This window comes from Phaethon aethereus (genome assembly GCF_964289735.1).
Source record: "Phaethon aethereus genome assembly, chromosome: 1".
NCBI classification, from domain to species: domain Eukaryota; kingdom Metazoa; phylum Chordata; class Aves; order Phaethontiformes; family Phaethontidae; genus Phaethon; species Phaethon aethereus.
Genome location: NC_138575.1, coordinates 14,655,164 through 14,799,342, shown reverse-complemented (window position 1 = coordinate 14,799,342; position 144,179 = coordinate 14,655,164). Strand labels below are relative to the sequence as shown.

General features: G+C 40.8%; 1 protein-coding gene across 2 annotated transcripts; it reads left to right on the top strand.

Annotated features, from left to right (window-relative positions):
* Positions 1-32,249: 32,249 nt before the first annotated feature.
* ORC5 (origin recognition complex subunit 5) lies at positions 32,250-117,997 on the top strand (the record flags this gene model as incomplete). 2 transcript variants are annotated; one of them, XM_081997184.1, is made up of 14 exons in its annotated part: positions 32,250-32,403; positions 34,701-34,793; positions 38,231-38,425; positions 42,112-42,186; positions 48,108-48,219; positions 48,577-48,707; positions 50,951-50,999; positions 51,572-51,662; positions 60,659-60,711; positions 62,917-63,029; positions 66,541-66,588; positions 73,737-73,847; positions 114,205-114,317; positions 117,952-117,997. In XM_081997184.1, exons 1-14 carry the CDS (start codon positions 32,293-32,295, stop codon positions 117,995-117,997), a joined length of 1,341 nt encoding a protein of 446 aa, XP_081853310.1. In that variant the 5' UTR covers positions 32,250-32,292. The 2 variants fall into 2 exon arrangements, with proteins under 2 accessions (XP_081853310.1, XP_081853309.1); XM_081997183.1 differs by lacking the exon at positions 117,952-117,997 and adding an exon at positions 117,471-117,534.
* Between the last annotated feature and the right edge of the window lie 26,182 nt (positions 117,998-144,179).

The window sequence follows — 144,179 nt, the reverse complement described above, 5'->3', positions numbered from 1 at the left end:
CTGGGGAAGGACCTTTCCAATGCTAAGGGGGATGCTAAGAAAAGGAGAAAGCCACAAGCAAGAGGGTGCAAAGACCCAAACCTAACCAACCACAGATACGGGAGGCAGTGATGGAAGTCATTCACACTGATTGATAAGGATATGTGGATATAAGAATGTTTATTTCGCTAAGATTATCTGATTCAGGACCTTGTCTGATGGGATGATAAGGAAAAGGAGGAAGCCATAAACCAGCCATACAGAGACCCAAACCTGGCAGACAAACACAACAGAGAAAAAGACAAGAAACCAACCTTGATGTAAGCCACCAGCAAGGTGGCCTGGTTAGAAGGGGAAAATTACTAAAGAGAAGAAATTGTCTGCTGAAAAAATCTGACATAGAAAGGCCTGCCAGCCTGAAGTCACAAGCCTGGGAACCAGAAACAGCCTTGAAAAGTGCCTCTGGCCTCTTGGAAGTGTAGCCAGGGTACCTACAAGCTGAGGATCTGGGAAGGGGCAGGCAAAATCACAGTCCCTCCTCCCATCAGTGTGATGTACTTATGCTTCCTTCATGTCTCATGCACTTCTTCTGTTTGGTACTGACCTGGCATCTAAAATTGCAACAGCTGAAGTACTATGGGGGTACTCATCCATCACTATCCCAAATACCTCAGGATGTCTCAGCTTGCTCTAACTTTCTGTCTTTCCTCTGCTTTTTTTTGTTTTGTTATTCTTTTGACACTTTAATGATATCAAAAGTTATCAAAAGGTAACTCTGAAAGACAAATTTAGAAGGGAAAGGTCAAAATTACTCTCTCGTCTTCCCCACATCTATCAGCAATTAATTCAGCTTCTACAGTGTGCTGCCTGGTTTTGCCATGGCTCCTTCATTTGTGCTCCCGGTACCCAACGTTTACAAGCGATGACACAGGCCTGTGACATTGAGCTGCTGAAATCAGCCCAAACTGAATGCACTCAGCCAAGTGCAGCAGAGGCTGAGGCCTTGTGGAAAGCTCAGAATGATGTGCTCAGAGCACTCATTCAACTTTGCCACGTGTGAAATAATATCCTCTTATCAGAAACCTCCATCCTGCCAAAATACCTACAAATATTGAAGCAAATGACAGGTGACTCTGCACTCTGGGTAAATAATCCCCCCTTGCCTTCAGGATCACATAACTGATGAAACAGAGCTGAGCCTTTTCTTTCTAGATTGCATCAGTTTTTCCTAAATTACTTCCTTCTCTTTGTGGGGGGAAGTATCGAAGTAATTTTGCATGTTTGCTAATATTTCTAAGCAACATAGGGCTAATGCTCCTTGAAGTGTCAAGGCCTGAAAGTTTGAACTGCTGTTACTGGAGAAACAGCAAGAAAGCTTGAGAATAGTTGAGGATACACTAGGACTGTGTCTTAACACATGGGCATAGTGTCTTGCTGGTGAACAAGCTATTTAATACTCAGAAAGGTGTTCCCCTTTTGACTTACTCAGTTCTTCAGATTACTATAGAAACACAACTAACCTTTTCAGAAGTCTGGTCTGAAAGAGGAAAGAGACAAGGGAAAAGACACTGATGTATGGGAAGGATGATGTAAGTTCAGCTCCAGCCGCACCTTGGCCTTCCTGACCCCATCCAGGTTGTGTAGGGACGGGGTCAGGAAGGCCAAGGCACGGCTGGAGCTGAACTTGGCAAGGGACACAAAGAATAACAAGAAGGGCTTCTACAGGTGTGTCAGCCAGAAGAGGAAGGTCAAAAAAAGTGTACCCCCCTTGATGAGCAAGACTGGCAAGGTGGTAACAACGGATGAAGAGAAGGCTGAGGTACTCAATGACTTCTTTGCCTCAGTCTTCACTGGCAGTCTCTCTTCCCACACATCTTGAGGGGATGGACTGTAAGAAGGGGACTGGAGGAGCAAAGTCCCTCCCACTGTAAGAGAAGATCAGGTTCAAGACGACCTGAGGAACCTGAACAATCGCAAGTCTATGGGATCTGATGAGATGCACTCCAGAGTCCTAAGGGAATTGGCTGATGTAGTCACCAAGCCACTCGCCATGATATTTGGAAAGTCCTGGCAGTCAGATGAAGTCCCTAGTCCCCACTCCAAGAGACGTAGTTACTGACTTCTTTGCTGCAGTTGTCTGAAATAGATTGATAGTGAATGATTATATTTAAAAGTTATTTGGCTCTGTGTCCTAGCCAGAACAGAAACCACTATTCTACATGTGAATTTGTATTTCTTGTATAAGAGATAGTAAGATTAGAAGCAAAAAGGTGCAAAATTATGTCAATAGCCTGAGAGAGAAGAGTAGCTTATACCCTTGAATGCATTAAAAACAAAACAAACCAGTGGTGGCACAACTTTTTCTTTTTTTAAGCTGCCTGCTAAAGACTAGAAATTTGGGGTTGGTTTACTGAAACCAATGGGAATTAAAATCTAGCCCCATGCTGTAGAAGTGGTGCAACTGAGCGGGGCAGGCACTCTTCCCCCATCCCTGCATCCCTCTCACAAAACCATTCAGCCTTTCCAGTACAGTTGTCAATCTCAGTCTGTTCTTTCCAGAATCCCTCTCCTAATTTGTGTTACCAGAGAAGTTAACTTATTTCCCTGTGAATTATGAACCATGGACAAGGACTGGATGCCGTGCTAGAAGAGGTTTTTGTGAAACACAGCTAAGTCCAATGCCAGTAAACTTCTATGGGTCAGTTCTAGAGGAGGCGAGACTAGACCAGTCAGCTGTCTCCTTGTCCTGGTTTCAGCCAGGATAGAGTTAATTTTCTTCACAGAAGCTAGTGTGAGGCTATGTTTTGGATTTGGGATGAGAAAATGTTGATAACGTGCTGATGTTTTGGGTTGTTGGTGATCAGTCAAGGACAGTCCAGCTTCTCATGCTGGCCGGCTAGCAAGAAGGCTGGGTGTGCACAGGAAACTGGGAGGGGACACAGCCAGGACAGCTGACTCAGGCTGGCCAAAGAAATATTCATTTCATACCATATGATGTCATGCTCAGTATATAAAGCTGGGACAAAGAAGAAGGAAGGGGTGGAGGGACATTCGGAGTGATGGCGTTTGTCTTACCAAGTAACCATTACACGTGACGGAGCCCTGCTTCCCTGGAGATGGCTGAACACCCGCCTGCCCATGGGAAGTGGTGAATGAATTCCTTGTTTTGCTTTGCTTGCGTGCGTGGCTTTTGCTTTCCCTATTAAACTGTCTTTATCTCAAACCATGACTTTCCTCACTTTTACTCTTCTGATTCTCTCCCCCGTCCCACCGTGGGGGAGTGAGCGAGCGGCTGCGTGGGGCTTAGTTGCTGGCTGGGGCTAAACCATGACACTGCTCGCCATACTCTGAATTTTCTTTCTCTTTCCCCTTTCATGCGCACTTCTTTTAAATTAATTTGTTTGGGGTTTGGTTTTTTTTAAAAATCTTTCTCTAAGTAGCTTGACCCACTTACCAGATATCCTTGTTCTGTTCTCTGCTGTTGCTTTACTGTCTCTTGCTTTCTGCCCTGAGGATCTAAGGAAGAATTAAAAAGAAAGACTTTGAATTGTTTTCATTTGACTTTTAGTTGCATATTTATGTTTTTGCTAGATACAATGATTTAGCTTATAAATTATTGTTCCCCTTTATATTTAGGGATATTGCACTGTACTGTGTGATCATGTATGCCTTGGAGATAATTTGCCAAGTAAACTTAGATGACGTAATTACAAACACACACTGTTACCCAATCCAGGCACCACTATAACCAAAGGAGAAAGTACTTCTCACTTTAGGGACACATATTCTATAACCTCTGAATATAAGGGCTGGAGACAATCCAGAATTGTCACCCTTGGAGCCTTAAAAGCCCTTGGTCAGGTACAGAAAACAGAGCCAAGAGCAGAGAGCAATGGGAAGCTGGGGTGCCCTCTAAACTAAATTTGTATCTGTTTCTTAGGTCTTGCCAAAACTAGAATTCACAAGATGTTATCCATACTGGCTTAGGTACAGCAATACCATCCTCTTCACACGGAGACAGTTTTCAGTATAACTGGGGAAATAACAAGTCTGGCAGAATAGGCACCCACACATCCAGAATAAGTGTTGATAGCAGGTTTCTAGTGATAAAATGGCATCAGTTTAAAAGAAAATCACACTGGTCCAGTTCTAAGTCTTTCTGATGTAATTGCTTTGGGAATTGAAAGCAATGGAAGACAAACTATACTCTAAATATTTTCTGACAGGAAAGGTTTCTAATCATTCAGGAGAAGAGACAGGCATCATCATGTCAGATTATGCAGTTTCTGAGCAATCACAACAACCCACCAGGGAAGACAAGTCATTTCCCTGAGAAAGGCACCTGAACATCTTTTAATCGTTTAGCATGTACCGCTACATTTCCAGATCTATCTGGTGAAGAATGCTAATGAACTTCCTGGTCTACTTGTACCCTACCACTCTGACAACAGTGGTTTTTTAATATTAAGTAATGTGCCATATTAATAGTTTCCGTAGGATCAGCACAAGGAAGACCACAGTTTAACTGCAAGAGCAGTTATAATAAGATGCTAGATGCAAAAATTCCTGTTCCAATCTCCCTAAAACCCCAAATGACTGTGCAGATAAGTGAGAGGAGATCTGGAGGCACAGGCACCCCTTCGTGTGCTCCTGTGCAGGCAGATGCAAACTCCGTTCTGCTCTGAGCCTGGAGCCGGTGCTGAGCCGTGCCAGCTCGGCGCTGAGCCGGAGCACGCGCAGCTCTCTCTCAGCAGGGCGTGTGTGGGGGGGTGAGCCTTATCTCGGCTTCTGCTTGGACACAGGTCATCACGCCCTGAAAAATTCACACCTTCGCTCAACACCGCTGAGTGGCAGATGAGGAACAGAACTACGTTTCCTGACCTTGGGTCCATACTCCAGCTGATAAACCACACTGCCTCTTCTATGAAGCCTTTGGTCATGCTGAGAGAAATAATAAAAATACCTGTTTTTTATTGTATTGGTTGTAGAAGAAGGACAGTTTCCTTAATACTGGGGTACATTAACCTTTAAGTGGTAAACACCTATAGGGAGGCAACCTCATTATGGAGAAATGTCTTATTCTTTAAAGCTTTCCGAGACAATTGGACTCAAAAGAAAATCAGCTTACAAATTATTGCAGTTCGACATCAGAGGAGGTGGGGAGAGGTGACATTTCTTACCCATAGAGACAAGGCTTTTGTGGAGAGGTTACCTCTCTGTTTGACTGCCTGATGCAGCTGGAAGCAGAAGAGGTTTCAGGCACGAAAGCCCTTTGGGTAAGATGAAAAGCACACCCCTTTTAAACAACTTTCTGATGGTCTAATAAGATGTTACCACCCCCTCGAAGGCCCACCTTGCTTATATTCTTAAATCATCACAGATATGATTCTTATTTAAACAATCCTTTTCTTGAACAATTTACATCAAATTCTACTGAAGCCAAGAGAGGCTTTCTTAAGCTTCAGACAATGGAGTCTCAACTTCTCAGCAGTCTCAGAAACGAGAAGATCCATTCAGTAGCAGGTCTTTGCACTGAAGAAAGACTGAACAGCATTTTTTTCTTCTTCAGACAGAGGAACAGCAACTGTTACTTCTGAATATTCCAGCCTAGGTTACAGTATTTCATATTCTGGCTTACTATCAAAGACAGGGAAAAAAGGTCCAAAAGGTCCTACCTCTTTGACATCAGGATGTTTTTCCCTTCCTGGCTGCTAGCTGTGCTCTGTGAGTATGAACCAGAGCTCTACATGAATTGGACCCACCAAAAGCCGTGCAAACACGGGTGTGATGACATTTACTAGATTGAAAGTACAGTAAAGTGAAATAAAATAGGGAGAGTACTGAGTTCTTTGCATGTCCCTCTGCAGAAAATTAAGGTGAGGCTCAAAACATCTAATTCCAGAGTTTGTGGATCAGCAACTGTAGGTTAAAATGCTATTGCATCAGGTGCACAAATGAAGTGTCTCCCACAGCATTCTCCTGGAGAAACTGGCGGCTTGTGGCTTAGACAGGTTTACTCTTCACTGGGTAAAGAACTGGCTGGATGGCCGAGCCCAGAGAGTTGTGGTGAATGGCGTTAAATCCAGCTGGCGGCCGGTCACAAGTGGCGTTCCCCAGGGCTCAGTTCTGGGGCCAGTCTTGTTCAATATCTTTATAGATGATCTGGATGAGGAGATCAAGTGCTCCCTCAGTAAGTTTGCAGATGACACCAAGCTGGGTGGGAGTGTTGATCTGCTGGAGGGTAGGAGGGCTCTGCAGAGGGATCTGGACAGGCTGGATCAATGGTCAGAGGCCAACTGTATGAGGTTTAATAAGGCCAAGTGCAGGGTCCTGCACTTGGGTCACAACAACCCCATGCAACGCTACAGGCTTGGGGAGGAGTGGCTGGAGAGCTGCCCGGCGGAAAGGGACCTGGGGGTGCTGGTTGACAGCTGGCTGAACATGAGCCGACAGTGTGCCCAGGTGGCCAAGAAGGCCAACAGCGTCCTGGCCTGTATCAGAAATAGTGTGGCCAGCAGGAGTAGGGAAGTGATTGTGCCCCTGTACTCGGCACTGGTGAGGCCGCACCTTGAATCCTGTGTTCAGTTTTGGGCCCCTCACTACAAGAAGGATGTTGAGGTGCTGAAGAGTGTCCAGAGAAGGGCAACGAAGCTGGTGAGGGGTCTGGAGCACAAGTCTTATGAGGAGCGGCTGAGGGAACTGGGGTTGTTTAGTCTGGAGAAGAGGAGGCTGAGAGGAGACCTTATCGCTCTCTACAACTACCTGAAAGGGGGTTGTGGCGAGGTGGGTGTTGGTCTCTTCTCCCAAGTAACCAGCGATAGGACAGGAGGAAATGGCCTCAAGTTGTGCCAGGGGAGGTTTAGATTGGATATTAGGAAAAATTTCTTCACTGAGAGAGTGGTCAAGCATTGGAACAGGCTGCCCAACCTTAGTGATTCTGTGATTCTGTGAAACAGATTGCTGCAGCTCTAAGGCTCCTTAGAATTTTGTTAAAGTCTTCACGAATCTCTTGAAGATTTTACCAGTCAACATGCCTTTCCATATAGTTGCTGTTAGTGAATCATTAGGCATTTTGCATACTGTTATTGCATACTCTTCAGATTACAATGAAACAAAGCCAGCCTTTCCTCAAATCAATATCCTTGTTCAGAAGCATTTCAGCTGCCTTGTGTCCTAACCCAAGATGCAAAAATAAAGATTTATGTAACTGAAGCATACTTGGAACTTACATTAAAAATATGGATTACTTATGATTTGAGTATTATTTCGTTTTGTATTCCTCTGAAGACAAAACATCTGCATAAACATGCATTCAAAATAAGTTTTTTGATTCACATATACCAAATTCACCTGCAGGTAGGATTGCAGTTACTTCTCTGGCAAAAAATCTCCAAAACAGACTAATATAGAACATAAGTGTAAGACAATGACCAAGTCCTTTAGAAATGTTCAAAATTCTTCACGGTTAAATAGTAAATGATGAATATTTCCTTGTAGCTGCAATATACGTTAGAGCTTTGAATTATTAAATGTGCAGCAGCAGTGACCAAAAGCCTCCTCCATTAATAGTGTCTAATGGACTACTCTTGTACAGGTTTAGGAGCAAGGGGCTACTGTGCATCTGGCCACGTAGGCAGCGTGTACTTGGAGGGTCTGCTGCATCCCTGATGTGTCAGAATCACAGAACCACAGAATCACTAAGGTTGGAAAGGTCCTTCAAGATCATCAAGTCCAACCGTTAACCCAACACCACCATGCCCCCTTGACCATGTCCTGAAGTGTCACATCCACACGTTTTTCGAACACTTCCAGTGATGATGACTCCACCACCTCCCTGGGCAGTCTGTTCCAATGCTTGACCACTCTCTCAGTGAAGAAATTTTTCCTAATATCCAATCTAAACTTCCCCTGGCGCAACTTGAGAGAAATATTTTGCACAGAAATATGCAAGACCTAACTGCACTTTCCCATCTCATGCCATGTAGTTGCACCAACCACCCTTCGTCTGGATCACAGCTCCGTTGCTCGTGACCAGTGCTATCTGTACTCAGTTAAGAATCTAGTCTGCAGAAGGATGGCCAATACATGATACAAAATGTCTGAGGCATGTACAAAATACCCAAAACCTCACTGGGCTTCCTAGCATGCCTTCTCCTCAAAACTCTTTCTTATAATCAAAGTTTAGTGAACTTCTCTGTAGGACACTACTGACCTTTTGGAGATGAGGGTTCACCAGCCTCTGAGCTGACCTAGAGCCCTTTCAGTGACCAGTCCACTTAAAACATGACCTTCTTTATCATAGTGCAGGAAAGCAACAAGAAATACTGTACTCAGTTAGGTCCTGAATGATCTGTTACTCAAAAATCCTGATAAAGGATGGACACTTCCTGTGCTCATTGTAAATATATAGAAAAGTTGGTTTGACTGACCTGAACTGTAATTATTTTTAGCTGGAGCTCCTGACCTGCAGTGTATTTGACTGCAGTTGGCACTGATGAGGGAAACCTGGAAATCCCTTTGATTCCAAAATTAAATTTGCAAAAATTTTATTAAGGTTTTTATGTTTAGCTGAAAACAGACCAAAATAAAAGTGAGATGCTGTTTATTGTTACAGGAACTGACATATCAGGAGTTAAGAGAATGGGGAAGGCAAACTCGAGTAAATGTTAACTCCTTGTGTTCAGACAAACTTTACTCATAAGCAGTATAAAACTAAGAAGAAATACAAAAAACTTACGGGCAGAAAGCATTCTGGTATCTTCCCTGCTACTAGTGGGGAACTTGGATTGCTTATGGGTTGTTTGATGTTTTCTGAAGGTTTCTTCAGATTTTTTAGACTTTTTAAAATCTAAGTGTATCAGGGCCTGTGGTGGTGCACTCCCCCCTCACCCCCACTTCACCTTTGTACCTGGGCCACTCTAAGTTGCCTGACAAGCCCTGGCCTCCAAACAAAGGGTTTGGTGGCTGAGAGCCCGTCAACCGTACCAAGCACTCTTGTGTAGCCAAGGAGGAGAATGGCACTGAGCGTATCAGGAACGCGATCACCTAAACAAGGTACAGAACAAGAACAGAACTAATCAATTATCTCCAGACAATCCTGGCAGCGGTACCGTTAAAACTTCAGAAATCACCTGCCTGGATTGTGGAAACCCACTGATGCCTAAAGTCAATCCCCTCCCAGTCCTATAAATAGTGGTCCCAAGTGAGACCCTTTGAGCTGTCCTGGACCGCAGTGGGCTGTGACCAGCACCTCCCTCTGAGTGGGACACCTTTCAGTGTCCGTGAACCCTCAAGTTCGCGATCAACTCAGGCTCAACTGTGCACCTGTTGAGCGACACAAAGGATTCGATGTGAGTATTTGACTGAATTCAAGGGGGATATTGAATAGGCACCTTTGTACATATCTATCTCTTTTCTCTACATCTCTTTATGTGTCTCTATCTCTACAGCTATATGTGTGTGTGTTTAAGGAATCTTAGTAAGTTTAAGTTCATTATGCTGCTAAGTTTTATATGATTTGATACTGTGATTTATGTCAATATCGTTAGTGAATTTGATTGCTGTTATTTTGTATTAAATTGTTGTCATCCTAAAGTTACACCAAGCACAACATATATCACTACACCAGAATCCCCGATACCCTATCCCTTTAGTCATCAAACCATTGACCTAGTCCAGGACTAGGAGTGGATTCAGCTGCACCTAGACTCCACTCTGAGAAGGAGTTTGGAAAGCAAGGGGGTCCACTCTGAACCTCGTGACTCAACGGGAGAGTATTCCTTTACTTTCCTTACCTAACCTTAGTCATAAACCGTTGACCAAGTCTGGGACTAGGGGTAGATTTCCGTCCACTCTCAACCTCATGGCTCAATGGGAGGGTGTCCCCTACTTTCTCTCCTCAATATACCCATTAACTCAGTTCGATACATGAGTAAATCTTTCCAATTTAATTGTAATTTGGTTTCTCTCTGTATACCTTTTCCATGTTGAATAAGTAATAGAGTGGGCCTTGCCATTGAATTCTGTTAAGTTGAGCTTTTTACAAATTTTTATTAAAATCATTCGCTTTCTGATATCTTTATCAGTGATTCTTGAAGTGATGTAAATTACTCATTCGCGACAGGGCCCCTCCAGCAGTATTCGGTGATGTACAGATATTGAAACAAAAAACTTGTAGCATGGACTCTTTGTAAATAGAAGTACAGAGACTGGATTAAGGAGGACTTAAAATGCCTACGAAAATGTCCTCATTATACTCACCTCTTTCAGGCTCTGTTCATGTTCTCTGGGGCTCTTTGCCCTGTGGTGCTAACAATATATTCAAAAGACCAGGTTATGGCTGATTTGTGGCTCTTTCAGAGACTGGTGAATTACATGCTGCTGAGTGCTGCGGGTTTTTTCTGAGTGTTTTTTTTTTTTGCTAGGAATAGAGTAGAAAGAGGTCACAGTTTTTGTTACAGCTATGATCTGGATAAGACAGTCCTCATAAAAAATTTCTGAAGATATATACCTTATCCCTGTGGTGACAAGAAAGCATATACACTGTCAGGTTCACTTGCTTTTTTGGGCATTCAGAGAGAGCTTCCCACAATTGCTGAGACGCGTGGGTGAAGACAGTTTCATTTTGGCTAAGTTGCCATAGGGATTCTGCAGCTGGAGCTGCAGGAGGGCAGGTTGTCACTTGCCATTAGCTTTGTTTTGATCCTGCGGCCCGTATGCATCTCAGATACCGCTGGTTAACTCCTCTGCTGCTGGCGTGGGGCAGGACAGCCAGTGAAGAAGACAGTCTGTGAGCTGGAATAGGTGCACTCCATTGCTGCCTCTGCGGGAGCCCACCTGCTCATTTGTGCTTATTGAAGACTCAAAGTAAGAAATTATAAAGCTGTAATAAAGATTAGTCAGTCAGTGTACTTGAAATGAGGAGTCCGTTGCAGCCAGGCTATGGCGTCCCATCGCCAGGACCCACGCTCCGTTAAGGCTGTGCAGTGCACGGGAGCAGCATGCTCTTAGCAAGGTGATGAGGGTTAAAGTACTGCACTTGGCGTCCGCAGGTTGTAAGGTTGTTTCCATTCTTAAGGTAGGCTTGAAAAATTTTGCTTCCAGGTATGCTCCAAGATATGTTTCCCCCTCCCATGCCTGGTGAGAAGACGACCGCATAATCTAGGAGACAACTATACGAGCTGCTGAAAGAAACATGTCGTGTAATTATATAAGAATTATTGGGCTTGCCTTTTACCTTACTCATTTCTGTTCATTTTAATTGCATCTGACACTCAGTGCTTTGTGTGTTTCTCCAGAGACCGGAATGGGTGTGCTGGACATACCATGGACAACAAAACCTGGAACTAAAGAAGTGCCTGTGTGGCAGAGAAATCCCAGAGAAAATGGACAAAACTGCAAGTATTTTGTCATCAAACTAATGCTTTGTTAATTATGCTGCCTGGACTGCACCCAGCCCAAGTCTATGTAGATAGATGAGTAAACCCAGAGAATGGCATGGGATCTTGGCGCGTAGTGCACTGTTCAGAATCATATAAACACCACAATTTTCAAATATCCTTCTTACATTAATGCTAAACTCTTCTCTTGTGAAATAGTCCCCTCTTCTTCTGAGACATTGTAAGAGGAGGCAAAACAGGAGGAAGGCAGGAGCCCTGAGCAGCCTCTCTTCTAAACACAGAAGGAGATGGGGAAGCCAATACAGGTTGTTGGCTGAATGGAAGAAGAGGAGATGGCACTGATGCTCATCAGTGTTTTCAGTCTCTTGCAGAGTACATACTACAAAACCCAAAGAAGATAGTTAATTATTTTTAAAGAGAGTTTTAACACTTAATGGAAACAGTAACACAAGCTCTGGTGAACGCAATGATTCAGAAAGTGTGAAGCAGCGCATTTGTCTGTCTGCCCCTGAACAGGCTGCCCCTCCGTTTCAATTCTAATGAAGACCTGCATTTGTGAGGAAGAAAGGCTGGAATCCAAATTTAAGGCTCCTACTTTTGCCATCAGTAAAGAGCTGTATGAGCTTCTTTCAGAGCCCTTACCTTTGCAGGAATGGCTGATATTAGTTACAACCTAACTAATATCAGTTAATATCTAATATCTAATATCTAACAGTGGTAGAAGCGTGAACATTAGTCTTTCTCGTACTGTACATACTTCATGCTGGCTTCCTTCACATCAGGTTTAGCAACTGATACAGTACATTAAAAATCAGATGTTTTTCCCTGAGGCTATCACATGCAGTAATTAAATCAAACACGCATGAGAGTTACACAGGGGGGTTGACAACACATTTGAAACCACCGTGCTGCCAAATACAGAGTGATGCACATCACTTCAGGACGGTCATTTTTTTCCAGTGTTCCGGGGCAGGTTGCTCAATTCTGCAAAGATTTAGGAATCCTGGTGGCATTTAAGCAGATGTTTTACATTAATATGTGAATAGATCTAGTTCATTTTAGCATAATACCCATTTACTTAAAATAAAGCATATGCTTGCTCGTTTGCTAGTCTGTAGCCAGCTTTCCTAGGATGAAGCCCTAGGACAAGGAGAAAGCTTCTATGCCCCCTGAACAGGCTGAGCAGCAATCAAAGCAGAGACAGTGACCCTCGGTGCTCAGATAGATCTCTGGTCAGCAGAACAGGGCCGCTGAAAGGCAGCGTAGCCGCAGTTTGAAGAAAGAGGATGCAGAGCACCCCAGAGCCTGGAGCAATGCGGGCGGAATCTGTTTTCTTCCACCCAGTTAGTGTGAGCTTACTTTGGATGAGCCAGCTGAGCTAAATGCTCCGGAGCTGGGTGTGAACAGGGCTTTGGTCATCACTGAACGCTGTCGCGAGTGGCCTCCTGTCCCGCCCGGGTTTGCTAATGGAGACTACAGTGCAAGCCGGGAAATGCCAAACAGTTGCTAAGGGGGCTATCGAGAACCTGATTGCAATGTAAATGATACAATAAAAACGTTGGAGTGGTTCTTTCCTCTCCCTGCATAAATGCAACTCAAATTAAATATTACAGTTTTAAAAATCGACTTGCAAATATCTTTCTACTTCAATATAATGCTTTGGAGGTGAAACATAGCGTCGGGGTAACAGTGGGAGCTCCCAAACGAATTTAATACCAAAGCAATACATCTGAATTTTGTTTTAGGGATGCATGAGAAAGAAAAAGTGCTTTCTTGAACAAAAGCCTAGTTATGTGACAAAATTCATCTTTATTTAGGACAACAGTCCAACAAAGGCTGAGCAAAGTTCCTTCACTTTTTCTGAGCTGGAGCTGTAGATACAGGTTCCTTGTGTTCGCAGTTAGGCTACATGGAGTCACTATCCCACACAGCCTGGAAGTTCTGAATTGTTCTTAAGGAAATAGTATGTGCTGATTTCCAAAAGGCTTTTAAGCCTCTGAGGTTACTAAGGAAGGCACAAAGGCCAAGCGGACACTCTCCACCACAGGAGAATGGGAAAACAGATTACAGACATGAGGAAATTTTATTTTCCTGTTCTGTGACTGGTGTTTCCTCGCGGCTACGTGTAACGGGTGTCTGTGGGCCCTGAAATGAAGCTTACCTGGGCATGCTGCACAGGCACGGTAGGATGCTCTTGACACCTGTTTTGAATAGCCCCATTTCCATTCTCCACTGGCACATTTTTGGCAGCTTGGAGGCGCTGACAAAGCCCTGCAAAGCACTGCAGGTCAGTAGCAGGGGAGTTATCTTCACTCTAAACATACCGATTCCCTAATTATTTCTACTTGCTCCCCCATGGCTTCCTCGATGCTTGTAGATCTTCAGAACTTCTAAGGAATGGACTCCACCTGAACCAGCCGCTGGCTAACAATTTCGCTCCTACCTCGTGATCTAAACTAACATATATTTTGGCTAGCAGCAGCTGGCATGAAGCAGAACCTCTTTTTCTTTTTAACCTTCTCCTATCTTCTGGGAATATGCAGCTATTTATAATCCTGCCAGATGTTCCAAGGAGGCTTTCTTGCAGAATGTGTTCATCCTCCATCAATAACTTTGCATGCAAAGTGTGGGATCATCCCTGCAGTCTGTACCAAGTTTTCGTATTTCTTCATTTATCTCTTACTGTCACGGAGTCAAGTATGTTCTTTTAAGCCAGTGCTGTTCATGCAGTGACTGTGCAGGACAGGAGAAGGCTCAGGCTCCCCAGTGCAGTAGCCCACGGAGCCAGGAGTCTAAGCAGCTGCATTTTCACCGCTGCAGCATCAGTCCAGCTCCACATGATGCTGCAATACAAGTAGGAACTTCCCTTTCCCCTAACAGCATCATGTTCTCAGGCAGGAAAGGCAAGAGGAAGCAGTTTCTGGACCGACCACCTACTTTTAATACATTTGTTGCATTGCAGATGATGAAACCAGGTAGCACGATGTGGCTGCAAGCATCTAATCTGTGCAGGCTTATGAAATCTGTTTATTTACAGTCTACGTGCTCTTTTGTATTTAAGCCAGAATTCTCAGTGCTGTGAGATAAATCTTTGTTTTAAAATCAGCTTTTGAAGAAAAAGGCCAGGAAGGAAGACTGATTGGAGTATTATGAGAAGCAGTTGCATCTTGTTGCTTCCCAGAAGGTCTCTCCAGTTATCCATCACTTGGTGGAATGCCTCAGCACACAGTTTTGTAATTCAAGTAATACATAAGGCAGCTCTTTTAAAAAGACAAGCAGCAGAGAAGTAGCTCTCCTGGTAGGGAAAATGCCATGCCTGTTTTCAACTATTCAACTATATTTCAGCTATTTTTAAATGTTGGGTTAAGGCCACAGAAAGGCCACAAAAGATCAAACCCTAATTCACATTTTATATATATGGTCCAGTGATATGAGATGATTTGGGATGCTTACATTTTAGGGTGCCCAACATGAAACATTTAAGGGACCTGGGGAGTATTTAGACATTTCTGAGAATTCAGTTCTTCTAGGATGTCACAGGAAAGTGCCACAAATCCATTTTAATCTTTTAATCTTTAATCCAGACCTCAGCGCTGATTATTTGGTGATACCAAAGCACACACTAGTTTAGCGCAATTTAGTTTGTTTCTCCCTTCAATCAACGTAATATAGCAACATCCCTGACATACAAGATCAGCAAATTGCGACAGCATTCTTCTGAACTGTATTTTCATTAAAAAATTTATAAATCTTGTATAACAAGATCAAGATTTAAGAACACTCCTGTATAGACAGACCACATTCTTTGGTAGGATTATCACCACGACTGTAATGCCACAGCACTAGCCGTGAAGGAGCAAAGATTTTGAAGGATCATCAACAAAGAGGAGTGAGTAAACCTGAAAATAAATTGCATGACAGAAGCTTTAAAACTCCATTAGTCGAGATCTTTTACCTATGGCAAACATATACTTAATGGAAGTTCCTTGTTGCTGATTCACGCAGCACCTAGAGGAAGTGGTTATGAAAATCCAGGGTTTCTTCCATATTTTTCTTTGTTGCTGTTGTGAGAATCCAGTGCTTGAAATCAAAGGTGCTGTATAAATAAGTGTAATGAGATGCCGGAAAATGAATCTTGTAAATTCTAACAGAACTAAAATCATATGATTTACCATGTGATCAAGTCTCACTGGAGGCTAGAAAAAGCAATCGTATATGATTTGGTTATCATTAAACTTGTAAATCTATTCTTATAAATGCTACCATGTGCTAGTATACATTAGTCATATCAAACTGTCAACCGTTCACTAAATGTTTGAAGACAGTTCTCAAACTCTAAAAGAATTCATCAGAAATATAAAGTAACATTTTATTAAGTTAGAGCTTTTTAGTTTAGATGGAAGAGCTGGACTCCTCAGATGGAAGAGCTGGACTTATTCATAAACTGAACTGATACTTACTGTGATGTAAATTTGAAAAAATAAAGCTTTGGCAAAATAGTTACAGTGCATTTCATGTCCTGGTGGCCTGAAGGTGTGACAGTGTGGAAATCTGCTTTAGGAAGCCCAGAAAGTGAGCTTTCTCCTGTTAGATGATGTACAAATGCTTTGGTAGCTAACGTCTGCAGCGAGGGCTTAATCCTTGCCAACTCCCAGACGCAGCAGCGCTCACCGAGACACTGGCGCTGGGCAGAGGTAAGAACCTGGGGGAATTCTTTGTACCACCCTTGGGCTGGGGAACTCAAGTCACCGGTGCCACTGCAGGGCATAAAGGCCAGACAGGTAGCCCTGGCCCCACGGCTATCCCCTTTCAGAACGATGGTAATATTACAGCTTTCTTCTGTGAAAATGACTGAGATGTTTCTTGCTGAATCTGAGTCGCACTTGCTCCTCTTGTTTGATTATTCCAGATTTAGTATTTTCTAGGTCAAGGCTATTTCACTGCCACTATCTGAGCTGTCACCAAAATGAGTTATATCTTCAATTATAGAAACACATGGGATATCACACCTTTTGTTCATACTTGTTGTGGAAATGTTGTCAAGATTTAGTCCATTTTTACATGTTTCATTTCACCCTGAACTCCAGAAAAAAACCAGCATACTTCATCACACAGTAACAGCATTTTGCTGGATGGTTTGCCACTCCTTTGTGCTAGAGCCAGCATCCCTGTTTATTTTTATATATACAGGGTCCCATATACATATATATGTATATGTACATATACATATATATGTATATGGGTCCCTTCTAACTTGAGATATTCTATGATTCTATGTTTCTAACCAACCAGGACATAGGTGAGGTCTGCAGTGCTGGGTATTTCTTCCATGCCTGGATTTAAGAATCGTTGATGCAGCTGGGTTTTATTTGCCATGGCAGTCTCGGTAAAAATAATGACTTAAAAATTAACAGCTTTGACATACCAGTTTCTGAATTATGCTGGGTTGGAGTAGAGATCAGCATTCCCTTTTGAGCCATAGCTGTATTTTGATCAAGACACGTTCAATATCGTGACTTGATTCATAAATAATTGAACCAGCTGTTACACTGGTTTTGCCTTTGATCTTTTCAGAATGAAACAGAATTCAACACATGCAGTGTCTTGAGACATTTAAACAAATAAAACTGAGGTATCAGCAGAATACACATTGACACAAAGGCAGGGTTTGGCAGGTTCGGTAGTTTCACAGAGAAAACAGTTACTGTACTCTGGAAGTTTGAAATCATAAGCTGAAATGTCCTCAGATGAAGACTGGTTTTACTCATAGTTGAGAGAATTCTTCTTGATAGAGTATGAGCAAACAGGTTTTTTCTTTAAATCTTCTCATCTTCTCATCTTCTCTACAGAATATAAATTTGGCTCCTACCTCTATTCTAGCTCAGCAATACTGACGCTTCCTCTCTCTTCAAGCCAGTTCCCTTTTGTACAACAGTAAAAATCACAGCTCGCTCTCACATCAGTCCTTGGAGACTAAAAGTCGTGCTGAACAAAAAGGGTCTAAACCAGGGTTCTTCACCTGCCTGGACTCTCCCTCTCTTTCTTGACTTTCTGTGGGCAACATCTCCATCCCACTGGTCACTTGTAACCCAAGCACCATCGTGGATCTCTTTATTCTGAAACGATGTCTCTATTCAGCACATGAATTTTACATATATACAGCCCATCACCACACACACATATCCTCACTCGTTAACAGGAAATGTTGCCTGCATCTCTGATCAGCTTATGGTGGCAAACAACATTGTCTTTCTAATCAACACCACCTACACTTAAAAAAGTTTTTATCCATCTTAAATACCAGCAGAACTATCTCTTTTAAATTCCTTCCTTAACACTGCCTTTTGTTACGATATATACCAAGGAAAAGAAAAATAAATGGCAATAGTTAGGCTTCCACTATGCTATGATTATGGCTTATTCTGATGATCAACCTGATCCATCTCCAGCCTGTCTGTCTCCAGTCTTTTAGACTTCAACCTCATACATACCCATAGGAACAGAATATATAGGTCATAATGTGAATTACCTTGGCTTATACAAAGATCCTGAGGGATGGTGGGGGAGAATCATCAAAACTAGCCTGTTGATTGTGAACTTCTCGCATGAAGCTGTAAATTAAGGAGCAAACAACTGCTGGACCTACAGATAGGGAATACCAAACAGAAGCTCGAAGGTGGAATATGATGCTCAGTATATGATATCAGTGAAATACTGCATGTGGTGTCAGAAATTATTTTTAAATACTCAGTTTTAACTATTAAAAAATAACAAGAAAAAATACTGTTTTCATGTCACAAGCACAGGATATACCTGACTATGAGACCATACTAGTAATAAAAAAAACGTTTCTAAGTGGAGAAATTCTCAAATGCAGCACAGATTTTTCTTAGATAAAAGCTAAGTATAGGTTGTATAGGCTAAATGCTAGAATGTTTTGAGAAAAACTACTGCTGTTATAAATATTGACAAAGTAGCTGGAAGACATGAAGAAGAGGTCAGTTCTCCATGGTCATTTATTACTACCCAAATGGTACTGTAAGGCAAAAAATCTGTATCTACCAAGGTTTGTACAGCTTTTCTCCCCAAGTCATGTATTATTTACTGTAGTTGAAAGAAATCACAACATACTAGTGATAAATGCAATGAAAGATCTACTACCTAAAACTATCTTGGATTCCTTTGCTTATCACTCACCAGACACCTTTTTATTAATATAGTGAATTAGAAATGGGAGATTATCACATTATCACTGAAACAAGTATCTAAAACAATTTTAAGGTTTTAGCATGTGTAACTAATCAACAGTAAGTTTTGTAAATTTCTTAATGTATGTACTTTCTGGAAGGTTACTGATTACACGATTAGTTTAACTTTTGTATAGATTTCTTTAGCCTAATAACTGTGTGATTATGTTGAACGGCCTACTCTCATAGTCCTTAGGCTATACTTGCCTCAATGCTAACATTTCAGCTACATGTAAACAGTTAATCACAAGGAAAGCATGTGTGTAGAACCAAGAGGCCTCATGAAGTCAAAACAAAGAAGAGTTAAGAGCAAGGACCGAGAGATTAATGAGTACACAGAAGATATCTTAACCTTGAGAATAGAAACATCCTAGCAGGAGTGCTCAAACATGGATGATAAGAAAGAATCGCTTGGCTGAACAGCAGAAGGGACAAACATCCAAGGAGAAGAAACTACCCTTAGGAGACCCGGGACCATAAAAGGGGAAAGGGAGTAGGGGTGACTCCCCAAACGACCACCGGCGACCAGCCGAGACCCCCACGCATGCGTAGTGTAGTTTTGCAGCACCAGCATTATGTAAATGTAGTAGATAGGCAGGGAGGCAGAGATTTCTCGGAAAATGTGTGAATATTCATGTCTTTAAGGTACATAAAGGATGAACTTTTGTTTCAACGCACGCATGTTAGGAGGAGCTATCCCTCATGCATCCGACACTGCAATAAAGATGTCTGCCTAATAATACTTTGATGTTACGGAGTTTATATTTTTTTGAATCATCACTGTTAGTCTTACTGGTTAATCACTTTCATTTTACAAGTAAATCATTTTGGCTCAGTAGAAACAGCAAATCAATTTTTTTGGCTTACTGTCATTAGCTCTAATCAATAATTAATTAAGATTATTAAAAATTGTTAGCGCAATATTCTCCTCTGCCTTTATTTAAATGCCAAATTTATTTTGCTGAGAGGTTGGCATAAGACTGAGACAGCTGCATGGCTATGGAAAATAAGCTGAAGAAAAAGTTCAAGCTGAGAAGTAGATAGGATTTCTTATTAGTCTCAGTAAGCAGTCTATCTGCCCAGGGTGAAATTTAGCTGCTTTTTCACTTTTATAGATTAAAATTGTGATATTAAAGTTTAGTCCACAAATGTCATAACTCAGTTGCTGCTTCCTCCTCCAGCCTCAATATTTAGTTGATTTTCTATTTAAAGATTAAATTCATTTTCAATTCTGCATTGACAAAAATGCATTGGGAACTGTCTCTCATAGTTTACTGGCAGCTAGCAAAAAAATCCCATGGGAATGAAGTCAAGCATGATATTGCTGTGACTGTGAAACAGCAACTGACTCAACCGCTTTTAAAATAATACCAAGCCCAGATGAAAGAAAACTGGTTCACAATGAATGTTTCAGCAGTTATATGCCCGATTCAAGGAAAGTAAAACCCTCCCAACAGATTATGCTCTCTGGGAATGTGAATCCTGCATCACAGATGATGTCATGGGAGAAAAAAGAACACTTTAAAGTTTCTAGGACATCATGTCCTAACACAGAAGACACTATAGTCTATTCTGTAGGTAAAGCTGTAAGCCAAGGCTGTCAGCAGACTCTTTTTAGGGTACCTCAGGATATGGGCAAAGAAAAATGCAGTGTGAGTTACTTCTTGGCACTATAGAAGTTTAATATAACTGAAGACAACTTCAGGTTTACTTTAATTTACACTGGGTTCTAGAAAGCTCCTATATAAGCCTACGGTTGAGGGAATGCAGTTAATGTAGAATTAATGATGGAATTAATGAAGGTATTAAGGGGTCTCTAACAAAGTGTCTGGTAAAGTGCCCATGGGGGTACCCCGCTGAAACCCCACGATTCAATGTGGCTGTGCAGCCCTTACCTCGCCCCAGCGCAGCTACATGCATCTGGATTGGAGCAGCAATGACCAGATGCCATGGAGCAGCGATGACCAGATGCCATGGAGCAGCGATGACCAGATGCCATGGGTTTGGTTCAGATGACCCATGAGAAATTTGGATTACAGATTTTGCTTATCAGAAATTATATAGAGTAACATTAGTCATTAGCTACTTTCTCAACCGGGATCTGCATGTTTAGTTTTGGTTGATTTCCTGTTAATCAAGGTGCCTTACCCTGCTGTCAGTGCACTGAATAGCCACATCTTTTTCCATGTCATATTTTAGGAGTGAGAGAATGGCAATGCCTTTTTTCAAAAACATTTTTACACGTTTTTTAGAAGTGCCAGTGTCCCATTTTAAATACTGTGCACTATCACAAGCATTAATGGGCAGAACTATTCCTTTGTAACACACTCCAAACACATACACACGTGCACACATGCTCACACATGTCTATATATTCATATGCTTATAGTATAAATGCTATAGCATAATAATTGCCATCTGAGGCAGTGCTACATTGGGTTGAATGACAGGGAGAATTAAAACACTGGCTTACAACTGAAAAATAAGATTCACTGTTAAAAAGCACATACCCTGGCTGTAGGCCAATGCTTCGGCTGAGCACAGGACCCCATCAAACATCTTACAACCCGTCTTTGTACGTAACGCAGCACTCTGGCATTTCCCCTGTTCCAGGAAACAGTGATGTGAGCTAGGTTGCATCACATTGACTGGTTGCATCACTCCATTTTTATGGCTACATCAAGCATATCCTCTCAGGATACTCAGATTCCATCTCTGTCATGCAGTTCAGCTTTCACAGGTTACATTTCCAGCAACTTCAGACATTAAAACAATGTGGGAAGCTATCCTAATCCATGTGAATGGGTGGCTTTCCTTTACAATGATGTGGTACCTTGTCAATATTTCCAGTACCAAAATTAGTAGGAGAACACACATGGAATTGTGGAGTAACAGGGCACGGACTCTGGCGGGGATTCAGGCCAAAGACCTTTATTGCTACAAGTGTCCGCTTTTTATGCAGTTACAGCTCTTTCACGCGCCACAAAATACGTCCTGGTTGGTTACCACACACAGTCCACGCACTTCTCCACAGTCAGGATTCGCTGCCTGCGGGTGTCCATGCGCTCCTTTGCTTCCTCTTAGTTGTTTACCACAGCTCCTTCTCCTCAAGGCCGAGCCCTGCAGATATCCAGTTGTTTACCAGCTTCTCAATGCCACAGCTCCTTCTCCTTAAGGTCGAGCCCCTGCAGGGTGATCCCAACATGGAATCATGTTGACCGTGTTTAGAGAAATCTGGCAAACTGCTGCATTTCCCAGCAGAAGCCTTGGAAGTCCCGTCAGTGAACTATATAGTTCAGAAAGGCTTGGAGACGCTGGTTACCTGCCTAATTTCTGCCACAGAGCAAAAGGTATTGCAGTATTGTGAAAGGGGAACTATCTCAAACATGGCCATCAGTTCAGGTGCAGTTTTGCTTTGAGGTTTCTCTGGTGCATGATGGGGTACAAACTCAAAAGTGGAATGTTTCCTTAGGCTGGGGCATTCCTCCTTATTTTCAATAAACTTCTACATAGCTGGTACCATAGATACAGAAGTTCTCCTATAGATATATTTGAAATTGGCAAGTGGATACAAAAATGAAGTTGGCAGGAATGTCTGGACTGATGGAGACGCTTGGACATGTATGCAACACAGAACAGGTTCATAAGGCGAGGTGTATTAGGAAACTTTATTGCCTGTCTGCAACACCAAGCTGCTGAGCAGTTCGTCTTCACCTCTCGTTTCACTGATGGGCACATTGCTAAGTGCTCTAGCACAGATTCTGGAGCAGTGATTTTGCCTGGGCAGTTGCATACTATGGTATTTTAGGAAGTAAGAAAAGAAAGGCATTACCCATAATGTCATGAAATGGGACATCCATTTAATTCATGACTCATTAATATGCAGAAGTATGCCTAGTCTTTTGAAACTTTGCAATGAAAATTATAAGAAAATAGAATTAGGGAAATAGGAAAGCAAGAAGACTCACTTCCATCTTCATAGGTCAGCTGAGAAAAATATTTCCTTTTTTTGAACTACAGATACTATATTTAGGTAGTCAAATCTCTGCTTAGTGGCAGACACAGAATAGCAAAGATTTTTTCAGTTAAAGGTGAATGTATTTTTTTCAGTGCTTTCCCTCTGAGTCTGTCATTGTCCTGTGAAAACACAAAATTATTTGAAATCTCCACCCAGTCCTGACCCTATCCAGACTCCTGCGAGGACAAAAAACAAAGGTACACAAGCAATTTCATTTTCAGTTTGAATCCAGCAGAAAATAGTTTTGCATATTGAAACATGTAAATAAAAGCTTGATACATCTGAGAATACATATTAAGAATATGAGAATTTTCTAACACATAACTAGAGTAATCTCTAGATGTTTGCTGGTGATTTGCTTAAATTTTGCATGGCATAAAAACTATGCTTTTTACTGAATTCTGAAAAAGGATTGGTAAGTCACTAACATGTCAGATGCAGTCTCATAAACCAAAGTTCATTTTTCTGCAGTGCACACACAAATGCCAGTGAGAGAAAGTCATTAAGTCCAACCTCAAATGCCTAATTAATTCAGTCTCTGTTCAGGCATTTAGGCAAGAAACCCAAGAATTTCCAGGTGGGACTAACTTTGTCTAGAAGTGGCATCACTTTGGTATGACTTTCACAATATGAATACATAATGATAAATAAAAGGTTTTGGTTACGTATACGTAGTGACATCCAACTCCCTTGGTCCTCCTGATTTATAAAGAGTGTAAGGCAACTTACAAAACCTCAGAGGTTTTGTATGAAAAAATGATATGTTCTTGATAAAGCATGCTCTATGAGGAGTATGTACACTACTGCAATCTGCTACATACCTTCTTAGAGAGATATACGTACTAATTAATACACTGATTTACCTGGGGATGTTGGTTCTAGGGCATCATTTTCCCAGAAAAATAAATTGGAAAATAAACAGTGTCTAGAATTAATGGAAATGTAACTAAAAATTAAACTATCTCCAGTATAAATTGACCTTGTATATTGACAGTTTGCGGAAAGATATTTCTCTCCTTCACCTTTAACAGACAGCTCCCCTTGGGGCCAAAATTCTAAAAGTAAACTATTATGATACTGTGCAAGAGATTTTTCTGTGCAACCGGCTGAAATTTTAGCAGTATTTGGCTATGGTGATATATTTATCAGATCTCACTTGGAGATCTCAAACTCTAGATGGTTCATCATATATTTCTGTCTGCAAAATCCTCTGCATTAGATACTATGGGAGTATTTCATCCATAGAATTACTGTTTTTCATATTAATGAGTTATAAATGAGAGCTTAATTACTACTAATTGCTTGAAAATCCACTGTCGGTGATTATAATCACTAACGATTAGATTTTTAAACATTCATCTTTGTCTATCTTTAGCAAACTTAATGAGAAATTATGGATCAGATCCTCAGTTTCTGATTCTACCGCTAAACGCCAGTGGAAGAGAACCCCTGCCAGGTCACCACTGGTGTTACTCCCTGGCACTGACACAGGGGCTGAGTGGGAGACAGCAAAAGGTGTGAAGGGAATATATTGCACTCCTGCAACCCACAGCCCACAGAACTGTCTCCAGGGACTATTTCTCCTGATGTAACTCTGAGTCCTTGGTCCAAATCTTCTATTACACAGCCTAACTACCCGACCACCTTCCTTGTTTTGGTATCAGGAGAATGAAGAGGTGAGTGAGCTGATACCCTGAAGGCACCTAATAACTTCTTGCATTAGTGCAATGTGGGCTTGCACAGAGATTTGTCTACCTCTGTACGACTTCAATTGACATTAAGTACTAATTGTTAGGCTTCTGGCAGGCATTTAAAATGTGTTCAGACTGTTTTGTTATGCACTTGACCACTTTCCTACAGCTGGTGCACAGAGCTACTTTCCCTAGAATAGCCTGCAGCAGAGCAGGTGTACTTCAGACAGACCAAAGTTATCTGTTCCAACATACTTTTGCCCTCCAAATGTTCTTTTAGTACGCATTTTTTTAAATAACACACTTGCAAAATGATACCAATTGGAATGGTGGGTTTCCACCTCGATAAACATCAAGGAGTTTGCTTTTATTAGTGTATTTTACTGAAATTTGTGTTCCTCCTCATTGCAGTATTGTACTTAAGATACTTATTTGCTCTGTTACATTGTCCTTTAGTTTAAGCAGCTCTTCACCCCTTTGGTGTCTATTCTTCGACAAGGCTTAAATCCCACCCTTATTTAGAATGAGTCAGATAGCCATTATCAGATAAAGCTGAAACCATTTTAGAAGTTATTGCAAATATCTTTTCTCTTTCATTATTTAAGGTTAGTTCCCCTACCACATTGTGCACAATGAACCACTTGAGACCTCTTCATCCGGTTCAAAGAAAAATCACCCAGTTTATATTTTAAATAATCTCTACCTGGGAAATTAAGTTAAACGGAGGACTTGTGTAGAGGTAGATGATGACAGCTAGATTTAGATTAGATTAGATTAGATTAGATTAGATTAGATTAGATTAGATTAGATTAGATTAATTAGATTAGCTAATCTAAAAAATAACTAGATTTCTTGGCTGAAAGAGCTGTATCATCCAACAAGGCAGGAAATGTGGAAATGTGGTTGCAGTAATTTCTTAAGCCACCTCAGTGATGCTTTCAAGAGACCATCTTTCCACAGCAGCAATTTCTTATCTTCCTGCCCTTTGCCAGAGCACTTTCCTGCACCCTGTCAGCTTGAATTGACTTTTTTGAATAGGAAGAGACTGCTAAGTAATAATCCAGATGCAGTCTCAATAGCATGTGGCACAATGGCATCGCTGGTAAAATGTATCTTGGAAAGACTGAGATAAAAAAAAAATTAAATACTGCACATATCCTATATGCATAATTCTCTCTCTATAGCTTTACATATATACAGAACCTACATAGAATATGCATATGTTCTATACACAGTTCTTTGTGTGTGTATATATATAACTACATATACAAATTAAAGAATCTAATCCTGTAATTCACTTAAGCACATGTTTGTAAGTTTAAGGAAGGAGGAATCTCAGTGATTTGAATGAAATGAGTGTATATTCTGTACTTTAAAGATTGTTGCTGAACTGGGGCTATGGATGAGAAAATGTAAATGAAAATTAATCACTACTTGTACTGAAAATCAGTTTGACAAACAAAAAAGTATTAATGTAAAATATCTGATCATAAACACAATGAGAAAGGATCCTCTCCTGCTCTGTTAAATGCAAGTTTCAAACCTCAGTTTACTGTCTGCTTTCTTATTTTGAATATATTTGATATGTAAGCAACTCATAGTCAGAATAAGATAAAAAGGCATGTGACAGCTTAGTACACATAAAGAAACCATTTAAAGCTGTGCAGAAAAGCATATTCAGTAACAACATCAATGAAATTGTGGTCGATGAAAGATGTAAACCAAAACAAAATTACTATGCTACATGTAACCAGCTAGATACTTAGGCATGAATCCTATCTCGCAACAGCGACTTAAGAGTTTTGACCTCTTGAATGAAAATCAAAAATCACACTTACTAAATTTAAGCAGTTTTACTGGGAAGTAGAGACTACCTGTAGGATACATGGACACTGATAGGCCTCAGAAACGGAACAGAACCGTTCGACAATCTGCTGTAATAGCTTTTCATCTGCAGGTTTGAGAGTCCAGGATTATGTATTACTTCAGGTCAGTCCTGCAAAAACATAGCATTATAGTCCCACTATTTCAATCAATACAGATATTCTTAATAATTTTAAATTATTAAGGCTATACAGATACATTATTTTGGTTTTTAACCCATGATAATAATGGAGCCACTTTGGATTAATAAACAGAATTATTACTGGGTATTGTGTTTGAATTCCAGACTAGAAGCTACATAAGACAGGAGTGGTGGTCCCACTCAGTTAATAAGCAAGTTTTTGGAAGTGCGGCTGCAGTTACTGAAGTAACTATTTTTCAGTTTGGTTTAATTTCAGCAGGACTGGTTCCCTGAGCTAACTGTTTGCATAACCAACCAAATCCTAGGACCAGAAAATGAGTGGAAGTGGGGGTGGAACAGGGGCAATATGGCCCTCTTTGGGGAAATATGGATTGTGTTGAAGTGTCCCTAGGAGGGACTGCAGCCTGAACCATCAATGCTCCTACAGAATCACTAAAGTAAAAACTACTTGTTTAAAGACTGATCCCTCATTTTAGGATTCTTGCTCAGCTTAAAGCCAAATTTCAGATTTGCTCAGTAGTAATCCATACAAGATGCAAATTCTGAACATCACTAAGAGCTGCTTCCAAAGTATTTCATTTCATCTCCCACATAGGCTATACAAATATGATCTTTCTGAAACTCCTTGCAGTTATTACATCTGTTTTTTTTCTGAAACATGGCCTATCTGTACACAGAGGAACCTGCTCCAACAAATTCCATGGTTTCAAGAGCTAGAAAAAAAGTATTTCACTCTGTTGGGAAGTGTATGCCTTGATACGGCACTTTAAAACATACCTATTATTCCAAATTAAGGTTTTTTTAACAAGCAAGGTGGAAAAAATTAGTAATACTGCAGCTTTTGCCCACATATATGCGAATCCAGTAACATTAAAAAGAATGTCATATTATTATTACGCTTTGGAAAAACTGTGATAAATAACAGGTCATTTCAAGAACATCATTGTAGACAAATTGTTATACATAACCATAAATCAGTTGCATCTTTTTCTGCTTTTCCTACTTCCATTCAGGATAGTTTTGGTCGACTAATTTACAATATATATCTATAGATCTGAAATTCTGTTCTCACCAAGCTATGATGATTGTGCATGCACATGTATATATACCAAAAAGTGACTGTTGAAAAGAAATCATGCTTGATTCACACAAGCTGTATTCACTTATTTAACATTTCACCCAGCTCAGACTACAGCGGGAGAGTATCACTTTAGCTTGCATAACCCTGCATGCAGTTGTCGTATTTACCCCATGAATACAATGTGCAGTGTTTATGCATAATACAACTTGAACTGTGAGCTGAATGTATTGCTGTGAGTTTTTAAGAGTCTGCAAAGCTTGACTGGAGCAGAGACTTCACAGCCATTCCTTTAAGCTGCGTTCTCTATTAACATAAATGAGTTATGCATACAATTTCATGTCGATTTTCTTTTAACATTGTGCTGGTTTTGGCTGGGTAGAGTTAATTTTCTTCGTAGTAGCTAGTATGGAGCTGACACATGGAAATCAAATTCCACAATCTGTAAGACTGTAAAGTAGGTATGTTTATTCAGCGCTGGGCAGCACGGGGCGTAGTCCCACCAAAGTCATGTGTGCCCCAACGCGGCACTTACTTCGGATATATACAGCAAAGTGTTGCATATACATAAAGTTTTGCGATACGCCTATACATATGCATGACCTGTCCCCGCTTCATATTAAAATGAATTCCAAGACGTTATTTCCATAAACCCCTCCCAGCTGTGCTTGCGCAGTGCCTTCTGGTGGTGGTTGCTGAGGGTCGTGAGGATGAAGGCTGGTGGCTCCTCTTCATCACCGCTAGTAACCCCTTGTTCTTATGCAGACTCAGTTGCTCTTTGGTTTTCGTCCAAGCCACAGGGTCAGTTTCAGCCGGTTCTTGAGGCACTCTCCTGGTTCTTATCAGGAACTGTCCTTGTGAGGAGCCACAAATCTTGCTCCTGTCAGTTTATCAGGAACTGTCTTTCGTAAGGGGCCACAAAATTCCTTGCTTCTGTTAATTTACACAATAGCTAACAAAACATTAAACATCATTTACTAATTCGATTCTTTAACTACCAGCAATCATTAGGCTATACCTTATTTACTAAAATTCCCTTAACCCTTTCTCTCAGAGCTGTGTTTTGGATTTGTGCTGGAAACAGTGTTGATAACAGTTACTGCTGAGCAGTGCTTACACAGAGTCAAGGCTTCTTCTGCTCCTCACCCCACCAGTGAGGAGGCCGGGGTACAACGGGAAGCTGGGAGGGGACCCATCTGGGACAACTGACCCCAACTGACCAAAGGGATGTCACATACCGTATGACATCACGCTCAGCATAGAAAGCTGGGAGAAGAAGAAGGAAGGGGGAGGATGTTCGGAGTGATGGTGTTTGCTTTCCCAAGTTATGCACGATGGAGCCCTGCTTCCCTGGAGATGGCTGAACACCTGCCTGCCGATGGGAAGTGGTGAATGAATTCCTTGTTTTGCTTTGCTTGTGTGCGCAGCTTTTGCTTTACCTATTAAGCTGTCTTTATCTCAGCCCACGAGTTTTCGCACTTTTATTCTTCCAATTCTCTCCCCCATCCTGCTGCAGGGGAGTGAGCGAGTGGCTGCGTGGGGCTTAGCTGCCGGCTGGGGTTAAACCGTGACATTTATTTATTTTCCGGGTGTGAAGAGAAGGCGCACACAATGCTTCCAGACCTCTCCCGTGACATGCGCTGTACACGGCTCTCCCCGTGGGATAAGACACTACCCCACCTCTGGCACGCCAGCAGCCACGGAGCGGGCGAGAACAGCCCCCCCCGCCCCCGCATCTCCCTTCCCGCCCTTTCTCGCGCTGCCAGACACAGTCTAGGGGCAGATAGCCTCACGTCGCTACGGCGCATGCGTGCGGGCTCCGCACCTGCGCAGTGTCCGGGGAAGGCGGAGGGGAGCGGTGGCGTGCGCATGTGCCGGACGGGGCCGCGAGAGCCGGCGCGCGGGCGGCGTGGGTGTGGGAAGCCGGGGTGAGCCGCGGAGCGGAGGCGCCCGCGTTCGGGCCCGGCCGGTTTCTGGCGCTCGGGGAGGGGTGGGGGGGTGCGGGGGTGGGGATGAAGGGGCAGACCTGCGCCTGCTGCGTTCCGGCCGGGAATCGGTGCGGGGGCGAGGGGCGCGGGGTCCCGGGCGCCTCCCGCCCGGGCTGCCGGGCTCCGAGATGCCTGCTGGGCCCACAGGCGCGTGGCGGAAGGAGCCCTCAGCCCGCGGCGTGCGACCGCGCTGCGGGGGCTAGGGTTAGTCGTTGCCCCTCGGCCAGGGCACGCCTGGGCCGGCGGTGTCTGTGTGGCCGAGGGTGCTTGTAGAGTCTGAGGGGAAGCGGAATGGCGAGTCCCGTCAGTTCCGTTAACTTCCGTGATAAAGTGTGGAGAAAGACATGCCAAGAGTAGGTGTTTTAGGACCAGCGAGCTGGAAGGTGTCCTCCTAAATGGTGAAATCCAGCCACGAAATCTAACTTGTGCTTTTGGTATCCTTAACCTGGGCTCTGCTGGAAAGTAAGTGTATTCTGTCCCTCCTGATCTGGCTGGAGTCACATGCACAACCTTCCCTGGTCAGGGACATCCTGAATTCAAGCTTTGGCTGATGCTAGTCCTTGTGTCAGCATTGCCATTTAATCTAAATGAATTGTTTTGTGAACATGGTGCTTTAAACACCCTTTCTCTGGTGAGCTCTGAGATGGGATCCTGTTGAAGACTGACACCTGCATATAGTTCGTAGAGATGTTGGTTTCATCCAGCGGCTTAAATGTGTTCACTGTAGGTTAACATGTGCTAGGGTATTTGAGAAGCAAACAGGACTGACAGATCCAATGTGATCGACAGGTGATTCATACTTTTCAGGGGTGCAGTTGGGCAGCAGCGTGGAGAAGCTGAGGTACCTTATGGTTTTTGCTACGTTTAGGACACTTAGTCAAGCCCTGTACTCATGTAGTCAGTGGAGCAAAAGAGCTGTCCTTTATCTAAAATCCATGCAAACTTTTCAGCCTTTTCTAAAACTCTTTCCCTTCCTTCTTTGTCCTCTGTTTTGGAGGCTACTGACTAATTTTTTTTTCTTTTCATCCTTGATATTTATTCCTAGCTCATTTTTAGAGCTATTCAATTTTTTTGTATCTTCATTCCATTTTGAACAGATATCTGAATAGGTACAATGGACAGGTGGGCAGACCTGTTCAAAGCTGATCTTGCTGATCTGATAAAATGGGCCATGGCTATTTGTATGGTTGTCTGTATGGGAAATAATGTATCTGATACATATGATTATGTGTTTGTTTTTTCAATAGCTGCATTACTTTGATTTTTCATACTTACTGTGTGTGACTGACTTGTTTGGTTTTCAGGTTGCTTCAGACTTACAGTTTCTTGATCTCTAACTGTAGTCCTTGTTAGGTGTGATATGATTACTTACAAATATGTGTAATTTCAAGTGCTGAATTTCATTATACTGGCATTACTTCTATTATTGGGGTTATCCTTTTTTTCCTCATTAATTCCACTTGTTTTTCTATTGATTCTACAATCCCAAACTTTTACTGCAGAAAACACTGAGGGCAAATTGTAAAAATAAAAGAAAAAAATGTTTTCTCAAATGTATTTATGGAAATGCTTAATAGAGATTGGTCCCAAAATGAACTCTATTGTATTTCAATAAATACATTTGTATTTGTGAGCCTCCTTGTAGCCCAATGGCTCCCCTGTCAGTGGAAACCAATATTGCTGTTTTTCTTCAGAACAGTTTGTTTTCCATTTCCCATGCTATTTCTGATCTCCTCCTGCTAACCTAATCTTTTTTCATGAGGCATTGCACTTAGACCCAGCATAACATATTTAGCTGTAAATACTTATATTTAAATGTGTTTGGAGTGCTTTGTTTATTATCTTTGTCTTGATAACTTACAGATATTCCTGCCTGCTGATGAGATGCCTTTATTGTGCTACCTACATTTCCAAACTTTCTTTTTGGGTGTCGACTTATGTTACATTTGACAAAGTCCGAATCCAGCTCCTGAGGTTACTTCAGTTCTTTCTCTCTGCATGTTGTCCTTATCGCTACAGACAAATGTACCATATTTCTGGCAGTTTTAGAAGCTGCAGACAAATTAGGATGTTTGACTGAGCTGTTTTTCCATATTCTGTCACTAGAAACCAACCTTCCCAGTGTTTGGACAATCAAAATCAGTCTTCCTCGACTAGTCCTTGTCTAAAAGGTAGACTGTAATGAATATTACAGCTTTATGTAATTGGTTTGCACTCCTACTATTTTTAAGGAGTATTTCCAGTCCTTACTCTCAGCTAGATTTTCTTATGTTTCTGCTGCTTTAAGCTGTGGTAGGCATTCTTGTTAACAACTGAAGAGCTATTATTTTGTCATCCTTGTGTTTCCTTATGCCTTGCCTCTTCTCTACTGCTTGTAAATCCTAGTTTTTTGTCTGTCTGTGGAGGTGATGATCTGTGACTAATCTACGTTCCTCATTTTATTCCCTTGCTACTTTTGAATGTATATAAAATCAGAAGTAAATATGTATTTCTCCCGTTAACTAAACTATCACAATTTTTTGTTACATTGATTTGCTCATTCCCTGTATGCCTTTCCCTTTTTATTTGATATTTTTGATTCTGTCTGGTGTGGAAATGTCTGTATAATGCCTTACATAGCAAAGTTTGATTTTGATAAAATCTCTTAAGTCTATCATAATACCATGATCCTGAGCTGGAATGTCATCAAACATCAAACGTTGACATCAAATTGAGGTTTGATGTCAATTCCTGTTAATTTTCCTGCTTTATGTATATGACAGCAAATGATAATTAAAACGTGTTGTTTTCCAGATCACTTTATTTCCTTTCTCTGCACCTCAAATTGGACATGTGTGTTTAGGTGACTAACAACAGGAGCACCAAAATGCCTAATCTTGAACATCCAGCATACCCAGCAGCTACATTGCTTCACTTGGAAAGTTTGGTGCCTTGTCGAGAATCCCAAGTGTCCATGCTGCTGTCAATATTTGGAGAGGTAGTGCTTTTTATAGTGTACGTTTGAGTACAACAAAGATATTGTGCTGTCTCAGAGTGGGGAGTAGATGTTTAAGGGCACTTTTGTGATGTTGTTATGAACGTACTTTGGTTGTCTCTGGTTTTTTTGTTTTGTTGTGGGTTTTTTTTGTTTTGGTTTTGGTGTGTGTTTGTTTGTTTGTTACCTGTCTCTAACATTAGTTTTTGGCAGATAGAATCTAGTTAGTTTGAAAGTCGAAAGCTGTTTTTTGCAGTTGGAAGGACCCAAACAAACTTACAGCTATTTGTGCCGTGCTGTCTCTGAAGTCTGGTTTCTCCATGACTCTGTTCCATCTTTGCCAGTTAGTACCAGGAATTAAGTCTGTCTTCTTCCCCAGTCTAAAGTTATGGGGTGGTTTTTTTGTAGGTGGCAGTGTAGAAAGTCCATTTGGTTTTGACCTGTTCATCTAATATCTGCATGCCTGAATTCTAAGTACATGAAATTGATCTGATTCTTAGTAGTTCTGTTGCTGGCTATAAGATTTGGAAATCAGTGGCTTGTTAATTGATTCTGTTACTGTTTGGCAAAGCTGTGGAAAAGTAATGGAGGTTTTTAACTGCAAACTTAAAAACAGCTCATACATCCATTTACATTCACTTAACAAAATGGAAATTAGTATCTGCTTTTGGTTCTGCCTTTAATTATAGATAATAATAATTACATAAAATTACAGCATTTAGGTTTTATGTATTTATTGCAAGCATAGTTGCAGCAAGTCTCCTTAAAAAAATGGATACTTAAATTCTTCTTAAAATGCTCAGTTTAGAGTATCCACATATCTTGCGTAAGAGCGTCTTCATCTTGGACTAATTGAGTATTGTTTTTCATCAAAAGTGTTTGTCAAATTTATTTTTGTATTAATTTTTTAAGTCAGTGTACAAGATTCTTAGAAATGAGAAAAACACACAAAAAACCCTGTTCAGAATGAAAGAAAAAGAAGTTAACTATTTTTATTGCGTCTTGAAAGAAATAATCCATGAAATATACAGCATCATTACCATTAAATAAATAGAGGTATTATATTGAAATATTGTGAGAGAAGAGTGAGCTCCTTTACCATCTTCTCCAACAAACCATTTAATTCTTTTTCTGTTTGGTGCTAATGGAAAGAAAAGCAATTTGTAGTGTTTGCAGAAGCTCGGATAATGTAAAGCTTGCAATTTATGCTTGACAAGATGTTGTTTGCTTGACAATATGGAACACAAGCGGTGTTCCCCAGGTCTCGGTTCTGGGGCTGGTCTTGTTCAATATCTTTATAGATGATCTGGATGAGGGAATCGAGTGCTCCCTCAGCAAGTTTGCAGACGACACCAAGTTGGGTGGGAGTGTTGATCTGCTGGAGGGTAGGAGGGCTCTGCAGAGGGATCTGGACAGGCTGGATCGATGGGCAGAGGTCAACTGTATGAGGTTTAATAAGGCCAAGTGCCGGGTCCTGCACTTTGGCCACAAAAACCCCATGCAACGCTACAGGCTTGGGGAGGAGTGGCTGGAGAGCTGCCCGGCGGAAAAGGACCTGGGGTGCTGGTTGACAGCCGGCTAAATATGAGCCGGCAGTGTGCCCAGGTGGCCAAGAAGGCCAACAGCGTCCTGGCCTGTATCAGAAATAGGGTAGCCAGCAGGAGTAGGGAAGTGATTGTGCCCCTGTACTCGGCACTGGTGAGGCCACAGCTTGAATCCTGTGTTCAGTTTTGGGCCCCTCACTACAAGAAGGATGTTGAGGTGCTTCAGCGTGTCCGAAGAAGGGCAGCAAAGCTGGTGAGGGGTCTGGAGCACAAGTCTTATGAGGAGCGGCTGAGGGAACTGGGGTTGTTCAGTCTGGAGGAGTGTGTGATTCTTTAAGTTAGTTAACTAACTTGAATTAAGACCCCACTGCTTTTCTCTCCTGGTGTGTATTGGTTGGGGGTTTTTTTGGTTTTTGTTTGGTTAGGGTTTTTTGTGGGGGGTTTGGGGGGTGGGGGGTTGTTTTGTTTTGTTTTTCCCACAAAAAAGTATCCTCATGTTACAGCAGTTTCACTGGTAGCTTTATGTGATACTTGATTCTTGGGACTTACTCTCCCAGCATTTTGAAGATGTAACATAAAACTTGATCACACTGATTCCATAATAATTGGCATATTTTATATTTAATGCCTTAGTTTAAAAGATAACTTTTCTTTTGGAGGGAAATGTCAGTAGTAAATCTTTTGTCTGTTGAATGAAAAAGAAGAATTGAAACAGCAACAACTTTTTTCTCCCCCCCCCCCCCCCCCCCCCCGCAGCGTCAGCAGTTTAGTTTTCCATCCATCTTTATTTATGGGCATACATCTAGTGGAAAGACCTATGTGATGCAAACTCTTCTAAACACCTTAAAGGTAAGAATGTTCACAATGGATATTGAATTTAGGATTTATTTGTAAGAGATGGTCTCTAAAACTAGCTTTTGCTGCCTCAGAATGGTTTGTTTCCTCAGCCATTTCTGCCTTCTTGATTCTTCTCCACTTACTGTGTGATGAATGCATTGATCTTCTCACTATGCACTTAGGATAAAATTAAGTTATACATACTGAGATGTAATATAAATCACAATAACTTTTCTAAGAGAGCTTAAAAAGAAAAAAAGGAGCCAAATTTTGTTCAGCCCTCTAAAACGGACTTAACCTGAAATAGCTCCAGTGACAAGTAAGTACTCTTATGATGATTCTAGTTCAATTAATCTTCTAATTCTCCTTTAAACTAATTTTACTTGCATATGAAGAGAGTGAGAGAGTATATGAAGAGCAGTGACAAGAGTTTGCAGTAAGTGGAATTTTGTTTTATTGATTTTGTGTTAACAAACTCATTTTAATTATATTCGGTTGGATGTATATGATCTGTTTAAATGTCAGCCTAAGAGCTTAAACTTAGAAAGGCTGCTAAAAGTGTTCAAAGCAAACATACAACCTGTCCATGTTTGCTGAAAAAAAAAAAAAAGTGAGTCTGAAATGATGAAAATTGCTGGCTGAATACCAGGCAAATGCCATTCCTTTTGATACTGGTAGTTGTTTTTGCAGACGCTGGGAGAATGTTGTATTCATTGCAGCATATTTGGTTAGTCCCAATCAGCCCTCTTGTAGAAGCAGGAAACTCTGTCTTTCACTTTGAAAAAGAAACAATGCAGGAGTTCTAAAATATTGGAGCAGTGTTGCATAGGAACAATTGGTTTAATTCCTGAACAATAAATTATTATTCTTTTGCTTAATGAATCAACTCTAAATGGGAAAAGTGTATTAATAGCCTGTTTTACTGTTATATTTTTGGAATCTGTTTGAAAATATGCATTTTGTGCATTTTAATTTATTCTAGATCCTCCGAACACAGCTTGATATGCATCATAAGTTAAAAACCCCAAGAAACAGGATGCTGTTCACAGTTTTTACTGTAGTAAAATTAATTCTCCGGGTGTGTTTATGTTTACTAAGCTTGGCATTGTCAAGTCTTTTGCTGGTGGCATGGATCTTCTCCCATGCCAGTACTGTTGCTGTTTCCTCCTGTATGAGCATCATTTTCAGAAATATTAGGACTGTATTCTCTTATTCAGCTTTGCCGTCTAGTACAAACTTCCTTTGAATTCCTGCTCTTAGAAAACAGTGTAGGAGTAAGTAAGAAGTAGGTCAAAGAGGACTGATACGACAGATGTTGTTAGAATACGTGATGTGGAAACTAATGAGAATTCATTGTACAGTTTTGAATTTGGAGCCTTACATTCCAAGGAAGCTGGGAGTACAAACTCTCTTCCCCTCAACTGTTAAGGAAGAAAACTACTTTAATGCTGCCCACTGGGAGATGAGTTATACCTTGCTGATTAATACTGGAGTTGCTATATGTTACTAACCTGAAGCAGGAACTTTGTCAGGAATGGACTTGAATTGCAAGGATTGCAGGCAGAGAAACCTGCTCTTTAAACATCATGTGAGAATCTGACTTCCATAGGAGTAGTGGGTCATTGTGTCTGATTGCATGTTTCTTACAAAATAGTTGTCTTGAAGAATGATAGAGAGGTATGGCCTTAAGTCCATTGTCATCCCTCTCTGGTCAGTGCTGTCAGAACGCTTTTAAGTACTAGATTCTTGCCACTTTTGTGGCCCTTCTGTTTTTTGCTAGCAAGTGTATATATTCGTGCTAGTTTTATTCTTGTTCTAATTTTTCCCAGAACAAGTTTTAAAGTCCTCCTAAGTTGAAAGGTGTCATCACAGAAATTTTCACCTAAACCTGTTAATGCCTATGTTTTTGTCAGTCACGTGCTTCAGGGATTTAAAACCAGTGACAGATGCCTACTTCACGCCTAGACCAGAATTTTCCACTTGTGTGTTCTCATAGCTCTGATCCTTTAGGCATGTCCAGAGTGCACTTATCACGTTATCTGCAGGCCTGGGTTTTATGCAAAACACAGTGATTTTTGTGTCTCTCATTAAAAATTCTACAGAGTGAGAAAGGTGGAAGATGGTGGTCATGACCCTCTTTCATGCAGTAGCCTTTTGTGCAATGCTCCTAACACTGTGCTACCCACTTGCAACATATCCAAAGATGTGGCCAGATCCTGGAAAGGAATAGGATTTAAGCAGCTACTCTTTCTACAGAATTTCTTATTGCCAAGTATAGGTGTCTCCTACATAACGGAGTGTTGTGAATCATATCCGTGGCACCCAGCTTTCCTCCTCCTGTGGAGGTGCAGCACTTTGAATAGGTGCTTTTGGAGATGTAGCCCCTTTCTTTGTAATAGAGTTCAAAATCATAAGAAAGCTTTTTATTACATGCTGTTTGAATGGATTGCCAGCATATACCCACGCTTTCCCACATCTGCTGAATCATATGCCATATATTGTGTTTTAAATAGAAAGACTGGAATGAAGTACTTAGCTTTTTTTTTTAAAATTTTATTTTTTATTATACACACATGCATTCCTGTATCAGAAGTTTAATTTTGCAAGTAATGTATATGGATCCCAATGGCTTATGTTTTCCAGAGGTTTTAATGTTCAGTGTAATAAAGAGTATATGCCATACCAGACAGTATGGAGCTATGCAAATCTATTTCTTGAAAATAGAGTTGCTAGAAAATTACCTTTTTTGCCTTATGTAGGTTTACATACTGGTAGTATTTTGTGGTCTATAGAATCTGCTATTTATAGACAAATGACCGTAACTTTTCAATATTACTAAATTGGTACTTACAAGTACATTTTATGGATTGCCTTAAAATGTATCTCATACTCTGCTTTTTTTTTACATGCTCTTTGCTCTGAAAAGATCTGATTTTCTAAAGATGTTCTGCACAAGCACGTTGATTACACTTCTGATATAGAGAGTTACACTGTCATTTGTATGAAGTGAGTGCTGAAAACATTCAGAGTAATTTTGGGTAGTGTGCGCCTAGATTACTTTCTCTGTAAGTTTGAGAAATTCATGTTATCTAGACACTGTAATTTGTAATGGAGTATTTTACAATTGTGTAATGTGTTATGATTGTCTGACTTTCTTTGAACTAAATGCTATTTAATTTCCTCTTTATTGCTCACAATTTTTAAACATAGACGATACACTGTGTTTCGTGTGAGGATTCATCACCTCTGTGATACATAATTTTTTGACCTGGTACATAAGAAATCATTCTTTTTTGACAAGGTTTTTTGGTTTATGCTCTGTATTCTGTTGGCAAGGTGTGGTTTCTTTCATTGTCTCATCTGGAAGAGAAAACTGATTCTGGAGTATTTACATTGAAAAAAAAAGTTGTATAATTTTTAAAATAATAACTTTTTTTTATCTTCTTCAGCTTCCTCATGTGTTTGTGAACTGTGTGGAATACTTCACTTCACGACTTCTTTTAGAAGAAATTCTCATCCAGTTGCAAAGCTGTTCTGAGACAGAACAGACTTCTTGTGTGCCTTGCGATACTTTCAATGACTTTGTACGTCTATTTAAACAAGCTGTTGCAAGTCAAGAGCTTCAAGATCAAACATTATACATTGTAAGTAACTTAATTTTAGCATTCTGGTTTCATTTCGCTTAAGAGGGTGTGAGTAGTTGTTACCAATAATTTGTATGTGAAATATGTGCATTATAGAGCAGTTTTCACAAAATTTCCACACGGACCTAATTCAGAATCTCTTGATACTGCTTAGATTATTTCAGTTCATTTACTGGCTTTAGATGAGGTTCGTTGTTTTTTCTGGTTTTAGAACTTTTTATACACAAAATCTGTACAGCATAGCTAATAATGAACGTAAATTATACTGCATAGTTAAATTAAGTACATAATATTACAATATCTTTAAATATAATAAGAGCCTGTATTTGTTTTATAATTAGTAATCTGTTGTAAGTATAGATACATTATACTTAGCAATATACTTACAACATACTTATCTGTTTCCTTGTGAAGATAGCTTCACAAATGAGAAAGCAAAGCTGGGAAGCAGAGCAGAAGCAAATTGTGGAGCATGCAAATGACAAGAATTGATTGGCTAGAATAGCTCCAGGTTAGAAGTTGTATTAAGGAACTAAAATGCATAATATCCTCTGTAAAAGTGCTGTTGAGATCTTATGTCTTCAACTACACTTGCGGCCCTCAGAGACAAGAACTGTAGTTTTAAAATGGAGATGGACAAGATGACTGCAATGAAAAATTTGATGATATACTCAAGTGGAATAAACTGTCAGACCGCAGAAAAAATAATCATAATTTAAATCACAGGAATGATTGAAACAATGTAGTACTAGAATGCTAGGGTTTGTTTTTTTTTTCTGTGATGATCTTTACAACATAAAGGAGTCAAAATTTGCCGGCATCTGTAACAGCATTTATTGTGCTGAGAGATGGACATAGAAACAAATTTCAGGCGTACAAGAGGTCTGAAGAAAGGACATAGACTCCTCAGAACTACTTTTTTTTTTTTCCTGTGTCTCACTTGGTTGAATAAAAACTACTATCTTAAAAATATGAACGCCATAGTATTAGTGATGTGTAACTGTATATATGCATCACGGAGTGACAACACATGGACTGATATATCAGCCCAGCAGTAGGAATTAAGGGTTTCTTGAGAGAGGTGAAATTGATGATTTAAGAAAACATGGAAGTAAGTGGTTCAAGACTGAAAGCTTAATGATGCTGGGTAATCACTCTGCACGTTTCTCACAGCAATCAACAGGCATATTGCTTTGTTTTTTTGCAATCAAACAAGAAGTTCATAATTACACTGAATATTCTTTATGCTCTTTCACGGATTATGGTTCAATAAGTTTTATTTCCATTTAAAAATACTTAACTACTGGGTTCAATAACTTGATATTACGTTTAATGGAAACAGTACTATCTCATAGTTTCCTACAGCTCATGAAGTTAATAAATTTGACATGCTTCTTAAAAATTGAATGAAGAAAAAATACACCCTTACTTACAGTAGATAAGAAGTTAGTAATAGGTAATTCATTTTAATTTACTGTCACAAAAGTGCTATTGATATCCTTCAACAATTCCATAAGAACAAAATTTAGCACTAAAATGACCTTCAGGGAATTTCACAAAATACTTTATATAGTAAAACTTTACTTTCAGGTTAATATTTGAATTAAAAAGTTGTTCTACATCAGTAAAGAATGCTTCATGTGTTATATGAAAATTCGTATAACAGAAAATTAGAAAGTTCTTGAACAGTGGTTATAGAAAGGAAACAATTAAATACCTAGAAAAGTTCAATTGTATCATGTAAATAGCTGCTGAATCAGAAGAATTAAGTATTACATTAGTATTTCAGTTCCGTTCTGCATGGGAACAGACAAGAGTGGGGGAAATCAATTCATGTATATTAACCTGTGTCATCTGGATTTATGGTAGAGTGCTTTAAATTGAGACTGATGGAAGACCAGCATGCTGGTAACATAAACTGACAATGCTAATTTATTCTATTTCATTTTGGTAGTAAATAACGTAATATTTCAGCCCAGTTAACTCAGAGCAAATTAAGATAAATGTTTACTTTCAAGCAAAGGATTCTTAATGTTTCTCTTAACCCAAGCATGGGTGCTGAATGCTTGTGATTACTTGTGAAAAATCAATTTATTCATTCTAACTACCTGAAAAAGCAGAACAGATACAATTTGTAGTCATTCATACATTTACAATGTTTAGCAGTTTACAGAAGTAACAAGCAGCTCTTTTTAATGTAAGTCAGCAGACAGTTCTAAAATGTATAAATTTTTTTTAAAAAAAGCTGAGTGGTGACAAATCTATATTAAAACTAAAGAATAAGACATGGATTTATAGGCCTGTGGGTAGGCTGTTTCTGTGAACCACTTGATATAGTCCATAAGCCAGGGTCACAAGTATATTTTCTCTGTTGTAATTAGAAACTCTAGTTTGTTTTGCACTATACTAAAAAGTAAGATCTACTTAGGTCAAGACTTAAGTAGTGGTGTTTGGTAGCTCCATGTCACTGGGTCCAATAAGCAGTATTTTATTAGCAAAAATACGTAGCCTCTGTTTGGTCAGTAACGTAAAGCAGTCTTCATCCCTGAAGTCATTTTATTATATGAACCAAATGCAGATGTCAATATAAAATCATATGTTGTATTGTAGTTTTAAATTAATTCCCAAGAAGCGTGAGCTATTATTGGAGAGATGCTGATCTTTCAGGTTTTTTTTCCTGTGTGGTGTTATTTTGAAATGCCATTTTCATAAAGTGTTTCTTCATTGTCCACATGAAATTATTTTTCGTACTGTGGGCAACAGAAATGATTGATGTCGTAATATTTTGGTGTGGGGAAGAAATGTAAAAGGATAGAAAAATATAATTTTCTAGGGTCCGATTGTTTCTCTTTCTATAGCAGTAATTCAAAAGAAGTAATGAATTTCAGAATTTAGATTAATATTGCGAGCAGTAAATAAAACACAAAAGAAATGTGTTTCTGTTATCTTTTTTCATTCCTGTCAAGATTTTAAGTGTACTGGGAATACGATTTTTTTTGCCAAAGGATAGCCATGCATGTTTTCATGCTCATGTTCTTTTCTCGAGGCTCCAGAATATGTTAGTTGTGTTTCCTGTTTCAGCTGTACATATGCTACATATTTGTTAGTGCTATGCCAGGTTTGCAAAAAATACAATACATCCTGTAAATTTTTAGGCTGCAAACTATGGCAAGAAAGTTTTCTTTCAAAATTCAGTTATGTGAATTACAGATAACTAACTTTTTGAAAATATCAGCTCCTATTTGTTTCTGAAAAATAATTTCTTAGGAGAGCTATCTTTTCCCGCTACAGTAAGCAAGTTGATATAGTGCTACAGTACCACACATAATTTTTAAATCCAAGAAGAATTTTGGACAAAAATTAAGGTTTCAGTGGTTGTTAATGATATCATGTCTTTGTCAGTGATATTCTTGAGTGGTATACTTACATTTTAATTCTTCACTGCTGTAAGGCATGAATATTGCTTGCCTGGAGATTGTATCTTATTTAGATGGCAGTGCTGCTTGAGCTTCCTGGAAGCACACCTGGAACAATGATCCCTCTGATGTTGCTTGATTAAGGGGTGGCTTCTGCTGTCTAAGAGCCATTGGTGAAATGAGTTTCCAGCAGCTAAGAATTAATTTCAAGTCTATGTGAGAATGGAAGTTGACATTGTCTATATAGTAAGATCATTGTTTTGTTAAAAGGTACTGGATAGAGCAGAGCAGCTGAGGGAAATGGAAGCAAACATCCTGCCAGCATTTCTTAGGCTTCAAGAGTTGGTAAGTGTCTGGAAAAAAATTAATGTATGTTCCCTGCATATTGAAAGTAACTGAACACGTGGTATCTGTTCATCTAGGCTCACAGATCAAGATTTAGATGAGAAAAGTTGCAAAATTAATTCCACCACCCCCCAAATCAACTGGCGGCAGTCAAAACTAGAAACAACAAGAATTTAAACGTTGGCAGGTTTATTTGTTTTTCTTACACTCTTATTTTTTTTTTAAATTCTGTTTAATAGTATTTTACAATATCTGATCTGTTGTAGATTCTTTTGAGGCTGGTGTCAGATACTTAGCTCTTTTCTAGAATATTTTTGTTTTTGAGAAAAATGTGAATTTTTTCTACTCTTCATTTAAATGAAGTTTTGTAATAATTGCAGAAAAAAATCTCAGGCAGACTATAGTCTATAAGGAGAAGCTTCAACATAGCCCCTATTGGGCTGGTACAAACAAATAACTAAAACCCCTTTTAGAGTTTGTCAGATGTTTGTGTGGGAATCCAAAGTCTGCTTCTGAGTCAGCTGCTGATTTGAGGGAGACCAAGCACATTGGGTGAATTCAGCATCGGAAGCATGAATTTGCAACTCAGGAAACCCTTATGTTCCTTGTTGCTCCCACGTGAAACTTCACAACGTTGCATGGTGGCTGGCTTGAGGATGGTCAGCAGACCACCAGCTATCTAATTGCGACTGGAGCTGCACAGCTTAGCAGCTGTGAACGTGCTTTATGATGGTAGAGAGTTTTTACATTTCTGCTGGAATTGTGCCACAGTATGTTTGTGATTGGAGTAAACCACTGTATCTTTCCCTCTCTCATTTCTGAAATACCAAAGCTTATGCCTTGGAATAAGGAAAAATGGTGCATTCGCTGAGGAGAAACTGAAGACAAAATCAGAAGATGGTGGTACTTTGAAATGTCTGAACATCTAAATAGCTGAAATTATACTTATTATCTCAAGACTTTTGTGTGGTACTCCTAATCTTCTGGTGACATTGATTTCTCTATTTACTGAATGAAGACTGATTCACAGCTGTGTTAGCTGTGTTCTTAATCCTGGCAGCTGGTGCATTTTCTGGCTCTTTTTGTCCGTTCTGCCTACGTTCTGGATTTTGCTGCCCCTGAAGCAGAAGCAACCTGTCTGACAGAGAGAAAGGAGAAAAACGTAGGCCTATGATTGTTGTTTAGGGACCAAAAAAACATTGACTTAAATATGCTAGAGAAACCCTGCAAATTCAAAAGTAACCTGCAAATAAGCTTGTTAGCTTTCCTGAATGCTGAAATTCCAGTTACTTAAATTCTGGATTCTGGACTGAGGCATTCTAAAACTGTTGTGCAGCTGATATTGCAGAGGAATGCTATAGGAGCAAATCTGCTGCATCGCTTCCTTTCCTAGAGTGAAAGGAGACAAGAAATTTCATTAGTGATGAAAGATTTCATGGGACTGGGGGGATTGTTGGCGAAGAATGCATCATAGAATGCTTGATTTCTGTGAGGCTTATCATGGGTAGTACTTAAGTTTTTCATTTTGGAAGGTCCGTCAGGAACTGAACTGAAAATACCTTAGTACGTTTTCTCGGTTAAAATACTAGTAAATCCGTGAGAGGAACACAACTGAAAGAAATCTACAGAAAGATGTTCTCTCGTTAAAAGAAAAAAAAAGTTCCATAAAATGGAGACAGAAGAAACAGTAAAGAATATGGGTGGGTGGCACTTTGGCAAAATTGGGAAGAGTAAATAAAAGAAGATTCTCCCTGTATTTCAGGGAAGGGGAATAGCATTTAAACTTTTCTTTCAAGTCATTCACAGCTCATATTAAATATTGGCAATTCAATCAGGTTACTTTTTATTTTCTTGAGATGCCTCAACAGTTTTGAAATTTCTTTCTTGAAGAACCATATTTAAAAGCAACTTTTGTTATGCAGGATTTTTAGTATGGTTGCAAAAATCTTGCAAAAAGGAAGAATGAGGCTTTGTCTTCACAGATAGTGAGTTTCGTATTAAAACGCTGATATATAGAAGGGTGACCAAAATAATTAATATTTTTTTTAATATGAAGTCGTCTGTTATCTATTGATCAAAACATCAAAATCAAGGCAAGGGTATTGTCAATAAAAACTTGGTTAAAAACAATATGTTGCTATGTACAGCCATTGTTGCTAACTAGTAAAAGAGTTGGTAGAGTACATATAGAATCAGAGAGTACTTGGGGTTGGAAGGGACCTTTAAAGGTCATCTAGTCCACCCCCCTGCAATGAGTAGAGACATCTTCAACTAGATGAGGTTGCTCAGAGCCCCGTCCAGCCTGACCTGGAATGTTGCCAGGAATGGGGCATCTACCACCTCTCTAGGCAACATGCTCTAGTGTTTCACCACTACCTCACTGTGAAAAATTGCTCCCTTATATCTAGTCTAAATCTGCACTCTTTTAGTTTAAAACCATTACCCTTTGTCCTATCACAACAGGCCCTGCTAAAGAGTCTGTCCCCATCTTTCTTCTAAGCCCCCTTTAAGTACTGGAAGACTGCAATAAGGTCTTCCCGGAGCCTTCTCTTCCCAGCTCTCAGAATCCCAGGTCTCTCAGCCTGTCCTCATAGGAGAGGTGTTCCATCCCTCTGATGATTTTGGTGGCCCTGCTCTGGACCTGCTGCAACAGGTCCATGTCTTTCCTGTGCTGAGGGCTCCCGAGCTGGATGCAGGACTCCAGGTGGGGTCTCAGCAGAGCAGAGTAGAGGGGCAGAATCTTCTCCCTTGACCTGCTGGCCACGCTGCTTTGAATGCAGCCCAGGACGTGGTTGGTCTTCTGGGATGTGAACACACACTGTCGGCTCATGTCCAGCTTTTAATCTACTGGTACCCCTCAGTCCTTTTTGGCAGGGCTCTTCTCAGTGCCTTCATCCCCCAGCCTGTACTGATACTGGGGGTTGCCTTGACCGAGGTGCAGAATCCTGCACTTGGCCTTGTTGAAGCTCATGAGGTTCATACAGGCCCAGTCCTCAAGCTTGTCCAGGTCCCTCTGGATGGCACACACCCTTGCCTCAGGTGGGTCAACTGCACCACTGAGCTTGGTGTCATCTGCACATTTACTGAGGGTGCACTCACTCCCACTATGTCACTGATGAAGATATTAAAGAGTACTGGTCCCAATACTCTGTGGGGACTGTCCCCTGAGGGACACCACTCGTCACTGATCTCCGTTGGACATTGAGCCGTGGACCACTACCTTCCGGATACGACCATCCAACCAATTCCTCATCCACCGAACAGCCCACCCATCAAATCCACCTCTCTCCAATTTAGAGGGAAGGATGTTGTGGGGTACCATGTCAAAGGCCTTACAGAAGTCCAGATAGGCAACATTGGTAGCTCTTCCCTTGTCCACTGATGTGGTTACTCCATCACAGAAGGCCAATAGGTTGGTCAGGCAGGACTTGCAATTGGCAAAGTCATGCTGGCTGCCTCGAATCACCTCCCTGTCCTCCATGTGCCTTAGCAGAGCTTATAGGAGGATCTGTTCCATGATCTTCCCAGGCACAGAAGTGAGGCTGACAGGTTGGTAGTTCCCAGGGTGCTCCTTGCTTCTCTTTTTAAAAATGAGTACAATTATTTCCCTTTTTCCAGTCTCCAGGGACTTCACCTGACTGCCAGGACTTTTCAGGTGTCATGGTGAGTGGCTTGGTGACTACATCAGCCAAATTCCCTCAGGACTCCAGGATGCGTCTCATCAGGTCCCATAGACTTGTGTATGTTCAGGTTCCTCAGGTGGTCTCAAACCTGTTCTTCTCTTGCAGTGGGAGGGACTTTGCTTCTCCAGTGCCCGTCTTGCAGTCCATCCCCTTGAGAGGTGTGGGAAGAGAAGTCTGAGGCAAAGAAGTCACTGAGTACCTCAGCCTTCTCCTTGTCCGTTGTTACCAGTTTGCCAGTCTTGCTCATCAAGGGGGATATGCTTTCTTTGCCCTTCCTTTTCTGGCTGACATACCTGTAGAATCCCTTCTTATTATTCTTTGCATCCCTTGCCAAGTTCAGCTCCAGCTGCACCTTGGCCTTCCTGACCCCATCCCTACACAACTGGGCAGCATTCTTCCCAGGATTCTGAATGTCCCTGCTTCCACTGCCTGTGCATTTCCTTCTTGCCCTTTAGTTTGCCCAGCAAGTCTTGACTCAGCCATGCTGGTCTCTTGCCTTCCTTTCCTGATTTCTTACACCTGAGAATCAAGAGCTCTTGTGCGCTATGGAAAGCATCCTTAAAGATCTGCCAGCTCTGTTCTGCTCCCTTGTCCCTGAGGGCAGTTTCCCAGGGGTCCTATTGACTAACTCCCTGAAGAGCTGGAATTTTGCTTTCCTAAAATTCAGGGTTCTGACTTTACTCTTTGCCTGCCCCATATCCCTCAGGACTGCGAAGTCCACCAGTGCATGATCACTGCAGCCCAGGCTGCCTCCAATCTTGATGTCATCAGTTAGCTTACTTGCACTGGTGATGAACAGGTCCAGTATGGCATCCCCTCTGGTAGGGCTGTCTATTACCTGGCCTAAGAAGTTACCCTACATGCACTCCAGGAGTCTCCAGGATTGCCTATGGCTCGCTGTGCTACTTTTTCAGCAGATGTCAGGGTGGTTGAAGTCCCTCAACAGGACAAGAACCTGTGAGCATGATGCCTCCTGTAGCTGGACTAAGAAGGCTTCATCAGTAGATTCCCCTTGATCATGTGGCCTGTAGTAGACACCAACCATAAAGTTCCCTTTGTTGCCTCAATCCCCAATTCTTACCCATAAGCTTTCAACCTGCTCGTGGCTGTTCTTCAGAGACAGCTCTTCACACTCTAGCCATTTCTTTATGTAGAGGGCAATGCCTCTGCCTTTCATGCCTTGCCTGTCACTTCTGAACAGCCTATAGCCTTCGATAGCCACACTCCATTCGTGGGATTCGTCCCACCAAGTTTCAGTAATGGCCACTACGTCGTAGCTTTCTAGCAGCACGGTGCCTTCCAGTTCCTCCTGTTTGTTGCCCATGCTGTGTGCATTGGTGTAGAGGCACTTCAGTTGGGCTGTCGGCCGTGTCACCCTCTTAGGAGAACCTCCATCAGTTCCTTTGAGGTCTTTCTCTGGTGCAACAGTCTGAGGACCCTTGCTAGCACCCTGTCCCTCTAACTGTGGTGTGTCATTCTATAGCCTGTCACGGGCAAGCTTGGTATTATCCCCCTCCTCCTTCAAGTCTAGTTTAAAGCCCTGTCAGTGAGCCCTGCTAGCTTGTGATCAAAGACCCTCTTCCCACCTTTCAGAGGGGTTAATCCCATCTGATGCCAGCAAGCCAGGTGCCGTGTAGGCCGTCCCATTATCAAAAAACCCAGAACTGTAGCAGTGGCACCAGTCACAGAGCCATGCAGTAATAGACTGGGCATAGTTAATACTGTGTTCTTGTTTCGGGATGTTTTTTGTTTGTTTTTAAAGACTGGCTTACATTTAAAATAAAGTACTAGGTAGCTTGGTTTCAGAAAGCACTGAGCTTTCTTTCACTTTTTAACTCTGCCTCTTTGTTCTGAAAGTCTGGGTACCAAAGTAAAATGCATTTTACCAAAGTAAAATGCTGTCATCATTTTGGGAGCAAGGAATGGAATCTACTTGGTATTGTCTAGTACCAGAGCTCTATCACCCCACAAAGCTTACAAGTCAGTGAAATGGCAAGGGATGCAGATAAAGCACGTGTAATTATGAAAATCTGCAAATGTATGAGCTTCTTGATTAGGCCAGATGAAGTTTTATTACTATGCCAGTAATTTGTATTAAACTATAAATTTGATTGGTTTGTGGAACAGAAATGTCACAATAATTTTTCTCATTAATACTGTAACATGCAGTGTTGTTTTTTTTCTTTCTTTGCTTATTTGTCACTCTCTCTCTTATTTTTTTTTTCCTTCCCTGTGCAGACTGACAGAAATGTGACAGTTGTCCTGCTCAGTGAAATAGTATGGGAACTGTTCCGTCCAAATACTGGATGCTTTGAGCCATTCACCTTGTATTTTCCCGATTACAGCATAGGTAAACTAATTCTTTAATCTGCTTTTTGGCAGTTGAATAATACTTTGTCAAACAACATCCAAATGTTTTTTCCATGTTTATCAGTATGCCTTGTAGAGAATCTGGAGTATGTAATAGCTACTGGAATGTACAAGTCTATATTCATACAACCTCTAAAAGAATTGTCTTTTTCTACTTGCCAAAACATGTCAAAATAACATTTTGGTTCCATTATATTTGCTAGGTTTTTTAATCAGTGTAGTTTTTGTTGGATTTTGTTTTTTTAGTGATGATTAGAGGTTTTTTTCCCACTTAACTTGTAAAATGTGGTCACTTTATTAAGTTAGCTTTAAGCAAAACTTATTTTTATTTAAACAGGACACCTGCAGAAGATCTTGTCACAGAATCATCCCGCAGAATATTCTGCGGATTTCTATGCTGCATATATCAATATTCTACTTGGTGTCTTCTATATGGTCTGTAGGGACCTGAAAGAACTTCAGCATCTGGTGAGATGAGATCCTTTAGAGTTGTTGTTTGGTTTTGGGGTGTTTTTTGCCAAATAAGCTCTCAAAATACAGATTTATTGTTGAATATGGACAAAGAGAAGATCATAGAATCATAGAATAGTTGGGGTTGGAAGGGACCTTTAAAGGTCATCTAGTCCACCCACCCTGCAACGAGCAGGGACATCTTCAACCAGATCAGGTTGCTCAGAGCCCTGTCCAACCTGACCTTGAATGGTTCCAGGGTGAGGCATCTGCCACCTGTCTGGGCAACCCACGCCAGTGTTTCACCACCACCATTGTGAAGAATTTCTTCATTATATCGAGTTGAAATCTGCCCCCTTTTAGTTTAAAACCATTACCCCTTGTCCTATCACAACAGGCCCTGCTAAAGAGTCTGTCCCCATCTTTCTTACAAGACCCCTTTAAGTATGAAAGGCTGCAATAAGGTACCCCTGGAGCCTTCTCTTCTCCAGGCTGGACAACCCCAACTCTCTCAGCCTGTCCTCATAGGAGAGGTGTTCCATCCCTCTGATGATTTTGGTGGCCCTGCTCTGGACCTGCTGCAACAGGTCCATGTCTTTCCTGTGGTCCCGAGGGGCTTTCCTGAGGGCTTCCGAGCTGGACGCAGGACTCTAGGTGGGGTCTCGTCAGAGCGCGGTAGAGGGGCAGAATCCCCTCCCTTGACCTGCTGGCCACACTGCTTTGGATGCAGCCCAGGAGACAGTTGGCCTTCTGGGCTACGAGCGCACAGTGCCAGCTCATGTCCAGCTTTTCATCCACCGGTACCCCCAAGTCCTTCTCTGCAGGGCTGCTCTCAATCCATTCATCCCTCAGCCTGTACTGGTACTGGGGCTTGCCCTGGCCCAGGTGCAGGACCCTGCACTTGGCCTTTTTGAACCTCATGACGTTCACCGGGCCCCATTCCTCGAGCTTATTCAGGTCCCTGTTTGAATGAGTAACTTCAATTACACGTTCTCAGCATGCCCAACCTCAAGTTCTATTGCTTCCCATTTTTATTAAATACAACTTGCCACCCAACATTCTTTGTACTTCAACTTTATGGGAAACAACATAAAATTTAACTATACAAGTTTTATGTTTAAATGAGGTGCTGAAATCTGATGGAGACACAAATAGAAACCAGGGTCACAGTTCCTCTAGACATGTGCTTGCGTTTCTCTGCTTATCAGAATAATTTAATTGGCTTCAGATGCACTGTTTGTGTGTGTGTGAAATGCGAACATTATGAAAAGTTTTATGTAATTGGACCCTAAATTCTTTTTGTGCTCGACAAGTCTTTTCTGTAAGGTAATGACAAGCACATACAACTGTCTGTAGGCTTCTGAACAACTCCATAGTGCCTAATTTAGACTCTAAATGCATATATTATGCATGTTTATTAATAATACATTCTGGAATTATATATATATTTATATTAGAGATATATATTATATATAATATATTTATATTAGATTTATAAATCTATATTATATATAGATTTATATTAGAATTATATATAGAACTATATATATAGTTACTGTATATAAACTATATAGTTTATAAGTTACTGCATTGAATTCTGTATGCTAGACCAGAGATTTAATAAGATGCAGTAGGACAAAAGGAGAATGAAATGTGAGGATTTTTATTTTGCAAAATTCTGTGTAATATACTTACATAACCATTTTAGAAAAAAAAATTTAGATTACAACCTTGTCAAAAATCTCTCAAATCTTACCTTAGGCAAAAGGAGTTCGTTTGAATATGGAATGTGTTAGCAGGGTTTTTGGTGGTGGTTTTTTTGTTTGTTTGTTATTTAAAAAGAATTTCCGCTTATGCATGTGAGTATGCGTGACCTACTTTGAACATGCTGAACTGCTCCTGGGGTGGAAAGTTTTATTTCAAAATGAAGGGAGTAAAAAAAGTCGATGAAAATATTTTTATTACATTTATAATGTTTAATTACTATGTAATTAAAAAAAATGCAACCCCTAAGTATAGTAAACACATTTTGCTGAGTTCAAAACCAAGTAACCTGTGATAGATTACTTCTGTTTGTATTTTAATCTACAGAAATGTTGTGATGTTTTACAGCATAATGTTTGGAAGCAAGTGGCATAATTATGGACTGAAACATAATTCATTGGTTTTTCAAAGTAATGAATTACGCTGCTTGTTATATTCTGTAGTTAGAGCAAATATATAGTACCTTTTTGATATGTTGTACTTTTTACTTTCTGTAGGCAGTGCTCAATTTTTCTAAATACTGTGAACCAGTGGTCAGAGGAGAAGGTAAGCTTCTGTCTTTAATTTGAACAGGTGTATGAGAGTGCAGGTGCCCTCCTGTGGGCTTTGTGGAGGACTTTGCTTTGATCCTCATTCTGGTGTGACCACTTCTCCCATCACAACAGCATTGCTTATTCCAATTGCACCCCGGAGGCAGTATTTGCAGTAGATGACATTTGTTGGTGGTGTTTTATGGAAATTGGATGAAAATACTGTGAAAACTTGGTTCCTCCCTATAAATCTTTCTCCTCACTCAACCACCAGGACTTCTGCAAAGTAGTGAGAGAAGTCATTTCTCTGTCAAGGCTAAGAGGAGAAAATGAGAGGAGAGGTTCTCTCATTTACCTGCTCTCTCAGATACCTGTTCCAGAGTATCTTGGAATAACCACAGAGAAAAAGCCTTGCGTGGTAGGATGTGCTTGCAAATGAATGATGATGGTGCATCATCCTAATACAGCATTTCAGAGTCAGGATGTTAGACTTACTATGTCATGCTTGTGACTGTTCAGGTGTCAGAGAGAGAGTTTTAGTGTTCTGTGAGTTAAATGTTTAACAGAGTTGATTCTGGCTTGGTGCAGCAAATGAACGTGACACCCGCAAACTCTGGAAGAACATTGAACCTCATTTGAAGAAGGCAATGCAGACTGTTTATCTCCGGGAAATATCCAGGTAATTTGGGGGGTGAGGGCTTGTTTGTTTTGTTGATGTTGATATTTTTAACAAGCTTCCTCTCTAAATATTGACTTTCTCAATTATGTCTCACGGTTAGCGTTTCTTTTTTGCTAGATAGCATCTTTTTTCTCTTCAACTCACCATATGTTAGAAATAGGGATGTCTCAGGAGGAAATTTTTAAACAAAATGCTATTTGTAGCATATAAAATATTTAATAAGTAAAGCAGTGGCAGGAAGTTGCATTCTCCTTTTCACTGATGGTCATGCAAATAGATCCATTTTGTGTCACATGAGGAACTGCCAAGCCTGGCAATCCATCACCAGAATATACAGGCACAGTTGAAAACACACTTGCAGATCCTTACTGACTTGCAGATCCTTACTATACCAAAGATGCATGCAGGCAAGCCTCAAAATTCTTAAGACACGTTACAGATTTTGAACATCTGTATTCCTTAGCTAAGTGTTTATGTTTACTGTGATTTCTGACGCCTTGTTTTCTTGTCCAAGGGCAAAATTACCATTTTTGACAGCATTAAAAGCTGGTGTCCTGCTAACGGGCTTTATATTCCTTGTTTATTTAGGGTTTTAGATTCCTTGTTTATTTCTTAATTTTTCAGGCTGCTAGAAGAAAAATGGCGCTGTTCATTTTTTAATGGTAGCAATTGGCTCAGAGTCAACGTGTTCTCCATCTTTAAGACTGCTGATTCTGATGCTATGCCATTTAAAGAGAGATAATCCAGTAGCGTTTGTTTTCTTCATCTTGATACAAACATAATGATTTCTTTCCTTTGAATGTCGTTGAGGCCATAGAGTATTCTGGTAACTGAACCTTGATGTGTAGTAGAAGTCTTTGCTAAATATTTTGGAAAAGTGATTGTTCCTTCAAAAAGAGAATTGATTTTACTCCATATGAGCTAGACTTCACTGTATAATGAGGCATTATTCTATTTGCCTCAAAGATGTATTGATCTTCGTTACACAGTCTACTCAGGATCATCCTGTCTTTTTATACTGTGTAATTGCCTACTCTAATTAGGGTATACTATAAGATTATGATACAAAATAGCTTATGAATTGTTTCCAAATAACTAGTTTTCCCTCTTTACAGTTTTCTTTGATTATAAATTTAAGCTTTAGGGTTTTTTTTATTATAAATTTCAGCTTTCTGCATAATAGTTCTAGGATTTACTTTTGTGTAACCACTAAATGCTTGAGGAATTAAAATGACCATATCAATTTTTCTGGTCACAGAACTCAAATTACTCAGGGCTTTTCTTCAAGCTGTACGTTATAGCAGTAGAACTTTGTAATCAGCAGTTGTGCTGCCTGAACTGAGATGAAAATTAAACTTTTTTTTTCTACCTGTAAAATAGACATTGGATAAAAAACTTGCTCATTGGTAATTTGGTTGATCATTCATTATAATTTGAATATTACATCAGCTCTCATTAAACTGTTTTCATAAGTCTTATACCTTATGGCTGATAAACCCTGTTTTTAAGGATCTTTAAAAAAATAAATTGCTGGTGCCTTAACAAACCTGTTTTTTTATCCCCTTGTGGTATACAAAATGATGATCTAAAATAATGACATTTCTAACAATGTCATTCCTTAAGAGAAGTTTTAAAGTGAAATTTTTTGCTGCTGTTTGGGAAAACACCAAACTACTTGCAGACATTTTTCACTGACAAAATATTCCAATTTGATATCTTCAAAGTTTTTCAGTGAAGAATGAATATCGCTTTGTTTTTTATGTAGAATTCAAAATTACATTATGAAGTAATTATAGTATTGTTCTCACTAGCATAAGCAGTTATTAAGCAGATGAAAAAACACAAACTATCAGTGTTTTTACTTTTTATTCTGCATTGTTCTTGAAACTTAGAACGCTATTGATATTTGCTTACTGGTGGTAGCTGGATGGAAAGAAATTGCTATTTTACAATTGTCCTGGTTTCAGCCAGGATAGAGCTGGTTTTCTTCACAGAAGCCAGTGTGAGACTGTTTTGGATTTGGGATGAGAAACTGTTGATAATGTGCTGATGTTTTGGGTTGCTGCTGAGCAGTCAAGGACAGTCCAGCTTCCTGTGCTGGCCTGCCAGCGAGCAGGCTGGGGGTGCACGGGGAGCTGGGAGGGGACACAGCCGGGACAGCTGACCCAGACTGGCCAAAGAGATATTCCCTACCATCCGACGTCATGCCCAGTACATAAACTGGAGTTGGCCGGGGGGCGGAAATCGCTGCTCGGGGACGGGCTGTCGATCGCCGGGTGGTGAGCAATTGCTGTATTGGGCATCACTTGTTCTTGTACATTCCTTTGTCGGTATTATCATTGTTGTTTCCTTCTTTCTTTCTGTCCTATTAAACTGTGTTTATCTCAACCCACAAGGTTTTTTTTTCCTAATTCTCTCCCCCACCCTACTGTGGGAGGGGGAGTGAGCGAGCGGCTGCGTGGTGCTTAGTTGCTGGCTGGGGCTAAACCACGACAGTCCTTTTTGGCGCCCAACGTGGGGCCCGAGGCTTGAGATAATAACAGTTGCAGGTCACAATATCAGTTTATTTGATTTGCATGATGCTCTCGTCTTTGTTGTACATGTTAAGGATCGGTGTTGGTCTCTGCGGGCTGCTGTACTCGCCTGCAAGTTTTGTTTTTCGAGCACTGACCTTGAGCTTAATGTGGTATCATCTGAACTCTGTACTAAAGCCGTTACTGTATTTTGGCTACAGTCTTGTGGAGACGATTAGCAATTATACTTCTGCCTCTGAAAGGCTTTCTATGGAGGAAATGCAGAATGATACTTTTGCTACCCTCTATCATAACGTTTCCTCCTTCATCACAGTAATTTTTCCGTATTTTGAACACCCTTGGGTAGTTATAATACCTCTATTGCTACTTCTGGGGAACATTGTTTCGGTTTTGTCTAAGGTTGGCAAGCGATATAAGAATATCACCCAGAGATCTGCCCCAAGGCTGGATAGTTATGAATGGCAGGGCGTGTGGAACAGCATGGGCAAATGCCTGGGGCGGTGGGCACCTCCGGTGTTTTGGAGCTTCACTCCCGAACAAGTGCAGAATCCTGATAAACTAGCAGAATATCTGGAAGAAGTATGCTGTCAGCCTGGCAGCTCCAAGGAGACACAAATCATTGCCATGTGCTGGGGCCTGGCCCATGCCTACCAAGCTCTATTTAACACTGTGCAAAGGGGAGAGAGGGTCTCCGGGTCTGATGGCAATGTGGCAGGCACTGTGACTACTCCAACCCCTGCAACAGGCACTGTAGCTACTCAGACTGTTGCAGCTGAACCAGAGAACCAGCCCATCCCAGTATCAGTTGCCCCTGTACAAAAGAAGAAATCTTGGAAGCGGAAGTCAGCTCGTTTAGTAAGGGAGGAGGAAGATTCTGCTAAGAGGGAGGCAGAGGAAGCGAGTGAGGAGGCAGAGTGCTCTGAAGCAGGGCCATCACAAGCATGGAAGAGGGAAGAGAGCGAGTCATCGCTTGAAGAGGAGGAAGAGGAAGAACTCATAAAAGAGACGGTAACTACCCGATCTCTATCACTGAGTGAACTGCGAGATGTGCGAAAGGATTTCAGCCGTCGTCCAGGTGAGCACATTGTCACCTGGCTGCTCCGATGCTGGGATAATGGGGCCAGTAGCCTGGAATTAGAGGGTAGGGAAGCCAAGCAGCTGGGATCCCTTTCTAGGGAAGGGGGCATTGACAAAGCAATTGGAAAAGGTGCATGAGTCCTCAGCCTCTGGAGACGACTCCTGTCGGGTGTGAAGGAAAGGTACCCCTTCAAGGAAGATGTTCTATGTCACCCAGGCAAGTGGACCACCATGGAGAAAGGTATCCAGTACCTGAGGGAGCTAGCGGTGCTGGAAGTGATTTATGGTGACTTGGACAATGGACAATCATCCAAAGATCCAGATGAAGTCAATTGCACGCGACCTATGTGGTGGAAGTTTGTACGGAGTGCACCATCATCATATGCCAACTCATTAGCAATAATGGCCTGGAAAGACGGAGAGAGACCAACGGTGGATGAATTGGCTGGCCAACTCCGGCAATACGAAGAAAGTCTCTCTTCCTCCCTACGGGCCTGCGTCTCTGCTGTAGAGAAACTGTCCCAGGAGTTCCGGCAATTCAAAGAGGATATGCCCTACCCTCCACCCGTACGGACCAGTGTCTCAGCCATTAGGAGTAAACGCTCTTCTGTTCAAGAGAGAGGATATAGAGGATACACACCGCGAGCCACCCTGTGGTTTCAATTGCGTGACTACGGAGAGGACATGAGGAGGTGGGATGGAAAACCTACCTCGACCCTAGAGGCACGAGTACGTGAGCTGCAAGGGAAAACAATTACAAAAGGGCGTTCATGTTCCTCCAGAAAAATCGTCGCTCCACTTTCCAGTGGGCAGTTCCCCAGAAAGAATAGAAGAGCTGATCTCACCTCTGATCCTCTTGAGGGGACTTCTGATTCCTATTTACAAGAAGTGGGTAACGAGTACTATGAGCAGGATTAGAGGGGCCCTGCCTCCAGCCAGGCGGAGGAGAGGGATAACCGAGTTTATTGGACTGTGTGGATTAGATGGCCTGGCACATCAGACCCACAGGAATATAAGGCTTTAGTGGACACCGGTGCACAATGTACCCTGATGCCATCAAGCCATATAGGGGCAGAACCCATCTGTATTTCCGGAGTGACAGGGGGATCCCAACAGCTGACTGTGCTGGAGGCCGAAGTGAGCCTAACTGGGAATGAGTGGCAGAAGCACCCCATTGTGACTGGCCCAGAGGCTCCGTGCATCCTGGGCATAGACTACCTCAGCAGAGGGTATTTCAAGGACCCAAAAGGGTACCGGTGGGCTTTTGGTATAGCTGCCTTGGAGACGGAAGAAATTAAACAGCTGTCCACCTTGCCTGGTCTCTCAGAGGACCCTTCTGTGGTGGGGTTGCTCAGGGTCGAAGAACAACAGGTGCCGATCGCTACCACAACAGTGCACCGGCGGCAATATCGCACCAACAGAGACTCCCTGATCCCCATCCATGAGCTGATTCGTCGGCTGGAGAGCCAAGGAGTGATCAGCAAGACTCGCTCACCCTTTAACAGCCCCATATGGCCAGTGCGAAAGTCTAATGGAGAGTGGAGACTGACAGTAGACTATCGTGGCCTGAATGAAGTCACGCCGCCACTGAGCGCTGCCGTGCCAGACATGCTAGAACTTCAATATGAACTGGAGTCAAAGGCAGCCAAGTGGTACGCCACCATTGATATTGCTAACGCGTTTTTCTCGATCCCTTTGGCGGCAGAGTGCAGGCCACAGTTTGCTTTCACCTGGAGGGGTGTCCAATACACCTGGAATCGACTTCCCCAGGGGTGGAAACACAGCCCTACCATTTGCCATGGGCTGATACAAACTGCACTGGAACAGGGTGAAGCTCCAGAGCATCTGCAATACATTGACGACATCATCGTATGGGGCAACACAGCAGAAGAAGTTTTTGAGAAAGGGAAGAAAATAATTCAAATCCTTCTGAAAGCTGGTTTTGCTATAAAACAAAGTAAGGTCAAAGGACCTGCACAAGAGATCCAGTTTTTAGGAATAAAATGGCAAGATGGACGTCGACAGATCCCAACGGATGTGATCAACAAAATAACAGCTATGTCTCCACCAACTAGCAAAAAAGAAACACAAGCATTTCTGGGCGTTGTGGGTTTCTGGAGAATGCATATTCCAAATTACAGTCTGATTGTAAGCCCTCTTTATCAAGTGACCCGGAAGAAGAATGATTTTAAATGGGGCCCTGAGCAACGACAAGCCTTCGAGCAAATTAAGCAGGAGATAGTTCATGCTGTAGCCCTCGGGCCAGTCCGAGCAGGACAAGATGTTAAAAATGTGCTCTACACGGCAGCCGGGGAGAATGGCCCTACCTGGAGTCTCTGGCAGAAGGCACCAGGAGAGACTCGAGGTCGACCTCTCGGGTTTTGGAGTCGAGGATATAGGGGATCTGAGTCCCGCTATACTCCAACTGAAAAGGAGATACTGGCAGCATATGAAGGAGTTCGAGCTGCCTCAGAAGTGGTTGGCACTGAAGCACAGCTCCTCCTGGCACCCCGACTGCCGGTGCTGGGCTGGATGTTCAAAGGGAGGGTCCCCTCTACGCATCATGCGACTGATGCTACGTGGAGTAAGTGGGTCGCGCTTATTACACAGCGGGCTCGAATAGGAAACCTTAATCGCCCGGGAATCTTGGAAGTGATCATGGACTGGCCAGAAGGCAAAGATTTTGGAATATCACCAGAAGAGGAGGTGGCGCGTGCTGAAGAGGCTCCACCATATAATGAACTGCCAGAGAATGAAAGGCAATATGCCCTATTTACTGATGGGTCCTGTCGTATTGTAGGCAAACATCGAAGGTGGAAAGCTGCTGTATGGAGCCCTACACGACGAGTCGCAGAAGCCGCTGAAGGACAAGGTGAATCAAGTCAGTTTGCAGAGGTGAAAGCCATCCAGCTGGCTTTAGATATTGCTGAACGAGAAAAATGGCCAGTACTCTATCTTTATACTGACTCATGGATGGTGGCAAATGCTCTATGGGGGTGGCTACAGCAATGGAAGCAGAGCAACTGGCAACGCAGAGGCAAGCCCATCTGGGCTGCTGAATTGTGGCAAGATATTGCTGCCCGACTAGAGAATCTGGTCATAAAAGTACGTCACGTAGATGCTCACGTACCCAAGAGTCGGGCCACCGAAGAACATCAAAACAACCATCAGGTGGATCAGGCTGCTAAGATTGAAGTGGCTCAGGTGGATCTGGACTGGCAACATAAGGGTGAATTATTTATAGCTCGGTGGGCCCATGACACCTCAGGCCATCAGGGAAGAGATGCAACATATAGATGGGCTCAGGATCGAGGGGTGGACCTGACCATGGACGCTATTGCACAGGTTATCCGTGAATGTGAAACGTGTGCTGCGATCAAACAAGCCAAGCGGTTAAAGCCCCTCTGGTATGAAGGACAATGGTTGAAATATAAATATGGGGAGGCCTGGCAGATTGACTATATCACACTTCCACAAACTCGCCAAGGCAAGCGCTATGTGCTTACCATGGTGGAAGCAACCACCGGATGGCTGGAAACATACCCTGTGCCCCATGCCACCGCCCGAAACACTATCCTGGGCCTTGAAAAGCAAGTCTTATGGCGACATGGCACCCCCGAAAGAATTGAGTCGGACAACGGGACTCATTTCCGAAACAACCTCATAGACACCTGGGCCAAAGAGCACGGCATTGAGTGGGTGTATCACATCCCCTATCATGCACCAGCTTCCGGAAAAATTGAACGATACAACGGACTGTTAAAGACTACACTGAGAGCAATGGGTGATGGGACATTCAAACATTGGGATAAACATTTAGCAAAAGCCACCTGGTTAGTCAACACTAGGGGATCTACTAATAGAGCCGGCCCTGCCCAATCAAAACTTTTACGTACTGTAGAAGGGGATAAAGTCCCTGTGGTGCATGTGAGAAATATGCTGGGGAAGACAGTCTGGGTTACTCCTGCCTCAGGCAAAGGTAAACCCGTTCGTGGGATTGCCTTTGCCCAGGGACCTGGGTGCACTTGGTGGGTAATGCGGAAGGATGGGGAAGTCCGATGTGTACCTCAAGGAGACTTGATTTTGGGTGAAAATAGTCAATGATTTGAATTGTATTATGTTAATTGTTACACAATACAGTATGTCATTACTACTATGGTTGCTATCTACCATATCGATGGTATTACAGTAAGAATCACCCAGACTGATGAAGAATGAGCTTCACCGAAACTAAGCAACATGCAGCAGTGATGGAACCAGAACTGGCTTCAGCAGCTTGCGCCCAACAAATCCCTCGAGACCGACATCTTCGACCTGCAGATCACGGACATGGACCGTGCCAGATAACGATCCAACACCACATACCATCTCCCCTGCCCTGAGAGACTGCTATGATGGATGAAGCCCAGAGTCATGGACTGAATGAACTACACAGACATTTTAAAGTGATGGCCCATGGACTAAGAAAGTGGTATCTGTGTGTATATATTAAAAGACAGGAAGAGTAATAATGAATAATTGGAATGTATTGAAAGTACAGGACCTGGGCATGACGTAAATGGTATGGAATAAGGGGTGGATACAAAAGGACTGTCGTGGTTTAGCCCCAGCCAGCAACTAAGCACCACGCAGCCGCTCGCTCACTCCCCCTCCCACAGTAGGGTGGGGGAGAGAATTAGGAAAAAAAAACCTTGTGGGTTGAGATAAACACAGTTTAATAGGACAGAAAGAAAGAAGGAAACAACAATGATAATACCGACAAAGGAATGTACAAGAACAAGTGATGCCCAATACAGCAATTGCTCACCACCCGGCGATCGACAGCCCGTCCCCGAGCAGCGATTTCCGCCCCCCGGCCAACTCCAGTTTATGTACTGGGCATGACGTCGGATGGTAGGGAATATCTCTTTGGCCAGTCTGGGTCAGCTGTCCCGGCTGTGTCCCCTCCCAGCTCCCCGTGCACCCCCAGCCTGCTCGCTGGCAGGCCAGCACAGGAAGCTGGACTGTCCTTGACTGCTCAGCAGCAACCCAAAACATCAGCACATTATCAACAGTTTCTCATCCCAAATCCAAAACAGTCTCACACTGGCTTCTGTGAAGAAAACCAGCTCTATCCTGGCTGAAACCAGGACAACAATTAACTTGTACTTACTTTTATACCATCATATGACATGACTTTCTGCATTTTTTTTCAAATATGTGTAGTCTGCACATAATTGAAACTTATGTGCAAGGGAGTAAGACTTGGTATTTTTAATTATTCTCTTACTAACTGTATCCTAGCCAGGGTCATGAAATTAAAATATGCATATACCAAGCAGGTGGTTTTCTCTAAAAGACTAACAAGTACTTCATCTTGATGAATTTACATTATCTGTCTTTTAGCTCACAGTGGGAGCGTTTACAGCATGACGATGGAGAACCCGGGCAGTTGAAAGGTATTGGATACAGTAACTCTGTAGGGGCTTGTAATGTGAAATGTGTACTTTTCCGATTGACTTGGTCATTGTTATCTGATAACATGTGAATGAAATGATGTAGATGAGGCTACCTGTTAGCATTCAGTTACAGTTCAGGCTAATCATGTTTTTTGAGAAGGTGTTCTACAAAGGACTATTACTGGTTTTCCCCCCAGCATATATTCTGGGAGTAATCTTTCCTAAGGTCACTTAGCAGATATTTTTAAGTCAGTATTTCTGATGTATGAATGGATGAGGAATGGACTGACTCCTGATGGTCAAACCTATGTATGCTGTCTGGCAGAATTGTCTGAGTGGGTAGTTGGGAATATTACACCTGGCGTGTTGCACTGGATTAGCACATTCCTAAACAAAACAGGTGCCCTATGTCCTTATTTCTTGGCAAAGAAATGTCAGAATCGCAGGAATTCTTTCTGACCTTTCCTTGGAGTAATACAGCTTTGCTGATTTTATACTTCAACGAGATTTGAAAGTCAAATCTCAATATATGTCAGCCTTTGTTTACAATTTAGGAAGGGATACTAAAACATTTTCATGGTGATGTCAGTTGATCATGGTCTTTTGACCAGTTCTTAGTTTGCAAATACTTTATCCATATTATTTGTCATGACAAATAAATTCTTCTTTAAATAGCAGCTAAAATAGCCACTTTTTACAGTTGTCTTAAGATAATTGCAGTCATCAGACTGTTTCCAATATTTGCTTTATAATCAGTAATTTTTCAACATTCTTGACCAAAGGAGTTTGATTCAAAGTGTTCTTATTAAACTCCCTCCTTCTGTGTGCAGATGACCATGAAATACTTTTGCACCTGACAACCCCAAAAAGGGAGACTTTATTCAAAATGCATTTTTCTATGATTCTTACATTTATGTAGTAGGAAAAAATGCCTTGTTGGTAAACAGCATTTGATAATAACATACTTAAAAAGCAGTTATAAATTTTACTGTGGGTGTAATTAGCAAATAGTTCAGTGCATGATGCATTGTTGGCAGACCAGAAGAATGGAGCAGAAACAGATATTTCTGTATTAAACTAAATTGTCTATATGTAAGAGTTTATTTGGTGTTGCATTTTGTAATTAACATGCAATACAAAATAGTCTCTCGATTGTAAATTAAACTAAACCTGCCGTCCTCTTGTGCCTGTGTGGGAGGAAATTATTACTAGTTATCATCTACGATGCTTCTCATCACACTGAGGGCTCTGAATCTTAAGTTTTAAACATGTTTAAATCCTTTACCTTTCTTTGCTGATATTTATGGATGAAAGCATAAGGTGGGTATGGGTACTTCACAGGAAAAGAAACCTTGAAGGGAAAACCTGTAAGCAAAGAAGTCACAAGAGACCCTTTAGCAGTCTCCATAGTTAGACAACTGATGAAGTAAGGTGGTTTGATCATCCTATTCATATGCATAAGCTGTGTAAAAGAAGCAACTACAGTTACAAGAGCTGGGGGATGTAAAGGGGAAAAACAGAAAGTAAAATTAAAAAGAGGGAAAGAAAAATAGTCAGACTGTAGTTCATGTGTGTTTTAGTGTGTGACACTTTAATCTTAATGAATTATACATGTAGCAGGCTAGATCAGCTGGATCAAGTTTAAAATTTTGAAAACATTTTCTGTAGGAAATAAAATAGTGGCTAAAAATTGTGAGATGCTGAACTGTTTCTCAGAAGTGCAGCACTACTTCTTTCTCCACCATGCCAGCCCTGTTCCTCGCTGAGCTGTCTGGCACAGTCTGGAGCAGCCTGAAGTTTGGGTCTTGGAGAAAAGCTTTGGCATTGTATTTAAATACATCTCTTCATCTGCCCTGTTTGCCAGAAAAATTACCTTAAATGAAAGTAGCCTGCATTATTTTAAAAATTTGTGTTACGGAGATCGCATCTTAGCGTTTTACGAATCTCCGATGCTTCGATTACGGTTTCTGAGATGAGTCCGTAAAGAGTTCAGAACGTAAGTTTTGTTTAGCTTCGTGCCATTCCTCATCCTTTCACTAATTTTATATCTGTGATAACTGGAGTGAGAAAGTAGCCATACTCATTGAGTTACAGGAGTAGAGCAGGAGAGAAGGAAACGGAGAAGAATGCAAACAAGTCTAATTTGAAGTTTGTGGATTTTAGAGTGGGTTTCAGTGACTCATAAACTGTTTGTTTATTTTATAGGACTTTCTGCACATACACATGTGGAACTTCCTTATTACTCCAAATTTCTTCTAATAGCTGCTTACCTTGCCTCCTACAATCCTGTTAGGACAGATAAGAGGTTCTTTCTTAAGGTAATGAGATTTTTTTCTTAGAGCTGCTTACTAGATTCCTGCATGCTGAATTTCCTAGTTTAAAACTTCAGCCATTCATTTTGAGCTCTGTTTCTGTGTGTGGTTCATTTGATCTATCAGAAGTTTTTCTGTAGTTCACATTGTGATTGGTAATGATCACTTAGTCATTATTAATGTCTAATAAACCCAACTTCCTCTTCATGTCAAAATACGCATAACACTGTTATAGCACAAGTATTGTGCTTTGCTTTTGTAGTTTAATATAACACCGTTTTGTAAAGATTTTAGTGGAGTGCTTGCAGTGTCCTTAGTTATAAACCACACTTAAATTTCTGGAGTAAGATACCATCCACAGCTGAGTTAGCTGTTAATGAGGTAAAAATTACATAGTGCATCGTTAACTTATTTATACAGTTTTAAGCTTCTGAAACAGACACATACAAACAGTTGCTTTTGCAGGAGGTGTGGTTCCATTAGCTGGCACATGTTGTGTTGAAATGGTGGTGATGCGTATTTTAGGATTAATGTATTAATCCTCAGTACCAAATCATGCTAAACCTAATTTTCTGCAAGTTCTTGCCATGTACAGGTTGAATTTTTTTTTTCTCCTTTTTTTCTTTGGGCTGTATTTTGATCATGCTTACAAATAAATGCTGTGGTGCCATAGTTTGCAGTCTGTCTCTTTCTTACCCAGGATCTTCATGCTCCCCAAGCATGCCTCATTGCATTGTTTTTGAGGTCTTAATTTGACAAAATGTAGGCAGGAAGACAGTTGTCAGAAAAGTGATTGGGTAATTAGGTTTTCTATGCTTTTTACCAGCTTCAAGGTTTTCTACAGTATTACAGTATCTATTAATATATGCATGTCTATATAAACGTATGGTATTCATGATGGATAGGTGTGAACAATTGAAGAAAATGGGAACAAGACAAATTTGTAAAAATACGCTTGTTTTCTTCTTCCCCCTTGCAAAAAAAATGTAGATGCATGTTTTGAGAAGTTACTGTAGTTCCTAGTGATGATATACTAGTATGTTTTTAGTATAAATATGGGTTTCATTTTTCTGGTATGGTCTTACATTGAAAGCTGTTTCACCTTTCTGTCTAGTCCTTTCCTGAGAAGAGTGGAGGATTACTTGTAGTAAGTGGAGATTGAAAGCTTTTATTTATGGGCAACCTTTGTTCTTTTCACTTGGCCAAAGGAATTTCTTTGTAGGAGATCTATTTGCTGAAGAAGTGTTTTTGCCCAGATTTTTCCACATCAGTCTTGGAACTCAAAAAAACAGGGAAGCTAACAAGAGTCAAGTCAGTAAAGCATGTTATCAAAAAGTGCCACGTCTTTCTTGTTTGTGTTCACTGTACAACCATCATGATCTAATTTTTTTCCTTTCTCCTTTTTTAGTATCTCTGAAGTTAGTTTCCACTCTTGCACATGAACCCTACTAAACTTTTGTGCAATAAACATGAACTTCTAAGGTTCCTGAAGCAGGGGCTGTGAAGGTGTTTCAGTGAGCGATATTTAGTATTTTTCCCAAGAATTAGTGAAGCAGGAGAAGTTACCATTCTTGCTACACGTATCATCTGGTAGCAGTTAGCCCTTCAGGTGCTAAAGGCAGATTTCAGAAATAGTTGCATCTCAAAGCCCAACAAAATCAACGCTTTTGGGGGAGTGTTCAAGTTGAGTGTTTTTATGTGAAAATAGAATATGGTTTTATCAAGTTTGTAACGAGATTCAGAGTAGATTACAGAAAAGTGTCTTCTGGAGTGATTTATCTGAGGACTGCTAGACAGCGAAAAAGATCGTCATTGAACTGCTAATCTGCACTACTGGTATAGGTGCTAGGCTATCCTACAGCTAAAGATAAAGTCAGAGTTTGTGGCAACCTGGATGCTAACAGCCTGATAAAGCAATGAAGTAATAATTGGCAGTGCTGTTATTAGTTACGTGAAAAATCAAGAGCTTTGCAGTAGTTTGAGAGAAAAAATATGAGTTTGGTTTTGAAAGGTAGCTTTTAAAACAAAAAAGAATGGCAATCTATATGAATTCTTCATTTTATCACTTTAATAGAAACCAGGTTTAAAAACTAACTAAAAATTAGCTCTGAATTTATGTGTTTCTTTGTGCTTGCACTTACTTTGAAACACTTCTGATGTAACTTAAATACACCATATGGAGATCCCAGCATAACCTTTAAGATGGATGAATGCAGTTTGTTGTGATCTGTCACTAGCATGCTGTGTAACCTCAGGCTTCATCACTTCCCCTCCAAAAGGTCTCTGTTTTCACAGCAGTTGTCTTCTCAAAGGCATGATACAAAGATTACTTTGCTGTCTCTAAGTATGTGTGTTATGTATTAATTGAATGAACTGGTTTTTTAGTCTTGCAAATTATATAAAGGAAACTTAAAGCCCTAGTATTAAGCTCCAGAAGGCAGGTAAGAAAATCCAGTTACTGAGATTGTCTTGGCATGGCTGAGTGTTAAGGTCCACAAATACTAAGTACAAGATTTTAAACGTTAAAATGAAAAAAGAATTCTTTCATTTGAGATCTATTTTCCTTGATTCATTGAGCATGCTTATAAGGTATACTTATGAGTAAGGTATACTTCTCAAGGCTGTGGAAAAAATCATCAGGTGGTACTTTGAGAAATAACACTTAACTATGTTTAAAGGACATTATAATTGTACCTCTCCACTAATTTTCCATCATTTACATGTCATCCTTCATGTCTGAGTCTTAACTTTAAAAATTTTTTTTTTACCAATTCATTTGCAACACCTTGTTTACTATATTTCTGTCCTTGAATTGCCCTCATGTTTTCACTTGAGATCCAAGAACACTTGATTATTTTCTTTGGACAGTCCTTGCTTTCTTAAGGCTGCTTTAAAGCTGCGCCTTTTTCAGTGATGTTCTCCCCACCTACCCCCTTCTGTTTGTTGTTGAACTATCTTTGTATTGTATTGATTTAATTCCTGGTTGTCATTCTGCCAACTTGCGTACCATCCAAATTCTAAAATGGAGCAGATAAAAGGTGAAAATTCAGATGGATTTTATGCATAGATGCATTTATAAAGTGGCCATCATTTAAACTTCTCTGTATTTTTCATTAGATGATTGAGGGCAGGAGGAGGACGGTGGCATGAAGTCCTATTAAAAACAATTTTTTACTTCTTGCATGCAATTTAATGTAACTTACTCTTCTCATGAGTCCCTGATTAGATTGGAAATGTCACCAAAAAATATTAGTGTGTTGGTTTTTGGATTTGCACGACTTGGCACACGCTGAAGCAAGAATTAAGGCAAGTGTAATTTTAGGGCTTCTAGTAAGAGGGATTGCTAGTAACATCAAAGACAAATACTGGAGGTGCAATAAATAAAGAAATAGACCCGGACTAGCATACTACCATATGCAGCATGCAGTTCTTTGTTGACTGTCTTGATTCTTGTCTTGTTACAGAAGGAGCATGAAATAATTTACATATCATATTTGGTCTTGTCTGTTGTTTACAGCATCATGGGAAAATTAGAAAGACCAACTTTATGAAGAAACATGAAAAGGTATGTATTTTGTCTTTCTAAGCTGAGCTTGGCAACAAATATTTTCTTTCTACTGTACTGCTGGTTTTGTGTTTTGTTTTGCCTCATTGTTTACTATAGAAACAACAGAATTGCATAAATAACAATTATTGCTGCACTTGTTTCATATTCTAGAAATTTCTGTATGATCCACACATTTTTATTTCACTGAAATTTAACTGTAGCATAAATTTGTCTCCTAAAGCCATATTTTTGTGCATTAAAAAAATGTGCTTAATAAAGGTAGTTAAAGGACATCATACATGGAAGAACCAGATATCAGAATTTCTCTGAGAGATGTTAGAGTAATAGGTAGTTAGTAGTTTTGAAAGTCAAGTCACCTTAATTCCCAGTGGTGCAGTGAGGTTTAAGAGCTTAAGTCTGTGTGTTGAGATTTGGAAACTTTGCACTCCTGTCTGTTGTTTGGGATTCCATCAGACTATTAACTAACTTTTTCATGGTTATAAATAGCTAAATTTCATTGATTTCAGTGGAGTTACACCATTTTTTACTGACAGAGGCTTGATAGGCTAGGAAAAGGAAATACTTACATGTGTATTTCTAACTGTAATATAAAAAGAGAAACCAAATTTTAGCATTTGTAACTTGTTGACTTATTTTTAAACAAATCTGTAAATGGAGAGCAGTGCAGACAGCACTAAATCCCTGCTGAAACAATCATTATATCCTTTTCTTCTCTATGCCACAGGCAGTGTAAATAATATGAGAACAATTTTAATATGACGCTTAGTCTAATAATCCTTTGCTTCTGATCCTGCCTATAGTCTTGTCCCTAATTTTTCTCCTGCCCCTGCAGGAGGACAGAGCCCTTGGCTATCCAAAGAATTTTTTACAAGTTGTCTTATTTCTGTAGGGGCACTGTTTTTCTATGTGAAAGTGTAAGTGAGCATAGTTTTACTTGAACAGTGCAATGTGTTGCAGCTCTAGGTAGATATTTACGTAAATTTAAGAATTCTGAAGTCTCTGAATGCATGTGTCCTCTACACTTAGACCTCGTGTGTGTTTTGTCCCTGGCAGGTGAACTCCTGAGAACTTCCAGAGCATTTAATTATTTTCAGGACTGCTATATTCTTGAAATACCTCCATGTCTTAATTAGTTGATAAATAATTTTCAGGCAAAGGAATAATTACTGTATCATAGACTAAAATGTTCTTCTTCCCTTGCATCCTCTGCAGGATAGGTATTGTGTTTTATTCTTTCTTGGCAATAGATTTCCAACTTGGATGATGAGATGGGAACAAGTAGGAATGTAAAAGAAATGGGAGAATAGAAATTTGATGAAGAAATACCAAGGTTATGATCAACTTAACTGTACCATAGAGCTTGTTCTCTTGTGTCATTGTTTATGTTACATGGACTTGTATCTGAGTTTACTACTTAGTGTTCAGAAGTGCCTGCATTAACAATAAATTGGTTTTCATTTTATTATTGTTCCTGCAGCAAACTAAATGCTACTGAGTAGGTACAAAAAGAGAACAGAATGAGGTACAAAGGAAGGAACTGTAAATGAGGGTAGCTCAAACAAATGTAATGTAAACAAAATTAATGGGCAAAAAGTTGAGTAAGATTTCAGTTACCTTTTTTTACTCTAATTAGATTAATTCTAATTTTGTAGGCTTTACATTTACTCTACAAACTAAGCATTGAACTGATATTCTGAAAGCATGATTAGACGTGTGCAGTTAAAGAAACTTGGTTTGTTGTCCAACTGTAACAAATGACTTGCATAATCAGGAAAGACTTCTAAGACTGCAGATGGTCTAATTCTTGCACCTCTTTGTTGTATTAAAAAACAGTGTTACTTTGAAGTGAATTAGAACTTCATAATCCTAGTAAATCAAATATAGTTAACAGAAAATATCTCTTGAATTGACTAATTTGTAATGTGTTACATTAAATTCTGATTGCATGCAAGAAGCAGGAGTGTGTCTTGGGGATTAATAAATAGGACGGGAACTTTGTGGCATTTCAGGAGTGCCTTCTAGTTACAGAGCACTAGTTCTCTGCTTATGTGTTGCTTTATAGTTTACAAGTAAGGACCCTTTTGCTGTAAGTATTGATGCCAGAACTGAAACTACTTGTAAGAGCACAGTCTGATCTTGGAAGTTTTTGAGGCATGGTAGCTGTGATAATGGGGAACAGGACTGCAGGTCCTAAGCAGATCTTCCAGACCTATGTTCCTTTTACTATACAGTAACCTTTATAAATATTTGCACAGAGGTACAATCATCCACATGTAAACTTGTGTATTTTGGTACTATGACATTATAGTGAGGGAAACTGAAATAGAGGTATAAAGGATTATATATGTAGTGTTATAAATAAAGGATTATTTACTTCAGTTGGTGCGACTGCTTATATCAGTATACCTTCCGTCAGAGAAGCTTGTCTAAAGACTGATTTACAGATCAGATTCACCTAACTCCAAGTGGATGCCTGCATCTAAGCTAGTGTCTTTTTATAGACAGTGCAGAGCTAGTCGATGCAGTCATTGGAGTGTAGGATGTGATTCGTCTCATACTAAAGCAGGTTTTACGTTCAGTCAGATGAATTGCACCATAAACTGTATTGATTAGATTTCTACTGGCTATAATGGGGTCTTAGGAAACTAGTTTGGCTGTACATACCTACTTGGCAGGAAGCTAACATTAGATGACATAAATCCTTTCTTAAAAGTTTAGGTACAGGCAGGCTAAAAATCTGTTTCTTGATTCTTAACTCTATTCAGCCCAGAGGCTGTGGTTTTATCAGAAAAAGTAAATCTTGTGAATGAGGGGAAAAAATATACTTTATCATTATATTAATTGCCTTGTTGCTGATTACAGCAATTTGTTGAGTTTCTGTGCATGGTTGCTCTGGAACAATATTTTTCCAGTTTAGTGACAAGTGAGAGATCTTCCTGGTGAAGCTACTTTTGCAGGAATATGCTTTTTCAGATGTCAGTCCATCAGAAGATCAAATGTATTGGTGTGTTTTTTATCGGAAAAGAGTTTGTCTGGTGTATCTGCTTCAACTTGAGTCTGGGATTTATTTGGTGTCAATTTATAGCTTACAACTGAAGATGCTTCATTTGGATAGCAACCAGGGAAGTTGAGGAATGCTTTCTACTAAAAAAAGTGAGAAGTATAGTTCTGTCTTTAAGTATATGCTAACAATGTTGAAAATTCAGCCAACTGAGGTTAAGGACTTTCTCCCTTTCGTGCAGATAATTTAGTTTGGGTTAAGCATTTACTCTTTAAAGACCACTTTTGGTTGTCATTCTTGTTCGTGAAATTTTGGAACGTGAATACATGTCTCGCAATTGTGGGATGGTGAAAGATTTAGGCCATTTAAACAGTGGGAACATGAAACTTGGTCATAGATAAAAAGCACAAGCACAGTTAGTGGCAACTGGGGAAAGGTCTTTTTTGAACCATTTGACAAGTATTTTGCAAAGGTGGAAAGATGATTTGAGGACACACAGAGTTAACTTGACGGCTATGAAACTTTTTGAAGAGGTTTTCTGAATGCAGAAGGTATCTTTGCTCTTCAGTGAGATAAGGGGTCACATGGATTTTTATAAATACTATTCTATGTAGTATTTTGCCTTAGCTACTTGCAGAAGATGTGTAAAAATCTTGTTCTTTACTATGTTCTGTGTGGAGGATTTGTAAATCATTCCTATTCTTCCAGGAATTTATTTTTGTCAAAGAAATAAAACTTGTGCTTCTTCTAGAAGTTACATTCTATTAGAATTAACTCTTCTGGCTTTTCCAGAAAGTGTTTCTCTCAAATAATTTGAAAGTTCAAAACTGTTCTGTCTAAGCAGAGAGCTGGTAATATTAAGAGCAAGAAACTTGTGAAATAACTGTACACTAAACACAACTTCAGGGATTACTACATGCCAGTTGTGCTTGCTAGTTGCTTGGAGTGCACACATCTTAATTACTGTATGTTTGTTGACTTTTTTTGTTGATAATGAAGAATATACTTCATGGAACTGATGTGTTTAGAAGCTGAAGGGCAGGGCATTGTGCAGTTCATAACATACACCATACCTGCATTCTGACCGAGGGTGCCATGCTAAAGTTTTGACTATGTTTCCACTATTTTTCACACTGCTTTCTTTGTTAGCCAAGAGGTAGCTTTGGGGACACCTCCTGGATTTGAAAAGCTAAAACATGTGTTAGAAATACCTTTTTGTTTTGCTGAAGAAATGAGTGGTTGTGTTTTACTGATGACTAATACCACAGAGGTGCTAGTGGTATATTTGAGAGTGGTATATTTCTTTCCCAGAAGCATTTTGAAACAAACTTTCTTTTGAAATTCCTCTTTAATCCTGGCTGCTCTGTTAGCAAGAATAAATCAAGGCACACCACAAAAAAAGGAAACTGAATGTCAAAGTAGAAAGAATGAAATAAAGTTAAAAGGAAACAAGTATTTCCTTTATCAGAACTTTTGACAGTCTGGGTAATAAATAAATCTTGGTAGTCCGAACAGTGCTGCCTGAGTTGTAATACTACCCAGTTCTGCCCTATGAACTGTATTTCTCCTTTCTGTAAAATTGGTTGTTTTAAAAATATTTAACACTGAAAAATCAGGAACTCTTATTTCTGTGAATTCAGTTGATTTTAGTGTTACTGCATACAATGACCTGTAATGCCTGAAATGTCCATCAGTGTCAGTTGAGGTGTGAAGACAATGTGTATGGTGCAAAGAAGGATAAGGGACAGAATAGCTCTGTAAACACAAAGTTGAGTAAATATGCTGTGTTCTGATAACACAGTTTGTCTGTAGCTGGCAGGCAGCTCTTCATACAGCAGCTCTTGCCAGCGAAGGAGCTAACCTTGGGCTCAGCCTTCTGAACTCTTTATTTTAGCCAGGTAAGCTCGTGGGAGGCAGATGCACACTCAGCACTCTTTGGGTGTATCTTGAATACTCTGTCCAGTTTTGCCCCCCTTCAGTACAAGACACACATCAATAAACTGGAACAAGTGCAGCAGGGCGGTATCAAAATGGTCAGAGACCTGGAGCACTTGCCCTGCAAGGAGAGGCTGAGTGAACTGCAGTTGTTCAAGCTGGAGAAGGGAGGCCTAAAAGCAGCCTGTCCTGTACCTGCAAGGAGATCATCAAGACTATATGACACAATGGTGGATGGTGAGAGAGTGAGAAACAGTGAGTCTAAGCTGAAACAAGATCTTTATACTGGATATAAGAAAAACCTTTTTCCTTACGAGGACAGCCAGGCAATGACACTGGTTTCCCAGGGAGGTGGTGCAGTCTCTGTCCTTTGGAGATTTCCAAGACTGGACAGGTAAAGTCCTGAGCAACCTGGTCTGACCTCCTAGCTGACCCTGCTGTAAGCAGGAGGGGTTTGACTAAAGACCCCCTAAGGTTCCTTCCAGCCAGAATTATCCTATTAGTAAGTGTATTTTAAGAAAGTAGATATATAGTAGTAAAGGTGTTTGCTCTGTAAAACTGTAAGTTGAAGTGTTCTCACTTCTACTTTCTAGATCAAAAATGTTTTCTTTGTTTTTGGTATCAAAATGGTAGGATTTTCATTGTGGTATAAAGGAAGCAAAAGAGAAAACTGAAAAATTAAAATCAGCCAAAAATACAAAAAACTCAACAATTCTGTTGGAAAAAATGAGCGGTTAATGCATTTTATTCCTCCAGAGATAGTTGATCAATTTAAAAAAAAAAAAATTATGTTTTAAAAAGTGAAATTCACAGAAGAGCCAAGGTGGACAGGGACCTCTGGTCAAGCCCAACCCCCCTGCTCAAGCAAGGTCACCTAAAGCAGGTTGCTCAGCACCATGCGCAGTTGAGTGTTGAATATCTCTAAGGTTGGAGACTCCACAACCTGCCTGGGAAAAAGGTTGCAGTGTTTAACCACCCTCAGCGTAAAGAAGTTTGGGGTTTTTTTCTTATGTTTAAATATGGTTTCCTGAATCCCAGTTTGTCCCTTTGCCTCTTGTCCTTTCACTGGGTACTGCTGAGAAGAGTCTGCCTTAATCATCTTTACATTCCCCATCAGGTATTTTGATGAAACCCGACTGTTTCATCTTTTTTCAAGGTTAAACAATCCCAGTGCTCTCAGCCTCTCCTTGTATGACAGGTGCTCTCATCCCTTAATCATCTTCATGGCCCTGTTCTGTTTGCAGGTTAAGACAGGTAAGTGTAGGTGTCTGAGCAGCCAGCAAAGCTCCTGTACTGTTCAGAGGGGACCTTCTCAGGCTACTTAGAGAGTGATTTGCCAACTAGCCCCTGGGCATCCACCAGCAGGTTCTTCTGGCTCCCTTGACTAGATCTCTGTAGAGTGCAATGGGAATGCATTATTGTATTGACACTGTTTCTGAATCCATTGATTTAGTCTAGTATGGCATTTAAGATGAGGAACTCTTGTTGTGGCTTTGCACTTCTCACCTCTGTGAGAGGAAGAGACAAGTCTTTGGCTAAAATGTTCCAAAGAAAGTGGATACATTGATACTTCAGCAGAGTCTTCTCCTCTTACGCTTTTTCAAAATGTAAATGCTAGTAAAGTATTTGTCTTCAGTGAACAAAACACATGAAAGTATACTTGGAAGTTGTTTAATGGTTTTACAGATTTGTAAAAACTGTAGTTACGTGCAGTTCTTTGTAAGTGCTTGTGAATTACAGACTGACTGTAGTCATAGAATAAATTCTGTGTGCTTTCAAGAAGCCCAACGTGTTGCTGTTGATAAACTGTAAAGAAAACTGTTTGCATGTTGAGAATGCCATAAAATGCAATCTTTCCTCTTTAATCCTTAGATTGGGCAAGGTAATTTAATAGGACAAGTAAATCCATAAATCCAGTGACTGGAAATTTGGCATCAGATCCTCTGTTCTAGCTCAAAAATGTTCCTATTTATTGTGCAGTTTGAACTCTTGCGATGTTAAATAGAGCTTTAGGTCTATATCTTGATCAATAAGCATGTATTCAGTGCTTTCCATAATATATAAGTAGACTGTATGAAAGTCTACTGTGAATTACAGTGCCTCTCAGAGACTAAAAAGATGTGAGAATAACATCTTGTGGTGTGAGAATAACATCTTGTGGTACTCCAGGAAAGATCTATTGGATTAAAAACTCTTCTTTCTGTTGCAGACCAGCAATCATCTCCTTGGGCCAAAGCCATTTCCTCTGGACAGATTGTTAGCAATACTGTATAGTATTGTGGACAACAGAGTTGCTCCAACTGCAAATATATTTTCCCAGGTGAGTGTGTACTTACTTTCCTTGTTTCCTTTTTACTGTCTGGAATTTTTGAAAAGGTTTTATATTGTGTTTTGTAAGTCATCATTCTAATGAAATGTCATGAGAAGACAACCACAACAGTAATTTAAGTTGAAGGCTCAGAGTAATATTTATGTGTATTACTAGCTGTGAATTCAAGACTTTTTTTCTGTGTCATGGTCTGAAACCTTCTAATAGCTAACTTTTTCCTGATCCTGGACTGTGATTTGTGTTGATTAGTTCCGTGGCTTCTCATTGAAGTCTGTTAGCCTGTTTGCATTTCAAGTTAAGTGTATAAATGTTCACTGTCCTATAACTAAAATTAGTCACTTTGTAATGCATGTTACAAAAATGTAGTGGTCAAGAATTAGAGGGAACGATAAGGTATTTGCAGGTGAAAGGTGTTTGCTGGGATACATGTATCTTAGGGATAATGTTTTTCATTTGGATCAACTTTAGCAGTCTTGCAGAGGAGAGTCGTATCCCATTTCGCTAGATGGCAGCATAGCTGTAGAGTTGAGTGGAATTAAGTAAATCTAGAGTTTTCTCTAGAGCTCTGGGTTTGTCAGATGTAAATACCTATTCTGTACAAGTAAAGATAGTTTTCTATTGTCAATTTGCTTCTTAAATCTTAAATCCACCTTAGAAGATCTGCATTTTTTTCCTGCCTTACAGCTGTGTTTAACTTTTACTTATAGAAATGTTTTCTACCTTTTCCTTATTAGGTCTCCGATTTAACAAGGATTATTTAAATCTCGTGTCTGCGTTCATGTAAAGTTCTAGGAAACATATGCCTAAGATACCTGAAGAATTTTGCTATTGCTTTAATCATCACTGTTCAGTGTTTACGCAAACGTTTGGCAAAATTAATCTGCAAAATTTATAGAGTAACCAACCATAAATATACATATTGTAATATCAGGCAGTAGAGGAGCTAGAGAATTGTCGTATTTTATTTAATCAGTGGTATGTGAATATCTCTGTTAATAGTGGTGGGGACCCAGGTGCTTTACAGATGCAGTAGGCAACTTACACCTTCCCATAATGTTTTGTCTCAGGCTCCTTTAGTTAAAGGCTATTATATGATCTGAGGCACGAGAAAGTATTGGACAATAACCTCAAAAATCTGTTAATACAAGCATTTACTTTTTTGTAATTAGATGAGTGATGTTTCAACTTACAGCCTGCACCCCCTTCAGTTGTCAATGGATTAGCTTTCAGAGGTGTTCAGGAAGTGGCTGAAAAAAACAAGTTTAGACATGTTTGTGCATCTTGTACTTGTTTCTTGCCTTTCTTCTGTCATCTCATGGCACCTCAGAAATTCACCGTGCTTTTCTGAAAGCTTTTCAGAAGCTTTCAGAAAACCACTGTGCTGGTTTTGTCTGGGGTAGAGTTAATTTTCTTGGTAGTAGCTAGTATGGGGCTATGTTTTTGATTTGTGCTGAAAAGAGTGTTGATAACACAGGGATGTTTTTGTTACTGCTGAGTCTGTTACTACAGAGTCAAGACCTTTTCTGCTCCTCACACCACTCCACCAGTGAGTAGACTGGGGGTGCATGGGAAGCTGGGAGGGGACACAGCTGGGACCCCAACTGACCAAAGGGATATTCCATACCATATGACATCATGCTCAGCATAGAAAGCTGGGGGAAGAAGAAGGAAGTGGGGGATGTTTGGAGTGATGGTGTTTGTCTTCCCAAGTTATGCATGATGGAGCCTTGCTTTCCTGGAGATGGTTGAGGACCTCAAGTAGTGAATGAATTCCTTGTTTTGCTTTGCTTGTGTGCGCAACTTTTGCTTTTGCTATAAAACTGCCTTTATGTCAACTCATGAGTTATTTTCACTTTTACTCTTCTGATTCTCTTTTCCACATCCCACCAGCAGGGAGTGAGCAACCAGCTGTGTGGTGCTCAGTTGTCAGTTGCAGTTAAACCACAACAGAACCCTAACTCTGTGACTATTTCAAAGCTACCTGAAGTTTCCTATGGGAAAATGCCATATGAAGGGACACCAAAGGTTGTTGAAACAGGCAGTTTCTGACCAGCCTTGTAGCTACTTATAGCAACTTTGGAGTACAAAGAACACAGGGACCTTAGTGTTCATAAAAATGCATGAATTTGGCCAGCTATATCTATTCACTTTTTGTTTCTAGCTAATGTCAGATGTAGCCTGAGATAATTGCTTTTGTATGAATGTTGTGTTGATTCTTTAATTCACTGTACCTTTCAGTCAAGGTATTGGTCACACCCCTTTCTTTACAGGTTGCTGGTTTTGTGTTTTGCTCTAGGTAGTGCTGATTTAAGGCACAAAGTGTTGAAGCTGAAACTCATAATGCTGAGGCAAAAGTTGTCTTGTCTAATGATGTTAGTTTATCAAGACTGATCGATACAGGTTTAATTCAGTAAGAAATGGAGTCTTATGAGACTGCTACAGAAACTCAGGAGAAAATAGGATATAATCCAAGTAATGTCTGTGTTGGCTTCACTTGTGCTTTAACTCTACTGATGATCCACCATGTAGATGCTTCTTGTTTTAAGCATTTCTTTCTTTCTCTCTGCCTGCCTTTCTTCAAGCATTTGAAGACACTGTCACTGTGGTCTTCCAATAAAATTTCATTTTTAAAATGGGAAGAGTGCAACCTTTAAGGCATAAGACGAAAGAACAGGCAAGAAGCAAAACAATTGACTGTCCAAGTGCAACTGTGAAATTTAGAGTTTTACCACAACTTTCAGAGTCTCAAGGAGCAAATTTCAGTTTCGTTTATTCAAGTAATGCAAAGGGGAATGATTATGACAAGACTGGGAGCCCTACGTGGTAAAATTTGCATGTAGCATGTTGGCTGTGTATTCTCTTATTTTTGGCTATCAAAAACATAGAGTTTTACAGTGTATTTTCAAAATTAATAAGTCTGCGTATTTAACATGTATTCCAGATGAGAGAACAAAAGTCATTATTCTAATGCACAGTTAAGTAGTACTGAAGACATAGTTTGTGCATGGAGTGTAATTCCCCCTTAGACTAAATTGCAGAACGAAAAAATACAAATAAATGCTTCATCCTAATTTAGAGTGTACACTAGATGGCAGTGTTATCAAATAATAGCTGTAATTCTTTATTGTTCCGAATATATGCATATTAAGCTATAAAGATATAAAAAGATTATATTAAACCTTAACCTGGTTAGGGCAAAGAAGTTGAAATTAAATCTGTTTACACCAAACTAAAATGTTACAAATTATTTTTTAAATATTTTAAATTATGAAAACAATTTTTGCATTAAATTTTTAAAATTAAAAAATCTCAAAATGTCTAATGTAAAGTAACATACAACAGGATTTAAAATAATTTTGGAAGTAGTTTAATCTAGGCATAATATTTGATTGCTTTTTTTCTTTAATAGTTTAATTTATATTCCACTGATTTTTGCCATAGTTATTCTATAAACATATTTTTCAAATAAAGTAAATATTTAGGAGCTGTGGTATCCTTAGCAGTATTGATACATTTTGCTGTTAGATACCCCAAGCTTTTATTTTCTTGTTTGTGCGCACAGCATGGAAATCATTCTTGAATCATGCAGAAGTTTAAAATGTTTTAAATCAAATATTTGGCTTCTTAACTGATTCAACATTATGTGCTCTTTCATTTATAAACTAAAAGGCTGTACATGAACCAAATACTTATTAATTCTCCCCATGTACTGTCACAAAATAGCATGCCTTGGCTTTAAAGTTGATCAACAATCTCAGTCAAGATTCAAGAAGGACTAGCAGCTGCTTTAAGATCTGTCATGTTGCTGATGTTGTGATATTTCTTATTGCTCCTTGTTTCTGTGCATAATTTCTATTCACATGAAAATTCTGGTTATTAGCTTTTAAAAAATAAAACTTTTATGCTAACAAGTAGCAAAATTTCAATTTTCTGTTTAATGCTAGGGTTTATTGAAAATATTTCATTTTTACAAAATAGAATTTCAACTTAAAATTTAAATTTTAATCTAACTTCTGCCTTTTAATGTTAATTAGTCCTTAAAATGCACTCGTAATTTTTTCAAACAAAAAGTTAACATGTAGGAACAGAGAAGCGTATTCTTTGCAACTGATACAAGACTTAAGTTTTTCCTGCTATAACTCCTTGCTCTAATTGGGTTACCTAAGAAAGAATTGGGCTCGTTCTTTTTGTTTTTCCTTGCTAACTAGTACAGGGGAGTAGCACCAGGGAAGAAAAAACACCAAACATGCAAATTTCCACTTCTTCAAATGAAAATTGTTTCAGTTACCACCTTAGAGGCTGAAAGTTCTCTTGGTTTTGTGCTATTCTTAAATAAAATTTTTGCATGTGTAGTGAGGATTGTTTGAGCAGAAGTTGAAGAAAGGGGTTTTTTTGTTTGTTTTGTTTTTTAGTTTTAGACTATTGATGTAAGTACATATGTGAATATAGGTCTGTATTCACTTGAGAAGTTTTCAGTGCTCCTTTTCCTCCAGAATATTCACTGTTTTTTTAGTATTACTAATTTGTCATGATACTGTTTTTTTTAACACATAGTGTGTTACTGTACCATGTCACTGAATTTGTTTATTTGAATTTTTTGCTTAGTTGTTAAACCAAGAGATAATGGAGGTTAAAGCACTATTGATTTCTGCAACCATTTCAGAGGACAAGATCTTTAAACGTTTTTCTTCAGATGCCCTTTTGTGTAATGATTTAACAGATTGAAAATGATACTACTACCACCACTGGGCAGTTACATTCTGTGCCTGGGACAGAACTCACACAATTGATGTTCTGGCTAGATACACAGCTAGGTTGAGCATGTGGTGAAGTATTTTGAAAGATAAAGCATTATTTTTAATGGTGAAAAAAATGTAAGTGTACTTTCACACAGTGATAAAGACAGTGTAGCTGTGGGTTATGCAGTCTGCGTCCTACAACAACAACAAAGTCATAGGTTTCCTTACATAGGTACAGCAGTTGATGCTTTTCAGGCTTAGGTAACAACCAGGAGAATGATTTGTGTGTCCACATGGACCAGCTGTGCAGAATATGAACTCTGCATTCTGTTCAAGTGCAGTTATTACAGAATGGAGGGATACAAAGAAACTTTATAATGTGTACCGCAAGTGCATTTGGCAGAGGTTCTGAGGGTCTACTCTGTTCTGGTTTGTAGAATAGCAGTATTTCATTTTCGGTTTCCCACAATTAGACAGAAGTATAGCATTATTCTCATTATAAAAATGTGCCTTGGTGTAGGGCATATGAGTGAATTTATGCACAAAAGGTCGTGCAAGAATTATCAGCACTGATTTAAATTAAATCAGTTCATTTTACATTGAAGGGCACGAGGGCTGTTAATTTCATATCACAACCAGTAAGCAAGTAGATATTTTTGTTGTTATAGTTATGGTTTGCAAGCCAAAATTAACCAATACTTCTACCAAAATGATTTTTCAGTTACTTCTTCAAATCAGTTCAGTTCTCCCAACCATTTTTCATTTTCTAGACTTTTCATTGCACTTCTTTCTTGTGAAATACGCTTTTCATAAAGAGGGTTGGCTAGACCTACTTGTATTTTTGAGTTATGTTACCTATGTTAGGTAAAAGGGAACTAAACCCTTTGTCTTGCATATTTTTGCATGTTTTATTCCTGTCAATACATCGCTGAATGTTTGGAGAGATGTTTGGAAAGAGAGATGTGATAACTTCTCAGAATATACTAATAGCTGAAAATTACTGAACAGGTAGCTGATCAGTAACTTCAGTTCTGTTTGCATTTTCACTCTAATGCATTAAAGTCAGACTGTTAAGTCATCTTAAAAAGGTTTGGTCTCTGTTTACATTCAGAATCAGTTTTGGCTTTACTGTTACTCATTGTGTTCAAGGAATATTTTCAGGTAGTTAGAATTCACTTCTCATAGTGCATTTGGAAAAAGATTTCTACAAAGGCTATTTATCTCTGGGGTATGTAATGACACATCAGATATCTTATGCATCATAGTCTACATTTCATTTATTAGACATTTCTTACCTGTTTGATACTGGATCTGAGAAAAACATCTGAATTTCCCAGAGAGTACCACAAATTCCTAAAACTAATGTAGTTATAAATGTGTAAGAATTTGGAATGAACATTAACAAACTTAAAATTTTCCAATCTGGCAAAAACTATAAACAGCATTGCAAATTGTTGGCCACAGAGCACGAGCTTTTTATCTGAAGTTAGAGTAAGTCTGCAGATACAAGAGTTGGAGTAGTGTGTTAAGTGCCACTATGGATCTATTAAAAATACACAGAAACACTGATGTACATAGCATGCTTCCAGCTGGAGGGAGCCAGAGGATGTAATTAAAAAATTTTTTTAATTAAAAAAAAGAAAAAAAAAAGAAAGAAAAAGTGCCCTTTCCTGGAGCGTAAAAATCTGAGAGGTTTGCTTTTTTTTTGTCTTGCTTTGCTGTCTGTCTTGTATGGATGGATTAAGCAATATCTAGTATTATATATGTAAACTGGAACAGTATGTGGCAATTGACTTGTTAGATTTCTTTGTCCTTGTTGTGTTAGAAGCATACTTTATATCTTGCTTTTTCATGTGAAAATTTGATATTTAAACTGCCTTCCCCCTCCTTTTTTTGGTAAATTACTAATTATGGTAAAATTCTGATTGCAGGATTGGAAAGTTGTCTGGTTTTGTTATCTACTTATTTGTTGAAGGGTTTGCTTTTATTATGGCATAGCCTTTCTGGACACCAGATACCCACATCACGATTGTAGTGCTAGCTCTGTTAGTGCATTATGTTAGATCCCCTTGATGTAGCAACTTTGATAAAGAGGAATACTGTCAACTTAACATTTTTTTTCAAATGGAAAACACTGTAATTGCTTCTACAAGCTCAGATTGCGTTAATGCTTGAAAATACTAAGCTTTCCATTCAACACTTGACAACTCTTGGCAGAATGAGAATTATTCATTTTTGCTGGATCAGCTGTTCCTGTATTGCATTCCAGCTTTCCCTGCTGTTGCGGGGACTGCTCATAGGAACATTTTACATCTGGCCTGACTACAGTGTTTACCACTAATAGAATACTCCCCATTGAAAAGTGAGCATGTAGGTGAGTTTCCAGAGAAAAAGGTCTGGTTAAAAATGTGTGTTGTGCTAGACTGTTCCCTAAGAGGCCTTATTATGAAGCAAAACGAAGATAAGTGGGAGCCATTTTTAGGTTAGAGTGTGTGGAAAAATACAGAACATGCTCTTATACTGGTTAAATGTCTGTAAGTAGATTATTTTTTTGTCATTAGTCTTTTTGAAAACAAGCAAAATGCTGGAAAAATGAAAGTTCTTGCTGATTCTGCTTTTCTATCTGAAACCACTTTTCTTTGCTTACCCTTTACTGTGAAAGTTCAGAAGTGTTGTGCTTTTCTCTCTTCTGGATAACCAGGTAGAGTCAGTGCTAAAATTTTACGTGAAATAATTGAGAAGTTTGTAGGAAACATTAGCTAAGTGTGTGTGGGGGGGACAACTTCTTGGTATAATATATTTCTATCCTATTCTCGGATGAGCTTAGCATTCAAAATTTCATGATTGAAGTTATACTGTGGTGAGATTTCTTGTTTTCTTGTTGAATGTTTAAAAAAAAAAGGAAAAGGTTTTTAATCTCCTAGATTTCAGATCTCATCTGAATTTGGAGATTTTCTTACCTTGCTTTATACACCCATTAGGCAATACTGAGTAGCAGTACCTCAAAATTAGGTAAAGATTCAGATAGCTGTATACAAAAATGTGGATATATTTGAGTAATTCTGTTATTAAAATGTTAGAATTATTGAATATTAAGTAGTGAACATTCAGAAGTGAGATGATGGTAAAAGTTAGTGTCTCTTGCAATTGATTGTGTATGTAGATTTTCTTAAATTTTGTTTCTGGGGTACAAACAAACATAGTCTCATGTATTGCCCTATTTTTATAGCTTCTTGAGTTCCAGACTTAAATTACAAGAGAGGATGTCATCAGTCTCTGCTTCTGCCCTGTTGATGTAAGCTGGAAATCATTGTTTGCATTTCACTGTCCTCCTCTTGCTTCAGAGGAAAGTACTTAAAATTACGTAGCTTAATCCAGTCTGGCCACAGAAGTTGTCATCCCCAGAATGGTCCTGCTATAATTTCTTGCCAAAGGGGGAGCATTTATTTTTACAAAAAAATAAAACTAGATGGAAAAGGTCTTAAAAGCTGCTCCTCTCCTCCCCCGCCCTGGTCTTTTCTTTTTTCTTCATGAGAACTCTTAAGATTTATGGTATACCTCTCTATCTAGTCTGTCAGAAGACCTTTGCTTCGTAGTCTCCCAAAAACAGGAATATCGAATATAAACCATAGACTCTGGGGTTACCTCATTCTCATTACTGGTCCAAACAAACTTCCTCTCCTCTTTCAGTGTGGGTGAAGATACTTAGACATCTCTTGCCAGCACAGAATATTTGTTAGTCTTGTATAAGGTCATATACAACATTCATATATAATTTGTATATCCCCTGCAGGTGTCTTGTTCACAAGGGTTTGTAATGCAGCCTTTTGATCCTGTGACTCCATGGTTGTCCATACCTAAAAGATTTTTTAAATTGTTAGAAAAACTTGCTTAGCAGTTAGCAAATTTGTAGCTGCATTTTTCTGATAAGTTTATATTATTACTGTTGTATTTGATCCTGATGCCTATATTTTTTATAGGTATGTTATGTATCAGACGTGATTTATTTTGCTAGATCTTTCTATTGATTAGAAAGTGCAGTAATCTATTGATCAGTATTCTGTTGATTTTCAGTAGGTTCGGGAAGATGGTGATAAGAGCTAATAAATAACTCTTCTCATTTTCTGTTATTGGTCACTGGACTAATCTGGCAGAAATTCATGAGCTGAAATGGGAACTTAATGTGATGCACAGCATGGTGACATAGGTTAGCACTTTAGCACTGACTATGGCAGCTTGAGAGAGCCTGCTGTTAAGCAAAAGGAAAGGAGAAAACGTTACTTTTAACCCAATAGCTGACTGTATTATTTTTTAAGTCTCAGCATGGCTGTGAATAAAAATAAAAGTATTCTTAGTTCAAGTAGTACTTTCTAATTAAAACTGTGAAGAAACTATTATGCTTGATTCCTTCTAGTTTTAGTTGATATAGAAAAGATCTTTTAGAAAAACCAATTATGTTTGAGCTACATTATGTTGTTTGACCTACTTTGATCTTGCTTTAATTTTTGGTGGTATACTGCTAATGCAACTTCACAGTCTCTTAGGAGGCTTTCTTAATCAAATTCTATTCTATTTGAATTCTTTCTTTTCAGTAATGTAAGGTAGAAAATATTTTATTTCTGTGAAGAGCTTCTGGTAATAGAGCCCAGTTTGGCATTTAGTCTATGTCTTAAAAAAGCTTATTGTATTTAAGAAGACAAATTATTGTGAACTAATGAAAATCAGTTTTATGTAAGAAATTTTGGTTATGACAAGGGAAGGGGTGTTGAGAGGGAGGGAGCGAAGATTTTGGATGAGATTGAGTTTATCAGGAAGATAAAGGGAATTCCTAAATTTGTTCTGTCTTTTACCTAGAAAAATTGACTAATTTCAAAACTTTCTTGCTATTAAATTTTAAATTCTTATTTCGGTAGCATCTCCTTATGAATTTGTAGACTCATATAAACCAGTTATTAGCTATATGTTAAGGCTTTCTAAAATTGATTTACAATATATTTGTACTTTTCAAATATAATCAAGTAAAAAATGCGATTTTGAGGTAGGTATGCAGCTTTGCTACAGTAGTGATGAAGAGTTTTATATACTCTGTGAATCTGTTAATAACTTTCACCAATAATTCTTGTGGCCCTGTGAGCTTAATATTTGAAGCTCACACATTCCTTTGTGCCCTTCACGTCTTAGATTGCATGCTATATAACATAGGGAACATGTAGCATCAACCAACAGTTTCTTTAACTTCTGTTCTCTTGGCGTGTTATTTGTAAACTGTATTTGAAGCTTCAAATTTTAACTTATCTATGAAAATGTGTTAGTGTATAAAAGTAAATATGAATACATGAAAGACGAAACAGAATTTTCCTCCTTCCAAACTGTGTCCTTTCCATTCCTTTCTTTACATACCTCTTTAGAATTGGTTTCATGTACTTAATGGAAGGAACATCATTTAATACTCCAGGAACAAATTCACACTGTGTTTACATCAAGCAGTTGCAGCTGAAGCTTGTTGCCTTCCAGATTAAAAAAAAAAAAATTCCTCACTGTGGTACATGAACTCCTATTGTTTGGAGATAAAGAATCGGCTCATCCCCTCTTAAGGGAAGAACAAAGAACATAATAGTACATCTGGTTGATCTATTAAGACAGCAAAGATTAATTAAGCAAGTACTGCACAACCTCTCTTGATAACATATATATCTAAAAACAGCCTGTATATGATAAGTTTTTTAATCACTTTGCTTTAACCATTTAATGTATGCATTCTCTTCCAGAATCACCAGCTATTCATAGAAGTAAGTTAGGACACAATGCTAAGATAAGGTAAATTGGAGAATTAGAGTTGAGTTCATTAGTTCTCTTGAAAATCTCTTGATTTAAGTTGATGTGACTAGGAAGATAGATGATTAGAAAGAATCTTTTGAGCCTGTTGAGGTGACATTATCAACACTCTTCATAACTTTTATCTGTCTCTTTCTTAAAAATAACTTGGCTGGTTCCTCTGACAATTTGGATCACAACCTGTTTGGGGGAATATACCATCTCTTTTTTGAGCATTTGTATAGAGCCTGGTTCAGTGAAATACAGTTTCAAAACTGGAACTAGCCCTTGTGGTCAGGTAGTTACATCGAGCGTCCCCATTTCTTCACTTCTCTGGTGGCTAGAGCTAATGTAAGGCTACTCAAGGCCAGTTTTACCTGCTTTATTTTATGCTGCTGTTGTCTTTCAGCCTAAATAGCTTTACTTGCTCCTTGGTGTTTACTTCAGAAGAGTTGCAAGGATTCAGATATCCTGTCAAGATCTTAATTTTACAAGTCTTCACTTACTAAATGTCTTTTACTTCCCTGCACGTACAGTAATGAATATAATTGCAACTTCAGTAATAGCACGAAAGATGGTTCAGAATCACTGGTCGAAGAGTTGCTATAATTTTATGTTCTTTTTACTGGTATACTGCTTGGACTAATTCTGGTACGGTCCCTGTCCTCCTTTCCCTGCCTAATGTGCTCTTACATCTCCCTGTCTAGATTACGTTCTCTTTACATGCTTACACCCCACCTGTCACTTCAATACAGATGATTTTGCTGTATCACGTGAAATAAATTTGTAGCATTGAATTTGTACCAGGGACGCCTTCCAGTTTTTTATGAGGTTGGAAAGTACCAAGTTTGTGTACATGTACAATGTTAGAGCACAATGTAGCAAAACGGTACATTAAAGAATATGTTGGATCACTTCAGTAAATACTTGTACTGTTTCTGCCCTGCCAACTGCAGTCAGTTCTAGGTACTGACTTTCTACTTGACATCCCTCCTCCCCCAAAGACCCTCTGCTGCTTTCTGTGTGTATTTGGTAGGGGATGTGGGGCTTGCCACAATATCTTTGACAAAAGAAGCAGCTGCATTGCAGTTAATTTGAAAGAGAGGATTTCGAAATACGAAACTTGTTGACAAAAGAATGTCTCCTGATAGATGAGGAGTAGTTAAGAATTGATATAATCTCTCTTCTCCATCTATGGAAATGAAAACTGGAAAATATTTGGGGGAAGTAGTGTGGAAAATTGACAGTTGGGTTGCAAGTAAATCTCATTTATGGAAAGTTTATATTCTTAGTAAACTTTGCAAATATTACTTATTTAAAATGTGAAGAGTGACAGAATAAGAAGCTGAAACAAAGCCTACCATTGCTCAGACTTGGAAAAGCTTGATTCAGAGAATTATGTTTTTAAAAAAAAATCCCTGTGATTTGGCAAATCAACAAGTGAATATGCTGTGCAGTTGGTATTATCATTATTATTATCATTATCATTATTATTATTAAAGCTGAAAATGGTGCTGAATATCTGAAGGTTCATTAGGTGCTGCACGAGGTCTCTGTCCTTACTACCTTATGATTGAATTTCTTACATGAGGTGAAGGAAGGCAGACGACAGAAAAAATCATGCAATTCACAGAATCACAGAATCATTAAGGTTGGAAAAGACCTTCAAGATCGTCAAGTCCAACTGTTAACCCAACACCACCATGGCCTCTAAACCATGTCCCAAAGCGCCACATCCACATGTTTTTTGAACACTTCCAGAGATGGTGACTCCACCACCTCCCTGGGCAGCCTGTTCCAATGCTTGACCACTCTCTCGGTGAAGAAAGTTTTCCTAATATCCGATCTAAACCTCACCTGGTACAACTTGAGGCCATTTCCTCTCGTCCTATCACTAGTTACTTGGGAGAAGAGACCAACCCCCACGTCCCCACAACCCCCTTTCAGGTAGTTGTAGAGAGCGATGAGGTCTCCTCTCAGCCTCCTCTTCTCCAGACTGAACAACCCCAGTTCCCTCAGCTGCTCCTCATCAGACTTGTGCTCCAGACCCCTCACCAGCTTCGTTGCCCTTCTCTGGACACGCTCCAGCACCTCAATGTACTTCTTGTAGTGAGGGGCCCAAACCTGAACACAGTATTCAAGGCGCGGCCTCACCAGTGCCGCAAACAGGGGCACGATCACTTCCCTACTCCTGCTGGCCACAGTATTTCTCATACAGGCCAGGACACTGTTGGCCTTCTTGGCCACCTGGGCACACTGCTGGCTCATATTCAGCTGGCTGTCAACCAGCACCCCCAGGTCCCTTTCTGCCGGGCAGCTCTCCAGCCACTCCTCCCCAAGCCTGTAGTGTTACATGGGGTTGTTGTGACCCAAGTGCAGGACCTGGCACTTGGCCTTGTTAAACCTCATACAGTTGACCTCTGCCCATTGATCCATCCTGTCCAGATCCCTCTGCAGAGCCCTCCTACCCTCCAGCAGATCAACACTCCCACCCAGCTTGGTGTCATCTGCGAACATACTGAGGGAGCACTCGATCCCCTCATCCATATCATCAATAAAGATATTGAACAAGACCGGCCCCAGAACCGAGCCCTGGGGAACGCTGCTTGTGACCGGCCACCAACCAGATTTAACGCCATTCACCACAACTCTCTGGGCTCGGCCATCCAGCCAGTTCTTTACCCAGTGAAGAGTAAACCTGTCTAAGCCACGAGCCGCCACTTTCTCCAAGAGAATGCTGTGGGAGACGCTGTCAAAGGTTTTACTAAAGTCCAGGTAGACAACGTCCACAGCCTTTCCCTCATCCACTAGGTGGGTCACCTGGTCCTAGAAGGAGATCAGGTTGGTCAAGCAGGACCTGCCTTTCATGAACCCATGCTGGCTGGGTCTGATCCCTTGGTTATCCTGCACATGCCCTGTGAGGACCCTCAAGATGGATCTTCCCCAGTACGGAGGTCAGACTGACAGGCCTGTAGTTCCCGGGATCCTCCTTCCAGCACTTCTTGTAGATGGGTGTCACATTGGCAAGCCTCCAGTCGTCTGGGACCTCCCTCTGTTAACCAGGACTGCTGATAAATGATGGAGAGTGGCTTGGCAAGCTCCTCCACCAGCTCTCTTAGTACTCTTGGGTGGATACTCTTGGATTGTTTTGGATGAGATTGGTTTTAGCTATATATAAGTGTCTGCACAGTAAAAGTATATCTGAGCTAGTCACTTGGTGTGCTTTTCTATTTAAGGGAGAGACATAGGTATGCAGAGAACATCATCCCATGCACCCTGATCTAGACATGAGCATCTAAACCAACTCTGCTTATTAGAAGTTTTAAAATCTTTATTAGGTTATAGTGAACCATGTCCTGAAAGTACCAATTTTGCACCATCAACTAGAAAGGGATTCAAGACACCCTCAGATACAAATACTTGCATTGTAGCTTTCTAAAGCTTTTCTACTTAGGACTAAAAGTGTGTTCTTCATATTGACTGAAAGGTGTTTTCTCAGTAATTATTCTGAATTGCTTGTAAAACAAAGAAAAAAACCCCACTATCAGATTTACCTTCTTGAATCCCAAGAACATCAAAACGTTTGCAAAACAGGGGAAATAATTGATACATATACCATCCCACTCATTCTTTAACTCCTGTGGATTAAGTTGGCCAGTTATGCTGCATCATATACTTGGGAAGAGCATATCCAGGGTTGCATTGCTTGGCCTTCCCATCCCTTTCTGCAGAACTGCTTTGGATTTATTCCTGAGAACAAGGCTGAAACTCTTTTCAATGACAGGGTTTTCCTTGTAGAAACTTATTTTGCAGGATTCTGTAATGATGATCTGTCATTTTACATCCTTGAAACTGCAATGTGAACCATATGTCTTTGAACAGTATTTCAATAACAGCAACTATAGAACAGCTCAGTGTCTTGTGGAAAATGCTCTGTGAGTGATCTTTTTCCACAAGAGAAAGCCCAATATGACAAGAAAAGTAGGTACTTTTGTTGTTTTGAAATATGAAGAGGCAAGGTATAACCTCTGCAAGTGGAATTCATAGAATAATTACAAAAAATAAAAGGCCACTCAGTTATCTGAAGTTCAGGAAGTGTTTTAGAGGTAAAATTTTTAAATATGACTTAGCTTATTCAGAGTCACAGCTTAACAACTGAAATTAAAATTGAAATATTTGAAGACAGATCTGGTTCGGATGAGCAGAATGCAGATGCTGATCTGTATGATGTGTTTCATTAACATGTCAGGAGGCAACTTTAACTTCATTCAGATGAACATACGTTACCCTGCTGCTATCCAGGTAGAGAAAAGTCTCTTTAAAAAAAAATAAAAATCTCAGTACCCAAGATTATGTATTTTAATCTTGACATTATTGTCTTGGTTTATAACGAAGATTTGTTTCTGAATATGGTTAAAATTTATATGTGTTGCATCATGTCGTGTTAGAAATGGCTAGGTCTTTATAACAATTCATGTAGAGCATTGAAAGGTATCTTTTAGTGTTAATGTTTTTACATACATATATTTTTTTCCTACCTGCACAGCTTCCATAAATGTTTCTTGAAATACAGCACAAATGAAGCATGGGAAATTCGTCATCCTTTTGTGAATGTTTTAAAGCACTCCAGTATGAGGAGTAGAATATACAGATGGAATATCTATGTCTTGTGAAAGGTTCTGAATTCATACTCTGGTTAGTTAGTTTAAAAAAAAATACGAGGGGTGGTATCTGGAGTATTTATTAAAAGACATAGATAGAGAAGATGAAGACCCAAATTGATGTAGTTTAATAATTGAGGAGTGCTGGATATGTTGTAGACCATCTGTGACCTGTATAAAATGAACAAGAGGGCGCTCCATGTTCTAGATATCTGGGCAAGAAATATGAAAGAGAATGTTGAAACAGAAAGTCGAAAGATGAACTAACAATATTTTTTTATGTATACTATTTATTATAGTTGATACAGAGAGTAAACAGATTGACTTAAGGGTTTACCACACAGACATGAGAAGAAAACTGAAGATTGTTGTTACAAAATGATCTTTTCCAGCCTTTTTTATTTATTACTAGCATATGGCCGAGGAGGACTTTTTGCAACAGATATTTTCTAGCCTGGAGTGGCCTCTAATGGATGTATAACACTGATGGTGTAGAGAAAAGCTTTTTAATAATTTGTGTGATGTAGTGCTTGTGAAAGATGTTAAGACTGACAGTCTAGAAGACTGGGAGACTGAAGTAATATGTTCTGGTTCACCGAACAGGTATAGCAGGGGCATCAGTGGCATAATCTCTCTATTGCTTTTTAATTGTATCCTGAAAAATCTATCTTTTGTTTTTAGCTGACTGCCTGTTAGCTGATAGTGACAGAGACTTGCCATTTAACTTCATCCTGGATACTTAGCTCTTACAAATGAGCTTTTGACATTGATAAGCTTTGTGTTTAAATTATCAACCTTTTATTTAAATTGTCATAAAATGCATTGGGCCACCAGTAGAAGTAGTGAAAGGGGAAGGATGGCTAATGGGGAGCACGTGGTGACTGACTGGAGCTGTTGCATGGTAGGCTGGTCTGCCAGTCAAGACGTGCTTGGCCTGCATTTTCCTTGCCTCCTAGACAAAGCAAAAAGCATTGAGACCTCACTGGTTTTACCCTTGTGGTAGGCATTTCAAGGGACTAGCCTGTGGAGCGCTATTTGACCACTTAATTTAGCATGTTTTCTGTGGCCGTGACCAGAACCAAACCACTTCTTAATGACTGGGAGAAATAAAGACGTACAGGTGGAGACAGCATGGCAGTATCTCCTTAGCAGAAAGAAATCTCCTTTTATCACTTCTGTGATTAGATTAACACCTACTCAAAAAAATACCTTATTCTCATCTCCTATACCAAAAACAGCCCAAATTTTATTTCTGCTAGGTGTCTGGAATTCACTTCAGTGAGCCAGAGTGCCGTGCGATGAGAGTGAAGCTATCTCAGTCTGGCTCAGGTGAGGCTAACTTAGATAGCTCAGTGTGTTGGAGTGGTTGTGAAGAAAGGTAGCAAACATGATAGAAATCATCAATATGATAGGAGATGAAAAATAGTGCTGGAAGTCTTGATTTAATTTTCTTGTTAGTGAAAGTTTTTATGCAGATACTAAAAAAGACAAATACAAAGAAAAAAGATTGTCTGTACTCCAAAAACCAAAGGTGTTTCAGACTGATTGCCCAAAGTTGATGGTGCCTAAAGCCTGGAAAAACAGAGCAATAAAATTGAGTCATGTAAGCAATTTGAATTTATTAGGCAGTTAATGCTTATCATGTTTTTAATAAGCTAAATTGCTGGTCTTTGGTGCAGCTGATTTTTTTTTTCTGTGGTTGCTTGACATTAACAGAGAAGAGAGTTGAGCCTGATGTTTTATTAAAAAAAAAACAAAACAAAACCCACAAAAACCTACACACATCAGTGAAAAGTCAGGATAAAGTGGTAAATTCAAGCTAGCGTGCATAAGTAGAAATGACCTGAAATAAAGCTGTTCAGAGAAAGGAAAATAATTGGAAAGTAGTAACACTTAAAAGAAGATGTAGGCATGGAGTGGCAAAAATGAAAGGCTAGAAGGGAATGGCTTCTGTGAAGAAAGATTAAAGGAAATGAACACATGTAGTTATTACTTATAGCTATCTGTGTGCTTGGCGATGTTGAGATGAAGAGAGATGATCCCTACACTAATTTGGCTAAATAGCTACCTGGGGATGATGAAAATGTCTGAAAGTATTTATAGGCTTCAAGTGCCGAGAAAGGATTCATTTAGGGGAGTCCAAAGAGGTCTAAGTAGAAGTAATGAAATAAGATGAGGGGAATCTTGGCTTTGAATACCATAAAAAAACCTTCCTATTGGAGATGTTAAAAGTGTGTAATAGTCTCCCCTGAAGTTTTAGTGTGATGCCCCACTGCTTGAGCCATTGAAAATGATAGTGGACAAAGCATGCAGACATAAACTGGAGGAAAGAATTCTGCACTGGGGGGAGGAGAGTAAAGATTACTTAATAGATATTTTCCATCTCTAATTTCTATGATCTTATATGATATAAATTAACAAAATAAGACTCATGGTACACTAGTGAAACATAATTTATGTAATTTTGCTTTAGAATAGGCATTAACCTTGATCCTTACTTCAATTCTACATTAAGTCTTGCCTTTGATAGAGTAATCTTAATTAAAACTGAATATTTCATGATTTAACTCCCTCTGCCTCATGAGCGGAACAATACTCTTTATCTGTATTACCTATAAAAGTGCTACCATATAAAGTATCTATTGCATCAGATGATCGTCTTGCTTAAGGTCATATTCATATGAATAAAAGTACTGAAACACAGGGGTTTAATTTGTTTCCAAATAATTAACTCTTATTTTACCAATAAATGTTAAAAAACTAGTTAAACAACTTTTCCTGCATGTTGAGTTAGGAAATGTCGTACTAATAAATACCATATTCTTCTGAAAAAAAACCAACCTGCATGAATGAGGAAAACTGTAAGTATTGGCAGATGTGATGCGTGTCAAGTGTGTCATCATGTAGCTGTCCATCACTGTCATCTTCATAATACTTTTAACTGTATTTGCTTAGGTAGTAAGAGATAAGCTGCTCATTTTGATGTTAAAACCTAATATGTTTTAAATAGGAAGAGGCAGGAATTGGAAACAAGAGGCATAAAAGTTTGCCTATGTATTCTTCATCTTTGAGGTTTTTTGTTTTGTTTTTTTTAATGGGTTTGGGAGGTTTTTTTGTAGCAATGTTAGAACAAACGAATGCTGTTCTGGAGAAATACTGGAACTAGCCCTACGCTCCAGACACATGCTCACATGCATACATGCAAGACATGTCCTTAATATAGGGGTACTCTGCTTGAAGTCACTGATACAGTACAGGCATCTTTAGGTGACCCACTGCTTATAAATGGAGACATTTGGAAAATGACACTTTCCAGCTTCTGAAAAGATGTGCAAGCATTTGTCTTAGTTGTTTTGTAATACTTAATTTTTTTTAATGGTATCTTTAGATTGTTTAATATGTGATCATAATTGAGTATATTATATGAAATGACACACGGGCATTGACCTGATGAACTCTATAACTGATTGATAGGTCAGGACACTTTGATCGCTGTAGGAATCTATGGTAAAAGTTCAAGGAAAGAGGATGTGCTATTAAGCGACAATACTTAATAAATATACCAAAAAATTATGCAACTTAATCTTAAATTGTAGAAGGCAAGCAAACATTTGAGTATCCATCTGGAAAGCCATTTAATTTGTGTTGAAATAGGCCATCTTTTTCTGAAATTCTTTAATTCTTTGTTGAATTTAAGGTGACAAACTTAATGTTTCGGTTAAAAATGTAGCTGCGATAAATCCTGATGTCTGAACTACATCTTTACTGAGTAGCTGACTTCAGTGATAATTTAATTTGTGTCACTGGAATCTTCGGTTATGTTAGGTATTTGGACGACCCAATGTAAGTCACAGGTGTTTTTCTTCCAAAGATAAGTCTAACCTCTTGGTTAAATAAGATTTGCCAGTCACTTTCATCAGTACTTCACATACTTTTTTTTCTTCCATTGTCTCAGCTTTTTCTTTGTCAGATCTAAATACGGAGTTGCAGCTGTGGTAAGCTGGACATTCATAAACACAACATATATACTGCTATCTTTACTTCCCATTCTGAGCACAAGGAATGTAGCAGTGTATATTTATTGTGAATAATGGTCGCATAATTGAAATGGCAAAAAGTGTATTTTTGAGCACAGCTGCCTTCCTATCAGTCCATTACATTATTGGATTCTCCTCTTACAGAGAACATGGAGAACAAGTTTGGAATGTTGAACACATTTATTTGTTGGAAGAAAAGAACAGAAAGTAAATAGTTGTTAATACCTTATTACATCTGTAGTCCTGCCACTAGATCCATATAGCAGAATGGTAACACCTGATTGCACTGAAGAAAATGAAACTCTCCTGTTTTGTAGCACCATTTCCACTCTCTATGCCTGTATCATCTGTGGAATTCTCAAATACAGCATTTGACGGTTAGGAAGAACGTGGGAGTTCCCAGTGCTGTGTGCATCCCTAGCACAGAGGATGTCGTGTGGCTGGTCCCAGGGAGCCCTAAGGGTTAAATGCAGTTAGGCCTTTTCCCCAGCTTTCTGGGAACCTGGCAGTGGCTTGCTTTCAGTTGCTTTGTGATGGGAGGAACAATACCTGAATTCAGCCTTGGGTTGTGTTGGAGAGGGGGAAGGATTCAGGTTATAGTGTCAGAGGCAGCAGTTGCACTCGGGCAGTACCAGCAAGTGCTTCACCCTATGGCTGAAAAAAGTGGAATGTTAACAAGGCAAGTCTCAGATAAGACCATATGTATGTAGGGTTTTGGTGTTTCTTAATCCGTTTCTCTCTGCTTGTGGTTTTCTTTTTAGTTAAATTAATCATGCTGTTTTGAATAGGCTGCATTCTGCCACTGGGAACTGTAACTTGGGCTCTGCCTGGTGATGAGCCAGCCTAAAAGCAGGGAGACACTTTTTTTTGTGGATTGCACTCTGGCAGAAGTGCAAGAGTCTTGCCACTTGAAGAAAATAAGCATTTAGAGACTAAAAGCTAAGCCCTGAACCTAGATAACGATGATGACTATCCTCTGAAAAATCTTACAGTGATTTCATTTCATTAGTCAACTGAATAGAAATTGTGTTTCTGAATTAATAACTAACAGCTTATTTGTGAAGCAGATGATCCTGCATACATTAATAGCTACTGACTGTATTTCATCCTTGATTTCTTCAACAAGCTACTACTGTTAAAGACCACCAGGAAGGTTTTGTTAGAGGAGTCTGCATGGGAATCTCATGCTTGTTTCAGTTTTCTAGATTTTTTCCTTTCTTTAAAGTTTATAACTTTATGTCTTAAAAAATGTTTAGATCTTAAAAAAAGGTTTAGATCTTAAAAAAAGGTTTATATCTTTAAAAAAAATCCCCTCCAAGCCCTCTCCTCCTGCAAAAAAAAACCCCAAACAAACTTGAAATAAAGGATAAACATGTCAGTGTTTAGTTACTGAGTTGTACATTCCTTCACATCCAAATGTTGTTTTGTCTGGAGCACAGAAGCACTGCGTAAGTTGTTGAGGATAACTCCGATAAGGCTATGCCACCCAAGTACTTAATATGTTTGAATGTGATGATCTTTGGCATGTACCTTATATTCACAGTATCTGCTTTTCAGAGTTCTACTTAATTTCTTTAGTATCTTCTAGCTTGGCTTCCTTAAGGAAACAGACTCAGTCGCATATTTGTTGGTTCTTTCACCCTGTTTACATCATTCACAACTTTTTTTATTTTATCTAGTACTGGCTAAAATTGACAGAAGGGCACAAGTTTTAAAAGATACAGAATCTAATGAAAATTGGTGTCCACGTTCATACCCTCTGTTTGGGAGACTCTTTAGCACATGCACAGGTTGTTTTTCTGTTTGACCTGGTGCTGGCCATTTAGCAAGGACATAACCAAGACCCAGGCACAGGGTGTGGAGCATCTTCTGCTGAGAACTGGGGCAGCAGTAGGAGCAGATGTGTGGAGTGTAAAGGGATGTAATGAGCAACTGGAAGGAATTGCTGCTCTACTCAACACTGGCGAGGACTGCAGCTGGAGTATTCTGTGCAGTTCTGAGCTTCCCAGTACAAGAGATACATAGACATGAAGGAGAGAGTCCCGTGAAGGGCCGTGAGGATAATGAAGGGACTGAAGCCTCTCTCCTGTGAGGAAAGGCTGAGAGAGCTGAGGCTGTTCAACCTGGAGAAGAGAAAGCTCAGGGGGATCTTATCAGTGTATATAAATACCTGAAGGGAGTGTGCAATGAGGACAGAGCCAGGCTCTCTCCAGTAGTTCCCCATGACAGGACCAGAGGCAACGGGCACACACTGAGAGGCTGATGACCAAGCACTGGAGTGGTTGTGGAGTCTCCATCCTTGGAGATATTCAAAAGCCATGTGGACATGGTTCTGGGCAGCCTGGTTGGTGGTCCTGCTTGAGCAGGGGGGTTGGACCAGATGACCTCCAGAGGTCCCTGCCAGCCTCAACCATTCTGTGATTCTGAGTTGTGAGGGGGATAGAAGCAGCTGAGGTTGTAAGAGACATGGGCAGAGGGGTGTTTTGAGATTATTGCATTCGGTAAAGGTTTATGGATAAAGTCTTCCTCACAAAACAGTTTCTTATTTAAGTCTGTTTAAATATTAAACATTTTATCATTTATGTTTAAACATGTAAGCATTTTTATTATACTGAAGTTTGTACCCCAGACTTTACAGCTTTTGTATAAAGCAAAATTCAAAGTAGTCTTTGTGGAGAGCTTCTGGCCAGAGAGGCTACCATTTCGGATACCATCCCAATCGATGATGTGTATTTTTTGTAACATGCTAGTGCCTTCATAAACTTGTTTTAAGTCAGATTATAAGACTTTCAGAACATACCACTGCAGAAAAATTCTGCTTTATAGTTATATAGCAATGATTTTTACTTTTAATGGCATTAGTTTATTATGAAGTAACAGCATTATCATCCATTTCAGGGAAAAAGTATGGTTACTGTTCTTCTCTTTGAGGGTATGGTACTTGAATGGTCATGATTAATTTGAAATATAAGAAGCGTTAAATAAAACTTTTCAACTAGCACATGGGCTAAACCTTTCTATGAGCAACCAGCCAAGCCATGCATACACAGGAAAAATAAACTGCAGCTTGATGGCTTTTGTTGGGTGAATTTATCCTCATCATTTAGTTGCTTGTTAAATACCTTTATGCCCAGCTAATTCCCAAATGGTGACTTACTTCCTCTCTTTAAAAATAAAAAAAAGTCTCCACTGCCTGAATTATGCTTGAACTGGAAAAAAAAAGTGTCCATATGAAAACTACTGTCAAATGCAAAACCTAAATTATTGTAAACCAAGACATTATACCTCTTCTACAGTTACAACACTCTGGGGATTTAACTGTTCAACTGCTGTGTGGGAAACATACATTGCTAGTGGTTTTGTTTTTATGTTTCTTAAGATGGAAAGCAGCTAGTTGCTGTTTATGAAATGAAATCCTGGTATTAGTTGTTGAGGGCTTTGGGGGAAGAGAGAAGACAGCTAAGAGTAGCCTTTTTTATACAGAATTGCAAGTTTTACCAGCTCAACTACTGGAATTATATTTTCATTTTCTGTAAGAGCTTCATAGGGAGGTATTAAATATATTTAGTAGTATATGCATATGTGTATTTATGAAAGACATACCATTAGAGTATACATTTCAGAAAAAATACTGTATTTGGAAGGTTTGGAGACTTCCAGCTCCATGAGGACAGCTTGTTGAATTACGATTTTGCACAGCTTTTATTGTACATGTGCATGAATGTCTGTACACATAGGTTGTTCCTAGTAACTGAAGAAATCTACCAAGAAATAGTGAAAATTAGCTGCCACCTTTGCTGAAGTTGGATGAGAGTAGTTTTGTTTCTGCTCTTTTAAGTTGTTTGGGATTGTAAATAAACAAAAAAAGAGTGAGGAAGGTCTGTGACAAATAACATCATGTTTTTAAACAGCACTTCTAGGTCACTTCTTTAAAGTGACCTTCTAAAAACATGGATTTTATGTATCCCAAACACGTTGTTTTGGTTACCCTTTACCTGTGAACACAAAATTAAATTAATTCTTTAACATTTTATATCAGACAGGCAGATCCATTGCAAATAAAGTAAAAAGATGAAAACTAGAAGTAATTTAAGAATAATTTATCCAACTAATATGTTCACGTGATTAGCTTTATCTCGCAGACGGCAGGATAATATTGATATTTTGGTAAAATAGAGTTTTGTGGAAATCATTGCCTACTTTGCTAGGAATGTGATTTTCTTGACAGAATCACGTAAATGTGTTTGTTGATATCTGTAAGTATCTACATGATAGTTATTTCTCTTTGAGAAAACTGAGTTTTGTATAATACATATTCACTACTTGAAAAACCTCCCCCACTGCTTCCAAAATGTCAAAGCTGAGCACAGGGATTTAGCCATACAACTTCTGTTGAGATTAATTGGATTTGTATGGCTAAATCCATGCAGTTCTTCTGAAAATATTATGGTCCCCTTGTATATAAAATATAACAGTATGTTCACAAACATAAAATCACCAAGAATATTTGGACAGAACAGTAAAATCAGGTTTAATTTATGTTTGGAGGTGAATAACTTTTGGTTTACTATAAGTGTAAGGGTTACTGTTTAAGTATACTGAGGGAATACTAAGCATGTGCTGTGCTTGCCTTAGGGCTTCATTTTTTTTAAATGTGTGAAGCATTTACATAGGAGTCTTCTGTACTTAACTCAGGAGGGGGAAGAGCATTTCTGATTCATTAATCCCTTTTTCTTTTTGTAAGTAACCGGGTCCTTCACATCATGCACTCAAGAGGTGTAAAATATACAAAGAAGTGGGAGGGACAAGCAAAATGATTCCTGGCTTACTATAGGGTATAAATTCAAAATCTATTTCTCTTTGCAAGAAGAAAAATAGTAAGGGGAAAAAGGACAGCAGTAAATTTACTGCATGTGCTTGCATGCCATGCAGGTTTGGGATAATTATTTTCTCTCTTGTTCAATAAAGTGAGTTGTTACCATGGTAGCATTCATATTGCGCGATCTCTCTGTTATAAAATAAATTGAGAACAGTTTTAGAGACATAAAAGTCTTTGTATGAATGTTTGTTCTGTTCTTTTTTTCTTTCTTTCTTTTTTTTTTTAGTGCAAAATTGTGTGTTAGAAATGCCGTTCCTGAGGTTAGGGTCTTAAAATTATTCTTGAGTTTGCAAGGTTTTGCCAGGTTTGCTGGCAGGGCTTGTGACCCCGCGGGGAACCCAGGCTGGAGCCGTCTGTTCCTGAAGGACGGCACCCGTGAGGGGACCCAGGCTGGAGCAGCTCGTGAAGAACTGCAGCCCGTGGGAAGGACTCACGCTGGAGAAGTCCGTGGAGGACTGTCTCCTGTGGGAGGGACCCCAGGCTGGAGCAGGGCAGAGTGTGAGGAGTCCTCCCCCTGAGGAGGAAGGAGTGGCAGAGACAACGTGTGATGGACTGACCTGCTCCAGCCGGGGCTCCTCTCTCTCCCCACGGGGCCACAGGCCCTGCCAGGAGCCGGCTCCAGCATGGGCCTCCCAAGGGGTCACGGCCTCCTTCAGGCATCCCCCTGCTCCAGCGTGGGGTCCTCTGTGCATGGAGCACCTCCTCCCCCTCCTTCACTGACCTTGGTGTCTGCAGAGTTGTTTCTCTCACATATGCTCACTCCCCTCTTCTCTGGCTGCAGTTGAGCAGTTGGGGTTTTTTTTCCCCCCTTCTTAAATACATTCTCCCAGAGGTGCTACCCCCATCACTGATGGGCTCGGCCTTGGCCAGCGCTGGGTCCATCTTGTAGCCGGCTGGCACTGGCTCTGTCGGACACAGGGGAAGCTTCTGGCAGCTTCTCACAGAAGCCACCCCTTGTAGCACACTCCTGCCCTCACCCCCGCACTACCAAAACCTTGCCACGCAAACTCGGTACACCTTGGTTGGCTGCCAGCTTTTTTACGCAACATATGTGGTTGCCAAACACGTGAGTATCAGAAACTGGTTTTCTTCCAGATTAGAAGAGCTAGTGATACGTGATGTAACTAGCAGAACTTCACAGTTGTGTTAAAAGGTGATGGAAACTGCATAAAAAACTGTGTTGTGTTTGAAGAACAGGTTTTTTTCCAATTAATTGCTAATAGATGATGTTTCATGCTCTTTATCTGATAAAACCAAGTATAACTGAATAAAAGATGGAAAACTGGTAGTTATGACCACTTTGCCAGATCATCTATGAAAGAGGTATAAAGGTATCTTTTGCAATTGCATCTAACATATTTAATGGGTCGTTGAACCTAAATTTTTAATATTTCATGACTTATCAATTCATGGATGACTGAAAGCTTTACTTTCTGTAGAAAGACTAACACAAATGGGTGTTATAAATTTATAGCCTCTATTGTAGCGTAGCTAAACTTAAATTACGGTGTTAGATTTTTTAAAATAAAAACAAAATTTCTCACTATAGGTTACAACCATCAATTTTGTGCTGTTAGAGTAGAGTTTGTTTCATTGGTTTTCAAGCAACTAGAGGGGTCGATTGACTTCCTGAGTGACAGTCTTCATCCTGGTCATCTTCTTGCTCCTGGCAAGACCAAAATGCCATAGATTTACTGATTCAGAGCAGAATATTCTTCTTGAGGGCAAGTATTTCGTTTGCTGGCATGCACAAGGAGGGGGAGATTCCAGTCTGCCCATTTTCCACTGCTGAGAAGAGCAATTCTGTAGAGTCTTCTCTTCCCCTGTGCTGCGTGGTGACATCTGGCCAACCTGGAACTGGAACTTGGGTTCATCTTGGTGTTTTGGCTGTTCTGCGTAAGGGTACCTGTGAACAAAGATGTAGCAATATAAACTTAAATATCCTGATTTTGTTAGGGAAGATTTTGAACAGAAGAGTGGCTGTTCTTCTCAACTGCTGTTGTATTAGCTTTGTTTCTAACTTGATTTGTCCAGGATACAACATCACATATCAAATCAAATTCTAATTACTGCCTTATATGAAAGTACGTGCCTTAAATCAGATTTTTTTTTTTTTTATCTTGCCTGTTTGATGGTGTAAAACCTAGTGTGACTCAATGTTGTATATGCAGCTCTTGCTGAGAGCTAGGTGGTATTGTTGTTTCTAATTTCTTAGTGTTTATGTGCAGCTTCATAATAAATTTCTCCTCCAATGTGTTGATTAGGTGCATTAATGTCACAATTCAACGATCGTTTTAGCTCCAGTTTGACAATACAAGAACAACATGAAATGTTATATTTCAACAGGTCAGATCCAGATGTGTGAACAATTTTGTACATAATTACTGAAGTCCCTAAAGTAAAGATTACTGGGAGCCAGCTGTGTATGTCAGGGTATTTCTTTTGCTTACAATTTTATTATACTCTTTCCCAAGCATTCTTTGCCAGTCTCTTGAAGAGACAGCATATTGGGCCAGGAGGGATCTTTGTTTTGTACCAGGATGATGTACTTATGTACTTTAGTGATTAGTACAAGTTGTTTCTATTTTTATTTTTGTTAGTATTTATTCCTATTATGGAACCACTAAAATGCGCAGAGTTTTATGTGGTCACCATATAGTGTTGATTGCAGTCTTCTGCAATGCTTCTCGAGAGTAGTTGGGATGCAGCGTGGTACTGTGGAGGGTCTGTAAAGATTTGGTTTAGTAATCTCAATATACAAAATAAATGTATCTTTACTTTGTCATTTTTCAGAACAGACTCCCACTTCAGCCTACAGTGTATTTTACTGTTTGTCTAGCCTTGTGGTTAAAATGTCCGATTTTTGTATTTCAGAAGTATTTGTGTCAAATCTTCCTGGAGTGGTTGTTTTGATTAAAAATTCTTAATGTCTTGTTTCTTTATACAAGATTTGGATCAATATTCTTTCAACACTTAATTATAATCACCCAAAAATAGACTGCAGTTAAGACATGTTGAAAACCTTTTTCTTTCTTGGAGAAAGCAAGGTGGCTTAATCTCAGAAAATACTGCCAAACATCTGATTATGAGAAATCTCCTGAAATTTATGATTTCTGCTCATGGCATATACAGAGTACTGATTTTTGTCCTCAGAACAGGTTAGAAATCCTAATTGCTTTAATTATTTTTTAATACAAAACTATATTTGCAAACAAAACTGCTTCATGTAGCAGTAGAAGGCTAGTAACTCTGCATACACAGTTCCTATATTTTACTGAGATAGCATTAAAAATTTAGGGACCTTCTGTGAATGTATCCAGTCCTATCAGTATCACAGATACTTGGTAGTATTTTCAACTTTACGTTTTTTCTGTTCTTGGTAGAATTTACCTTGCAGTATCTAGAAATGCAGCCGTTGTGGGACAGAAGTGTTATAAATGAAGGACCAAAAAAAAGCCCAGGTGAAAATTTTCAGGATTTGGGGATTTAAGGTTATATGCTTGGTCAGTTGCACAAAGATATGCTTCTGGAAAACAGTCTTCGTGTTGCTTTCCTCATCTTCTAAAAAACACTTGGAACCTGAGACTTCTGATGCAGAAATGAATCAGGGGGTGGCAGGAGGATACTTCTGTTGGCTGCCTATTGCCTCTGCCTTGAAAAATAGCCAGCCTTTGTCTGGTGTCCACTTTATGAAGCTACCTGACTTAAGTAATCAAGTTAACTGTAAATATCATTCCCCAAGTGTTTCTTTGACCATCTGTTACCGTCTTCAGTTGCTCTGATTTTGAAGTATGAAATAGAAAGGCGAGTACTTTTGAATTATCTGTCTGTGATTCATATCTAGTCCTTCTGCTTAGGAGCGCCTTTCCCAGGTCGTTATGGAGTAATTTAGATGCATGCACCTCCAACAGATTGCAAGTACATTCAAGCCTTGTTTCTTGCAAGTTTTGGAGGATCAAAATACACTCCGCCACAATCAGTTCCAGGAGTCTTAAGAAATTTCTGAAAAGAATTACAAATCTATCCTCAGCTACAGAAAATAATTTGGTCTTCTCAGCCCAGCACGCTTTTCAGGGCATTACGAAGTACTTCACTTGGTCCTCAAAGTGAGGGAACTGACTTAGAAATACTGATTTATTCATGCATCATTCTGTAGAGTTTTTAATACTTTTTTTCCTAAATTGATGAGCAGAGTGAGGCAAAGATTGTTGTGAATTGCCTTTTATTTTCCTTTTTCTTCTTAGGTAAATTGGTTAATGCTAAAGAAATGTGCTAAGAGAAAAAAGGTACTTTTTCCTAATTTCTATATTGAATACAAATAATGAAGAGAAAGCAAATTCATTAATACTTTGAAAAATTCCTTTAATAATATTTCCCAAATGAATAAATCATTGAACTGCTTTTAAAAAGTGACGTTACTGTAACTGTGAGTGGGCAGGGTTAATCTGTGCAAGTACTTTTGAGATATTGAGAAGTTTTCCAGAAGATGGTAGGGGAAGCAGCATTTTCATTATATTTCTTTTTTTTTTTTTTCTTTTTGGGGGGGGTATTGTTTGGTTGGTTTTGGTTTGGGGTTTTTTTGTTAAGACTGCAGAGTATGGAGAGAATATAGTAATTAATAGTAAGAGAGCCCTTGCAGAGACCCAAGAGAAAGGTAGAGGGGAAACACAAAGTGGTAGGATGTAGAAGATGCAGATGATATACTTTACCTTTGGTAAATGCTTTATAACAGCCACATTAAGTCAGACCAAGAGTGGGTTTACCTGCTGTTTTACTTATAGGACAGTAAAACTTCTAATTAATATCAGACATGCAGGAAAAAAAGAAATTAGACCGGCAAGCAGAGGATGAGTTTAGTCTGGGATACGTTACAGCGTGTTACTACAAGTGACTCAGCTGCTTGCTACAGAGTTGATGTACTTTGCGTTTAGCAGCCGTTGGTTGTATTTCCTTCCATGAATGTGTCCAGCTGCTTTCTTAACTCCATAAAACCCTTTACCACCTCACTGAATTTTCAGTGGCAAAGTGTGTCACAGATTAACTACAAATTTGAGTGAAGAAATACCTCCTTCTGGGTTTCTTGATTGCTTTTTTAAATTGTCTTTTTATTTTCCTGGGATGTTTCCTGGATCTTGTTTCAGTGTCCCTGTTTTAAAAAAACTATGGGGTTTTATTTTTGCAAATAGTTGTTTGGGGAAGAGAAGATGAGAGGAGTAGAGATAATGAGGAAGTACAGAGGAGAGATGAAAGGATGCTGCGCTGATGAGTCAAGATTTGCAGCTAGTCAGTCATTGAACAAAAAACTCTAGAAGACAGACTGCTAATTGAAGAGAGCCAGTTCTAAAATATGAATAGAAATTCTAGGGCAAGGTAAGGAAATGTCTCCTTGAAGGAAGAAAATACATTTGCTTCACCTGAGATTGAAGAGAAAAGCCACAAGGAAGCCAAATGCAGGAGAACGTGCTAGAAATAAGGCAGTTTCTAGTATGCAGAAAGATGTTCTGTGGTCTGAAAGACAGGAGGGGGTGGGGTGGTGCAGAAAGGGAGGAGGGGAAAAGGAAAAAAGCAAAAGATGCACATTTATCCCTCGAACAATTCTGTGACATTGGCAACAAATATTGTCAATCAAATATGATTTAGTGTAAATGGGACACAAAAAATAAGACTGAGTGGAATAAGAGAGAAATGGTGAACGCTGATTATACAGTGGGGATAATACTGTACGAGAATGACTCTTATGAACTCTATGGTAGAAACCGAAAGAATTTTGTAGTGTAAAATTCAAGGTTGTATGCCTTGGGCTTAGTAAACTTTTCTGCTATGAAGATATGCAAGAAATATCTTGAAGGTGATGAGTATGATACAAACTGAGTGGGTTTAACAGCGTGAAATTCCAGGTCATATACTTGAGGGTAAATAAACATTTATTCTAAAACCAGAAGGAATGTCTTTTACAAACTGAAGGAAGAGGAGGAGGTTTTGGCTGTCTTAATAAACGACTGAGCCACCAATATGATGAAACCTTGAAAAAGCTAAAAGGGTCACTTGTTTAAATCTGTAAATCACACAAATTCGCCTTGAGTGAAGTCAGAGGAGACAGTGAAGACAGAGATGCAGAGTAACAAATGCAAAAAGATTTCATTAAAATATAAGAGTGTATTCAAATAAATAGCTCTTGAATAGAATCACTTAGTAAACTGAAGCAAGTTTTCCTATCTGTGTATCAATAAAATTCTGGAAAAGTCTTCTATGGGAGTCATTGTGTGGGAGGGAAAATACTTCTTGTTTTTATGATAAAATTTTGTACAGTCACGAAAAAGATGGTATGACATGATGGCTTCAGTGACACGGACTGATCTCAGTCCAGTGAATTCTTTATTGTACTCAAGGCTGAAAGTAGGGACGTTGCATGATAATTCTTAGGGGGAAATGTGATGCAAATCTCCTTCCCTGCCAGGCTGTCGAGTGCTTCCTAATAACAGCTAAACATCCCAAACATCATGCTAGAACAAACATCTTTAAATCCTTAAATGGGCATAAAAATAAAAGAAAGGTTTTTAGCCTAAGCAACATCAGTTTTTACAGATTAAGTGATAGGAGGAGTAGTCAGTTGATTTCCTTCCCCACACACCGCCTCCCCCCCACCTTGTAGTAATTAAACATTTAGTGAATATAACGCTGTCACATCTGGAATTTGTCAACACATTTAAGTTTTGAAAGTTTGTTCAAATTAGTAATTAGTGTTAAATTCTGTTTGGCCCAATCTGATGAAGTCTTCTGTTAAAGTGTTGTCAACCCCTTGATGAGATATGCAGAAATTACTTAAATATTGGGAAGTGTGGTCTATACTACTACAGATGAAGAAATAACCTGCAAGCTCCTGGAGAGTCAACACAAAATAGTGAAGTAATATTTATGCAAGAGAAATGCAGAAAATAATTAACACAGGACAAAGACAGACACCTAACACAAGCATTCATAGAAGAAAAAGGCTTGCAAGCAGACTGGGTGGCTATGTTTGCTGTGCACTGTAGCATAGAATCACAGAATCGCTAAGGTTGGAAAGGACCTTCAAGATCATCAAGTCCAACCATTAATCCAGCACCACCGTGTCCCCTAAACCATGTCCTGAAGCGCCACATCCACACGTTTTTTAAACACTTCCAGAGATGGCAACTCCACCACCTCCCTGGGCAGCCTGTTCCAATGCTTGACCACTCTCTCGGTGAAGAAAGTTTTCCTAATATCCGATCTAAACCTCACCTGGTACAACTTGAGGCCATTTCCTCTCGTCCTATCACTAGTTAGTTGGGAGAAGAGACCAGCGCCCTCGTCGCCACAACCCCCTTTCAGGTAGTTGTAGAGAGCGATGAGGTCTCCTCTCAGCCTCCTCTTTTCCAGACTAAACAACCCCAGTTCCCTCAGCCGCTCCCCATAAGACTTGTGCTCCAGACCCCTCACTAGCTTTGTTGCCCTTCTTCGGACACGCTGAAGCACCTCAACATCCTTCTTGTAGTGAGGGGCCCAAACCTGAACACAGGATTCAAGGTGCGGCCTCACCAGTGCCGAGTACAGGGGCACAATCACTTCCCTACTCCTGCTGGCCACACTATTCCTGATACAGGCCAGGACGCTGTTGGCCTTCTTGGCCACCTGGGCACACTGCCAGCTCATATTCAGCTGGTTGTCAACCAGCACCCCCAGGTCCCTTTCTGCCAGGCAGCTCTCCAGCCACTCCTCCCCAAGCCTGTAGCATTGCATGGGGTTGTTGTGGTCGAAGTGCAGGACCCAGCACTTGGCCTTATTAAACCTCATACAGTTGGCCTCTGACCATCAATCCAGCCTGTCCAGATCCCTCTGCAGAGCCCTCCTACCCTCCAGCAGATCAACACTCCCACCCAACTTGGTGTCATCTGCAAACTTACTGAGGGAGCACTCGATCCCCTCATCCATATCATCAATAAAGATATTGAACAAGACCGGCCCCAGAACCGAGCCCTGGGGAACACCGCTTGTGACTGGCTGCCAGCCAGATTTAACGCCATTCACCACAACTCTCTGGGCTCGGCCATCCAGCCAGTTCCTCACCCAGCGAAGAGTAAACCTAAGCCACGAGCCGCCAGTTTCTCCAGGAGAATGCTGTGGGAGACGCTGTCAAAGGCTTTACTAAAGTCCAGGTAGACAATGTCCACAGCCTTTCCCTCATCCACTAGGTGGGTCACCTGGTCCTAGAAGGAGATCAGGTTGGTCAAGCAGGACCTGCCTTTCATGAACCCATGCTGGCTGGGTCTGATCCATTGGTTGTCCTGCACATGCCCTGTGAGCACTCTCAAGGCGAACTGCTCCATGATCTTCCCCAGTATGGAGATCAGGCTGACAGGCCTGTAGTTCCCAGGATCCTCCTTCGGGCCTTTCTTGTAGATTGGTGTCACATTGGCAAGCCTCCAGTCTTCTGGGACCTCCCCTGTTAACCAGGACTGCTGATAAATGATGGAGAGTGGCTTGGCAAGCTCCTCCGCCACCTCTCTCAGTACTCTCGGGTGGATCCCATCAGGCCCCATAGACTTGTGGGTATCCAGGTGGTTTAACAGGTCCTTAACTGCTTCCTCCTGGATTATGAGGAGTATATTGTGCTCTCCATCCCCATCTTCCAGCTCGGGGCTGAATACCCTGCGGATACCTGGACTGGCTATTAAGGACTGAGGCAAAGGCGGCATTAAGTACCTCAGCCTTGTCCTCGTCCTTGGTGACAATGTTCCCGGCCATATCCAGTAAGGGATGGAGATTCTCCTTGCCTCTCTTTTTGTTGTTAAAATATTTGTAGAAGCTTTTTTTATTATCCTTTACGACTGTGGCCAGACTGAGCTCTAGCTGGGCTTTTGCCTTTCTAATTTTGTCCCTGCTTGACCTAACGAGATCCTTGTACTCTTCGTGAGTTGCCTTCCCCTTCTTCCAGAGGTGATAAACTCTCCTCTTTTCCCTGAGTCCCAGCAAAATCTCCCTGTTCAGCCAGGCCGGTCGCCTTCCCTGCCAGCTCTTCTTACGGCACATGGGGACTGTCTGGTCCTGTGCCTTTAAGATTTCCTTCTTGAAGACTGTCCAGCCTTCCCGGACCCCTTTGTCCTTCAGGACTGTCTCCCAAGGGACTCTCTCCACCAGTGACCTGAACAGGCTGAAGTCTGCCCTCCGGAAGTCCAGGGTAGCAGTTTTGCTGACCCCTCTCCGTACTTCGCTCACAACTGAGAATTCTATCATGTCGTGGTCACGAAGCCCAAGATGGCCTCCGACCACCACATGTCTCACCAGTCCTTCTCTGTTTGTAAACAGCAGGTCAAGCAAGGCACCTCCCGTGGTGGGCTCACTCACCAGCTGTGTCAGGAAGTTATCCTCCACACACTCCAGGAACCTCCCAGATTGTTTCCTTTCTGCCGTGTTATACTTCCAGCAGGTGTGTTATAGATTGAAGTCCCCCACAAGAACAAGGGCCAGCGAATGCGAGACTTCTGCCAGTCGCTTATAGAATGTCTCATCCGTCTCTTTGTCCTGGTTGGGTGGTCTGTAACAGACTCCCAGCAGGATATCTGCCTCATTGGCCTTCCCCCTCATCCTTACCCATAAGCACTTGACTTGGTCTTTACAATCATTGATTTCTATACAATCAAAACACTTCCTAACATACAGAGCCACCCCACCACCTCTCCTTCCCTGCCTATCCCTTCGGAAGAGCTTACAGCCATCCATTGCAGCACTCCAGTCATGAGAAGCATCCCACCATGTTTCTGTGATGGCAACTACATCATAGCTGTCCCACTGCACAATAGCTTCCAGCTCCTTCTGTTTGGTGCCCATGCTGCGTGCATTGGTGTAGATGCACTTGAGATGGGCTATCGATTTCAACTCTGGCACGCCACCCCTAGGCTCATCTCTAGTGAGCCTGGTTTTATCCCCTTCCCCCTTCAAATCTAGTTTAAAGCCCTCTCGATGAGGCCTGCCAACTCATAAGCAAGAATCCTTTTGCCCCTTGGAGTCAGTTGCACTCCATCTGCTGCGAGGAGGCCCGGTGCCGTGTAAACCGCCCCGTGGTCAAAAAACCCAAAATTCTGACGACGGCACCAGCTCTTGTGCTGCATCCTACAGGATGGGGAGGAGTGGCTGGAGACCCGCCTGGTGGAAAAGGACCTGGGGGTGCTGGTTGACAGCCGGCTGAACATGAGCCAGCAGTGTGTCCAGGTGGCCAGAAAGGCCAACAGTGTCCTGGCCTGTATCAGAAATAGTGTGGCCAGCAGGAGTAGGGAAGTGATCGTGCCCCTGTACTCGGCCCTGGTGAGGCCGCACCTCAAATCCTGTGCTCAGTTTTGGGCCCCTCACTACAAGAAGTACACTGAGGTGCTGGAGCGTGTCCAGAGAAGGGCAACGAAGCTGTTGAAGGGTCTGGAGCACATGTCTTATGAGGAACAGCTGAGGGAACAGGGTTGTTCAGTCTGGAGAAGAGGAGGCTGAGGGGAGACCTTATCGCTCTCTACAACTACCTGAAAGGGGGTTGTGGTGAGGTGGGTGTTGGTCTCTTCTCCCAAGTAACTAGTGATAGGACAAGAGGAAATGGCCTCAAGTTGTGCCAGGGGAGGCTTAGATTGGATATTAGGAAAAATTTCTTCACAGAGTGGTCAAACATTGGAACAGGCTGCCCAGGGAGATGGTGGAGTCACCGTCTCTGGAAATATTCAAAAAACGCGTGGATGTGGCACTTCGGGACATGGTTTAGTGGGCACGGTGGTGTTGGGTTAACGGTTGGACTTGATGGTCTTGAAGGTCCTTTCCAGCCTTTTTGATTCTGTGATAATATATGGCCGCCTATGTGCATGTTACCAAAGCAAAGGGTGTAGAATGCTTCGGTGTCAAAAACATTTTGACATTAAGATGGTTTAAAAGAGTTTGGTTAATTTAAGCTGAGCAAAAGATAAAATATATAGCTAAAGCATATAGTTGTACTTAATTGAACTTTTGAGGACCATAAGCAATTTGCAGGGGTGTAGAATAAGGCAAGAATGGTATGATACAGTTAGCAATATCGGAGTGCTACTAGCAGGTGGCCAATTTGACCAAATACTGAAAGGAAGAAGTTTCAGAAGGGGAGGTGCTGAAATTATTTCCCACCATAAGCATTTAAGATCTGATAAAATGGTTGATCATATCACCAATTGCAGTCTCTTCTGTTGTATTTTTTCCATGCATTAAAAGCCTTGCACAAAACATAATTCAGAATCAAAACCTGTTTCTTAAAATCTAAGCATTCAGAAAAGTGTTGATTTTTTTAAATAATTCTCATAAAAACAGTTTTGGTCAATTGCTGGCTTAAATATATATAATTGTAATCTTTTCTTGTTACCTTTCTGTTGTGAGCTTTTCTAACAAGGCTGACATACTGAGCGTACTCTAGCTATAATTTTGATTGAAATCGTTTCGAGCAGGTTTTTTTTACGCTCACATAATTTGTACTAGGGTCATTGAATTTAACTCCAGGAGACTATTTTGGCAGTCATTTTGACAGAAATGTGTTTTCTAAATGACATCTGGTTTTCAAACTGTCTTGTTGCATAGCAGTGTTTTTAGCATGTGCATGAACATAACTCCTGGCAGTGGTGGGTTTCAAACAAGTGCAGTGAGCTGCGTGTTTGCTTTGAGAACCGTGTGATGATGGTGCTGCAAAGCACTAGGGTGAGTAGAAGTTTTAATATGACTGTGAGAGAATACATTCCTATTGTCTGATGGTACTGAAATAATGAAAGTTCTTAATTTCTTGATAGGTTTAAGGTTCAGAATCGTAAAACAGATTAAAGCTGTGGTTGAAAGTAAGCCAGACTGAAGAGTTACAACTAACATTGCAACTTGGGCAAGATAATTGAGGATTGTAGACTGTGGAGATGAAAAATCAGATCATCTAGTATGTCCCTGCCAGTTTGAGATTGTTTCTGCTAATGTCTTTTGTTAGTATATTGTCTAGTCCAGTTAAAAATGTACCACTTGGTGAGGTTTCAATCGCATCTCTGAGGAAACAGCTTCCCCACCCAATAGTCAGCATCATTTTCACTCTTCAGTTTTATCCTATGGATTTGAGATGTGGCACACATGTTGTCCAGACTCTTTCCTGTGATAATCAATCACTGCTTACCCAAACAAACCATGTGTTTCGCTGTATCTTGGGTCCTAACTCTGCTCATGTTTTGCACCTCCGCATATGTTTTCTGGCTTCTCATGGTGTCCTTGGGAAGAGCCTGGCCTTTCTCAGCAGACAGCCCTCACTTCTGGAATCCTCGCTTCCACGCAGCCGTGTGCTGACAAAGCCGGTCTTTGTGTCTGCTCGGGGAATGATGCAAGGCCCATCTGTTAGTCTAGGCTGGCAGGAAAAAAGCAGCCTTTAAGGAAGGCTTGTGGGTTGCTTTGTTTTTTCCAGAGGTTTCAATGTCCATATTTGACCAGTGAATCTCCAGAAGCAATCTGAGCAGTCATTTCCTACTGGCAGCAACTCTCAGCTGTGCTTTTATGGTTATTCTCACCTTGCATCCAAGCTCTCAGCAGCAGGTTTCTCGCACAAATATATCTCAAAAAAAGATGAGGCTTGGCTTATTTTTAAACATATCAGTGGCACCTGTTTCTTCGCATCTTTCAGATCAGTAACTTATCTTCATATTTTCTTGTTATTCCTGTAGGAAATTCCATTTACTTATTAGCTTTTGCTGGTATTAAATCATTACCAGATCTAAGTTTAATTTTATGAACAGCTTTAGAATATTTCTTCCAACTGTAATTTGTTTTGTTCAAAAGATTCTCAATAAATATTCTTTCGTATGTCACCCACACAGTTTTTCTGGCTTGTTTCTAGTCTGTTCTTGCCAGATGTTTTTTCCCAAGCTTTTGTGATAATGAAATGGAGCCACTGTACCCATGGTATTTAAAAAAAAAAAAGCTTTGAAAAGGTTTTTTTTTTTGCTAAGAAGTACAATTAGTTTGACATTGCATTTATATTTTTCCTAACTGTGTTTCAAACTTTTGACATATCTTCATTTAAGAACAGATTGCCTGCAAAGTTTTACAACACCTGAACTCTTGAAGTAATAACATTTTTTCAGTGCTTAAGGTATAGGTGGCACTTAGACCTTAAGAGTTAACAGAACATGAAAATTGGTAACTTTTAAATTTTGCTACAAGTATACTGTCTTAAACCCACTTCATTCCACTGCATCCTGCTTTACTGGGTGAGTGCCCAAAGTAGGCACAGAGAGAGACTGTTATATGGATGCAATTTAATGCAAAATAGCTCAGCTCCAAAAGCAGGTTTTGTATAGCTTTTTCTTCCTTCCTCTGTTTCCCCCACCCCAGCTAGCTGTTAGATGTTCACCGAAGAGGTCCTCAAACCTCTTGTGGCAGGAGGGAATCAAACCTTCTGTGTCCTAGAAGACTTCTTAATGATTTGGTGAAGAATGGTGAATCTTCTTTTTATGAATGGAGTCTAGAAAGTGTGGTTCAGGGCAAAAAATTTGAGCAACTTAATTCCACATCTACCAAAACTAAATCTTCTCTTCTGACAAAGCAATTTATTGCAAAAAATACATGTGTTGCCCAGTTTAGTGGCTGACTCATCAGCGGGAGAATCACACTATATTGTATAAAGCAGGAAAAAATGAAGTCATTGCTTTGAGGTGACACAACTCTTGCTGTTTTCGATTCTCCCTTAACCCCTTGGAAAAACTGTGCAGACAGAGCTCCAGGCTGCTGCCCCCTCAACATGCAGGCTTTTGGATTTGTCCTCCAGAGATCTCTACCTTTCACCATTTATAGACTAGGCATCTGTAACTAGGTTTTGAATTCTGCTCCAAAGACCCATAAGTTAGATATTTTAGCTTCTAACTTTTGGCAGTTTGTAGGGGAGCTGGTCCCTATTTATTCCCCTTAGTTGTATTCTTTCTTTGTCTCTACCAAGCCTCTTTGGAGATAAAACTGTTTCTTACCCGCATGCAGCTCTACTTCTGTCTTTTTAAGCAATCTCAGGATTAGCACTCACTGTTTCAACACTCATTCCCTGTGATGACATTTTTATTAAGCTAAATAAATAGAAGATTTGTTAAAGAAATGAGTAAAGGCTTACAGTTTGCTAAGTAAGTTTGTGTTACTCTCACAACCAATAGCTTAATTTGTCTTGCAATATTGTATAGAGTCTTTAGCGTTAATGTCTTGAGTCAAAAACATTAATGAAACTTAGTATCAAGTCTGGTGCTATTTCAGATTTATTGAGTGAGCCTTTAGTAAGAAATTGTACATTGCTGACCTTGTGTTACATAGCATTTGGTGATAGTTGGAAAAGAAAATGGTTGAAATTTGTTGTTAAAGTATTGCTGGAGCATTTGCAGTGCAGCAGCAAGGTCACTTTTACATCCCACATACAACTGAGACGGGTCCAGTTTCAAACTACCCAGGCTTTTGCTTTTTGGAGCTTTTAGGAGCCTCCTGCCATTCCTTCGTTGGTGATTTCTGAATGTGAGGCCAGCTGCAAGTATGTATTGCAGAAGTGATTTGCCAGTAATGGTGTACTGGGGTGTAAAATAGCAATTGTTACAGCAGATTACTCCATAACGCTTCTTCGCTGACTGAATAAGGACTTTGTTGAATGAAGAATGTAGAAAAACGTGTTCTCAAACTCATGAGTATTTTAAGAAAATAAACACCTAACAAGTTTGAGGTTGATCCCAATTCAGTGATATGCTCAGAGTGATTCATGGACTGGATTTTGAGCCATTGACCGTATACTGAGTTCAGTTTTCTTAAATGCTGTCAATGCTAACAATTTGTAAATCATGTGCTATTCTTTAATGTAATGTATAGACCTGAATTAAGTAAATGGAATTTGTCTTTGTGAATATGGGTAGGCCAGTTTTCCTTAACCGAACTCCAAAGACTTTGCAGAATGATGGCATCCAAACTATTGTTGTCTAATGCCATATAAAAGAAAGTTAAGCACAGGCTGTTACAAAAATTGCCTCATTCTTGGTGACCGTAATTTTTTCTATTCTTTACAGGTAGGTGTAATTTTTTTATGTTATGTCCACTTAAGGGAAAATTTTAATAATTATTCCTACCTCTTACAAGAACTGTCACAAATTTGAAGACCAAGTTCACTGACTTAGGATTTTTTTTTTTTATTGATAGTGGTAGGAACTTGCTGCTGCTTTTTATAGCAGTGTGCTTCCTTGAACGTTTGAACTGACACTCTCTTCCCTGATATATTTATTCTTCATAAATTCCTTACTATGCTGTTATCATTACACAGAGGTAGGTCATGGTTAAAAGTAGAAGTTCTTTGTAGAATGTAACCTTGTTGCCTTGAATTGTCAATGGCATCTATAGCAAAGGCCAGGGAAAATTTTTCTTCTTTTCTGCTTTTACCTCCTCCTTTTGCCTGGGAGCTGGAGAAGGTAGGGAGAATCACCCCAGCATTTTCCCCTGACTGAAGTAGAACAGACTGGTTTCTCGGAATGGTGACTTCCCATGACTGCACTTTAGTGATGCTGCAGTTGTCACTTGGAGGAACGAAGATAGTGAAAAATATGCTGGTACATTGCTATTTTGGTAAAATAATCAATGGCTCTGTCAAGACACTGTATGTGTGTTTGTAGGCAAATTTCACTGCTTTCAGGCCCTGCTTTTTTTAAGCACGCAATCTTCCAGCCTTTCCTTCCCAACCTTCAACTTCTTTTTTTATCTGGAATAGTGTGATACATCCATCTGTTCAAAATGTGGTATGAGCTGGCACAGGAATGTCCAATGAGTGTGAAAGTTCAAGAGGAGGTCTTCAGGTATAAAGGAAAGAGAATCGAAATCTCTCCTGGTGGTCAGGCAGAGATTTGGAAAATCTTCAGCTCATGCCTGTTATTCGTGTTCCCTGCATCACTGCCCTCTCTCTAATCAGAACTCCAGGGTAACTCTTGATACGAAGGATGAAGGGTTTAGCCTGTGACTCTCACTGCCTGTGCTGAAAATGTAGTGATGAAAAGGTATATATGTTCCTGGGCTTGCTAGCTGCAGAACTGTGTGAAAACCAGTGAGCATGAATGACTCCCGAGAGAAATATGAGAATGATGCCAAATGGAAAATAAAAATAAAAATTGGCCACTGCTGTTCACGTTAGCAAAAATTACTAATATTACTAATGTCTCTTGTTTGTAGATCACCTCTCTTGTGACTCTCCAGCTGTTATCCGTGGTTGGCCATAATGACCAGCTTGATGGACCACGATATAAATGTACTGTATCTCTGGACTTCATCAGAGCCATTGCCCGGTGAGCCTAATAGTGGTCATTTACTGTTGTATGTGCTGACTTGCAAGAGACTTCAAACACAGTATTTGCTCCGTCTATAGCTCTCCGCAGGCCAGAATGTAAGTCTGTGAATGTTTTCTAAGAATGAGTGAATGAGTCTTATTTATCAGAAGTGTTGAACTTCAGGTATGTATGGTCCAATCCTGTTTTGAAAACAGTGTTTATGTTACAGTGGCAGTTTGTGTTACAGTAACATACTGTCTGTGTGCTTAATAAAGGTCAGGGACTTCATATGAAAATACTGCTCTAAAATGTCAGTCCATTTCATTACCAAAAGGCACATTATGGTATTTGAATCTGAAATGATATTTAGTTCTTAACAGTATTTGTTGTACATACAATATAAAAACTACATAGATTATAAGAATTCTCCCACAGAGTCTATCTTGTGTGATCTGTAGTTGGTACAAATTAATTCAGTAAATGAAAGTAGATACCTCAGCGTCTCTGTTCATTCAGAGTCTTCAGTTTTGGAGTCTGAGAACAATTTCAGGTCCATCAGGAGATTTGATGATAAATTACAGGCCAAAATGCATGCAATACATAGGCAACAGTCAAGCCTATGTCTCATTTTTATGAAATGCCAGCAGCAGTACCTCACACCTGTTGCTGCAGCCAGCTTATTAGCAGGTCTTGGATAAAGAGTCTATAGCCAGAACAGAGACCAGAAATGACATGTGGCGAAAAGGAGGAGAAATGGTCTCAAGGCCAACTCTTCTCTGTAATGAGGGACTTCAGAGGAACCTGTGGTGTAGACTGTATCCCATAACCTCAGTGCACATGTTGCTTTCCTGAGCTATTAAATGTCCAATAGCCTTGTCAGTAAACCCCACAAACACACTAATTTCAATTTGCAGTTGGATAGGCCATAGAATGGAAATTCATCTGGTTCTGGCCTGGCTGGACCACACTGCCAGGATCTTTACAGCTTCACTATGTCAATTCGCTATTCCCAGCAATAAAGTCACTTGTGAATGATGCCCTGAAAAAGCTCCGAGTGGTACCAAGTACAGGGGACCATCTGCTCAGCAACATTGATCGTTGTGTGTACAGACATCCCTAAGTTCTTGTCTCTGCTCTAACACCTACGGTGAATACAGACACCAGTTCACAAACTCTCTACTGACCATGAGGGTTCTTGAATTAAAATACTTGAAGTGACGACCCTCTCCTTGCAACTTCAACATCCTTGGAAGTTTTATTGACTCTGGTAAAGTAGCCAGAAGGTAGAGATGGCCAGAAAACAGGACCAAAACTTGTGCTACGTAGCTTATGCTTACCAAAGAAAGTAGTTGTCAGAGATGCTATCGCTTCAAACCTCAGTGCACGGTGTAGGGTTTTGGCTTGCTTTCCTTTAGGTCGGATGTGTGTATATATTTCTTGACTGACTTTTCCTACATGTTATGGGGAAAAAAACAATTCTTCCCCTCACCCCCCCCAAGTAGTTTGGATGTGTTTATATGCTGCCTAGATAGGGCCATTTAAATTACCTGACAGATTTTAAAGTTGGCCTGTTCTACTTTTCTGCTGTTCCCCCTTTTTTCTTTTCTTGCTTTGTTCCTTTGTTACACCTCTTTTATTAAGTATCTTTTCCAATCCACAGTCTTTGTTAAATCTTTAAGGAGGACAATCCATAAAGATAAAAGGTTTTATGAACCCATGAGAAATGGACTTCCCCCTTGTCTTGATGGGGCTAGCTAGAAGGCAAAGGCATGATCTTCTGTGCTTTAAGAAATTTCAGTTTCTAGCTGTGCTACATAGTCTTGCAGCTGCCTATGGTAAACACTCATGGGAGAGTTTATATTTATCGCAGAGAAGGAACTACTTTGCCATTTTAACCAAAATACACATCAAGTAAAGCAGCCCATCTCGTGATTCTTTTTCCTCTGTTACTCTAATAGTACTAAAATAAGTTTGTTACTCAACTAAAATCTTCAGGTACCTCAGCCTTCTTACCGTCTCAGCTGTGCTACTTAGCATATTTCCTAATGGAAGGCTGAAGTGCAAAGAGCAGGACAGAAAACAATGCTCTCTCTCTCCCCACCCCCATTCAAGCTGTTGAGATTGTAATTTCATTTTCCTGTATCTTTTTAAGTAAAAGTGAAATTTGCATTTAAAAACAAACAAACAAACAAAGCCACCTGTTTTTTAAAAAGAGTAGAAAACTTAGTGTCTCTTCCTGATGGCTTTTAGTGGGATAACTGCTGGCCATGCCCAGTCTCTCTTTAGTGTCACAGAACGTTGTGTCTGGCTCTATTCTGTTGCATATATTCAGGTTTTGCAGAGATTTTCCCATGCTTTTTACCATGTAGTATTTACACGTTTGGCTGAAGGTAGGTTTAGACGTTTCTTTGTTAGAAATTTTTCATTTCTGTTCTAGGAATTTCGGACCTAAGTTCATAAATTTTCTTGTAGCTGAAATAGGTATCTCTTAATGTTTGCTGGATGTAATGGATCTTTTCATACAGTCTCTGATGAACCCCGTTGTTATGACAGGACAATTGTGTTTCATTTAGTTGATAAGGTCAGCATTTGTTAGTGTGTGTGATTTTGTTTCTGTCAAAAGCCTTGTAACTAAAGCACTCCTCTTGAGTGACACAATGTCATGTGGGTCTAAACAGTGGCAGTTAATTTCTTTAATCCAGTGATAAAATTATTAAGTAGACTCAAACACATTATTTCTTATTATGTATCTTGGGGATTTCTAAACTTTTTGTCTGCCCAATATGAAGTTTTATAGAAACTTTTCGAAAAGTGGGTAACAGGATGATACGTGAACAGAGAACATTAAATGATTGTAGTCTAACAAATAAGACATTCAGTCAGTTAATCTCACTTAGCATTATGAGCATTTATTTTTACATCATTGAATACTTTAAAAAAAAACTTTTTAATTTTATACTTGTCATTATATGCAGTAATTTGTGTAATTTATTCAAACAGTAAACCCCGAAGTCTGAGTGTTAGATTGTATAGCAAAATGAGTTTAGAGACAAAAAAATAATTATATGTTTTATTCTACTGCTGTTTTATTCTTCCTGCCATTAAAGTACAAAAGTATACATTAAAATCTTCTATCCCATTGAGTGGCATTCTTGGATTTTTCAAATTTAGCTATGAACATGGGTCAACTAGTGTCAAGACTGAAAGAACGCAGACTGCAAATGAGTATAGATGAAGGACTTACGTAGTACATGCTAAAACAGGTGGTTTGGAAGATGAACAAAACATTCAGTAGCATAAAAGATTGCTGCTTTGCATCACCAACTAGAGTATTGTGTTTACCATATGAAGATATAATCTTATTAACTTTGATATGTTTTTACTGCTTAATGATCGAAATAAGAATCTTCCAGTTTTTACTAGAAGGCTGCTTTATTTCTTTTTTAGAATCTTACAAAGTTTAAAAAATCAGAAGATGGGTGTTGTAAATACCACTAGAAGTTAAAAATCTATTCATCCTTGATTGCATTTCTTTTGGGGTTATTGCTTGATTTTGCTTGTGCAGAATGTCCCGCGTGTGCTGTCTCCAAACAGGTTAAAGTCTTAGCACTGTTAAGATGATTGCTCTAATATACTGTGTTCTTGTTTATAGGACCGTGAACTTCGACATAATAAAGTACTTGTACGATTTCTTGTGAAAACAAGCTTCGCAGCCATATGGACACTGTGACAATGACTAAGGCAAGCTGTGTTCATCTCTCTACTTAGCTGGCCAGAAAGAAGAGTATTTTGGCTCTCTTGGATTTGTCCAAACAGGTGCTGGCCCAGCATGGATCCTGATGAAAATACTCTGATTGGTCTGGGTGGATCTGAGCAGAGGACTATTTACCAGGGACCCTGGAGTATTTGGAAGCAATGTGTTAATTATAAACAGCAGGGTTTGAGCACAATCTGTTCTACTCTTAATGATGTTATCTTAACACTGAAATTGCCCGAAACCCATTTACTTAGGACTGCATTTTGCTCTATGAACTCTCCCCAGTGCTTTGAACATGGCAGCAGCCCTTGTTTGTATGCCCAGTCTTTTCACTTCCTCTCCACAGGAATCTTTGCAATTGCCTGCCAAAGCAGCTTTTCCTGAGGCCACCATTTTAGGAGAGTGGAGCAGCAAAATATAATAAACATAAGAACATACTTAAAATCAAGCTGGTATAAATCCTTCTTTCTCTTCAGTCATATGTAGGCAGACTGTTACACTGTTACATGGAGATCACGATGATAGGAAACTCACAGTTAATCACCATACTGTCTTTTTTCAGACCATTCATAAATGTTGACTATGAATCTATTTTTACAAAGCTTTATTTTAAAAAATCACTGATTCTTAAAGTTCTATTCCGATGTCAAACTTGAAAGGTTTTATATTTGTTCTAACATTTTATAGTCCTTTTATGCTCATCCAGTTATATTAAGTGCTAATTATAATGCCTTGTGGAAGGAATGTACTTTAAGATACACACTGTGTAATGGCTTTTGTAACAGTGTCTGTCCTGTAGAGGAGGACAGCACAGCTGCCTTTCCTTCAGAAAGGGAGAAATTCAACAGGTGACAAAGTATTCCTGCAGCAGTTCCCCAAAAGAGGCAGAATAGTGAATAATCAGTGTGGTGTTATAACATAAAACTTTAGCTTTGGAAATACGTGATGGAATACACTACAATTACATTTGTTTCCAGTTTACAAGTAGAGGGTTCCCAACTGCTGCTACCTTTACAGGGTATTAAAATCCCCTGGTCCAGGTCGGGATTATTGTTTTCATGAATCTGAATATTTCTGTCACCTGCTTGAAAACCTCAGGTCCCACAGCCTGTTACTCAGGTGTTTTACTCCTGGATGCTGCTCTGTGACTGTTTGACAGTACAAGACTGTGCCATGTCCTGCGTTAACCATTATGGCTTTTTCCAAGGAAAAATCACCAGTCTTTCCCCACCTTGCTCTGGTATTGGAGATGGTCAGCTACCCTGAACATGTGTAGCTTTTTCTTATTTTGGGTTTTTTTTGCCCAATTGTGGGTGTGTAGCCAGGCTTCTGGATTCAGACCCAAATGAATGAGTGAGTTCCAGGTGAATCTAAGCGACAAAAGCATCTTTCTGGCCAAGCTGTCGCTTCCCCCTCAGGAGAGTGTGGAAGGGCAGCAATGAGTCATCTCCACGATCCCTTTTCCTTCCTACCACTGAGCTGAATCAAACCTGGCACCTGTCCATGAGGTGGCAACGTTTGTCACATTTATTGAAGTGCTTGCATGCAAATATGTGACCCATTTCAAAATGTTCACTACCTGCTTTTGTTTTTGCTAATAAAAATGTACGTAAGATGAACTTGGGGCTAACCTTGTGAATCTCCTGTATGACTACCTAGGGCTGAAAGTTGGAGAAGAAAGGTTTGAGGTGTTCATACGTAAACTAGTCTGTGTAAAGCAACAGCAATACGTCATAGGTTTTTGTGACAGCTGATGTGGATTAGAATTTGATATATGAACATGGTGGGGCTGATACTAATTTATCAAGTGCTACAACTCTTGAGTCACAAAATTTCAGAAACTGTGCAGCCAACCTTGTTAACAGCTTTCAGCAAAGTGGGGCAGGGTGGTACTGCTGGGGAGGGACAGTGCCAGCTTCTGAAGCTCCTGCTTACTGGTAGTCAGGATGGCTGAAATCCTTAGCACCTACCAAGCAGAAGTAAGAAGCTCGTCTTTGGGAAGCTCTACTATTGACAGCAAGTTCTGAATAATACCACACTTCCACTCAATCTTCATGAAAATATCTCAAATACTCAAAAATGGTTCCAGATGTACACGTGGAGAGAATACAAAGAGAGCATGGTAGCCCTATATGAGTGGATGCACAATCAATTGGTCATGTTAGAGACGTTTTCAGGCGACATTTATATATCATTTCCTATGGGAAAGAAATTAATAGGATTTTTACCAGTTGGCTTAGTACACGGCCATTCCAGGAATCTTTCTAATGCAGCTTATGATGGGTGTTGATGAAGAGAAGAAATGCACATTCAAAGGTTTCAAACAGAAAAAGAAGAACCAAGCATAACGGTCTTTTGCTCTAGTATAGTATATAGCAAATTGGCCCATACCTGTTTTAAGGTTAAATTAATTCTTAGTTTTTCAACAGTGTGGATCCATAAACACACGTAGTTACTTGTAACAGTACTTAATGAAATATACTCTATTGCTTGTTTTAATGTTAAAATTCAATTGGTTATTGGAAATGAGCTCATAAATATGGATAAATTATTTTTCTTTTCACAGTTGCCATAGCTTTTCTAGAAAGAGATCAAGACTGGATCCAGTTCAAGAATTAATTGCCTGTAGCTGCTACAGGCAATATAGATGGAAAGGACTAAATATGCCATATTTCAGAACTGATGTTTAATCTATGTCTTGGCAATGTTTGATTGCGGAACAAAATCAGTCATGTAAGTTCTGGTTTAGGTTGCAGGTGGAAAAACATCCGTTTTGCGTTGTGCCAAATGTGCTCCCTTGGTTGTCCCACATTTTCAGTAACCCCATTGCTGCTCCCACATAGCGGACCAGACCCTCAAAACTGCCCAGCCCCAAATTTGGAGCACAAAGTATAGAAGACATGAAATACTGACAAAACTTAGTGCTGCTGATATTTTTCTTTTCAATGTAATTTCTTCCACACTAGCCTGATGATCATTTCCAGTGTTAATCCAAAGGATGGGGATACAAATTTTTGTGCAGTGTAGTTAATTTGACTGAAATGAGGTTAACTGGAGAAGGAGTAGTTACTGAGGATCCATTAGACAGAACCACAGTGTCCTTACCACTTTTGTGACCTTTTTGAAAGACTCTATCAGTAATATAAAATTTAAAGCTGAATCAGCAGAGTATGAGAATGAACAAGGTGACTGAAGTGTGGATGATTGATGTAGGCTATAACTATGCTGATGATGAATAGCAGGATTTATTCTGACAAACTCGAAATATTTCTATATATCCATGTCAATGAGTTTATAAATTACTGCTGAGCTTCTTACGAGGTACCCTAGCATTACTCTGTTCTGAGACCCTGTTTTCATGGATGAGGTCTGGCCTCCTTTAGCCTCCTCAGGACCAGGATTTCACCTCTTCTACAGGTGGTTTTAAGAACAGTGCAAAAGATGCAGAGCAAGACAGTTGTTCAGCTAATTGGTACTTTAGTGCAGCAGTAAGTATTTAAAGAATAACAGAGAATTTGTTCATAATTCCTGAGTCACAAAGCATTACAATACTGTAAAATTTACAAACTTACAGTGCCCGTCTCCAATGGCTGATCCAAACATCAGCTGGGGTTCTTACAAGAAGAAAGTAATGGAGAAAGAAATGCAGCTAACACACAGTTGCAAAGAAATTAGTGCCCTTCAGTAGCTCTGACTTCATCAACAGCTGCATTTTCATACATACAACATGGAGGTTTTCTTTTTTAAAAAGGCTTGCAAGGGTGCATCCACATGTAATACAGGAGGAAATTTATCTTTTATGACAGTGATTTACCTTACTCTGATTTTCACAGAACCTGCTACTTTTACCATAATTATCCGCCTAGCTATTGTGTCTGGTTTTGTGCGAGTTAAAGAAGTGTATCGGTTATTTGAGCACTTTCTAAATTCTGGTGCTTCTATACACCATGATTTTACCCATGTGACAATACGTCCATTTCTACCCTTGGTTAAATTTTCCCACTGTGTAGTTTTGCCAAAACCATTCAGGCACTATTTACTCCCCTCGTAACTGGAACAACCAGCCATGCCAGGAGAATAGTGTGAAGGACGGGATTCCCAGCGAGAATGTAAGAGATACTACATGTCTGTGAGCAAAATGTATGCAGCTGAGTATCCCAGGATTAGATATTCCCTCTGCATTTGTGTTGGCAGAGATGGCAGGGAAGAGTGAGAAACAGCAGGTTCTTACGGGTTGCCTGGAAGTCAGCATACTACATATTTTAGTCAGCTCAGACAATTTTGAAACAGAAGATTTACTCCATCCAGGAGTAAATGCTACCTGAAGTGACAGTAACTTCTCCAGTTTTCTCAATGACAGAGCAGCATAACTTAAAAAAGAACCTTATCATTGCTAGTAAATATGCATTGGGATAAAGATACAACTTGATTAGCAAGTCTAATCATACACAATACCAAATTTTTATGTATTTGTAGGTACTGGAATGGCTCCACTAGAATATTGGATGGAAGATTAATAGCAAAAACTCTGTATTTTTTGTCTCGACTTCCATATGACATGTCTTTTACCCTGAATAGGCAGATTCATATAAACTGTACAAAACTCAAATAGAGGTAAACATGGAGTAAGCTTAGTTTTACTTTTTGTTTCTTTATTTCTTGTGTGTGTATTAAGACCATTCAAAAATAAATCCGAAAACAATACAGAAATAGTTTGTGTATGCCCGCAGAGTGAAATCACAGGAGTGCAACCCTTATCATGAGGATAGCCTAAAAACTATACATGGGAATATCTTTAAAAAGCAACAGCTCAATGGCATTGGCTATGCTAGAACAGGAAGTTGAAAAACATCATACTGCTTGTTATTTGACATTAGCAATATATCAGTCATATATCAGAATAACCATTTTGAAAGCATTTGAAAATATTTAGGCTTCTAATATCAAGAAGCTTAGAAGTATGGTATTAAAGTAAGACCAAGACTGTTGAGCAGCCTGTGACCGTCATTGTTTCCATGCTGTTTAAGTTGAACAAGTGAATGACTATCTGTAAGCAAGGTGGTCTTGGAGTGAGGGTATGACATACAAAGTACCATAGGTGGACGTAATGTTTGCAGGGTTGTAGTGTATTGTACTTAGAGTGTGTCCTTTATCAGTGGCCAATACCCCTTTTTTCCCTAGAACTGAGCAAGGGAAGAGCCTTTTTAGAGCTGAACAGAGGGACCAAGGGAAGAGTAGAACAAAGAAATGAGCATTCCACAGCAGCAGAAGTATCCCTAACTCTTCCTTTCATTTGCTTCAAACACTCAGTTTGAACAGACAGGTACTTCATTTGGTTACAAATCATTGCCACTGGAGTTGCAGTTGCCAGAAAGGATTTGTTGTACAGCTCTTCCAAGGGAGTTACCACCACCAGACCGCAAAGCACTGAAAGAAAATATATGTTCACTGCCTGCCATTGGGTATTGCTGTGCAACTCTGATATGGAGAGGGGCTGAACTTTCCTTTGGGATGAAGTGAGAATGAACTTGGCTCTTCTGACGCATTTGATGTTTCGATGTATCCAGAACTCTACCAGACTTCTGTATTCCCTTCTTTTTCTTCTTGTACTCTCCCACTACAATTCTGCCTATTTTTTTAAATGGCTCTTGTAGCTGCTGTAGCTACAAGCTACAAATGTAGCTGCTCTACAAGCCCAGCCAGCTCATGGGGTTTTTGTCTCAGAAGGGATCTCCCACAAGCTAGCAGAGCAGGAAGGCTGCTGTGGGCTGCCTGTCTCCCCTTTGGTGCAGGTGTGCACTGTTCAAGGAACCTGTTGCCACGTACTGTCTTCTGTCTTGCCAGCACTTGTTTGGATATCCAGGGGGGTCTGTTGGGTACTCGAGGGCAGGTGTTCAGCAAGGTTCAATTCCAAATCCTGGTTAAATATGTTGGACCATGAATGCTATATAGCCAGTCATCTTGTTCTTGGTGTTTGTTTTTCATATTTGTTTGATTTTGATGAAAGCCTGATGAAAAGCCGGTGTCAGTGACAGACCTGTTGTAGTAGATGTGATTTTTCGTAAGCAGCTAAGCAAAGGTACAGTTTTGCCTAAAATCATTCAGCACATATGTTCTGATTTCCTAGCACATGCAGTTTTTCTACAGAACAGGATTTCTAATATGCAAATACTTTCTGCATTCGATTCTTGCTCAGAGAAATACGTGCTGCTTGTTATTTCTTGTACTTTGTTCAGATATTTGAGTTCAGAGGAATAGAATAGGACCAGTAGGGCTGGGAAATAGAGCTGCTCTAGCAGGTGTTGGTAGTTCAGCAGCAGAGAGCTTTCTCTGTCTTCACAGAGGTCATGAGGACTTTCACACAGGTAACTCCTAAATCCTGGGAGTCAGAGAATAGTTGGAAAGAGAATAGCAAAGAGTAAGGTACGTAACCTTTTATTAAGACATCCTTGCCAAATGAGGAAGCACGTTTCTACTAAATTTGTCAAAAGAAGAAAGTATCCAAGAGATGGTGATGGAGAGGAACTAGTTTACCACTCTGGTGGAAGCAGCCTTGATTATATTCTTGCTGTTCTTGCTTCTCTTTAGTTGAAGAGTTTTTACAGTATTTATGATGGTGCTGTTTCTCCCTCTCCCCCGTTTCCATCAGTACAATCCCAGCTCCTTTTTTCCTTCCTACCCCATTGCACCCAGTGCACTGCAAATTCCCACCTGTGTGGGGAAGCAAGTGCCCTGTGTCCGTGGTGCTGCCCTGGACGCCAGCTCGGGTGTAGGCATCCCAGAACAGCTCTGCCGGCTGACTTCAACAGCAGAGAGAGGTTGTTTCATCTTGCAGTGTGTAGGATCTTCAGCAACAACCCCGAAAAGAAAGACGCGATGTGAACAAGCAGAGTATCTCCAGGGACAGCAAATGATGTTACTTGCATGCAATTACAGCGGTTCCTGAACCACAGCTGCATGGATGGGAAAACGGAACCCATCCCATTTTCTCACAGCTACATTTTCTATGCCATTTTTTATTATTCCTTAAGGATGCAAATCATTAGAAACAACAAATAGCTGGGAGTCCTGCTTGAAGTTCTGAGAGCAGCGTCATGTTGAGATTTGGGAATTTCAGGGAAAATGAGAAGAACAATCAAAGACAAGTACAGAGTTTCTCCGCTGATGCAAACAAACTGGTGGCTCCTGGCTCCCAGGGAGGGGATCTTCCTCGCCTACCGACATAGGCTGGTTCGCTTGACTTAGCCTGGCTTTGGGGCATGTTTCACTAACCTTAAAGAGCTTCTTCAATGTCGCTCTTCACTTCAGGCAAGATAGAACATATCTGGAGCTATCGTTAGAGAGACATGCTTATGTATCCTGAGCGTGTTGTTTTCTAATGGCTTAGAAGCCTTTAAACAAAACCTCATCTAATTTCAAGGGGGGGGGGGGGGTTGGTGGATTCTAGAAAAAGTAAATATGAGGTTTGTGCAAATTGTCAAGTTACTCTCTGCAAAGTTTTGTCCTCGGCAACACCTCTGTCGTTCACCATCCACATTTAAAATAGAAGCAGACTGGGTTTGGGGATTTTTGTTTTTAATTGGATTGTGTACATAACCTGGCTCTAGACTTGGTTCCACTTTTCCCTTTGCTCCTCCTGATCTAATCTTAAATACCTCCTCCAAAGCGCAGAAGTGACAGAACTTTTCATTGAAACAATCACATTTTTTATGTCAGCATCACAAGAGAAATCATTGGCTTTAGTTTCCACTGATATAATTAACCAGATTTTGCTAAAATTTCATTATCCTCAAAATGGAAACTAGTATGCAGACATACCCAGTATAGAAAACTTGAGCTGAAACTGTTAATCTTTGGCAAAATTCTGAGTAGCTGGAGTTTTTATCCTGGAAAAAAAAAACACAAATAGTTTTTATTATAGCCTCTGGTATTCATGCCAGCAATAACTCTGAATAGCAAATATTTTAAACTAGCTGTTATGTGTATGTAAGCACTCATCTGTACAGTTATAAGTACTTTTGGTGGTAGCCTTTTACTTTCTCCTGTGCACCTTCTTTGAAAATCAGACCCGCGAAGAGACTGAAGCTGATTCCTCTGATTCATTTGGGATGCGTTTGCAGAAATAAATTAATCTCTTCACTAAACTAAAAAGTGGGGAAGCAGCAGATTAGACTGGAAATTCAAACTGCTCTATAGTGAGTAGTCTGTGACAGGTATAAGCTTTCTTCTGAGTTGGAAGCCTTCACCCTATAAGGAGGCAAAAGTCCTGATTTCAGAAAGATATATAAGTACGCGGTTGGTTTGTATTTTCCTAGGATGGCACAGCTTCATGAATTTTTGGTGTGGAAGGCAATTAAGTGTGTAAGGACAGCTGTTTTCCATCAGTAGCTGAAGAATAGCCCATCCATCAGAAAAGATAGTGCTATCTCTGCATGTTCAGAGCCCAAAAGATGTGGAGGTATTAGAGGGAGTCAGGTGATAGCGAGTTTGGTCTGATGTTTCCTTCTCGATTTTCTTTCCTGGGAAAGTAGGGATGGTGATAGAGCACAGTAAGATCATGAATATCAAATGGTACTCTTGGTAAGGCGTAGATCACGACGGGTTTCTGATGATCCAAGGTCTGTGACAGCAGGCTGCCTTTAGAGCTCTTGCAATCTCCTTTGGGGACATCGTCTTTGATGCTTCTCAAAATACTGAACCAGTCAGAGGAGAGAGTGGGGACACCTTTTCCTGCCCTTGTGCCAAGATGCTGCTGTTGTACTTTCAACTAAGAAGGATGAGAAGCCTGTGGAGCAGAAGACCTGGACTTACAGGTTTGGTCATGGGGATCCAGAATGGTTACATGGATCACTGTGTGGAACAGCTCTACTCTTCATTCAGCTTTGTTAAATCACAGAAGAGAACCAGTCTCTACAGGGATCAGGCTAATCCTTTTTACTGTTTGTGTCACAGTCCTCGCTCATTAAAAACTGGAATTTCTTTTTGCATGAAACGAGTAAGTCAGCGTAGGCTGCTTACCCGGTTCCAACTCCGGCTGCTGAGAAAGTCATTCTTCTCTTTTATTTTAGTAGGTTAAGGAACATCATTTTTATGCTAACATTTTTTCTTTTGAATTCTTTTCTACAGATGCCTTCCAGAAATCTTTGGATGTTCGATATGTTACTATAGATATATAGTAAAATTTTGACAGCTTTCTTATTGCTCAAAACCTGCAGTTCCCTGCAGAGACCTTTTCTTCACTGTAGCCTTATTGCCAAGTTGTCAGAGCATTAATTAAACTGGAAGAATAAGGCATTGCATGTCATTTCCTATACTGGATGCCTTCATGTCAGGGACATATCTCCATGGCAAGAACCTGTATATAAACAAAAAATAAGCCTGGCAACAGTACAAAAGCTCATGCAGACTTTTAAGTGAAAAACGTGGCCAAAAAAAGAAGGAATTTAAAGGAAAGTATTTCTAGGGAAAATGAGTTTGCTGAATTGTACTTCATTCCTTAAGCACAAATGTGATGATTTCATTTGGCTACTATGTGTATTCCAATGTTATTTTTAATCTCCATATTTTAGATATTTACTGGCTCAAACCTTAAAAGGTTTCTCATTCTAAAAACCCTCATTCATTATAGGTAGACTGAATGTTCCTTAGTAGGATTACAGATTCTCTATGCGAGCACATAAGATTGTGTATAGTAAAACTTTATTCCATATAAACTGCTAATAATTTGCATACATTTCATTTTGCTGCATAGATCAAAATGTCTTCTTTTCATATATTATACATCACCTCTCAATTTTATGTACATTTACTCTGCTGTTTAGAAGCCAAAAAATGCAGCACACATCTTTATGCTTTTCCTGCAATAAAATGAATAGATGCTTAAACTGTAATTGCAATCTGCCACTTGCTAACCCTGCAGGCAGAGCCACAGTTTTAGAGAAACAGGAGTATTTTTCATTCTTTCTCACATTTTCAGGGCTGTGGTTCTTTGTGACACTTCACAAAACAAATTTGATCGTTCACTGCCAAGTTAAAAACAAGAAATATTTTCAACAGCCGAAAAGAAAAACCTGTGTTCCGGGGACTATAAGATGCAGAGGTGATATCTAGAGTTTTATCTGGAGGCTAAAGCTGTCGTGGGCACACAGGGGTCTTCCCTTTCTTGCCAGGTACAGAGCAGTTCCTACATAGAGAGACTCTCCATTGGTTGTAGCTGGTTGTGCCACCGAGGCCTGGGAGAAGCAGAGGGACAGAGGGACAGAGGGACATCCATCGCTTCCAGGCTTGGTCACAGCCCGGCCGGAGCACGTGAGTGTAGCTGCTGTGCTGCTGAAAAGAAAAGGGACCTGGAGGGCGCTGGCGGTAGCTTCCCCCTCAGCCGAACACGGGAGCGCCAGCAGCATCTCAACGTGTAGTTTGAAACATTTGCAAGCTTAAAAGATCCTTGCTGTCGTGATGAAGCTCCATCAACTCGATGCCTGTGTTTCTGGGCTGGAGCTGCATGGCTGCTCTCCTTGAGCAAGCTTCAGTCTTCCTCCATGAGCTCCGTGCCCAAGGTGGGCAACGTGGCCAGAGGTTTTGGCCTCTCCAGCATGACTGCGTCATTGTAGACAGGCGGGTGCAAGGGCTGCGCTGCCAGGAGCTGCCGGTGGCAGCATATGCCGCGTGTTCCCCTTCTCTCGGTGTCGTGACTGACTGTCGCTGGGATTTCGTCTGCGTGTGCAGGAGCGCAGCGTTGGGTGCCAGTCTTGGAGTTACACTTCAGCAGAGCAGTTTCACACTTGCGCGACTTCCCATCCTGCACAAACCCTTCCCCGATAAATCCAGCAAGACAGTGCTCGTGACACCCGGCTGGCTGTTTGCTGGGGCACCTGTGCTCGGGCATTTTGCGTCTCGGGCAGCCTCTGAGGCTGTACCTGGGAGCCCAGTGGTGACTTGAGCATGTCCCAGGGCTTGAGGCCATCTCTGAAGGTGTGGGTGAGACCTCTCCTCCTTCAGCTCGAAGGGTCACCTCTTCGGACAGCACAGGGTGATCAGGAGGAGCTGGAGCAAGCGCTGGGCACCCCGGGTGAGAGAGGGAATGATAACGTGCTGCCGCGTTTGGCCGTGCTTGCACCGCCTCTGAAGTGCCAGAGCGATGCCGTGAGCCTCCTGCTTAGAAGAGGCTGCATTTTCAGCACAGCTTCTGCCACGGGGTGAGTTTCCTGGCGCCCGTCTGCAGCGCGGCATCTGCCAGCAAGATGCACGGGGGCTTGCAGTGCTTCGCTGCGGGGGGCTCGCCACCGCCGGGGGCAAGGGGCAGCTCTGAGATGGCTCCCATGGCCGCAGCAAGGCTCAACATCCTCCCTGCTTCCCTCCCCGCCATCCCCTCTGCTAAAGTATCTTCACCATTACTCAAGCAGTTGGATTCCTCCTCTTTTTTAAAAAAAGAAGTCTCAAAATTATTATTTTACAATTTCTAATGAATAGCATTAATCCCTTCAGAGAGGAACACTCTAGATTGCTTAGCTGCAACCATCTTTTATTCATGAGCAGCATACGCCATACATTCACTCCCTCACTCAAATCTCGGGCATTATTTCAGGCAGAAGAAAGCACATCTTTAGCATCGTAGGCTTTCCAACAATCAGAAAATGTATAACGAAGTGGCAACACCTCTCAGAAGCAATAACCTGCTGAAATATTACAAGCCTTTATAGTCACCGGGCATTTTAAAGCCTTAACTTGTAACCAACAGAACTTTGTGATTAAACGATTGCTTTCATGTACACACTCTGAGCTCTCTGTACTTTTCCAAAGGATGATGAAATGCCATCCCTACGTTTTAGATGCTGTAGAACTTTTTTCCTTCTCCCTACATGTATGGAGTGACTCCTAAATGATAAACTCTCAACCTGAGGGTTGCTTTTTCTCATAAACTGCTTGGTTTTTAACTTACAAGTCGCTGCAAGCTTCTGACCTGCCATTTCCCCTCTCTATTTTTAAGAACACAAGTGAAACAGAAAGCCTGGGAGTGTGCAAAAGTTGGTCCCTTCAATTAATTTAACACATTTCTTTGTGAAGAAATGAAGCAACAGCACAGGTGAAAAGTCTATAGAACCTGCTGCTTCAGCCTAATTTCCTGGGGTCAGTTACTAAGTGTATTTAGCCATCGGAAGAATTAGCTTTGGAATTTTAGCTTTGATTTCTCATTTTAAGCTTTTTAAATGCTGAGGGTTTACAGCATTTGAGGGGCAGATTCAAAGACTTTGTCTGACTCCAGTGGGTTTTGGAAGGGGCTCTAGATACACCCGAGGTTGATGATAGGAGAGCCCACCTCTGCATCTTAATCCCTGGAAATGGAATTGACCTTCTCACAGCTCAGGGATATAATATATAAATATATCTTAATGTTGAACCCCAATCTCTTTTGCATGCCCTGGTTCAATTGGCCTGTGAATAATACGGCCTCCTGTCAGCAAAGGAGACAAGATACTTGCTCAAATGTTCAGAGTCAGCAACCCAGCAGAGATGGCTCTGGCTGAGGCTCTAACTGGGGCAGACTGGAAAGCTCCGACTGTCTGGGCATCTGCTTTTTACCTTTGATACTTGGCTGCCATTACTCCAACTTTTACATTTAGCAATACTTTCACAGCTGTATGTTTTTTGAAGGTGGTGTTTCTCTTCTAGGTATCATTCCTCCATCAAGGGCAAGCCAACCTCTTGTGCCCAAAAAATGCAGTTTTCACTCTTTCTGGTGAAGGAACACAAGAGAAGGGCTCAGCAGAGTGCTGTGCTGATAAATATGCAGTGCCTGGGGCAATACCAGCTCTTTTGGGCACCCATGGACTCAGCGCTCCTGACCCTTCATAGGCTGTGCAAGGCAGGAGAGCAAAGCCCCAGCTGAGCGTCTCCAAGCCTCCACTGTTCCCCACCGTAACAGGGCTCAGTCCCACAAGATTTGGTGAGTTATCTCCTCTTGGCAATGGGTCGGGTCCCCTCTCCCCCGCACTGCCCTGTGCTGTGTGCTTCCACCATTTGGTTTGTGCCAGTTCCAGAGCTGGTTATACCTCAATGAGAGCCAAAAACTAATGGCCAAAAAACTGGAAGGCTTTTTGCCATGCCTCCGGAACGGGCAGGGAAGTGGGGTGGGGAGGACAGGGAAGGGTGTACTTTGGTAGCCGCAAGCCGTTAGGATAAGCTCAGCTGCTCCCAAAACCACATCTTAAATATCCGCAGCCCCTACTATTTCCCCGTAGACAGATGTTCCTTGCATTTGCCACAGCTTGTGCTCTTCTAGCCAGCGTCTATAGATGGAAATGCTGTTTAAGAAATATTATTTAAAATTAATTATCCTTTTAGTCTTGCAAAGAGGGATTCTCTAGTCAGGTTTGGGGTATCTTTGTAAGGATTGTGGAGAAGCTTATGCTGTAGCTATACATACAACATTGCTTAAACGGAGAGCACCGAAGTTATTAAACCTACCCTTTTCATGAGCTTTAAATTGATTGGCAACATCTTTCTTTAAATCACACTCTAATCTTTCAGAGAACAGAGCCTCTGCTTAGAGATGCTGTTCCAAGGAGAACCAGCCACCATACGAGGTGTCCTCTTGATTTATTGCTGCAGCAGCACGAATTTCGTATAACATGATAATGTCCTATAAAGTCTCAGAGCTCTACACCGAGTCCTGCACAGATAACTGGTTGAGCAGTACGCGAAGTCGGGATGCGATAACATCTTTCCTTCAGCATGAAACGATGCTATTTGGGATGCCATGCTTCTTGGATGTGGGAGCAGTAATCCTATTATCAGTCATCAACAACAAACGACCATGCTGTAGGTACCCATTCGCTAGAGGTGATGCAGAGAAGCTATTAGGAAGCAGCCTAGCTGGCGTGATGAGGTTTCACCTGCTATTTCTTTGCAGATTTTCTCTACAGATATCTGCCCATCTGCGGGTATTTTTTTAATCGCTATAAATAAGAGGACATTTCCTTCACAGTGACCTGGTTATTATTTCAAGCCACCAGTTGTACTTCAGCATGGATTCGGGGGATCCCCTTCCAGGTCTTGGGGCTGTCTCCCGCAGGGTCCTGTGGCATTCTCCTCCCAGAGACCCTCCAGGTGCAGAAGAGCAGGATGATGTGTGTATGTTAATGGCTGCACATACGGGGATGGGCAGCAAAGAATAGCAGCAAAATGTGCCATAAATTACCTGCGAGATCTCAGGGAAGGTAAACAAGTAACACCCAATGGACAGTGCCAAGCACACAGATGAGTTTACATCATCTTCATACATAGCCCATCCTTTACAGCTATGGCATACTTTTTGATTACACTATGTTATTTTACAGCTAGTATGAAATATTTAGGGCTTTAAATTTACATAGTCATAAGACACGCCACTGCGCAGTACATCTTACAATTCAAATACAGGAGCTGTATAATTACATACTTCCACAAAATTTTATTAGTGGGGGAAATGTAATTTTATCCTGGCACATTGTTGGAAATTATTATTATAATGAAATCATAGGAAGAATTTATTTAATTAAGTAGAACTATAAACGAATGAATTGGGTTATCCCTCTTTAGACTTCATGTGCTGGGATTGCAGCTGTGCTTCGACTGGCCATTTGCCTCCCAGGGCTCCGAGGATGGGTTGGTTAATCCAGTACAGCGAAGCAGACTGAGAGGATTTCTTCATACCCACTCGCTTCGGTCCTTTATTAGCAACCTCAAGGATCTGCCACTGACTACTGAGATACAGCTGTACATCACCCTCGTGGCATTTCTTGACCAGCAACGGGACTGTTAACTGTCCATAGTCCAAGACACAGGTAATTACTTCATAGGCACAGACTTTCCCTCGTAAGTAAGATGGTTACTAAAGCGTCCCATCTATTTTTTTTTCCTTGATGATGAGTTATTACACTGCAAGTGTGAGCTTTCCCCATGGCAGATGGGCTGGTGCACCTCCGCGGGGTGTCCCTTCCCATCACCCGATCTGCACCTCTGATGCTGGGTGCTTTTGACCCCTCTTTGCAGTCAAAGTTTCACCTGAATTCACCCAGATTCACTTCTCCTCTTGTATTTCCTTTCTTCCCTAACTTTGCTTATTTTCCCCAAATTTCCCTACCTTCACACATGTATAAACACAAACCTCCAGCACCTAATGCTGGTCATGGATGATGTTTTGGGGATCAGTGCCTAAGAGAAGTGCCAGTGCCCATCCCCTAGGTGCCCACCTCTTTCTCTGGGCACCTCAGCACCTTTCTCATGAGGGAGGGGATGTGGCAAAGGAAGGTGGGCAGTGTTTGGCTAACTAAACTGAAGCTGGCCTTGGAGAAGAGCACAGAGGGAAGATGCTTAGACAGTCTTCCCAGGACCAAAGGGAGAGATGGAAATAATATTTTTAAAGAGAGAAAAATCCTGCTGCATTCGTACCATACACATTTTTATCCTTTTACACATCTACTTTGTCCCTGGCCATGGTCACCTTTTCTCACTAGTCCAGTAGGCCTGATGTGAGTGAATGGCCTCCTTCGGGAGATGAACATTTCACACTCCTCTTGGCTGGGAACCAGAGGAGGCCCTGCAGCTCCTCACACAGCACCCCACGGCGGCACCTTTTCTACGGGCTGGTTTACTTTGCTAAACCTTGCACTGGACACCTTCAGTGTTGACACAATGAATTCCTATGAAGAATGGCTTTTCAAAATGACATTTTTGTAAAATTTGCCATTGCCAATCATTTAAAAATACACACGGGATCAAAGTTCTCTTTACCCCCAGTTTAATAATTACCTTAGCGATGTGAAGGTGAGCCCAGTGACACAATAAACCTTCCTGTCCAGTTTGACATCCTGTATGTTGAGATGATGTTGACTCATTATGTCAGTCACTGTTTACAAATATTGGCCTGGGAGGCCATTATAGATCAAAATACATGATGTTATCAGGAAAGCGAAGATGGAAGGATCCTACAAAGCTGACCCTAATGTAATGTAAATATCCTCTAAATTAAATGGGTGGTGGAGCTAAGCATCTCCTTCAGGCTTTTGCTCCTTTGTGATCTATCAAGGGAAGGATTTACATTTATTTGAGCCTAAGGATTCATTACGGTACAAGTTTTTAAACGCGACCTATGGAGCACTAACAGGAGGTGAAACCAGAGTCACTATTTAACTCACAGATCAATAAATCTTTTCCATCCTTGAACTGTAATGTCAAATGCCATTGCCTAAAAATTCCTCACCCGATATACCAATGTATATCCATTATACTTATACTCTCCTCTCAGGGTGCAAATAGCACGCACGTAGCCTCAACTCCTCTTCACAGCTGTATGTGCAAGTTCTTTTACTTGCAGGTAAAAGCATACTCTAATTTCAACAGCTATACATAAGTAAATACATTCTGATTCATTTTAAACATCTGTAAGTTTCACATTGCCGATGCAGTAATTATTCTCCAACTCTTCCATTTCTTAATCAAAACAAAATCTTTGCCTAAACTCCTTATTCACAGTGACAACACAAAGTTAACATCTTTGTAATTCAGATAAGCGAGATCTTCTCTTGAGAAATTCAGGGGGAAAATATGCAACCTGACAGAACAGCATGAAGCTCCCATATGAGAATCCTAGGAGGAAGTGTCTAAATATTTCAGAGTAAAATCAAAGGAAGCCATTAAAAAGGAGCACGTTGTCTAAAATGTGTTGAAATGAGACATGTATTTATTCTCTCCCAGAGGTAAAAACCTGTACAACTTTGGGTTTACAACCCATAAATTATCAAGTCGTTTCTCACTTGTGGAATATATAGCACTCGAGAACGTCTGCATCCGCACATCTGAAGCTGGAGAGAGCTAAATTTACAAAACATTGAGTCGGGAGGTACGTGAGACTTAGTAAACAGCACGAAATCCAGTGCCTCCCACAAGGAATATTGCAGCTAATCAGCAAATTTCAACTTCTCAAGAAGTTTCTGCTGGAGTTCGCGGGGTGCTCAGGGCCCCTCTGTGGAGCTCAGCAGAAGAGCGAGCGCAGCTCAAGCAGGTAGATGGGTGTAGAGGATGGAGGAGCCAAGCAGGCTGCCGAGACTCAGCCCAGGCAGCAGCTCTTGGTTTGACCACACTTAACGGCGGTGTTTTGGGAACGCCGAGCGAAGATGGGAGGGTGACGGGTGGTCAAGGTTATCTGAATTCCCGGCTGAGCTATGCCTTTCCTCCCTGCTCCTTGCTTGAAGCTCACCCATCCTGGCAGCTGCCCCACATGGAGGTAGGTCAATGTTCAGAAAAGATCGGCAGAGCTGGAGCTCTGCCGCCTGCCCCACGGCTCCGTGCCAATGCGGGTGCCTGACTCCTGTGGAGCCCCAGGCTTACAAGCCTTGACAGGAAGAGCACAGACCGAAGACTTTCAGCACAGGGTGTCCGGGAGCCTCAGCCGATGTCCCTTCCAGTTATTACCCCCTCATCAGACCTTTTGGATACATTGCTTTTCGAGCAAAGATTTCTGCGTTGGAATGAGCACCCCTGCCACCCAACCTGCAGGGCACGGAGGAAAGGGCTTGCAACTCGCCCCAGTGCTGGTGTCCATACTCAAATGGCAGGGCAGATCCGAGAGCCAGAGGTGATGAGAGCACCTTACGGGGGGCTTCTGGCTCCTAGAGAAACTTGGCCCAGCCTGGTGGTGGTCCACAGTGATGCTTCCCCCTGGAGCAGGACTGGGATGTGGCTTGGATAGACCCCGGACCTGGGAGCTCTCTGAGCCCACAACGAGTCACGACTGGAGCGTCAGGTGTGGATCTGCCCTGAACTTTGGAGCTTGTCAGCAATTACCCGCTGCCTTCTAGATTAACGAACTCCTGGTCTCTTTACACATTTTTCAGAGCAGGTGTCCAGAGTCTGGACCACACGGTGTGTCTTCCCGGTGCCAAAGATGCGCCTGCGCTGGCAGGCTTTGGAGGAACCGCAAGTGCTTTTGCCCGTGAAGGATTAAGCCAGAGCTCGTCCCGTGGCATTTGCAGAGTCAGTGCTGGGCTTTCGAGGGGCCATGGACTGGGCCCAGAGCATCAGCCCTAAAGGCAAACACAGGCAAACAGGGGCAAAGAAATCACAGGGGGGGAAAGAAACCGACAAAGGTGAATGTAGCAGATGAGATGTAACCAAGTGTGTTAACACATGGTCAGACAAAGACTTAAAAGAATCTTCCACTCAGGATATTAAAATTGCACTCCCTGGTGTATACCTACCTGCACCTCTTTTCTAAATGTTATTTACTACATTTGCCTTGAATTAAGAAAGAGGCTTTTCATCCTCGCAGCAGTCAGACCTGCAATTACACCAACCCAAGTTTTGCATGTAGTAGTATTTTTTCCTGCCTTAAACACATTTTGTGCTCAAAATGAACTTGTTAAATAGTCTGTCATCTCATGTTTTCTTCTCTAAAGATGCGGACAACACCTGAATAGTTAATGAGCTGCAGCACAGTTTAATCAGAGTGGGAAGAACACTATTTCAAACAAAGAACAAACTCATCCCCTCCGGCTTCTGCCGCAGCATCCAGCTTCCCGCACTAGTCAGTGGGTCACCAGGTCACCCTGCACGTGGTGTCCTTTGAGCACGCCCTGAGCCCCGAGGACTGCACACACATTTTTGGGGACTGATGCTCCCCATCACCTTGCTTCACAAGCAGGTATTTAGGCCAACATGAAGTGAGAAGGCGAAGGCAAATGCAAGGTGCTGCCGCAAGTCACGGCCCAACAAGCCCAGTCCTGTTCGGGGTGCGCAGTCCCAGTGTTTCAGCTTACGTAGGGGCTTACAAGGGCTGGAAATCTTACTCAGCCAGTAAATAATTTTATTAGGACGTAGACATACCAGTGTACAAGAGCATTGTCGTGAGTGTCTCCGGTCTTAGTCCTGAGCCCAGAAATTTTGCTCACACCGTCATTACATGCAGCAGCAACTCCATCTTTGGAGCCGCACATGGGAGGGCATGGTGCAGAGCTGTGCCAAATGTAATAACATTAAAATAGCTTTTGTTCCAGTACATTGAGAACACAGAAGGAAAAATATTATCTATTGGCTGGGTTGTAAGTTCCCCTTTGTATAAAATATGAATAACATGTCTTACCTGCGTTTGCAAAATGCTTTGTCCCTGGGTACAGAGTCTACACACAGCCACAGCATTGCCATTATTTATTACTTTCCTTAAGCATCTGGAGTTATGAAAACATACTTTTACTTTGGTTCTTCACAGACCCGGTAGCCTGCAGAAGGAATACAATTCATCGACGGTTTCGTTACGTGTGTCACCATAACGGAGGGCAGGAATGAGATACAGCACTCCTCTGCCACCTGGGAGCATCTTCTAACCAGCAGTGTGAAGGTGGATGGGTAGTGTCCTCTCCATGGGTGAAATGTGTGAAAACGTGCAGAAATAAAGTGGTGACTGTGGCTGGGAAGTAGCCGTTAAGGGAATTTGTCTCAGCTGACTGTGGTGAGTAAAAATGCCGTCAACAGTTCCTGGTACTGGCCAGTGAGTTATTGCATATGTGATTTCCAAAACCCAGTTCCCTTAGCACGCTGCTATATTAAACCTGTTGTTGCTTTGTTTTACCCCAAAGAATACGAGAAAGGTGAATTGCTGACTTTCCACAGCTTGCTCCGGCTGCAAATGGAGCTTCGGCTCCCCAGGGCTTCGGCTCGCAGGCAGCGAAGCAAGCAGCGACCGCGGTTGAAGATGGAGCCGTCTCCCACCTGCCTGCCAGAGCTACTGCGGCTCTAACGGTGTCAGCAACAGAAAGTGTCTGCCCGAGTCAGCTTGAGCTGAGGCACGAGAGTGGAGCAGCAAAGATGTAAGTGCTGAATCAGCTCTGTTTTGGAGCTCAGAGGGACGTTAGCAGCAGCACAGGGACGGGGCATGGCGGGAGCCGCTTTGAGCTACTCCTGCGGGAGTTGCTCTGCTAGAGCCTGCAGGTACTTTTGCGCGTCTTGCACCAGTATTATGTTTTGTTGGCCAATAATCTTCAAAAGAGGGAGAAACCAAGTATTGTAACCTTGTTATTACCCACATGAAAGGTCAAATCTTTCTGAGCCTGAGTTAATTTCATTAGTGACGGGGCTGGGTTTTAGTAAACACAAATTAATACTAAATCAAACAGGCACGTTGCTTAAAAACTGCTATTATATTTAAAATAATTAAAATGGCAAAAACTGACCAAGTAAAAATAGGATGAGGAGCACAAGGAGCAAACTGCAGTCCTTGGGGTTCAGTCCTTGCTGCCTATGTCAGGAGTTGCATACTTGAAAGTCTGCATTTTTGTTGGGGGAAGAAAATATAACAGGCAATAGGGTGCCATGGGACAGAATAACAGAGCCGGGCAGGGTCCCCATGACTCACGCCGAGAAGATCTGTCCTTGGGAGTGCGAGTCATAATAATCCACAACAAACTATTGGAACCCGCTGAGCGTCGCAGGCGTCTCTGAGGCAACGTTAACATCCCGCAGCAATGATTTTTCTGAATACGTGATATTGCGTGTTATTTTACTCCGTGCCATATACGTTCAAAGGCACTACCTTGACGTTCCTTCCAGAGACCTGTCTGAACCGCTGCCCGCCGGCCCCCTCCCCAGGACTGGGTGACGCTCTCTTCACTTCCAGGAGAAATGACAGCAGCATTCTGCTGCCTGGAGCAATGTCCTGGGTTATCTCCAGGAGACGACAGTAGGTGGGTTACTTTTTGGCATTTCTGCCTCTTTTTGTTACTTTTCTAGGCCATTTGCCAAAGAAAAACAAAACAAAACAAAAAGAATACCACGCTTTGCATTTCTGTATCTTCTTCCATTCAGGGCTCCTAGAAGATTTGACAAACATCCTTTGATTTCGAGCCAGGCTGCTGGCGGGCGGACGCAGACGCTCCGGCCCCACCGGGCAAATGCTCGGGGACGTGGGTGCCCAGCTGTGGGAGAGCAGCGAATGTGCCGCGACAGGGCAGAGGCCCAGGCAGCCGCAGGCTGAGCTGCGTTTCCGCCTCCCCTTGGCAAACCAGAGCCGCGGCAACCGCACGCTTGGTCGCGACAGTGGTGGTTCCTCTGCGAGACCTTCTCTTCCAGTAGAAATCCAGTCGGGAGTCACCAGGCTGGTCGGCCGTCGCGTTCTCGCCCAGCCCTGGGCGCCGGGGGCAGCCGTTCGGCGAGGAGGACGGTGATGGTGGTCGGGCAGGGCCAGTCCCGCAGCAGAGCCTGCCAGCGGCCCCGGGCAGGGCAGCAGCGTGGGAGCAGCACCCGCGCCTGGAAACGCAGGATTGCCAGCCCTGCGGTGAGGAGCTGGGTCTGCGTGTACAGCTAACAAAGATAACCCCTTGCCTCTTATCTTATTGGAAGGAGGAGCAAGGGGAAGGCCCAGAAATGAGCCAGATAGTGTTGCCAGGAGCGGTGCCCCGAGCCCCCTGCGACGGCTGATAAAGCCTGATGTGACCACGGGGCAGCGGAGACAACGCTGTGACCCCAACCCCGCCTGAGAGCAGGAGGGGCAGGGTGTTTAAGTTACTAAACTGGAACTCCGGTCTCCCCCAGTCCCTTCGGAGACACCGCTCGCCTCCTCCTTAGGGACGGGAGCCACTGCACATGCGCCTGCGGCACAGGCCCTTCCAGAAAGGATTCTCGAGAGGAAAAAGTCCAAACCCCAGAGAATTTCTCCCAAATAGCTGAAGTCCTGGGGAGAGGATCGTGGTACGGCAGCCACTGTGACAGCATGATCACATAGGCCAGGGGCAGGACAGGGCTTTGCCTCCGGTGGCTCAGGCTCCCTCTTCCAAAGGGGCAGGAAGGATGGGGTTTGAAGCACTGACTTCTAGTGGGCAAACCAAAGTTGGGAGCAACTCCTCCACTTGCCTCACTCAGGGGGACACCTCCCGTGGCCCTGCAGGCAGACCCCTGAGGGCAGTGAGAGACCTCCCAGGGCAGCAGGTACCCAACAGCACCGTGGCTCTGTGAGGGAGCAGGGGAGAGGGGCTGCCCCTCGTCACTGGTTGTGGTGGGCATACACAGAGGACCTCCAGCCAACTGGGTGTCTTTTGGGCAATCCAGGGCCAGCACATTGACTGGCAGAAGTTCCTGTGTGGGTACATGAAGCTGAGCAATGGGGCTGTGCTGGAGCTACTGAGGTCCCCTGTATGTGGCTGGGACATCCTCGGGGGCTTTGGATGAACTTGGAGAAAATGGAGGAGATGCAAAGATGAGCAGGGGATTTACAGGTACAACCTGGTATTTGTTCCAACTCTACAAACACCCATCAGAAATCTTTAAACCTGTTACGAGTCAAGACATGATGACCCAGAAGCATATTTTAAGATGCCAGTCTCACAGGTTCATCCCTTCCCCTCCATGGCAGCTCTCCAAGAGCCTGTTCAGTTTTGTGATTGTGGTGTCTTTTCACACCATTGTGCATTGTGTCATACAAGAAATGGGAGCGCCTGTGTCTGCTGGGGATGCAGCTTTCTGGGGAGTGCTTCTTGAGGGGTTACCAACCATGTGGAGGGCTGAGCAGGGAGCTCACTGGGACTGACAGAGGTTGATCAGCTTATTGAAGAGATGGATAAGAGGAGACTTCTTCATAGCTGATGTGCCTTCACAGGGAGATACCTCTGCCATGACTCGGCTCTGATACCTAGCACTGGTGGAGCAAAGTCCAACATGGGGAAGGGAAAGGTAATTGTATTAAAAATGAAAATATTTGATACAGATCGAATAGTTAAAAAAATGTGCTTACATCATCCTGAAGAGAGAGCAGTAAAGTTTCTGACACTGGAGATTGCTAAGACCTTATAGAATGAGGTTGTAGCTTGGCCAGAAAGCCCTGAACTGGAGCAAAGCTTCTCTGGTAGAGCCCTACCATCCACCTTCCCGGGCGCTGAGATGATGTCAGGAGCACCTTTCCACTTCGAGCTGGTGAAGAGCAGACTCCATGTTTTACTAAGAGCACTTAATATTGTTGGTGTAAAGGGAGCTTGGTAGCACTTCAATCAGTATCTCATCTAGCGCAGTTACAGCCTGAGCCTGCTGCCCATCCTGGGCTGGTTGATAATGGTCTCCTGTTAAAATTGGTGACACTGAGACATGGAGGGACAGATTTCCCTAAGAGAAACCAGGGGCAGTGATGGGAGCCTGGCAGTTTTCTCCCAATGACTGGATCGCTCCTTAGCAGTATATCCATGATTCCTCTAGAAGATAAAAATGCTGTGGTCTCATCTGTACTTTGTATTATACAAGAGATTCTCATTGACAACCACTCTGAGCCATTTCTCAATGACCTTCTTAAATGGAGCTGGGGGGAATATTTGACTCATAAGTGCTGAATTTTAGAATTCTGGTGGAGGATTTGAAATAATGAAAAATATCTGCTTATTCTAGAATATCCTGACTTATCTAATGCTTTGCTGCTAATACGAATTAAGATTTTTTTAAACTAACCTATGAGTCTGATTCTCCAAGCAGTCTTAGTTTTGTTGAAAAAGTAATTTTGTGGGTCAAAACTGGAGTGAGGTCACTATTCCTAAAACTTCCTTACTGCATTAACATGGTCACTGTATGCCAGCCCCATGTTTTATGGTCCTGATGTATTTCTTGGATAGGGCTTGCTCTGAAAAACAACAAATTTAACAATTTAAAAGCAGATGTAATTAAACAAAAGTAATATGACTGTGCAGCTCTGGGGGTGCAAGGCTTTGATAAGGTATTTTCAGTAAATGAAGAGGGCTAGGAAGGAGAAAGAAGTCATCACCAGTTTGTTTCCTATTGCCATTTTTTCATCACCACATCAGCGCTCCCACATCACCTGTATCATTACACCCAAGTGCCGTTACCTTCAGGCTCGGGCCCACGCACGTCCAGGTTTAGGGGTCCCTGAAGCTGTGGCAGAGGTGGTTTTTCATCCAGTGTGCACCTCTCCGGGTCGGGCTTGTTGCTGGTGATGCCCAGCATGCCCCAAGTCACTCGCAGGCCACCGGTCCCCGGGAGGGCACAGATGTGCCATCCCTTCGTGCTCTGTAACCACCCCGCAGAGCTGTGCAAAACACCATTGCCTTCATCTTCATCCCCTGCATCACGCTGGGCGCCCAGCTAGTCTCTGCTGCCGGGTCGCCGTGGGGAGCTCGCTTGTGTCAAAAGCCAGAGCCAGGCTCCCACTCCCACTTCAAAAGATGCTCTTTAACCACCATAAAACAAAAGACAAACACAAAAAAAAAAAAAAAAGAAAAGAAAAAGAAAGAGCTTGCGTTTAGTGCATAAAAGCAGTGACTCAATCAGTGAGGGCGGCCAACACGTTAACCCCCGTGTCGATGGGCTGAGAAGCGAATCTGAGCATGCGGTGGCGCCGGTGACCGGGTCTCACATAAGTTTTGAGCGTTGACACCCCGGTGTACGTCCCGCACTGGGCTGCGAGTTGGGGACCGCGGGGCAGCGGGGCGGATGCTGCAGCCCGGTCATTGCCCGGGGACGTCCTCCTCCCGCGCGCCCCGGCCCCTCTGCGGCGCTCCTGCCTTCTCCTCGGGGTTTGTGTACATCGGTGGGTATTTTAAATAGCTTTGCTGTAACTGCCGCTTTGTTTTCACTCGGGTCACATTTGCACCCGCGGCTTAGAAAGTTTTTGTGGTAGACAGTAGGCAAACACAATATATCCTTGCAAAATGCTCGCAGCCGCGTGGGCTGCGGTTGTGTGCCTTAGGTAAAAGTGTTGAATCTTGGATCTCCACATGCAGGTCCACCGACATTTAGTCACACAAATTGTATATTTCAGATACGTTTTAAATGCAAAGATGGTAAGAGAAAGCCCTCAAAACCTGCAGTAAAATGTATTTCCATGTCTCTGCAAGTTTAGCGATGGTTAAATAAAACAGAAGGAATATCTTTTACAGACTTCCCCAGGACTTACATCCCGCTTTCCTTCGCAAAGTAAACTGTTAAAACTGTCCTGGCCTGTTAGCCCTGTGTACCTTGGGTTCTTGGGGTTATTCAAGCTAGAATAGCAAAGTGGAGAGATAAATTAGGCTGTAAAATGGACTAAGCGTTTCTTTTGTGGCCACTGACATTTAAAAAATTCTTCAGATAAAGGCTACCCACGATAAATATTTGCAAGTTAATGAAAGCCTTGGAAACTTGAGTATGCAGATGTGACATGGGTAAATACCCAGCATTTCTCCCTGGAAATCCAGAGCAGCAAATGGATAGTAGGAAACAATAGTCGTGGTCACGAATACTTGTTGCGGGAGATGCCTCTTTATATAAGACATGTTTATTTAAAGTATGTTGAAAATCAGATTTGCAAAACAAGATTGGACATTGGAATTGTAAATAATCAGACACAAGTGGAATTTCCTTAAATATACTTAGGTACGCTCCTGACATAGTGCTAACAGGGCACAGCAGCACAGTGGTTCAGAAACAGAAAAAAAGTATATTCTTATGCCTATGTTGCACCCAAAATCGTACATTAAAGAAAAGACCGTCCAAATCAGGAATATATAAAAGCAAGACCCGTAATGACTGTTGTGTATTTGTCTTCAGCAATTTTAATGTATAATAGATATTCAGGATAATTATAAGCTCAAGCTCCCTCACTGCTCCTTCTCTTCTAAGCATGAGCATAGTTTATTTGCTGTGGGAGATGTAAATCTTTAAAGCAATTTCATAGAAATAAAATGTGCAAGGTATTGAAGCATAAACACTTTCTAAAAGAATTCAGCTTTAAATTCTGTTATTAAGCCAGACAATAGGAAGTTGTTAATACTGGTTCCCTGGTTTGGAGGTTTTTTAAAATCTTATATTCTTTTTTAATGGCTACAGGATCAATAGTAAATTTAAGGGTTTAGGCTCACCTATTTGATAGCATCCACAGTGTTTGTTGGTAAATAAATGCCTTGCTGAAAATGAAAAAACTTTTAATATTCTCTTTTGTATTCATACCTCATTAAAGTTAATAAGCAATAAAGAAATACAAGTTTAAACCCATTTGAATGAAATGCAATACAAGAGAGAGAAAAATGTGTACAGTTAAATACTCTATTTTCAGATGAAATCATAAGATGTCAGTTTACAGAAGATGCATATTGTACCAGCCCACTGGAAAATGGAGCTGCCAA